Raw genomic sequence first — 140,140 nt, 5'->3', positions numbered from 1 at the left:
ACATCTTAATTAGCAGGGTAAATTTATATAAAACTTATATTACTTTAATCCCATTCGAAAGTGCTTTGGCTCACCGTCTACTGCTTTAATGCCCCATATAAATAACGAGTACTTAATTATTAAGGCTTATTTGCTTTATTTTTACATATATTTATTACTAAATCAGGATACTGCGTTTTCAGATTTCTGTCGTCTGTGTGTTTTTACTGCGTCTTAAATGTTGGTTGTATAGATCATAAATTAATATTTTATGTGTTTTCTAATTTTTCTTCATAATCGTGGCAAAAACGGCAAGTTAATCACGATAAAGAAAGACTGAATAGGTAAATAAAATAAGCAAAATTGAAAAAAAAGCGAACGCCATGGCGTCACACATCGTCACGCCGCAGGGCATTGTGGGAGGTCAGCCATCACTGTTGGCTGTAGTTTGTTGTGGTGCTGCTGGCTTCACTGTTTATCTCCGGTTCTCTGCGGCTCAATGGGGGGAAGAAACTGCTGCGTTAAGAACTGCCGCCGTCGGTCTCACGACCACCACGGCCGGAAGCTCCCCAACGGACTGACCTTCCACTGTTTCCCCGCCTGGAGGACCAACGAAGGCGGACAGATATCGGAGCTGACAAGGCGGCGGAGGGCGGCTTGGGTGGCCGCCGTGGGCCGGAGCGACATCACCTTCGATAGCATCCCGTCCTCCATGAGGGTTTGTTCTCGACACTTTTACTCCGGTGAGTTCAAACCATAGACAGTAGAAAGTCTTTACATACAGTCTGTGGTTCAAACCAAACAACCTGCGGCTTCCTGTCAATAAAAGCTCAAGTTTTTCTGTCATCCATCAGCTTTATTTCAAACTGAGACGATTTGTTAGAAGTTCTTGTGTTCAAAGTTTAGAAGATACTGTTGAAAACATGGTAAGGAGTTCATATTTGGAGCTTTTGATCAATTAGCTTTTATTTGTTTTATTTTATTTGTATTTTTTGTCAAAACGTGAAACCCAGAGCTCCTCGTTGACTTGTTTTTTCTTATTTGGAGCCTGAGTTTTATTTTCAGGCTTTTTAGGCTTATTAACTCTAAAACACTGAAAAATCTTAGATATTTAGAGGTTTGAAACTTTAGTTTTAAGTTTTTAAATGTCTACACAAATACTGATATAACTGCTCAGACATTTTTTAAATACGAGAACTTTCAAAAGCATCTACACTAAAACAAATTATTATCAAAATGAATATCTGAAATAAAAATAATTAGAAAAAAACAAAAAATATACACACAAGACGGATCCGCTTCCCAATTCTTATGTTCTGAAATGTATATTAAATATAAATCCACATTACTAGAAGACTCCTCTGACTGTCTTAGTGAAAAATATTCTGTCTACTCTATGGTTGAAAACATTTTTAACCGGTTTTGAATATTGTGCCTCTGTTTCCAAACCAAAGCAAAGATGGCAGCTGGATAGAAAGCAGAGTCGCAATTTTGAAACCAGATAAAAATGATTGGAAATATTATATATTATTTTCCACAATGAAGGAAACTCCAGACGGCCAAGTGTCTGTCACTGTTGGTGAAGACAATGACGAAAACAATTTCTAGAATAAAAAAATAAATAAATAAAATACACACAAGACAGATACACCAAGAAAATTTCCAAACTTCTCGATGACCGGTCAGCACCTAATGTTTAGTTGTTGTTTCAGAAGATAAGAAAGCCAACAAATGAACCCCCGTTCAACTGCTTTATTTTGACATAAGGAGCCTTTCTTTGTACATTTTTGTTGTACATTGAACAATTGTTGGATTAGTTGCAGCTCTGAACTTTCTATCATACAGGTTACAGTCTCCCCTGCTGTGTCTGAGACCAACAAACACTTTGTGCTTTTACAGGTAGACCAGCGTATGAGATGCTGGAGTCAGATCCCGACTGGTGTCCGTCTCTAAACCTCGGTCACAACGATGGAAACTTGAGACGGGCCGAGCGCGTCCTGCCGTCAGTGCAGGCAAAGAAGAAGCAGAAACTGAAAATAACATTAAAGAAGAGACCGGCAGTGGCTTTCACAGCTCCACAGACACAATCAGAGGCCACAGAAGGTCAGTATGTCAACAATAATAAGCACACAAAGACTGTAGAGTAGAAAAAATAATGTCAACAAGTTTTAAATGAAAACAAGGCATGTTAAACATCAGGACTGGAGCAGATCGAGGCACATTTAACTGATCAGTATTGACTTTAACGTAAACACGGTCTTTGTGGCAAGCACACTGGAGATACAAACTGCTAAAAGGTAAATAAATCAATAATTGGCAGCCTTATCAATCAGTAATAGAGCATTTGGTAACGCAAAATTAGCATAACAGGGATTTGTCCTGCCCTGATGTTGCTGTTTTGGTCCATTTACGCTTGATTTTTAAAAGGAGGCTCTGCTAAACCTTCATGGGATACAGAAATGAACAGAAGCACCAACTGAAGACCATTAAGACTTTATGTTGGTGCCCACTGCCAGCTAAACCAACACAACGTTCTCTGCTTACATGAACTGCTCGTAGTCTTAGTGGTGCTTCCTCTGGTCTCTACAATATTAACAGAAAGAGTTCCTACAGCTAATCTAAAGTAGATTTCTTGCATTCATGCAGAAAACATAGGTTTTCGCCGTCTTTTATATTTTGTAGAGCCACAGTAACCCTGCCCTCTAATACTACATTTCAGACATTGTTCTACCAACGTACCTGACCACTTACATAACATTAAAGAACAGCTTGAGTGTAAAGATGCATTTCTTTTCTTAATGCATTGTAAATTATATCAGGTTTTAAGTAAATACATTGAATTAATTTGAGTAACTTTAATGTATTTAAATGCTATTGGATTGTGACTCTGTATTGGCAGACGCTAACAATTACAGAACTCAGAGTGGACCAGGGATTAAACCTAATCATGACAACCCAAGTTAAAACCCTATAAACAGAAGGTCCAGCTTGTGCTGTCATCTATTGGCGTACGTTCAGTCACTAAGCTACCCGTTAATTTCTCTTAAATTGAATTCACCAGCAGCCAGAAGGTCGTTTAAATAATTGTCCTTTGTTTTGAAATATAAACTGCCATTCAAAAGGTTTGAGGTCACTTACAAATGTCCTCATTTATTATAGAAAAGCACTATTTTCAATGAAGATAACATTAAATGAATCAGAAATCCAGTCTGGACATTGTTAATGTGGTAAAGACTATTCTAGCTGGAAACGGCTGATTTTTAATGGAATATCTCCATAGGGGTACAGAGGAACATTTCCAGCAACCATCACTCCTGTGTTCTAATGCTACATTGTTAGATAATGGTGTTGAAAGGCTCATTGATGATTAGAAAACCCTTGTGCAATTATGTTAGCTCATGAATAAAAGTGTGAGTTTTCAAACTTTTGAATGATAGTGTATGTTTAATATAAGTTGAGATCATTGAAAAAAACTTTTCTGACAATCTGAGTGAAAAATATTCTGTGAATTGCATGATTTAAAACAAACAAACCAAAGATGCAGACTGTTGCTGCAGCTTCTTGGATGGAAAACGATGTCTCATATTAGAAACCAGTAAAAAAAAAGAAAAAACAGTCTGAATGTTATTTTACCCAGATGTACAAGGGGAGTGTTTGGGAACAAGTGTTTTGACTATTTAGGTATTTTTCAGATGAGTTCCCATCACTACGCCTAGATCAACATGACGAAAACTCTGGACCAGCTAGCTGTCTACTGCTGTCAATGAAGTCAAAGAAGAAGCCGAAAAAAAGGAAAAAGACAGAGACGAGACCAACGGAGATGTCCACAAGTCCTCAGACACAATCAGAAGCAGCAGAAGGTCAGAATACCAACAAGTTTATGTTAAACTCACACATTTTAACTGGAGGTCATTAGGTGTCATAGAAGTCTGTCATGGTGCCCGTTTCTAGCTAAACTCCTACGATGCTCTCTGCTTGCCAAGATGGACCTGCCTGTAATCCATTAACTTCTTTAAAAGCAAATTCATGAGCAGCCAGGGGATACTTTATGACACTTTCTAATGTATTTGAAATATAAAACTGTTCACTGTGGGGGTAAAAAAAAATAAAGCGGTTTTACAGGTTGCTCCTGTGTTTCTGAACCAAAACAAAGATGGCGGATTCACAGTTTAAATCCAGATAAAATGGTTGGAATATTATTTCATTCTGTTTTCAGGATTGTTTGGAGAACAAAAGAAACATCTTCATATTTTGATTGCTGAAGTATTTTGCAGATTGGGTTCCATTTTTACACCTGGATTACAATGAAGGAAACTCGCTGTCAGTGAAGTCAAAGAAGAAACAGATTAAAAGAAAAAAGACAGGTCATGGTGCCCGTTGCTCGCTAAACCAACACAATGCTCTCTGCTTGCCAAGATGGAAGTGCCCGAAGCTCATTAACTTCCCTAAAAGCAAATTTACTGGCAGCCAGAAGAGTGTATTAAACACTTTTTCTAAGGTTTTGAAATGTATATGAAATTCAAAAAAACATTTTTAAGGGGTTTTACAGATTGTTTCCCTGTGTCTGAACCAAAACAAAGATGGCGGCTGATGCTACCTGGACAGGGAACATAGTCACAGTTTAAAACCAGTTAAAATGATTGGAATATTCATTCTGACTTAGGGAGTGTTTGGGAATAGAAGAAACATCTTCAAAACCAGTATTTTGAACACTGAAGTATTTTGCAGCTTGGGTTCCATTTTTACACCTGGATTACATTGAAGGAAACTCACTGTCAATGAAGTCAAAGAAGAAACAGATTAAAAGAAAAAAGATGGAGACGAGGCCAGCGGAGACATCCACAACTCTTCAGACACAATCGGAGGCAGCAGAAGGTCAGAATACCAACAAGTTTATGAAGTTTGACCAGAGGTCATTAAGTGTCGCAGAAGTCTTTGTCATGGTGTCCATTGCTAGCTAAACTCCCACAATGCTCTCTGATTGCCAAGATGGAAGTGCCCATAGCTCATTAACTTCTCTAAAAGCAAATTCACCGACAGCCAGGAGATAATTTATGGCACTTTCTAATGATCTGAAATGTGAAACCTGTTAAAATGGTTTGAATATTGTTTCATTCTCTGAATTTGATGATGGCATATTTTGCAGATTGGGTTCCATCTTTACAACTGTATTACGATGAAGGAAACTTGCTGTCGGTGAAGTCAAAGAAGAAGCAGATAAAAAGAAAAAAGATGGAGACGAGACCGACTGAGATGTCCACAACTCCTCAGACACAATCAGAGGCAGCAGAAGGTCGGATTAGCACCAAATCTATGAATATTGACTAAAGGTCATGAGGTGTCACAGAAGTCTTTGTCATGGTGCCCATTGCTCGCTAAACCAACACAATGCTCGCTAAACCAACACAATGCTCGCTAAACCAACACAATGCTCTCTGCTTGCCAAGATGGAAGTGCCCGTAGCTCATTAACTTCTCTAAAGCAAATTTACTGGCAGCCAGAAGAGTGTATTAAACACTTTTTCTAAGGTTTTGAAATGTATATGAAATTCAAAAAAAACATTTTTAAGGGGTTTTACAGATTGTTTCCCTGTGTCTGAACCAAAACAAAGATGGCGGCTGATGCTACCTGGACAGGGAACATAGTCACAGTTTAAAACCAGTTAAAATGATTGGAATATTCATTCTGACTTAGGGAGTGTTTGGGAATAGAAGAAACATCTTCAAAACCAGTATTTTAATGATTGATGTATTTTGCAGATTGGGTTCCATCTTTGCACCTGGAATACAATGAAGGAAACTCACTGTCAATGAAGTCAAAGGAGAAGCAGATTAAAAGAGAAGAGATGGAGACGTTAACAACTCTTCAGACACAATCGGAGGCAGCAGAAGGTCAGAATACCACCTTCAGAAATTCTGCTTGTTCTACTTAAATGAGTATGAGTCAGATCAAACTGATGTGTTTCTTGTCAGCCGCTGTAGCTTCTCAAAGATCGACACCTGGATAACGATTGACATTTATCTCCAAGGTTACAAGGTTACATTAGCAACTCAATTAAGTCATTTGGTGTCTGTGTAGACTCCATCCAGAAGCCATTAACCATCACAGAAGTCTTTGTCATGGTGCCCCTTTACAAGCTAAACCCCCGCAATGCTCTCTGCTCTGGTGCCTGTAATCAAAGTGACCTCCTCTGTAGGTTGCTACAGTTAGACACAGCAAACAAACTGCAGTCTTTAATTTAACTGAAGAATAAGACGCACCCCCTGGTGGTTATTTTTGAGTCTCTGTAATTGTTTTATGTCACTCTGTAGCTGTTTTATGTTTTATTTTTGAGTCTGTGTCGTTTTGTGTAACATTGCTGTTGTTTTGTGTCTTGTTTCCCAGTCTTTATAGTTTTGTCTCACTTTCTGACTGTTTTTTGACTTGTTTCCAAGTCTTTACTCGTTTTGAGATATTTTCTGGCTGTTCTGCTTCTAGTTGTTGAGTATTTGTAGTGGTTTTGTGTCACATTCACATTCTTTTTGTCGCTTTTCTCTCACATTTTGGCTGTTTTATGTCTTGCTTTTGAGTGTCTGTAGTTGTTTTGTGTCACTTTCTGGCCATTTTTCAACGTGTTTTTAAGTCTTTGTCATCCTTTGTGTTACATTTTTGCAGTGTTGTCTTGTTTCCACGTATTTGTAGTTTTTTCCTCACAATCTGGCTGTTTTGTGTCTTAGTTATTTTTTACTGATTTTGTTTTCTGCCTTTTCTGTGAATGTATTTTGAAATTATTAATGGCAATTTATCGATTAATCATTACATTCCTAAGACGCAATGGAAATCGATTTTCGCGGCAAGTCAGAGCTCCGAAAGTGTAAACAAAGCTGTTACGTGCATCACGATATCTTTCAGTTCTTCATAGAAGTCATGAATACCAAAGATAATTTTCTTTGAAGCACTGCCATCAGAAGAGCCTGACTTAGGCTTGGGAGCCATAATGAAGGGCAAAAAGTTAGCGAATGTAGTGCAATTCAAGGTGCTGTACAACCTTCAAATGTAAACAAAGCCGTCTTCTAGCTCAGTTTCTCGACATATTCGTCCACTCTGCTCACCAACTGGTTCCACGTAACCAGTTCCAACAAAATGGCGTGCGTTGAAAACTGAGGACCTCTCCGTAAACACTTCCGACGTAACAACAAAACGCCCTAAGTTGAGGACGTCGTAAACTGAGGACCCCCTGTAAAGTCATGTCTAAAATTGGAAATATTTTAAATGAAGTCTGGTGGTAGAGATGTCCGTGTTGGAAGAACTTGTACTGTTGCTTCAACAATGCTTGAAATTTGTGTCCCTGGAATGAAGTTAACCTGATAATCCGACTAAACTGTAAACTGCAGGTTTCAAGAAGCCGTCGGTTCCTCCCTGGAGAGATGTCAAATCTGTGCTGCAGTCGCTCATCCAGATCAACACCAACATCAGTAAGAAGCCTGAAGACGAAACACTCGACCGTCCGGCTGCAGACAACACGGAGCTCAGCTTCAGGGTACGACTACAACAAATAGCTGCTCTCTGTTTATCTGTAGAATTTCACAGATTTAACAAACACGACGTGATGTTTTAGGACTTCTTCAGAAACACTCTGGAGGCGTCTCTGGAAGCTTCCATCAGGTCCAGAGCTCAGTCCAAGGCGTCGTCCTGCAACTCCGAGCTCACGGTGGAGCTGAACCTTCAAGTTCCACCTCTGAGGGGAAAGTCAGATGCCTCCTCTTCATCACTTCCTGTTTCCTCCTCCTCTTCTTCATCCTGTTTGAACTGTGACCGACTGCAGAGGAGGGTGGAGGAGCTGAAGGACAAGTTGTCTCAGTTTGCAGGAGAACAAGAAGACATGAAGGCTTCAGCTGCTGGGATCGAACCAGAGCAGAGCGCTGAGACGATCTACGAGATAGAAGAGGAAGTTCTTGAATGTAAGTTTAGTGAACATGAAGCTTCTGTTGGCTTTATTTGAGCATTTCACCTCAGGAAGTGTGTTTGCTTGTTGTTTATCTACAGGATTCAACTGTTTTGTTGGATCACAACATATTAAATGAGTTCTAATCTTAAATTCCTGGTTGGTTTCTGTTGTCAAAATGTTCTTCACCTATAAAAAGAAGCTACGATATCACTTCTTTTAGTCTTTGTAGTTTTTTGTGTCACTTTGTGGCCATTTTATGTCTTTTTTCTCAGTCTGTATAACTGTTTTGTGTCAATTTCTTGCCTTTTTGAGTCTGTGTAGTTGTTCTGTGCCACTATCTGATCTTTTTGCATGTTGTTTCCAAAACCTTGTAATCATTTTGTCTTACATCTTGTCGTCTTTGTAGTTTTCTCTCACTTCTTGGCCACTTTTTGTCTTGTTTTTGAGTCTTTGTAGCTGTTTTGTGCCTCTTTTTGGCATTTTTGCGTCTTGTTTACGAATCATTTAATTGTTTTGTCTTGGTCCTGAGTCTTTGTAGCTGTTTTGTGTCACTTTCTGGCCGTTTTACATCTTGTCTGTCAAGCTTTGTAGCCACTTTGTGTGACGTTTTTACTATTTTGTGACCTGTTTCCGAGTCTTTGTAGGCTATTTTGAGCTGTTTTGCATTATGTTTCTGTGAGCTTTTACTGTTTTGTGGCAGTTTCTGGTAGTACTTAGTATTTGTAGTCGTTTTTTGTAACGTTTAGGATTCTGTGCAGCTTGTTTCCGGTTCTTGTAGTTTTTCCTTGCATTTTGGCTGTTTTGTGTCTTGTTTTTGAGTCTCTGTAGTTGTTTTGTGTCATTTTCTGGTCATTTTCCAACTTGTTTTAAAGCCTTTGTCATCCTTGTGTCACATTTTTGCGGTTTTGTCTCTACTTGTACTAATTTTATGTCAGTTCATGGCTGTTTTGTGTCTTGTTTCCACATCTTTGTAGTTGTTTTGTGTCGCTTTCTTGCCTTTTTGCATCTTGTTTTTGAGTTTCTATGCTTGTTTTATGTCATATTTTAGCTATTTTCTGTCTTGTTTCCAAGTCTTTGTACTCGTTTTGAGTCATTTTCTGACTGTTCTAATTCTAGTTTTTGAGTATTTGTAGTCATTTTTGTCACATTCAGGCTTTTCTGCATCTTGTGTCTGAGTCTCTGTAGTTGTATTGTGTCAATTTCTGACTATTTTTCAGCTTGTTTTTAAGTTTTTGTAGGTCTTTGTGTCACATCTTTGCAGTTTTGTGTCTTGTTTCTGCATCTCTGTACTTTTCTCTCACATTGTGGTGGTTTTGTGTCTTATGTGTACTAATTTTGTGTCACTTCCTGGCTGTTTTGTTTCTTGTTTTTGAGTCTTTGAGTGATTGTTTTGTCACTTTTTAGCTGTTTGTGTTTGTTTCCGAGTATTTGTAGTCATTTTGCGTAACTTTCTAGTGATTTTGCAAATTGTTTTTACATCTTTGTTGTTGTTTTGTGTTACATTTTTGTTGTTTCATGTCTTGTTTCCAAGTCTTTGGAGTTTATTCTCACTTTTTGACAGTTTTGTTTCTCATTTCCGAGATTTTGTATTTTCTCTCTGTCAGGCTATTTTGCATTATTAACCATTGCAGCTTCAGAGCATATTTCAGTCAGTTTAGGTTCAGGTTTCTGCAGACGTTTCATGTGTCTGTCGGTCCTTGCAGGGTCGGAGCCGCTCTCACCTGATCAGGTGATTCACTGTGACCAAAGCAAGGCGAGTCCGTCGTGTCGACCGCGTCCTCGCTTCAGGAAGGAGTGGCTCAGCATGTTCTGGTTCCTCCGCTACTCGCCGAGGTTCGACCACATGTGGTGCCACGTCTGCCGCCTCCACGCCTCCTCCTTGTACCACAAAATGGCTCTGATCAAAGGCTCCAGAGTGTTCAAGATGGACACCATCAAGAAGCACAGCAGCACCAAATACCACAAGGAGAACCTGGAGCAATACGTGAGGAGCGGAAACAGAATGTCATACCAAATCCTCTTATAGTTTCATCAGGTTTCTGCTCGATGTCCCTTTAGGAAGCAGGTAGAAGCTTCTGTAACAGCACGATCTGGGGGATAAAACTAGGGATCGATCGATTGCTGGGGCTGATATTTGGCATTTTTACAATTATCAGTGTTTCTTTTTATGTGATGCTTCAGATCTGATGCCTGTTGCCACTCTGTGGTCTCAGAAATGTCTCTGAACAAGAAACATAATCCAGGGAATTAGCTTCTCTCACAGTGGCTAACGGCTATGCTAACGGCTAGCGGCTAAGTTAGGAGGCAGCCACAGATTGACCTGAAACAGAGTCTGGAAAGCAGTAGTTAATGCTTTAAGATCTGAACCTTAGTGGACAATTAAAGTGATAAAACAGTGAAATATTAAGAAAATGGAGAAGAACAGCAGATGTGGTCTGAGAAATATCTGAACAAGAAACACAAATCAGGAAATAACAGCTAGCAGCTAAGTTAGAAGGCAGCCACAGATTAACTAGAAGAATCACTTTTAATTCTATTTTACATATTCAGTTGTAGTCACCCTTATTAATGTAGACGTTTAGTTCTGGATGACAGGTTCTCTGCTATCACATGCTGTTAAAACATCACATTTAATGTTTATCGGCTCCAAATATCAGTTATCGTCTTTGTCAAACTCCAATATTCAGCCCGATAAACCCACAAATAGGTCGATCCCTATGGAACACACTAGATTCAAAGACTAAAACTGCCAAAAAAAGGGCTGCAGCTAATCATTATTTTTATTTTTGATTGTTACAACAGACAACCACACTTTTTTACCTCATAAACTTTGTGTTCAAACAGAGAAAATTCAGTTTATTCCAGCTGTTAAAGTGCTGTAGTTTCGCAGGAGGATGTAGCTTTTGCTCAAAATGAATCTGCATTAAACACAGAGTAATTACTAAAACATGTATATTGATTATTTTAGGAGAATTAAACTGTGACTTAAAAAAGCACTACTCTAAACTGATATGTATGAAAATGTGTTTATTTTCTATTTGTTTTTCTATTTTATGACAGTTTTCTCGACCTTTTCTCGCCTTTTAACTGTATTTTTAAAAGTGTTGTCATAATCTCCTGAATGTTACTTTTTAAAAAAAGACTTTATTTTAAATATGTTTTATAATTTTGTATTTTTTATGTCAATCATAAAAATGGTAACACCCAACAAACCTTTCAGGGTCTCACAGTCTGTTTTTTGACTTTTGAATTTTGTGTTACTGCTGAATTCATTTCAAGCTGAAGTGGAAGATGATAAACTCTGGCCATGAAGGGACACACTGCAACAAACAAGCAAAAAAATGATTAGATTTATGTACGTACATTTTTTGTTTGTTTTTTCTCCAAAACACAGAATAAAGAGGTTAGCATGGGACTACAGACAAGCATAGAATATTTTACATGTATTTTGGTGATGTAGAGGTGTGAGCAAACACACTACGACTGAATAAGTCAGATCTAAAATTAGCAGGATTTTGAAAAAAGTCTGGCACTATGAAGGGGTAGAACTTTGTGTTTTGCAATATATTCTGTGACAAGAAAGAGTATTTACCTTGAATAATATCTATGAATGAAGTCTGAGCAGCTACGCAAAGATTGATGAAAGTCAAATCTAAAATTGAGAATATTTTGTTCGTTTACAGTAGAAAAAATATTAAATTACCTGACAAATTGTTATTATTCTGAATAAAGTGTTCACCTACTGTCGAAATACTGCTGTACAGTGGTGGATAAAAGTTTTTGGACACCCCATTCATTTGTGAAATACTGCATTAAGAATCACTCTTTGGTCTTCAGTGTTAATCTCTTTTAGTACAATAACAGCCAAAATACTACGCAAATCCTATAATGCCATTAAAAACTTCAAATTGATTGGTTCCATAAGAGTACATAAGAAATTTTGAGTATTGGGTCATTTTGGTACCAATGATCCACTAAGAAAGGTCCTGCTTTTTGTTAAAAGACACAATTTTTGTTGCCATGCTTCGGGTTTATATAAAGGCAGCACATTTGGAAGTTCTTCAGAGACAAAAATGGCTAAAACAAAGAACCTAACACATCTGAAGATACAGATTCTCAGCCAGGAAGGACTCAGCTGCCATCAGATAGCCAGGAAGTGCAGATGTAGACCTTCAGCAGTTGGATTTACTCTGCAGAAATAGAGACGAACCAACAGCTTGAAGACAAACCAAAGATCTGGACATTCAAGAGTTTCTTCAGCAAGAAATGTCTGCATCCTGATCCACAGGGAAAACTGCCGAACGACATCACAGGAGCCAAACTGGTGTCCAGTTTTTCACCCAACTTTCAGATCATAGCTTAAGGTCCTACCAGGCTGTGAAGAAGCTCCTGATCAATGAGAGACAGAGGATAGCCCGGCATCAATGGACCCAAGAACACAAGAACTGGACACTCAGGAAATGGAAGAAGATTCTGTGATCAGACGAGTCTAAAGTTGGTCCGAAATAACTCAAAACTACTCCAAAGTGAGTGAAAAAGTTACAAAATGACTCAAAATTTGTCCCAATGGACTTTAAACTGTTTGAACATTATCTGGAATTAGCTTGAAATTACCTAAAATTACTCAGAATTTGTCCAAAACTAGTTAAAAAATATCCAAAAATTGTGTTTGTCCAAAACGACCTAAAACTCACGCACAACAACTCGAAAACAAAGAACCTAACGTAAGAAACACGGCTGAAGATACAGATTCTCAGCCAGAAAGTGCAGATGCAGTCCTTCAGCAGCTGGATTCACTCTGCAGAAAGAGAGACAAACCAACAGCTAGAAGGACAAGCCAAGATCTGGAGATCCAAGGGTTTCTTCAGCACGAAATGACTGATCCACATGTGCAGAAAAACCACTGAATGACATCACAGGAGCTTCACAGTGGTCAAACCAAACTGGTGTCCAGTGTTCCAGCAGACTTCTAGATCATGACTTAAGGTCCTACAAGGCTGTCAAGAAGCTCCTGATCAATGAGAGACGGAGGATAGCCTGGCATCGATGGACCCAAGAACACAAGAACTGGACAGTCAGGAAATGGAAGAAGATTCTGTGATCATTTGAGTCCAGTTTCCAGCTTTATCTTCCTCCTGCTAACATGAGGATATGCAAAAGACCAGACGAAGCATTATCTCCAGCATGTACAGAACCTACTGTCAAGCATGGTGGTATCATGTGCATTTGTGGTTATTTTGTGTCTCATTATAGTCCCTTTATTTCTTTGTTGCCATCTTGTGTCTTCTTGTTTTGTGTCTGTGATTGTTTTCTTCTTGAGTTGTTTTGCATTTTGTCTTTATTTTGTGTGTCTTTGTGTTTATTTTGCATATCTTTCTGGTGGTTTTGTGTGTCATTATAAATCTCTTTATTTCTTTGTTGTCATCTTTTGTCTTGTTGTTTTATTGTTTCTATGATTTCCAATAAAACCTGCAGTTTTATGGTTTATTGTCCTTCAGTAAATGTTAAACTATTAGTTGTGTGTGGAGTTAATCATGTATTTAACTGTTAAATATGGAGTTTTTCAGCTGCAGTGAGTCTGAACTTTAGATTTTGTGTTTATTGCACTGATTCTCTCCGGAGGAACATTGAGGAGGAGCCGCAGCTTCCCGGGCCGCCCTCCGGAGCTCCTTGCCCGGCCTCCGTCCTCTCTCACCGGCCTGCAGCCTCCAAATTCAGCCGGTTAACTTTAATTTTTGCGCAGCTGCTTTCTTCCGTGTTTCCATGTCATTTCCTGTGATAAAACATGGTGGTCACAGCTCGAGCAGGCGACTGAGTCGCTGCGAAAATTGACGCCAAACTTTGCCTCTCCGGAGCCCAGTGGCCGGGGCTCGGAGAGCGGCTACCCGGGCAGGCCGACGCAGAGCCGGGCTTCAGCCGGGGCAGAGGGTCGGTGTCCCCGCCGCGTCTCCGCACCAGGTGGGTCGGTTCGGTGGCCACTGTGGCCAGTAAAATGGCTTCCGAAAACAGCAGGCAGATTGCCAGGAGCCTGCAGACCGGAGCTGAGCTCAGAAATCGTGGCGCAGGTCGGAGCTCCGCCGCAAACCGCCGATAATCCGCTAATTTCTCCCGTTAACCGGCAGCTGGGCACCCGCAAAGTTAGCGTCAAGTTTAGTTGAACGTTTTACGGTTCAGAGAGAAGAGAGTTGAGCAGGATGCAGAGTTTCTGTCCGGGAACAGAAAATTATTTAATTAATGACAAATATGGAGAATAACGTAGCCTATTATTATTATATTTAATAAAGCTAAAATATGAAGATTATACAGAAAAATATGTTTCTTAAAGAAAAAATATGAAGAAAATGCAGAAAAATATATTTAATAAATCTAAAATGTTAACATTATACAGAAATATACATTTGATAGAACTCAAATATGAACATTGTGCAGAAAAAATGTATTTATTAAACAAAAAATAATGTTATATAAAACACAGAGTTGGATTTATATTTATAAAACACTAAACTTATCTTTCTATTTTATCTATGATCAGAACAGAAAATATATTTAATAAACCCAGATTATGGAGATGATCCTGGAAAATGTATGTAATAAAATCTAAATATGGAGATTAACAGAACATAGATTTATAATTTAGGTATATACGTATATAACATAGATTTATAATTAGAAAATACTAAAGTTGTCTCTGTTTGTTGTCAGAGTAGAAAATGTATTTAATATAACCACATTATAGAGATAATATATCAAAAATATATGTAATAAAACTAAAATAATTAAGATTATGCAGAGCACAGACAGTCAAATGAATAATTGACAACACTGTCATGTGAATAAATACAAAATATGAAGATTATACAGAAAAATAGATTTACTAAAACCAAAATATAAAGACTATATGGAACACAGCTGGGTTTTTATTTATAATTTTACCTTTCACTGCTATTTTCCAGACTCAGTAACAATCATTTTCTGTTTGTTCCTCAGACCTGCTGAATCTCCAACATGGTTCCATCATGAGCGATCAGCCGCTGGACCTCTGGTGTAAGCTCCTCTTCATTCTCTTTAGGTTCTCCTGAAAACAAGTTTAACTCATTAGAAATAATCTGTTTGTTGCTAGTGTTTTTTATGGCATTGCATACATTTTACATGCCTGTTTGCTCTGGCTAACAGCTGGTATGACGCTTATTCTAGTGAGAAACTGCAACTGTTAGCAGTGATGATGCTAAAGAACAGGCTAACAGGTAACAAAACAAAAAAATGCAAGTAATGCTAACATAATAGGATGAGCATTAGCATAAGTAAAGCTAATGTTCACACAATAAAACTAACATTAGCATAAATATAACTAAAGTTAGCATAGTAAAACCAACGTTAGCATATTGAAACTAACATTAGCATAAGTAATACTATTGTTGAAATATTGTACCTAAAATTAGCATTATAATTGCATTGAAAGCTAATGCTGTCATATTAAAGCTAATATTGGCATAAGTAAAACTATTGTTGAAATATTGTAACTAACATTAGCATTATGATGGCATTAAAAAGTAATGTTAGCATAAAATACCTAACATTAGCATAAGTAAAAGTAATGTTAGCATACACACAATTAATGCTAATGTTAGCATAGTAAAACCAACATTAACATAAATAAAACTAATTTTAGCATAAATACAGCTAATGTTGAAATATTAAAACTAAGATTAGCATAAGTAAAACTAATGTCAGCAGAAACACAACTAATGTTGAAATATTAAAATTAACATTAGCATTAAAACAACTAATAATAGCATAGAAGACTAATGTTAGCATAATAGAACTAACATTAGCATAAAAAAACTAATGTTAGAATAATAGAACTACCATTAGCATAAATAATACTAATGTTGGCAGAATAAAACCAGCATTAGCACAATAGAGCTAACGTTAGCATGAATACAACTAATGATAGCACAGAAGACTAATGTTCGCAAAATAAAACTAATGTTAGCATAAATATAGCTAATGTTAGCATAGTAAAACCAACGTTAGCATAAATTTAAAAAATGTTGGCATAAAAAACTAGCATCAATATAATGAAACAAACATAAAGTTTATGATACCATAAAAAAATGTTATTAATGTTATGAAACTGACATCAGCCTGAATAAAACTACCTTTAGCTAATGCTGGCATGAAAAAACTAATGACCACTTCAAAACTGGAAAGAATAGTACTTAGATAAGAATTTTTTTAGCAAAGAAAGTACATAAAGCACATTAAAGTTACTTCTAAAAACTACACTTGCATTATAGAATGTAGCACAGATAAAACTAATGATAGCATAAGAAATAATGTTCAGTTAATAAACTAATGTTAAAGAAAGTTAATGTGACACAACTTACATTAGAATAAATAATATTTACATTTCTTAGCATGGAATATCTAATGTTACAATTTAAAATCAACATAAAAAACATTTGAAACCCATTTAAAATGAGATTATTTCGTCCTCTAAATAAATATTAACTGATATTTGCTGTGTTTGTGCTCCAGTCTGTGAGGACTGTCAGGACTATTTCCAGAAGGAGTGTCCGACCCACGGACCTCCGCTGTTCGTCCCCGACACTCCTGCAGTTCCAGGGACGACCAACAGGGCAGCGCTCACCGTCCCGTCAGGCCTGGAGGTCTTCACTGAGGGGGACGAGGTGGACGTCCGCTGCCTGGATGCGACCATCCCAAAGGGGGCGCTGTTCGGTCCGTACGACGGGGAGCTGGTGTCCAAAGACAAATCCTCCGGCTTCTTCTCCTGGATTGTGAGTTCAACCAGCCTGAGAGGAGAATTTAGCCTGATTTTAAACATGTTTGACGTCTGTTTTCTGTTGTCGTCTTTCAGATTGTGGATGTAAACAACACATATCAGTCCATCGATGGCAGCGATGAGACCAAAGCCAACTGGATGAGGTGAAGTTTGACTCCATCAAAACTCAGCATCCACAAGGATCATAAAGTGCAAAAAATGGCAAATAATTTATGCTCAAATGTCTTTTTTTCCATTTTACGAGTGCGATAACTGAACACATTTATAAAGATCTAACTTCTATTTAGCAATCTGACTTCTTTTAACCATATAAATGCCACAACTGGTCATTTAAATTGTAGATTTAATGACTAAAATGACTCAGGTACACCTACAGGAGACACAAAACAAACAATGTGCTGTTGTTTCAACTTTTCCATTATTTTAATATCAAATGTTCACTGTAAGACAATCTGACAGGTCATAGCATGCACTGTAACACCGGCAGAACATTAAATAATTGCTTTTTTGAATTCAAAACCTGGAGACGGGTTTAAAAGACATGTTGTCTTTCAAGAAATCTCCGAAATTGATTATTTAAGAGATTAAAAACTTGCTAAAATAGCATAGAAATATGTATAAATAAGCTTCACAGCTGGAATATACTTTAAATAGAAATAAAATGATTAAAATTAGAATATAATAAAGTTTAGCAACATAAAAGCAATACAATAAATGAATATAATGAGGGAAGACAGTCTCAGTTGCAGCACATTAATCCACTGAACCATCTGAACAAGTTTCAAATAATTTTGGACAGTTTTCGGTTCATTTTAGACAATTTTTTTGAGTAATTTTGGAAAATTTTTTATGTCATTCTGGTCACATTTCAGGTTATTTTGTACAATTTTAGCCTGAGAGGAAAATCAAAGCTGCTGCATGAATAAAATAAATGCAGCATGGCTTTAGAAACAGTGAACAGAGGAGCAAGTTGTTGAAGATACATTCAGCATGGAGAAACATCTTTCTACAGATGATGAGCAGAGTAGTGAGAGGTTATAAAAATGTAAAAACTTCAAATATCTATAGCATGTGATGTCGCCGTATGTGTTCCAGTGTCGGTGTATCAGTGTTTATAGTTTGTCTGACCTGCAGGTTCGTCCGGACCTCGTCGGACGACAGCGACAGGAACCTGACGGCGTTCCAGCACGGCAAGAACATCTACTTCAGAGCCTGTCGGCAGCTGGAGGCCGGAGAGAAGCTGAGGGTTTGGTACAGCGACGATTACATCCAACGACTCCACTGCGTTTCTCAGGAGAGCATCGACCGAAACCTGGACGCAGGTGAGGCAGACATCAGATGTTTATATTTATTTTTTGACTTAAATTTCACTGCTTTTCAATTTGTTGTCATAGAAAAAACAAACAAGATCTAACTACTGAGGTTACAGCTACAAGGCCTTTATGAGGTCAGCCATATTTACGGTGCCCAGTCAACCGTTTCAGTGTCGTCTCTTTGTTGAGTCCATTTAGTCCATTTTTCTGCATGTTGTTAATAGACACCACCATTCAAGCGTTTGGGGTCACCCAGACATTCATTCACTTCTAGAGCTCCGTAATAGAAAGCGAGGAACAGTTTTTAAGACTTGATCGAGCCCCCTGACCCTCCTGCACAGCTCTGCCTGGTCCCAACATTCAGCATGGTGCATTAGCCAAGTTCAAATTAAGACCTAAACCGAGGAGCTGCAGCCGTGGATGGAACCAGAGAGCTGATTATTATAGAGGTAACAGGTGGATTTAACTCTGTTAGAGCCATGAAAACCATTGATTTCTACTGAATCTTGGCTGGAAATTAGATAAAAAGTTACATAACATTATAAGTTAACAATAAATTTGAACTATTCCTGTGCTTTTAATTTAAAACACCACATCCAAAATCATTTATTGGTGGAAACTGGTGCAAATTTTTTGAGAAAATGCCACTTTTAAACCGCTACTGATAATGCTGTTGTACGAAACATTGCACATCATTCACATCCATATAGACTACTGTTCTAAGGTTTGGGGTTATTATTATCTTTAATTTAAAAAACGCTTTTCTTTCAAAAATAAGGACATTTCTAAGTGACCCCAAACTTTTGTAGTGAGAATGAATTGAAGTTGCTCTATACAAGTTAAAATTGCTATAAATGAGTTAAAGGTGACCTACACTACTGTTCAAAAGTTTTTGGTCATCCAGACAATTTTATGTTTTCCATGAAAACTCACACTTTTATCCATGTGCTAACATAACTGCACAAGGGTTTTCTAATCATCAATTAGCCTTTCCACACCATTAGCTAACACAATGTAGCATTAGAACACAGGAGTGATGGTTGCTGGAAATGTTCCTCTGTACCCCTATGGAGGTATTCCATTGAAAATCAGCCGTTTCCAGCTAGAATAGTCATTTACCACATTAACAATGTCTAGACTGTATTTATTATTCATTTGATGTAATCTTCATTGAAAAAAAATGCTTTTATTTGTAAAATTAGGACATTTCTAAGTGACCCCAAACTTTTCAATGGTAGTGTATGTGTGAGTCTCTCCATGTCAAACGTCCTTAACAGTGTCTTTCCATTGACGATGGCGGTGTTTTTATAAGAACAGGAAGCTGTACGAGATGCGTTCGAGAGGTTCTGGGACTGTGTCACGGTCGTGCAACATATTCAAGTAGTAACTGTCACAAATCACCCCAAAATGAAATCGAAGTTAAAAAGTTGTCATTTTGATGCAGTTTTTCAGACGATTTTTAACATTTATTTAGAATAGAGCTTCTGGGTAACTTCACAAGTGTTGCAGGAGCACTGGGAGCGGTGTGTTGCTGTACAGAGGGACAGTTCAGCCAAATTTATATCAGTTTCTGAGTTTTATTGGCACAGTCTCCAAACTTTCTGACTGCACCTTGTCAAATCATAAACACAGTAGATCCAGGAAGATGTTGAGACACTTTCAGGTGTCACCAAACAAACCAAACAAAACGAACATCCGTCTTTATGGGAGGAACGAAGCAGGTGTCGGATTTAGTTTTAGTCACAAAACATTTCAGTCGCACATTTGTGTTCTCAGTGTTTCTCGGCTACAGCTGTCTCCGTCTTTGTGTACAGTCGCCATGGTTACAGGAGTTATTCTGGTCTGCAGCTCAGTGTCCATGTCCCTGTGATCTGCAGGGATACAGCAGAAAGACTCTCCTCAGTAAATCCACACATTCAGCTCTGCAGCTGCTGTTTGAAAGGCGGCAGGATTATTATGTTTATGTTCAGCAATAAAGAAAGTTTATTTCTACAGAGCCTCATCACATCATACAGATTTAATGTAAGGTAAAGTGTTTCACAGGCAAAAAGTGGACGAAACAAGAGAAAATACAGAAAAAAGCATGAAATTTTCACTGTTCATCTGTCTGAAAAGGTAGTGTCTACAGATACGGACCCGTACCCGTAGCCTGTGGCCGACGGATACGGCACTTTCCCTTATCATAAATATTAATGAGACGTACATGAATATTAATGAGTCGGCTGATGAACGCGCTTTGTGATTGGCTGGTAATCCGACGTACATAAATATTAATGGACCGGCTTCGTAATCCGAGTGATGAAGGCGCTTCCGTGATTCGAGGTGAATCTGCGTGCCGAGCCTGTCGTATCAGTCATCTGCTGTTCTCTTTTCTATCATGCATAATGTCTTATAAATATCATTATCTGACTTTTTCACTGACAGCGATTTGGGGGTTGAAATCAGCACTACTATTAAAAATAGCAAAACTTTTTATTCACGTGACCCTGTTCTAATAAAGCACAAATGGCGGAACTAACAGCCAGCAAACGAAAAGTATTTTTTTACCTTCAAAAGTAGCGACAGACTATTACATATTAACAACCTAAACAAAACCCTGACGTATTTTCTGCGTCTGTCAACACAGACACTGTCACAGTCACTTTAATGTTAGCGGACTCTGTTGAATGGCTAATTTACATACCACATACCACAAACAAATCTCACAATATCACAGTAAATCGAGTTTGTGGGTTTTTTAAATTCATGCCGAATTAAAGAGCTGCTCCTCACCATTCACGAGTGTTTGTTTCATATTCGACATCCTTAACTTTATCTTGTAAATTAGCGTCCGAAATTAAATGGGAACATTTGCAATGGAGTTCGTCAGCCGCTTCCACCACTGAACGCGGTAAACTAATTAATAGGAACTGGACTTCAAACAATTTATACACGGCGTCGAAAAGCGTAAAAACTGCAATGTCTAAAGTGTGAGAGGAGACGGTGTATTTTTGGTTAAATTATACAATGTTCGCCGTCAAAGTCTTTCATATAAACTGCCTGTAATGTGCAGCAAATAGTAGTTAACCGGCGCCAGCTCTTCGGTGACCTTAACGGGTCCGTACCTCTAGTACAGATGCTACGGGTACGGGTCCGTACCCGTAGCATCAACCGTCTGAAAATGAAAAATATGCCCCTAAAAACATGTTTTCTAAGTAATATTTTGAAAATCATGTGGAAACTTCAGAATTCTGTTTTCCTTGGATCAGACTATCTAGAAATATTTTGGTTTTTGTAGCACAACTTGTCATTTCTGCTTGATTAGTTACGAAAGCTAAACAAAATAACTTTGTTTTGGTTTTTGTGGCCAGGTATTTCACACTAGAAAGGTTTCTTCATGTTTTATTTTGTATTATTGTGACATGCAGTTACATGTGGTTCAGAAAATATCACTAGTTGACTTCTGCATTATCAGTTTATTTGTTAGTATGAGCTCCAAGATGAGACTTTTCACAATGGCTTAAATCTTTTTCATATTACTTCTCACCCATAATCAGCAACTATTTAGTCTACTTGTCCAACATTACAGACTCTGAATGAATGGCATGATGAGAAACAACAGTGAAAATTTCAATTTTTTTTTAAACTTTAATAGTTCCTGAGATATTGTTGTTCAAACATAAAATTTAAATGCTCGAGAACCTCTGCTAAAAATGAATCAATGGGCAATTTTATAAACAGTTTGTCTAGGAAAGTGTTTGATATATTAAGCTAAACTTCGTCAGATATCTTTGCAAATGTCTACGTTTTATGCTCTAAAATGTTCAGGCACATCCAGAACAGAAATTGTTCTAAAAATGTGATGGTTTCAGGTTGAATAACTCCATAAACGCTGTTCTCCAGCAGGTGGAGCTGTTTCACCATCTTTTAGTCTGCGTGTGCTTTAGTCTCAAATAGTTTTCATTTAGTCTGTCTTATTATCAGCCCTTCAGTCACCTGTAAAGCACTTTGACTTGCTCTAACATGAAAGGAAATCTATAAATAATATGTGATTGGTTGATTGATTATTTGAGAACCAACCTCCTTGACTCAGACCATTGGTCTTCTTCAAATTGCAGCTTTAAATAACTAATAAAACGGTTTTATTCCAGATCCTGGCCATCCAGCAGTGCTGCGCAAACTTCAGAAGGACTTCAAATCTCCGTGCCTGCAGTCAGCTCTGCAGGGAAAACTGTGCTCCACTAAACAGCCCAGCGAGGATTCGGACGGTCAGCCTCCGGCCAAGAGGAAAAAGATCGACCTGATCTTCAAAGACGTCCTGGAAGCTTCTCTGGAGGACTCCCGGTCTAGATCCTGCCTCCCTGGAGACTGTAAGCTGCCGATGCTCGGGTTCAACTCGTCTGAGAGCAGCTTCAACATTCCTGACCTGAAGGTGGAGGAGAAAGAGGAGGAGAACCAGAGCGGAGAGGAACCTTCCACCTCCTTCTGCCCCAACTGTGTCAAGCTGAGAAGGAGGATCATGGAGCTGGAGGAGGAGCTGAGCCGCCTCAGGGCAGGAAAGGGCGACGGAACCGGACCACCTGAGAAGGTCCTACTGGATCAAGGTCCACCGCATCCCGAACAGGGGCCCATCGAGGACTTCCAAGGTGAGGAAGCACTCAGGAAGACAGCAAGTCTTCATCTTTTTATTTACACAGCTGTTTGTTTTTTTGAAGATCTTACTATAAAGATCTGTAGATTTGGTGTTACACTCTGATTCCTCACCACTTTCTTAGTGTTTTTTTGCCTGTCACCTTTTTCCTCAGTGTTGGCTCGTTTTTCACAGCAGCATAAAGTCCTGAGAAAAACCTGGGACCAACATGTCCAACAGCTCCAAAGGCCCACTGGTGATACCAATGCTAGAAAAAAAATGTGATTCTACACATCAGAGATGCTTTGCTACTTACATTTCTTACATTTTTATGTCTTGCACAGCCTGCAGTTCAGCCGAAAAGTCCTCAAATTTTAGCTACGTGACTGTTGGTGCAGAATCTGGTTCGAGCAAAGAGTGTGTTTTTGGTCGATACATTAAATGAGACATGTAGAATAAAGAGATTTTGATGAAATGTCACGATTTTAAGTTCAGATTTGAGTAATTCTCCCAACAAAACCATACCTTACACATGATTAGTTCCAGGACTGTCGGAAAGTTGAAAATCCAACAACGCTGGTTGTGTTTACAGTTTCTTGCCGATAAATGGCATAATTTGGGCATGTAAAAAAAAGAAACTATGTTTAGCAAATCAAACAGCAAGTTCTAGGGTAAAAGATGATAAGCCAGGGTCTATGGGGGGTTTACTGATAAGTGACAAGTTTGACCTGTTCTTGATGCTACATGAACAGTTGGAGAACTGCCAAAGTCATTTAAATCTATCTTCTGAACACCATTAAACTCATTCCAGCCAACAATTGTTGAGATATTTCCTCAGAAGTCTGAAACTTCAAGCTGAAAAATAAGGAAATCACTAAAGTCAGTAGGATTCCTCTCTGTTGACCTTGAATGTTTGTCCAGTTTGTCCAAACTGTTGTTGAAATATTTCAGTTTGCCCCACAGAACCAAAGTTTAGTTGTTGTTGCACATCAATGAACATTACAGTAATTCACCATTTTTTCACTTATTTTTTCTTATTGACTTATTTCTTGCTGCCAGATTTTATTTTGTTGTTTTTTAAGGTGTGAATAGATTTGATTATGTTGTTGAAAAGAATCTGACAGAGTTTGTCTTTTCAGGGATGGAGCCCTTGACGCCCACTCAGGTGGTTCTGGATGAAGATGACCAGGACGTGGACTCGGCCGATGAGTCCATCACAGCAGATCTGGTGATTTCTCCGGAGGACTCGTCAAAGCTTTCGTCCGTGGGAAGCAGACGGATTCGCCGCTTCAAGCAGGAGTGGCTGAAAAAATTCTGGTTCCTCCGTTATTCGCCGACCCTGAACGAGATGTGGTGTCACGTCTGTCGCCAGTACACCGTCCAGTCGTCACGCACTTCGGCCTTCATTATCGGCTCCAAGCAGTTCAAGATCCACACCATCAAGCTGCACAGCCAGAGCAACCTCCACAAGAAGTGTCTGCAGCTGTACAAGCTGCGTATGCATCCGGAGAAGACTGAGGAAATGTGTAAGAACATGATGCTGCTGTTTAATGCGGCGTACCACCTGGCTCTGGAGGGGCGGCCCTTCTCCGACCTCCGTTCGCTGGCCGAGCTGCTGAAGAAGTGCGAGCTCAAAGTGGTGGACCAGTACATGAACGAAGGCGACTGTCAGATCCTCATCCACCACATCGGCAGGGCTTTGAAGGAGGATCTGGCTGAGAAGATGCGCCTCTCGCCCTTCCTGAGCGTCATCATGGACGCACAAAATGACGATCTCTTCTCCGACATGGTGGCTGTCTACGTCCAGTTCATGACCAATGAGGGTTCCCCCAACACGGAGTTCCTGTCCCTGCAGAGACTGAGCATGGCCAGTGTGGACGGGTACCTCCAGGTGATGGATCGTGCCTTCAGCGTCCTCGGCCTCCGGTTTCAGGACATGCTGGTGGTTGGTTTGGGCGTAGACGGGACCAACATTTCTTCAGGGATGAGGGCAAACCTGTACATCGCTGTCCAGAAGACTTTTCCCTGGATCCTCTGCCTTCCTATCATGATCCACCGGCCTCATCTGGAGGTTCTGGACGCCATCAGCGGGAAGGATCTGTCCTGCCTGGAGGACCTGGAAAACAACCTGAAGCAGCTGCTCAGCTTCTACCGCTACTCCCCTCGCATGATGGCAGAGCTGCGATCCACAGCTCCAACGCTGTCCGAGGAGACGGAGTTCCTGGGAGACATCAGAGCCATACGCTGGATCATCGGAGAGCCAAACGTCCTCAACGCACTCATCAAGGATTACCTGGAGGTGGTCGCACACCTGAAGGAGATCAGCAGCCAGACACAGAGGGCCGATGCTTCAGCTATCGCACTCACCCTCCTCCAGTTCCTCATGGACTACCAGTCAGTCAAACTTATTTACTTCCTGCTGGATATCATCGCTGTCCTTTCACGGTTGGCCTTCACCTTCCAGGGGGAGTATCTTCTTGTGTCGCAGGTGGAAGCCAAGCTAGAGGAGGCCATCCAGGAGATCGGCCAGCTGGTGGACTGCCCTGGAGAATACCTGCAGGAGTTTGAAGAGAACTTCAGAGAAAGTTTCAATGGTGTCGCGTTGAAGAACCTGCGAGTCGCTGAGTCCAAGTTTCAGTCCATCCGAGAGAAGATCTGCAACCGGAGCCAAGGCATCCTTTCTCAGAGGCTGGACCTGCAGAGCCGCTCGTTCGCCAAAGCCTGCCGAGTGCTGGACCTGTCCACGTGGCCGCACAGCCACGAGGACCTGCAGGCCTATGGGGACGAGGAGATCCAGACCATCTTCAACCACCTGGAGTCGATTCCCTTGGCGGGTCAGGAGGGTTTCCAGGCCCGGACGGAGACCAGAGACAGCCTGGTGGTCGAGTGGAAGGACCTTAAAGCCGACTACTACAGTATGAACAGCTTCAAAGAGGTCATCGGCCACATCTGCAGGTACAAGCAGCGGTTCCCCCTTCTGAACCGGATCATGCAGGTGGTCCGGGTGCTGCCCAGCTCCACGGCCTGCTGCGATAAAGGCCGAGGGTCTCTGCAGAAGATGTGTAAGAACAACCGCTCCCGATTGACCCTGGAGCAGATGAACGACCTGCTGACGGTGGCCGTTAACGGGCCACCCATCACCAACTTTGACGGGAAGCGAGCGTTGGACAGCTGGTTCGAAGAGAAGTCCGGCAGCAGCTACTCACTCTCGGCTGAGGTACTGAACCGGATGTCGGATCAGAAGTCGGTCCTGCACAACGTCGACGTCAACACAGAGTTCTACCCTGACATCTGACAGGAAACCCAGCAGCGTACTGGAACCACAAACTGGTGTCCAGCCAGCCAGACATACATGGAAAGATTCAGTTATTCCGAACAGTTTGTAGGATTGAAAAGAACTGAAAGCAAATGGTACAACGTCCAGAAATGCAAGCTTCACCAAAGCTACTCAAGAAGTCTGAACATAAAATAAATCCCTGCATGTCCCCTGTTGACTCCTGCTTTCTCTGCAGTGGAACAAGTCTATCAAAGGGGCATCATAACGGGGTATTTATGAGCAATAGGTCTGTAGGGCCACCATTGTTCTGCTGTGCACCTCAAGGCAAACCTCTAAGACAAGAGTCCAACTTGTCATGGCGCCTCTCTAGGCTTCACCTTCCAAACAACACTTTAATGAGACAAAAGAGACACAAAGAGACGCAAAATGACAAAGAAAAACAATAACTACTACGACCGAAAAAACCATAAATGAGAGACAAGACGACCACAAGGGAAAAAGAGTGCAAAGAGTCACAAAAAAAGTCTCAAGGAGATTAAAAAAACTACAACAAAGTGATGCAAATAGACAAAGAAAAGCAATTTAATTGCACAATGACGACAAAGATATGGGAAAAGGCATCAAAGAGACAAAATGACAAACAAAAATAAAGACAACAAAAAACAAAAAATGGACTTAAAGAGGAACTACAAAAAGAGAAAAAAATCACAACAAAAAGGTGTAAAATAACCACAAAGAAACAGAAAAGAAGGACAAGGCGATTCAAAACAACAAAGAGACGCAAAACAATAACAGAGAGATAGAAGACAAAAGCGAAGAGACACAAAATGACTACAAAAAACACAAAACAAGGACAGAAACACAAACCAACCACGAAGTGACATAAAATGACCACAAAGAGACAAAAAACTAAGACAAAGAGATGCAAAACTAGGGCTGGCCCAGTTGTGGTTTCTGGTCTCCGGATATTCGGGTCCTATTAAAGACGAATATCCGAATATTTGTTCCGCCTCGTAACGTCCGACGGGGGGTGGGGTGGGGGGTGTATCTATGTGGTGGAGACGGCCCGAATATTTGGATCCATTCGTCTGGTCTCCCAGTACTGCCTTCGTTTTGTCTTCAGTTAAACTGAAGAATTCCCAAACAGCGGAGGTCTTCCGCATCTTGTCTTGTGTTTATGCAACGAATTGAAGCGTGAGGTCAGAGTCGGCAGCCACGCGGCCATTCGGGTGGTGGTAAGAAACACGAATGGATGAGCCGAGATGAGCCGAACATGGCGGGATGAGCCAAAGTGGGCCGAAGGCGAAGGGAAGAGACGAGCTCCGAATATTCGTATTTTTGTCTGGGGGGAGGAGGGGGTGATCACATAGACATATGTGTATATGTTTATGTGATCACACAACGGGATGAGCCGATATGAGCCGATGTGGGCCGAAGGCGGAGGGAAGACAGTAACACCGACCGGGGGTGTGTCGGGGGGGGCGAATATTCGGATACCAAAATTAATATCCGGATACCACCGTAGCGAACGAATATTCGGGATATTCGGGTCCAGCCCTATGCATAACGGTCACCAAGAGATTTAAAACAATATCAAATTGATACAGAACAACTTCAAAGAGACACAATGAGACACAAAACTACAACAAAGAGACACAAAACTACAATAAAGAGACAAAACTACATCAAAGAAATGACTACACAGAGGTATAAATTAAGGACAGAGACACAATACAACCACAAAGAGACAACAATTGGACTCAATAATGCAAAGAACCACAGTGTGTGGTCGTGGTTGTGTTGTTTCTACATGTGTGTCCTCAGGGTCAACCCGTGTCGTAATGCTGAGCTGGACATGATGCTGGAACTCTCTCGGTGATTCTGCTGCTCTCCATAACGAAGCTCTTGTTTTTCAGCCAACAGACAGTCACACACAGCGAACAATCAGTCAGTGTCAAAATAAAAGTCTGTGCTGTGAGCCGCTCTCAGTGTGCCTGAAGAAACCCAGATGTACAGAGGCTTTATATTTCTATTAAAAATGCTGTCAGCCCCGCTCCACTCTGTACATACTGTAAATGCTTCGAGCCTGTTTTTAAAGAGGGTATTTTTCTCTTGAATTTCATGATTGTGCCAAAACGATTGAATGACGCACGGTGCGAAAGTAAAAAGGTGCTACGCTGCTCGTTTTAGATGTTTACTGCAGCAAATGTTTTTCCACTGACGCTTCATGTCTGGATGTAACTTCAGTCTTTGCCAAAGCTTCATATAAGTTTTAAAAACTGCATGATCGGCTGCTGCTTTTTAGCACATTCCTAACTGGTGTTTTATAATGATGATGTCTGCCGGTGTTTAATGCAGAAATAAACGTGGAAAAATGATGAGCTGTCAGAGGAAAGACGGGCAGATTGTTGTTGTTTGCAAAATGTTGATTAAATAAAATTTTTATGCTTAAATTAAAAGAATGGTTTGACATTTTGGGACTTCATTTTATGTTTTTTGAACATGTCATTATCATTATTTCACAATTTTTTTTAGAAAACAAAATTAAAAATCTGCTATTTTTCAAACATCTTTCTTAATTTTTAAAAAAATATATTTTTTCATATATTTTTAGGCAATTTATTAATATTCTTTGTTTTTGTTTTTATTATTTTTTTATTTTTCATTTAAAAAATAGATATTTTTGTATTTTCAAAAAATAGATTTTTGGGTTTTATTTCATATTTTTAAACTATTTGTAAACTATGTATTTAAAATTTTTTGGCCTTTATGTACATATTTTATTATTATTTAGGTAAGTATATTAATTTTTTTACTAATATTTGAATATATTTTTTAAATTGATATTTAGTTATTTTTCAAAGTTTTGCTATTTTTTCCATATATTTTTAGACTATATTTTTGCCATTTTTTAAACTTTTGATAATAATTATTTAAGCCAATTTTTGAAAGTTTTTGTCATTTTTATTTCACATTTTTAAACTGTTATATTTTAAACATATTGCAGAATATGTAGTTGTATTTTTCTGGCCTTTTTGGACATTTTTAATGATTATTCAGGTCAGTTTATTAAGTTGTCTTTACTAATGTTTGTTTACATTTTTTAGATTTTTATTCATGCTTTTCATATATATTTAAACATTTTGTTGATATTTCAAATGCTTTTGTCCATTTTATTATTGTTTAGGTCCTTTTGTGAGTAGCCTATTGATATTTCAGTAACATTTTTCTCACATTCATAAATAATTTATTGGTATTTTTTAAACATTTTTTGATATTTTTTAGTATTTGATATTAGTTATTTTGTTAATATTTTTCTGGTCTTTATATTAAATATTAAATATCATCTTTTTTATTATTACTATTTTATTTTAAGTGAAATATTTTTCGTAGCTTGTTTTTTAAAAAATATTTCCAGTTAATCAATATTCTTAAAATTACTATTTTCCTGAGACTTGATTATTGTTCAGTTGATTTCATATTTTTCAGAAATTTTTCAAAAAAGGACAAAAACAGGATGAAATTAAGAACATTATTAGTCAAATTCTGAGCTAAAGTGCAGTTTGTATGGAAATCAAAATATAAATAAATAAATAAATGTGGAAATATAAAGAGAAATAAATAAATAAATGTGAAATATAAAGAGAAATAAATAAATAAATGAATGAATTAAAAGGAAAATTTTGTCTTTGCTTTTACCTTTTCTGTTTTTTCCTTTTATTTATTTATGTATTTCCACATTTATTTAGTTACTCATTTCTTTCTCTTTATATTTATACATTTATTTATTCATATTTTGATTTGGCACTCCTGTGACTCCATAGTTTTGAGGTTCTTGAATATTTAAAAAAAAAATCTATTTCTTTATCTGATAAATCTTTTTAAAATATCCAGCTGAACTCTTGACTTTATTTCTTTAGAGCGCTAAACGTGGTACGTTTAAGAACTACACTTCCCATGATGCTTTGGTGTCTGTAAACTCCGTTAGCTGTGGGAGGCCTTCCTGACCAGCTGTTTTAGCTCAAGTTTGTTGACATTTTAGGAAAATCAACGACATTAAAACAGCGCCGAATTTTCCGTGAGCAGCTGCTGTTTGCGGGTTTCCCGCAGAAGTTCAGACAGAAGTTTTTATTTCACCGTGAAACCGAAGAGAAACTAAAAACCCGCGGATTCTGCAGGTAAATATTTCTAACTCGTCTAAAGGAATTTATTGCGGTTTGCTACCAGTTTAGTTTGTTTATGTGTTTAGTTTATGTATTTGGACACCTTAAATGTGTGTTTGATGACTGTGTGTTAAAGTTTAACTGAGTTTAAACCTCCAAAGAAGAGGAGGTTGGTTGTTGTGTGACGAAGCTAAAATTAACTTTTCATCCTTAAAGTGAAGCTAATTGACAACTTTAAGAAACATTCTCTGTTTTCTGATTCACTTATTGTTGTTTAAAAAATCCCCAGTTAAAGCCCTAAAGTTGTTTAAATGTCATCAGACCAGTGAATCATATAAACACCAGGCCAAAACATCTGGAACCAGGCTGCTCACATCTGGATTACACTGGAAAAAATATTTAAAAATAATAAATTCTACATTTTACAGAGACAAAATATGAAAACTAGAATACAACAAACAACAAAAAAGATTGCAAGACAAAACTTACAGATAGTATAATAAAAATGTAAAAAAAAAAAAAAGTAATTAAGAGAAGAAAAATGCAAAAGATGTAATAAAAACTTCTGTCTTTATTTTTGTTTGCATTTTTTTCTCTTCATGATTTAATTATAAAAGACAAACTTAAAATGATATATTGAATAAACTTGAAAAATTAATTGAGACAAAATATGAAAAATATAAATAAACTGATTAAAGCACTAAATTTACAAATAATATAATAATAACTTGAAAAATTAATTAGGACACAAAATGAAAAAAAGATTAAAAGACAAACCTTTAAATAATGTAATAAAAATTTAAAAAAATATTTAGGAGATAACATGTTAAAAAATATAATAAAACAAGAAAACTGTTAAATACAAATGAATCATGTAATAAAACAATGTAAAAATATAATAAACACCAAAAAATTGATTATAATACAAAACTCAAAATATTATATATATAATGATATATAATATGTAATATATATATATATATATATATATATAGATAGATAGATAGATAGATAGATAATAAAAACTTGAAAAACATTAAGAGATAAAATATAAAAAAGTAATAAAAACAAAAAACAATTAAATGACAAAGCTTACAAATAATGTATTAAAAATCTGAAAAAATCATTAAGATACAAAATGTTAAAAAAAACAACAACAAAAATACTGATTAATAGACAAAAATGAAAGTAATATAAGATTGAGACAAAAGAGACAAAATAATATATATAAAGCCAAAACTTAAAATAGTAAGATAAAATTTTTGAAAAAAAAATTGGGACACTAAATATGAAAAATGTAATAAAAACAACAACAAAATTATTAACTTACAAAATTTACAAATAATATCATTAAAGATTTAAAAATTATGACACAAAATGTTTTAAAAAGTTAAACAAAACTTTCAAAATGTATTTTTAAAGCTTAAAAAATGTAATAACTTGATAAAAATGGAGACAAACTATGAAAAAATGCAATAAAATGTAAAAACTCTAATATATACAAATACATTGTTAAAAGAAAATGGTTAAAATGATATAATAAAAACTCAAAAAATTAATGAAGAGGTAAAATGTTTTTAAAAAGTATAGTAAAAGCAAAAAAGATTAACATACAAAAGTTAAATATAATAAAAACGTCAAAAAAAATAATTGAGAGAAAAAAATCTAAAAAATATTATTTCAAAACTTATTGCAAGACAAAACTTACAAAATATAATAAAAACTTGAAAAATTAATTGATACAGAATGTAAAAATCATTAATTGTTACAATGTAATAAAAACCTAGAATTTTTTAATCAAAACAAAAAAGATTAGCAGACAAAATGTAAATATAATAGAAACCTGAAAATATTAATTTGGAGACAAAATATTTTTAAAAAATATATTATTTAAAAAATATTAAAAGACTGAATTTACAAATAATATAATAAAAACTTGAAAAATTAATTAAGGCTCAAAATGTTAAAAAAAAGATTAAAAGACAAAAGTTAGAAATTGTAAAATAAAAACAATTAAACTATGTAAATAATAAAAAACAAACCAACAAAAATAATGAAATAAATTCATGCATAAGATCATGTGAGAAACTAAGCAAGCAGAGTGAAAAATTAAACCATTTACAGGGCTCCAGACTGTGACTAAATGCATTTTGCGACCAAAATTTTAGCGAGTGTGAGTCATTTTTTTATCTACTCGCGCATGTGTGACCAGTAAATTTGCAGATTTTTTTGAATTGCTGTTGAATACTTTTTGTTGCGTACAAACTCCTGCTCCACACTTCAGCCCAGTAGACAGTAATGCACGAATGAGCTGGTTTAACCAACATTAACTCCAAAAGAAGAAGAAAAGAGACGAACACCAAAGAAGAAGAAGGCGGGCCAATGTATGTGAGAGCAGGGGGTTAAAAACTTCTGTCTATGAAGCTCTTGATGTTTCACAAAGCCTTCATTTACATTCAGCCTTATTTTGAACACAAATTCACCTTCCTGTCCTTCACTCCTCTCTTGTCTCCATTCCAGCTGCTTATAAGTTTAGACACATCCTTTGCTAGACAGCAGCAGCGTGGAACCGTTGTCTTTCAACTTTTTTCAGACTTTTTTCGGATTTTCGGACTTTTCTGCAGCGTCTTCGTCATGTCAAGAAACCTCTTCTTAGAGAATCACTTCCTGTGCTGCTGAAATGGTCACAAAATAAAAGCCCGTAGCATTAAAAATATGCCTTCAAAATAAAAGCCTGGAGAAAAAGGTTATTTTAACACGAGCAAAACAAAGGCTTGCAAAAAGTGATGAATTGATCAGCAGACCTTTATAAGAGTAATTTACATGTGATTCAGTATAAATACATAACATGCACATGCATAACACATGCCTGTACTCAGCACAAGGTCTTTTTTATTAAAGTTTTCATCCGTCGGAAATGATACATCAACTGAGCAGCCTTGGTGGAGTACTGCGCTCTCTGAGTGCTTTTCTTGTTATGTTGTGTCAGCTGCTGCACAATAAAATGTGAATTGAAAACATAGTTTCTGCTTTTATTGTGCAAATATATATCAGTAATACAGTGAAAATGAGAGGAAATGTGAATATTTCCTTTGCAAGTCGTTTTGGTGTGCGCCCCTAAATTTTCTAATTTCTAATTTTCCTAAAATTTGAAGTTAGGGGCCACTGTGCTCCTAGGAAAAAAGTTAGTCTGGAGCCCTGATTTATCAGTCATATACTGTAAAAACAGAAGAAAGTAGTTTTAGTTCTACTTTAAGTTGCTGTTTATATATTTAGAGTCCACAGAGGTCAGAGCTTCTGGACTCTGGCTGCCGTTGAACAAAGAACCAGCATCAGGTCCAGTTTGAGTCCAGAAGTTATTAGAAGGACGAGTCGGTCTCCAGGAGACGCAGACAGAACAGACTCCAGCCTCCTGCCGGGTCTTTGCAGCTCAGTTTGGACTCCAGGAGTTCGGACGGAAGGAAGTGAGTGGACGGGTCGATCAGCGGAACAAAAGCTGACGGGAGGAAAAGGAGCTGCTGCCGGGACTGAGGCGTCTTTGTCAGAACGAGAACGAAGCGAGCTTTGTGGCCGTCGCCGAGCAGCTGCCTGCCTGACATCACCTGCAGACACTCGGCTGCTTTCACACCACAGAAGAAGAAGAAGAAGAAGACGCTCAGAGGAGCTTTAATAAATGCTGTGTTTGTCCTGAAGCATCATTTTATTCTTCTTTTCTCTCCACAGAGTTCCCCCTGTTTGGATCCAGGATTCCTGCGCCTGAGATTCATTCATTAAGTGAGTTTAAAGCAGATTTAATTCTAATAATTCTAACATTTTAGTGTACGTTACACATATAGACCTTAATATCTGGTTGTTTTCAGCCATATTTTCAATTTGGACTTTTAAGAAAGTGCAGAGAAAAAGCTTGAAATGTTCCAAAAAGTTTCACTGAGATGGAAAAGTTGGTACGTTTCTGACACAATTCAATTTACAGATGAATTCTTAACAAGTAGAGGGCAAATATAAAGCTGGATTTTTAAAAAAGTCTTATGTCCTCCAGTAACACTCTATCTATAATATCAACGTATTTCAATGAGTGCCCTTTAAAGGGTTAAAAAAGGACAAAATATAAATTTAGAATAATAAAAATTTGAAAAAAAACATTTAAAGAAAATTTTTAAAAATGAAATAAAAAAACTTTAAAATTTTTTGTTAAATGATAAAATAATAAAAATTAAAAGTGGAAGATTTTGATAAAAAGATAAAAAACAGAACAACAACTAGAAAAAATAATTAAAAAACAAAGCAAAAATAAAAATAATAACTAGAAAATTCTGAATGAAAGGAAAAAACATTTAAAACATTTTAAAAAATGAAATCTTTAATTCAAAGAAAAGACATAAAAAATAAATTCATTAAAACAAAAAATCTTGGAATAAAAGAAAAACATACACCAAATTTTAAAAGTATAATAAAAACTAAAAAATATTAAAAGACAAGACATAAAAATAGAATAATAAAAACTGGAACATTTGTTTAAAAGACGAAAACATAAAAATACTATTAAAAATAGAGCTATAATATTCCTTTAAAAATTATAGAAATAAACTTATAAACATTAAAAAATAAAAGAATAAAACTGTCAGTAGCATAAAATCTATCAACAAAAATATTAATATCATGTAAGAAACTAAAGTAGGAAATTACACAATTTATCATCCAGAAACTGTAAAAACAGGATTTTTTTTTCTTTTAGTTGGTTTTAAACTTTCAGGCTTGAACAAATCATGTGTAATTTGTAAAAATAAAACAATAAAATCTAGAAATATTTGATTAAAAGACAAAGCATTAAAATACATTAAAATAATAAACATTACAATTAAAATTCTAGAAAAACTTTTAAAAATGTAGAGTCAAAGTTAAAGCTACAAGTCAATCTTCAAAAATAATAAAATAATAAAAGAGAATTGAATAAAATATAGCCAACATAAAAACAATAAAATCAATAAGATAATTTAAAACCGTCCAGTTTAAGTCCATTAACTCTTTAAACCCCCAAAACTCATCGGCTGGCTTGAAAGACATGTTTTCTTTTAAAAACATTTCCAAATTTATATCATTTATCAGCCAGAGACGATAAAACAGAAAGATCTTTTCGATTTTTGACTTTCCGACAAACACTTCATCTGTGATTCTGTTGAAAAAAAAATCTGAGCTGTAAATCATGGTATTTCGTGTTTAATTAAAAAAAATGTCCAAAAATAAACCATTTGCTCTAATTAGATTCTGTAAAAAATGAAAAAAATCTGTGTTGCTTCGTGCATCCGTGAAGCTTTCAGTGACTCAGCTGTGACCAACAGTCATGTGACAAAAATTCAGAGTTTTCAGGTGAACTGCAGGCTGTTTACACAAATATGAAGATAATGAAATAGCTATAGTATGTAGAGTCAACATTTTTACAGTGTTTATTTCGATTGTGGACACTTGGAAAAATATTGTACGTGTTGATTACATTTTTTAGTTTTTTTTTGTAAAATATATAATCAACTTTAATTTGTTTTTAGATTATTTTTTTTTAGCATTCTAGCTGATTGCATATTGGACTTCATTCTGTCTCCTCCTGCATGCTGTTCTGTTTCTATTTAGAGGTTCAGGACTTTAGATTTCATTGAATAATGAGTCCACAGTGAGTAAAAATATGACGTTAGCAAAAAGACGCTGCAGCATCAGAGGCTTAATCGTGACCTCAGCGCTTTCTGCGGCTCGTTGTCTTCGTCTTCGGTGTGAAAAGCTCCAGTGAAACGAGGCTGCAGCTCCTCGGAGGACAATGAACAGAACCAGCGTGGCCTCGGTTTGTGTCACATTCACTATCAGTTCCAGCTCGTGACAGACGTGACGGTCAGCTGCTGCTACAGAGGAGATTCTGTCCTGCATCCAGCTGCTGCCTCCAGCTTTTGTTCTGCCTCCTTCAGTCCGACTGCAGCCGATTAATCTGACAAACAGCAGCAGCAGAAACTGAGACGATGGTCCTCGATTTTAGGTCGCCTTTGACCCACTTCTGCATCAGGACGTCTTTAGGATGAATCATAGTCGTGAAACCAGCATCTTTTAAAACCAAACCGCTCATTTTTACTCATTTATCAGCTGCAAATGAGTGAAATTTGAGGGTTTTTTTTTTGCATCTTCAGGACCCTGCATGTGTAAATTCATTCATTAACTGAGTTTAAAGCAGCTCGAGTGGGCTCAAACAATCCAGACGAAAAAGCTTGAAAATTGGCTCACCGGAGTTTATTTGCATTGCACGTATGATGAGCTGATAATTCAACAAAACAAGCAGAAATGAAATAAAGCAGCATTTTTATCCAATTTTGCATCATTTTGATGAATTCAGGCGTCTGAAACTGGCCTCTTTTTAACCCAAACTGCACGTTTTTAGTCATTTATCAGCCACAAACAAGTGAAACTACAATATTTCACTGCTGTTTTTTTAACTAATTAAAGTTTCTTCACACTCTTGATCACATAGAGATGAACTCCTGCCTCTTTACGGGTCATTATGTGTGAGAATCTATTAATTAAATGGGTTTAAAGAAGCTCTAATGGACATTTTTATAATTTTTACTTTAAAAAATTCAGAAAAAAAAAGCTCAAAATGTTTCCCTGAGGTGGAAAAATTGCAGGTTTCTTAGCTTATGAGCTATATTTCTGCAGGCGTCTGAAACCGATGTGTTTTTAACCCAGACTGCATGTTTTTAGTCATTTTTCAGCCACAAATGAGTAAAATTTGACTTTGTTGCTGCTGTTTTGTTAAAGTATTTTCTTACACTTGATCACATAGAGATGACCTCCTGCCTCTTTACGGTCATTATGTGTGAGAATCTGTTAATTAAATGGGTTTTAAGCAGCTCTAATGGACATTTTTATAATTCGAACTTTAAAAAAATCCTGAAATAAAGCTCAAAATGTTCCAAAAAGTTTCACTGAGGTGGAAAAATTGCAGGTTTATTTGTAAAACCATATTCATACACAGACAGTTGATGAGCTGAAAACAAAACTGAACAAGTAGAAATAAAATAAAGCAACGTTTAATCCAATTTTACATAGTTTTAGATTCATTCCAGTTCTGCCGGCGTCTGAATTTGTCATCTTTGTAACCTAAGCTGCACATTTTCAGTCATTTATCAGCCACAAATGAATGAAATTAAAATTTTTTGGTTGCTGTTTTATAATTAATTATTAATTTCCATTTTTATCTTAAATTTCTCCTGAGATGTTTGTTGTTCAAATGGACTCACATTTTAATGTGTGGAAAAAACGTCCAAAAAGTGGGTCGTCGGGTGATTTTTAAAACCGGTTATCTTGGAAAGTGTTTGATATGTGAAGCTAAAATTTAGCAAATATGTTTATTAAGATCCACATTTTATGCTTATAAATTTCAGGCGAATCAGAGATGCTTCTGTGGAAATGTTTAAGCTTTTTATGCAGCTCTGTGTTGATTCTGGTGGGGAAAAAAGTCTACAAATGCTTATAAAATCTGCACAGAAACTCAGCTACATGACACATTTTTGCACAGCAGAGTAAAAATATCACATTGAATACCACAAAATGACCCAAATAAAAGCCTCAGGATGTAAAACACTTCTTGTAATTGGGTTTAAAGGTGAAATTATTTCAGGTTTTTATCTTTAACACCTCGTTGTTCAAATAGACTCAAATTATAATATGTGGAAAAATGTTCTGAAAGTGGTAGACAGGGGAATTTTAAAGCGCAGTATCTCGGAAAGCGTTTGATATATGAAGCTAACATTTCACAGATATCTTTATAAAGATCCGCATTTTATGATCTAAACATTTCAGGCAAATCTGAGATGGTTCAGTGGAAATTTTTAAGCTTTTTATGCAGCTCTGTGTTGATTCTGGTGGGGAAAAAAGTCTACAAATGCTTATAAAATCTGCACAGAAACTCAGCTGCATGACACATTTTTGCACAGCAGAGTAAAAATATCACATTGAATACCACAAAATGACCCAAATAAAAGCCTCAGGATGTAAAACACTTCTTGTAATTGGGTTTAAAGGTGAAATTATTTCAGGTTTTTATCTTTAACACCTCGTTGTTCAAATAGACTCAAATTATAATATGTGGAAAAATGTTCTGAAAGTGGTAGACAGGGGAATTTTAAAGCGCAGTATCTCGGAAAGCGTTTGATATATGAAGCTAACATTTCACAGATATCTTTATAAAGATCCGCATTTTATGATCTAAACATTTCAGGCAAATCTGAGATGGTTCAGTGGAAATTTTTAAGCTTTTTATGCAGCTCTGTGTTGATTCTGGTGGGGAAAAAAGTCTACAAATGCTTATAAAATCTGCACAGAAACTCAGCTGCATGACACATTTTTGCACAGCAGAGTAAAAATATCACATTGAATACCACAAAATGACCCAAATAAAAGCCTCAGGATGTAAAACACTTCTTGTAATTGGGTTTAAAGGTGAAATTATTTCAGGTTTTTATCTTTAACACCTCGTTGTTCAAATAGACTCAAATTATAATATGTGGAAAAATGTTCTGAAAGTGGTAGACAGGGGAATTTTAAAGCGCAGTATCTCGGAAAGCGTTTGATATATGAAGCTAACATTTCACAGATATCTTTATAAAGATCCGCATTTTATGATCTAAACATTTCAGGCAAATCTGAGATGGTTCAGTGGAAATTTTTAAGCTTTTTATGCAGCTCTGTGTTGATTCTGGTGGGGAAAAAAGTCTACAAATGCTTATAAAATCTGCACAGAAACTCAGCTGCATGACACATTTTTGCACAGCAGAGTAAAAATATCACATTGAATACCACAAAATGACCCAAATAAAGCCTCAGGATGTAAAACACTTCTTGTAATTGGGTTTAAAGGTGAAATTATTTCAGGTTTTTATCTTTAACACCTCGTTGTTCAAATAGACTCAAATTATAATATGTGGAAAAATGTTCTGAAAGTGGTAGACAGGGGAATTTTAAAGCGCAGTATCTCGGAAAGCGTTTGATATATGAAGCTAACATTTCACAGATATCTTTATAAAGATCCACATTTTATGATCTAAACATTTCAGGCAAATCTGAGATGGTTCAGTGGAAATTTTTAAGCTTTTTATGCAGCTCTGTGTTGATTCTGGTGGGGAAAAAAGTCTACAAATGCTTATAAAATCTGCACAGAAACTCAGCTGCATGACACATTTTTGCACAGCAGAGTAAAAATATCACATTGAATACCACAAAATGACCCAAATAAAAGCCTCAGGATGTAAAACACTTCTTGTAATTGGGTTTAAAGGTGAAATTATTTCAGGTTTTTATCTTTAACACCTCGTTGTTCAAATAGACTCAAATTATAATATGTGGAAAAATGTTCTGAAAGTGGTAGACAGGGGAATTTTAAAGCGCAGTATCTCGGAAAGCGTTTGATATATGAAGCTAACATTTCACAGATATCTTTATAAAGATCCGCATTTTATGATCTAAACATTTCAGGCAAATCTGAGATGGTTCAGTGGAAATTTTTAAGCTTTTTATGCAGCTCTGTGTTGATTCTGGTGGGGAAAAAAGTCTACAAATGCTTATAAAATCTGCACAGAAACTCAGCTGCATGACACATTTTTGCACAGCAGAGTAAAAATATCACATTGAATACCACAAAATGACCCAAATAAAAGCCTCAGGATGTAAAACACTTCTTGTAATTGGGTTTAAAGGTGAAATTATTTCAGGTTTTTATCTTTAACACCTCGTTGTTCAAATAGACTCAAATTATAATATGTGGAAAAATGTTCTGAAAGTGGTAGACAGGGGAATTTTAAAGCACAGTATCTCGGAAAGCGTTTGATATATGAAGCTAACATTTCACAGATATCTTTATAAAGATCCACATTTTATGATCTAAACATTTCAGGCAAATCTGAGATGGTTCAGTGGAAATTTTTACGCTTTTTTTTTATGCAGCTCTGTGGCGATTCTTAAAAACACAAGTGTCCAAATACTTCACAGAGTAAAAATATCACAATAAATTCCACAAAATGACCCAAATAACAGCCTCAGGGTGAAAACGCCTCTGGTATTTGGGTTGAAAGGTTAAATTTGTTTGGTTGCGTCAGTGTGTCTCGTCTGCTACAGATTCCAAACCAACGCAGAGCAGAACTCACTGGTCCTCGTTAAAACTGACATTTCAGAATAAAAGCTCCCTAAAGGTCTGTCGTGTTTCCATGTAAACCTGGAAATAAACAGAAATCACCAGTAAAACTGAGACGAAGCTTTGTTTACCGAGAGAGAAAAGAAGCTTCGTCTCAGTTTTACTAAATAAAGAACAGAAGAGTTCATCAGTGAACAAAGAGAAGAGACGAGACGAGGACTTACACAAAGATTCTTTCATTTTACACTCAAACTGTTCAACCGATATCATCGTTTACAGTCAAACAGTTTGGATTAAATTCAAATGCATGTGATGAAAAAGCAGCGTTTTCCTGGAGCTCTCAGACTGCATGCTGGGATGTTTTATAGAGCAAATGTTATTTTTAAAAAATTCTAAAATTTATGTTAGGTTATGTTTCAGATTTCATAATACTGATATAACAACAATTTATAAAAATAATAATAACAATAATAATGAGAGTGTAGTATAAATTATTATTATTATTATTATTGTTATTATACAAAATATGGCTTTTATTTCTATTTTATATCTAGATATTTAACATTTTATTCTAGATATATTTTAATAATATATGTTTTATTTCTATTATTTTATTTTTCTTATTTATTTCATTTTAATCAATAAAATTAAAATATAAATAAATAAATTATATTAAATATCTAGAAATAAAACATTTTTATATAAATAAAATGAAATATCAAAAATATCTTAAAGGCAATATTTTATTTATAGATATTTTAGATTTTGTATTTTATTTTATCTTATTTTATTTCATCTCAACAAATCAAATAAAAATATATTTTATTTAGATATTTTATTTCATTTATATTTTGGAATAAAATATTTTATTTGCTTTATAGATATTTAATTTTATTTAAATTATTTTGTTTAGTATATCAAATTAAAAAAAGAAACATAAGTCATCTTAAAAATCTATAAATAAAATCTTATATTTTTATATGAATAAAATATAATATCTTAAATATCTATAAATATAATATTTAATAAATAAAAAATTAAATTTTTGAATGAATAAAATAAAATATCCTATATGTGGATAATTAAAAATGACTTATGTATAGATGTTTTAAATATTGCAGTTAGCTTGTATTTTTTAATTTTATTAAAATGAAATAAAATAAAATATAATAAATACTATAAATAGACTAAAATATCTCTAAATGAAATTAAATGTTTTTTTAAATATAAATAAAGTACATTATCTATTATTAAAAATATATATATATATCTAGATAGCTGAAGGGCAACATCAAAATTCATAAAAACAGAATGGGAAAATAATAATTAAAGAACAATAAACAACATTAAATGGACTCAAATCTGTACATAAGTGAATAAATTGAGATATTAATAAATAAAAAATATGTTTTATTCTGAGTAATTGTTGTTCTTTGGTTGCTTTTTGCTCGGCTGCTGCTTAAATCTTATATTTAGCTTCAAAAACAAACACGAGAAACAACAAATGGACTCAGACGAGCAGCAGCAGCCAGAATCAAACCCTCAGTGATTGTTGGAGGAGGAGGTTCGACCAGACAGCGAGTCTTTGTGGTCGGAAGCACAAAGAGCAGCTTTCAGTGTGCGGCTGCTTCGAGTCAACAAACACCATCAGACGTTGTTCTGCTGCTGCTGCTGCAAACCGGCTTCACTTCAGCTTCTGTTCCAGGGAGTCGACATGAAGCGCTGCCTCGGACTGATGCTGCTGCTCTGTTCTGGGATGTTTCATGTAGGTGAGTGGACTCATCTCACTCTGCAGCGCTAAAATCAAACTTTAACTGTCATTTATTAACAGGAAAACCAACATTTAGGGGTAAAAAGCTGAAGGTTTCAGCCTTTAAAGCAAAAAAAAGTCCTTTTTTTTCACATCAATGGCTTGTAAAATATGCACAAAAGCCATAAAATTGTATTATTAATGATTATTGTGGTAATTTTAGTCCCATATTTTGCATTTAAAATGAAAAACTACATGAAACCTGGTTTATATCAGACTGTAAGCAGATTTTTTTACTGTAATATAGTTCACCTTACATGGATTAAATCCATTAAAACTAGTTATTTTGTAGTTTAAGAGGCTAAAAATGAGAGTAAATGAATGATTTAAATGTCAACCTGAGTTAATTAATGTGTAAAAATCCCTTAAATAGCAGTTAAACTCGACTGTAACTACCTCTATTCATATTTAAAATAACAAATAGTGCAATAACAGACCATAAAGCAGCTGTAAGCAGGTGTTTTACTGTGATTTAGTTCAGTTTACATCTGTTAACTTAATTAAAAACAAAATTTAAGACGTTCATGTTGTTTATTAATGAGCAGAAGCAGCAAATAATCATCACTAAAATGTCAAACTAACTTAAACTTTACTTTATCTCCCCATTTTTAGCATTTAAAATGAGAATCTAAACATGTAATAACTGTTTTTCTTCCATAATGATATATTTATTAACAAATTTAATTAATCGTTTATTATTTGCTAATATTAGTAAATAATAAAAATACAGATTAATAAGCTCATTATCTGCGTGTAGCTACATTATAATGTGTGATAAGTCTGCAGTAGTAAGATGTGTTAATAATAATAATAAAGGAGAATTTATTTATTTTACATGAATAATAAATGAAAAATATGAGTAGCTTTAATTATTTATTGACTTTCTTTTTTCTAAAGCGCCTCGTTGCTCCAGTTTTCATGGTTCTACAGAAATAAAGTGTTTTTATTAACAATATTTTCATTGATTGTGTGTAAAACAATAAAAATGTATAAAAATATCAGTTATTATTTAGAAAATACTTAAAAACATAAATTTCAATCAGCTAAATGAATTTAGATTTTTTTGTGTTTTACATTTAGAAGTGTTTATTATTCATGGATTTGGCACTAGTAATAATAATAATAAACACCCTAAAATAATCCAGTAGTACAATACAAGAGCCCATATATGAGATTATGACTACATGATAATGTGTTTTAAATGAATAATTAAATATTTAGCTTTCAGTTGTTACTCAGCTCCACTTTAATTCATCATTAATGGAGGAAACCGTCATATTAGATGAACATTAGTGTTTTTATTCGTGTGCAAGTGAGCAGAATAAAAAAAAATCACTTATCACTATTAAACCCTTTAAAAACACACTTATCTGTTCATTTAATTACGAATTACATTTGGAAAACGCCTCATAATTAGCATTTAAAGGTGTTTTTTAGTGAATTTGACATTGTAGATATTATAAAACACTCTTATTGTGCTTCTAACTGAATTATAATGTGATAAAAACATAAATTTTGTGTTTAACTTATGTTAAATTTACAGTGTTTCACGGCTAATGGTTGATCAGAAGTGTTAATTCTCATATAAAGCTCTAAGAAAAGGACATTTAAAACAGACAGCAGCTGTTTCATCCACTACGTGTCAGCTGTGAGTCTCACTTTAGACGCTGTTTTATTCTTTTGCCTGAATAGAAACAGAAAAATCCGTGAATGAAAACAGCTTTATTGTGAATTCAGCTGTGTTAAAATGCAGTTTATGTGAGCACAGAGGGCAGGAGAGAAGCTAACGGATGCTAACAGCAGCTGAGTACACGGAAGACAAGAATCCACCCACTGGTTTATTGACTAGATTAACGTTTCCACCATCTTTAAATATCTTTAAATTAGCTTTACAGTTTCCACAGCACTCTGACCTGTGGGTATACAGTTGAAGCTAACATTAGCCGCATTAGCTCCACAACATGCTAAAACTAGGGACTCTCCTCTCACCGTGGGGACATTGGCATCAAAAAGGAACTGACTGGATGTTTAGTTCCTCTGCTGGTGCATAAAGACTGCTGTGTTCACTCCTTCAGCCAACAGCAGAACGTTTGCATTTTAGAATTATACAAAGTTTGACGGTGGTACGCAGGATTTATGTCAACTTCTTCGATGATTTGTGAAGCTAAAAGGCTAACTAGTCATCCGGGGACTGGAGGAATGGCAGAGGTAAACATTTCTGTCTTATTTTACACCTCAGTAGGCTTTCACCATTTGGGACCTTTAATGTGGAGCATGAGCTTAACCCTCATGTTGTTCTGTGGGTCAAAATTGACCCGTTTTAAAGTTTGAAAATGTGGGGAAAAAAATAACAATTCACAGTGGAACTTCTGATGTCCACATTTTCAACATTTTTGGGAAGTCTTTGAACATTTTTTGGTGGAAAAAAAGAAATGTTGAAAATGTTTCTTAAGAACATTTACATAAAAACCAAACCAAACCCGAATCCATCGAAATTTGCTGGATTTTGGTTGATTTTTTTCTGAATATTCTTAACCCTCCTGTTGTCCTCATTTATGGGCACCAAAAATATTGTTTCCTTGTCTGAAAAAAATCAAAAAATTCAGCAAAAAAATCCCCAAATTTTGGAAATTTGCAAAACCTTCAGGAAGAAAATTCCAATAATTCTAGAAAAGTTTCATTTTTAAAAAAATCCCCCAAATTTGGCAAGGAAATTCATGTTAATGTTTTCAAAAAATGAGTAAAAATCTCAAAAAAAATCCTAAAAATATCTAAAATGATTACATATATATCAGTAAAACTTCTAATATTTTCTATAAGAACATTCAGAAAAACCAACCAAAATCCAGCAAATTTTGTTGGATTTTGGGTGATTTTTTATGTGATAATACAATAATATAGAAATCATGTATATCTAGTCACTTTTGATATTTTTACTCATTTTTTGAAAGATTTTTACTCATTTTTAAAAATTATTTGCTAGAATTTCCTTGCCAAATTTGTTTTTTTTTTAAATAAAACTTTTGAAGATTTTTTTGAATTTTCTTCTTCAAGATTTTGCAAATTTTCAGAATTTTTTTGCTGAATTTTTGGATTTTTTTGCAGACAAGGAAACAATATTTTTCGGTGCTGTAAATGAAGACAACAGGAGGGTTAACACAAGTGAATCATTGAGCTCATGTTTTGCCGAGAGCTCAGTGATTCACAGTTTATATTTAAATTATTGTGAAACTTGAAAATGTGGTTAAAATCTGAACACTGCAGGACTGAGACTCCGTTGTTTCATGATCACAACTCCAGCAGCTGATGTTTTGTTCAGAAAAGCCTGGATTTAAGAGAAACAGCTTCTGAATGTTGTATAACCCGTTTCTTGTTTTTCTTCTTCTTGTTTTTCTTCAGGGTCTGGGCTTCGCTGCTACAAGTGCGCTGATTACACCGGACGCTGCCAGAACGTCCAGGAGTGTACGTTCGAAGACTCCTGCATCTCTCTGAGCGAGAGAGGTCAGTTAAAGCCTCGACAGTTAGAAAAACACAGCAGAGATCCATCCAGTCAAAGCTGAAATCACACCTGAACGTTACACATTTAACGTTACCACGTAAACTTTAGAATGCCACAGATGTCACAGTCACTGTCAGTAAAGGAGAGTACGAATATTTTAAAAGTAGAATACAGTAAAATTCAAGTAGAAACCTTTAACTGCCATTATGTTGTGCAAAACACAAGAAAATAATGAACACTACTCCTGATTGACGCATTAAGACACACAAAAAGCAACCTTAAAAATATAAAAAGAAAAGAGTAAATCAAAAATGTAATGTACAACTGAGGTGAAAACACCACTGTGTAATATCACTTAAATGTTAAAGGATTAAAAAATGTATCACCTCCCAATAGCTGCGTTATTTCTAAGTTTACAGTGGAGTATTTCTTTCTATGAAGAATCAAAAATGAATACTTTACAAGGACTACGCTGAAAATTCAGACCCCTGAATGCAGCTAAAGTGAAAACACTAATAATCACAGGATCTAAAGTGACTACGCCTGTGAGTTCATGTCTGCCTGCATGAACGTGGTTCTACAATGAGCTGTGAACAGCAGAACTTTCTATCTGCATGTCTTCATCAGGGCTCCACATGGAGAAGAACTGAACTGAAAAATCTGATTGTGAGAATCCACAAAGATGGAAAAGAATCCAGGAAGATCGACTAAAAATCAGTGAAACACAGCTGCAGCAGGAATCAGGAGGTATAGATGGAGTCATCACCAGTCATGGATTCCTAAAATAACTCCACAGACAGAGAACTACTTCCTCAATGTGGCTTAAAACCAGACAGCAGCTGCTTCAGACTTGGAAAATGGGTTTTAAATGGAATCAGAGTTTCTGTGAAGCTCAGACGATGTGAAGGACATTTGAGGACATCAACCTCTATTAGTGGTATTCAAGGAAAAATACATTTCCTGCTGTCCAGTACAAAGCAGCATGGATGAAACTTTAGTAAAGAACATGAAAAGAAGACTAAATAATACTGAGAGTACATTCTTTGGTCAGATGAAGATAAATGAGTTTCAGCATGTTTGGTGCGAATCTGATCAGTGAAGAACGGAGGCGATAATGTGATGATACGGGGCTGCATGACTGTAAAAGACCTTTCTTCTTTAACCCTCCTGTTGTCCTCATTTATGGGCACCAAAAATATAGTTTCCTTGTCTGAAAAAAATCCAAAAATTCAGCAAAAAAATTCCCCGAATTTCTGAAAATTTGCAAAACCTTCAGGAAGAAAATTCCAATAATTCCTTAAAAGTTTCCCTTAAAAGTTTTATTTTTAAAAAAAAATCCCCCAAATTTGGCAAGAAAATTTTAGTAAATATTTTCAAAAATGAGTAAAAATCTTCCAAAAAAAAAATCCTAAAAATATCTAAAGTGATTACATATATATCAGTAAAACTTCTAATATTTTCTTTAACATTCACAGAACATAACACAGAACATTCACAATTTTTTTTTTTAAATCCAGCAAATTTCACTGGATTTTGGTTTTACAGAACAAGAGAAATGTCACATGGATGTGTTCTCCTGATAATTTTCTGCACATTTTAGTACAAATTACACGTTTTCATCAAAATCCTGCACATTTTGCCTGTAATTCTAAAGGAAATTGAGAAGTTTTTTTGCTGCTGCAGTTTTAAAGTTGAGCTTTTTTTGGAAAAAAAATTGATCTCTTTGATTTCCCTCTTTTTTCTCCCTTGTGTCCTGATATGAAATCAGGAAATGATTTGTATCTGGAGTTATGAGTGGAATACACAGTGTTTAACCCTCATGTCGTCCTGCGGGTCAAAATTGCCCCGTTTTAAAGTTTGAAAATGTGGAAATAAATATATTTTTACAAACTTCTGATGTCCACATTTTCAATATTTATAGTAAATTTTTGAAAAATGTTTTGGTGAAAAAAAAAATGTTAAAAATGTTTCATAAGAACATTCACAAAAAAAAACAACCAAAATCCAGCAAGATTTTGATTCATTTTTTGAAAATATTTACAAGAGTTTTCTTGTCAAATTTGTTTTTTTTTTAAAAATAACCTTTTAAGCAAAACTTTTAAAGAATTATTAGAATTTTCTTCCTGAAGCTTTTGCAAATTTTCAGAATTTTTGGATTTTTTTCAGACGAGACAATATTTTTGGTGCCTGTAAATGAGGACAACAGGAGGTTTAAAGCATTAAATATTTAAATCTAAACCCCTTAAAAGCAGGACTCGCGGCTGTAACCGAGTGTTTCTGTGCGTCCAGGTGGGAAGACGATCCGTCAGTGCATCCGGTACACGGACTGCGATAACTCCCGCCTCAGCCAGATGTTCCCGGCCATCTCCGGCTTCACGTACAGATGCTGCAGCAGCAACCTCTGCAACTCCGGCATCACCGTCACCACGGCGACGCCCGCCCTGGCGCTGGCGGCGTCGCTGCTGAGCGTCTTTTGGAGCTGGATGTGAAGAACCTGCAGCTTTGGGATCTTTCACTGACACCCTCTAACACGAGCTAAACTGTTCTCTGTCCGGTTTCTCAGGTTGAAGTTGAAATGACTTTCTTCATTTTGCTAATTTACTGTTCTAATTAACCAATAAACACGACGACAACTGAACACGTGTCCCGTGTTTTTGTCCGGTTTGTGGATGGCGGAAGATGCGGCTCGACACAAAATACACAAAAACATGTTTATTAAACCTCCTGATAGACTAGAAGACATTATTTCCAACCCAGGAACTGCAGCTGGATTATCTAATGTGCTACAGTCTCAGTATTGTCCTTTATTTATCTTCAGTATAATAATCAATGATAAAATAAGATTAAAGGTACCAGGAGGAAAAGAAACACGACAACATCAACAACAAGTCAACACTCACTACACATTTAAATTAGGCTGGTGTGAGTCTGTGTTCAAGCTGGAAAACAAAAAAATGAATAAATAGAATGGTGAGAATGCAGAGACAGAAATAAATGGTGTCTATTTGTGGGTTTCTGTGGTTGTTTTATCACCTTGAGTTATTTTGTGTCTCCGTGGGATTGTTTTTGTATTTATACCTCCTTGTGGCAGTTTTGTGGGGTTTTTTTGTGGTGAGTTTGTTTCTCTGTAGTTGTTTTGAGTCTCTTAGTGGCTGTTTTGTGTTTTTTTATGGCAGTTTTGTGTCTCTTTGTGGTTGTTTTGTGTCTCTGTGGTTGTTTTGAGTCTCTTTGTGGTTGTTTTGTGTCACTGGTTGTTTTGAGTCTCTGTGGTTGTTTTGAGTCTCTTTGTGGCTGTTTTGTGTCTCTTTCTGGTTGTTTTGTGTCTCTTTCTGGTTATTTTGTGTCTCTTTGTGGCTTTTTTGTGTCTCTTTGTGGTTGTTTTGAGTCTCTGCGGTTGTTTTAAGTCTGGTTGTGGTTGTTTTGTTTCTCTTTCTGGTTGTTTTGTGTCTCTTTCTGGTTGTTTTGTGTCTCTGTGGTTGTTTTGTGTCTCTTTGTGGTTGTTTTGTGTCTCTTTGTGGTTGTTTTGAGTCTCTTTGCGATTGTTTTAAGTCTGGTTGTGGTTATTTTGTGTCTCTTTGTGGCTGTTTTGTGTCTCTTTCTGGTTGTTTTGTGTCTCTTTCTGGTTATTTTGTGTCTCTTTGTGGATTGTGTCTCTTTGTGGTTGTTTTGTGTCTCTTTGCAATTGTTTTAAGTGTGGTTGTGGTTATTTTGTGTGTCTTTGTGGCTGTTTTGTGTCTCTTTCTGGTTATTTTGTGTCTCTTTGTGGATTGTGTCTCTTTGTGGTTGTTTTGTGTCTCTTTGTGGTTGTTTTGTGTCTCTTTGCAATTGTTTTAAGTGTGGTTGTGGTTATTTTGTGTGTCTTTGTGGCTGTTTTGTGTCTCTTTCTGGTTGTTTTGTGTCTCTTTCTGGTTGCTCTGTTTCTCTTTGTGGCTGTTTTGTGTCTCTTTGTGGTTGTTTTGAGTCTCTTTGCGATTGTTTTAAGTCTGGTTGTGGTTATTTTGTGTCTCTTTGTGGCTGTTTTGTGTCTCTTTCTGGTTGTTTTGTGTCTCTTTCTGGTTATTTTGTGTCTCTTTGTGGATTGTGTCTCTTTGTGGTTGTTTTGTGTCTCTTTGCAATTGTTTTAAGTGTGGTTGTGGTTATTTTGTGTGTCTTTGTGGCTGTTTTGTGTCTCTTTCTGGTTATTTTGTGTCTCTTTGTGGATTGTGTCTCTTTGTGGTTGTTTTGTGTCTCTTTGTGGTTGTTTTGTGTCTCTTTGCAATTGTTTTAAGTGTGGTTGTGGTTATTTTGTGTGTCTTTGTGGCTGTTTTGTGTCTCTTTCTGGTTGTTTTGTGTCTCTTTCTGGTTGCTCTGTTTCTCTTTGTGGCTGTTTTGTGTCTCTTTCTGGTTGTTTTGTGTGTCTTTGTGGTTGCTCTGTCTCTTTGTGGCTGTGTTGTGTCTCTTTCTGGTTGTTTTGAGTCTCTTTATGGTAGAGACTTCTTGTTTCTACTTCGTGGCAGTTTTGTGTTTCTTTGCTGTAGGTTTGCATCTATGTGGATTTTTTGTGTCTCTCTGTGTTGATCTTTGTGTCTCTTTGTGGTCGCTTTATGACTCACTGTAGTTTTGTGTTTCTCTGTGGCAGTTTTAAGTCTCTTTGTGTTTTTTTTTAAATCTGTCATTATTTGTATTGATTTGTAGATATTACGTGACTCTGAGAAGATTTTTTTTGTCTCCTTGCTGCAGTTTTGCATCCCTGTGTTGTTGTTTTGTTTCTTTGTGTTGGTTTTGTGCCTATTTATAGCAGTTTTGTGTTACTTTGTGATCGTTTTGTGCATCTTTGAAGGTGTCTAGCTACCTCCTGGAACCTTACATAAAGCTGACCAGTATGTCGTCTATAAATATGAGTATTAGTACCAACAGGAAATCATTCAGTGTTTTTCCAGTCTTGTAGTTTTTTGTTTACTGTGGTGTTCATGGCGACGTTTTCCACCTCTGACCTCCATGTCTTGAGCGTTGCATTGTGGGAGATCGTTGTGCAGCATCAGTGTCACACAGACCCTACAGTGAGTCTGTTCAGTCGCTGATGTCTCCGAGTCCGTCCTCCACCTGCCGTCCAATCACCTCCAGCTGCACCGTCTTCTTCTGGCCCTTCTGCTCCGCCTCCTTCTCCGGCTTCTCTGATTGGGCGTACCAGGGCTGGGGGCGGAGCTGTCGCAGGTCCGTCCTCCCCTCCGGAAGCCCCCCTGCCGGCCCGGACCAGCCCCCAGCCCTGCAGCGTGACGTCGGAGCTGCCCTCCTGGACACCCCTGGTCTGGTCCAGCTCCTTGGCGCTGAGCGATGACATCCGGACCGGGACGGTGTTCCCGAACTTGGAGTAGTCGACGCAGTAGCGGCCGTCCTCCTCGGTGATGATGGAGACGAAGCGCCGCCCCCACAGGATCTCCTCGGGGGTGTATGAGGTCCGGGCCTGCATGGTGATGCCTGTGGTCTCCACCACACCTGGAAGACAACATCTACAGGTAAGATACACCTGAAAACAGCACGGACCTGAGCAGGACTGAAGAAAAGCTGCACATAAAGAGGAAAAAAACCCCACATATGATGTTTGGCATCAGTTTTTAACCACGCCTGATGTACGTGAGAGGGGTTACTGCATTCGCTTCGGTATCTGGCTGGGTAAGTATGTATGTGGGTGTGTGCGTACGTCTGGTCAGATATCTCTGCAAGTGCTGAAGTCAGGATAATCAAACTTGGCACTGAAGATCAGTCTAAGGTCCCCTGCTCACTTGTGGAGTTACAGGTCAGCAGATCAAGTAGGAAGGGAGATACGTAGGATGATCAAAATTGATACAGAGTATCATGCATGGCAGGGTTTTCGCCAGTAGAGGGCGTGGTTCTGCCCTCTACTGAGGGCTCGTCTAGTTGTCTTTATCTTCATTTCTTTGTAACTTTGTGGTTGTTTTTGTGTTGTTTTCAATAGTTTTTTTCTTTTTTTTGGTCTTTTTTGAATCTATGTGCTCGTGTTTCATTTGTGTCATCATTTCTTTGTGTCTTTATGGTTGTTTTTTGTCTTTGGGATCATTTCTCATCTCTATGATTTCCCGTTTTTCATTCTTCATGGTAGTATTTCATGTTCACGTCATGTTTGGTGTCAATTTTTGGCTTTATGTGGTCATTTTTTTTGTCTTTGTGGTCGTTTTTTTCTTTTATTTGTGACGTTTTTAATCATTGCCTAATTTGTTTTCCTTTTATTGGTCATTTTTTGTCTTTGTGGTTATTCTTTGTCTTTTTGCTGCAGTTTTTTGTTGCCATTGTTTGTTTATGATTTCTTTTGTCTTTTGTGACATTTTTAAAATTTGTCTTCCTTTTTTTTCTCTCCATGTGGTTGTTTTTTTATGTGTTTGTGGTCATTTTTTGTATTTTTGTGGTAATCTCTATATTTTTAAGTTAATATTTCATCTTTCTGTCTTCATTTTTTTGTCTCTGTTGTTGTTTTATCTGTTTGTGATCATATTTTTGTGGTAATTTCTCTCTTTTTATGGCCGTTTTTCGTCATTCAGTCATCTATTTTTGTCTCTTTATCCTCATTTTTTGTTTCTTTGTAACTGTTTTGTGGTTTTATATTTTTAGGCCGCTTTAGACACACAACATGTTTAAAATCCCCACATATTTATGCATTTGAACCTCTTTGCACTTTACTATGACCAAAATAGGTAGTTTTATGTAAATTCTCAGAAGAAACTGACTAGACTTCAAGAGTGAATACTTGCGCTGCCACAAACATCTGATTTTATGAAGTAAAAAACATTTTTAAACACATTTTAAGCACTTATTAGAGTATGTCTATGATAAGTCCGTATTTTCTGCTGTGGATTCAGGTTTCCAGGCTTCTGTTTCTGACCTTCCAGGATGACGATGATCTCCAGGTCGTCGGAGGCCAGCGACTGGGCCGACAGCTCGTACAGAGGACTTCCTCTCTCCATGGTGTGGCTGATGATCAGAGGAGACACCAGGAAGATGCCGTTGCTCCTCAGAGGATTCTCCACCTGGATGTCCAGCTGACACACCGGGATCACCTCACCCTCTGCCGTCACCGTCCGCCGGATCACCTGCAGGGAAAAACATCAGAGTAACAAACCAGGCAAAGAGTCGGTCTGATTAAAAGGCTCAGGTTAATTAAGCCTGGTTTGTGTAATCAACCTGGCTGAATTTAATTAAGCCAGGTTCAGCTTCAGTTTGTGTCTGTTTGTGGTCATTTGGTAGTGTCTCTTTGTGATCGGTTTGCATCTTTCTGTGCCTGTGTACTTGTAGTTGTTTCATATCTGTGTTTTTTTTCCTCCTCATAGTCATTTTGTGTCGACTTGTGGCTGTTTTGGGCATTTTTGTAGTCGTTTTGGCCTGTTTTTGTAGCATTTTCTTGTCTCTTTGTGGTCATTTTGTGTGTATTCGTGTTTGTTTTGTGTCTCTTTGTGGTCATAAGAATTTTTTTTATGGTCACTTTGTGTCTATTTTTGGTAGCTATGAGTCTTTTTGTAATCATTTTGGCCTATTTTTGTCGTGTTGACAGGTCTCTGTGATCATTTTGGTCGTTTTGAGTCTGTGACTTTGTTTTGTCTTTTTCTGGTTGTTGTAACTCCATTTTTGCTAATTTTATGTGTCTGTGTTCGTTTTGTGGTCAGATTGTGTTTGTGATCATTTTGTCTCTATTTTTGATCATTTGTGTCCTTTTGACCTATTTTGTTGTGTTTCCGTGTCTCTTTGCAATTGGTTTGTGTCTCTTTGTGTTCATTAGATTGTTTCTGTGGTCATTTTGTGTCTCTTTTTGGCAGTTTTGTGTCTCTTTGTGGTCATTTTGTGTCTATTTGTGGTCATTGTTGGTTTCTGTGGTCACTTTGTGTCCATTTGTAGTCACTTTGTCTCTCTTTGTGATCATTTTGTGTCTATTTGTGGTCACTTTGTGTCTCTTTGTAGTCATTTTGTGTCTCTCTTTGTGGTTATTTTGTGTCTCTTTATGGTCATTTTGTGTCTCTTTGTGGTCAGATTGTTTCTGTGGTCATTTTGTGCCTATTTTTGGCAGTTTTGTGTCATTTTGTACTCATTTTGAGTTTCTTTTTGGTCGTTTGGTATATTTTTTTGGTTGCTTTTGTCTTTCATGTTAATTTAGTGTCTCTGTGGTTGTTTTAAGCTGCTTTATAGTAGTTTTGTGTCTTTTGTGGTTCTTTTGAGTCTTTTTTTGTGACTTTGTGGTCATTTTTATTCACTTTGTTGTACTTTTGTAGATATTTTATACCTAGTTGTGTCTTTTTGTAGTTGTCTTTTCTTCTTTTTCTAATTGCGTGGTGTCTTTTTGTTGCAGCTATTCAGTATCTTTCAGTAGTTGTATTGTGTCTCTTTCAGTATGTAGTTTAAATTCCAGTGCAGGTGAAGCTGCAGCAGACTTACACTGGCTGTAGCTGGAGGCTGTGTGTCTGTTTTGTGTGTCAGAGCGTCGTCACCTGCAGCTGGACGGTGGCAGAAATGATCATGCTCTTCCTCAGGTCTCCGACTCTGAACATGAAGGTCGGCCGGCCATTTCTGGGCGCGATGACGGCGTTTCTGGAGAAGATGAGCGTCTCGGCTCTCCGGTTGGCCTGAGCTGTTTTCATGAAGACGCAGCCGAGCATGACGGCATTGATGATCAGGCCCAGGATGTTCTGGATGATCAGCACCGTGATGGCCAGAGGACACTCCTCCGTCACCATCCGGCCGCCGAACCCGATGGTCACCTGCAGACGACGGGATGGTTAGAGGCACTCAGTTCACTAAATTTAAAAACAGTTCACGCCTGACCACCTCACATGTGTTAGATTTATTTGAAAGTGGTGAATATTGATTGAGCTGAAAATGTGTAAAATCTGGGCTCATAGGTAACATTAGTTTTTGAGTTAAAAAATCCTAAAGAAGGTGGGGACATGTCGAGTTTTACTGAGCATGGTGGTGGCAGTATCATGCTGTGGATCGATGTTTAAAGGGCCATAACTGGAGAAATAAAGTAGGTACAGCATGAATTTTTAGCCCAAAAAACCTGTGACCAACGGTTTTACACAAGTTTTACTTAATAACATGTTCAGATGTGAAAATTTCAATGGAATGAGGTGGAATTACCCTCCTAACATTGGCCATAAATGCAAAAATACATCATTTAAATAAATTTTTTCTCATAAAGTTTGCTTCAGACTGGAACCATACTCTGCATTTTTAAAGCTCCTATTGGTGCAAATCACAGGGAAATAAATCAGCCTCTTAGGGTAAAAAATGAAGGTTTTATGACTTGTGGAAAATCGGAGTCAACTTGGGCTGCAACTAACGACGCGTCGACGAGTCGTCTGAGCACGATACGTCATCAAAAGCGGAAGTGAGCGTGCAATGCAACAGAAATCACCTTCCGACCGGAGCGCGGAACACGGACGAACGTCTGCGCTGCATCGTGCATGTATTATGTTTGCACGCTGCAGCGCGGATGTCTGCGTTCTATCATAAACATGGATGTCAGCATTTACTATACAGCTGTATCTAAATGCGGACGTCAGTGCTGCAGCGTGCATACATAATACATGCACGATGCAGCACCGACGTCTGTCCGTGTTCCGCGCTCCGGTCGGAAGGGAATTTCTGTTGCATTGCGCGCTCACTTCCGGGTTTGATGACGTATCATGCTCAGACGACGCGTCGTTAGGTGCAGCCCTAGAGACAACTGAAATATTGATTTTTTTTTTACCACATTTGCACCATCATATAAACGGTTTGTATTAGTCTATCAAAGCTGAGTTGTACCATTGAAGACCAGATGTAGATATCAACGGTCCTGCAACATGTCAGGACTGTAGCTACATTATTACTCAGGTTACGACACTTCAAACACTGATCCACAGCATGACACTGCCACCACCGTGCTTGCTCAGCAGAAATGGACACGACCCCACCTTCTTTAAGAATATTTAAAATAACAGAACAAGTCAATCAAACTGTAGATGTTCAGGTGAATTGAAGCAGAACAACCCAGTCTGCTGGACTCACCTGGACCTCGATGGAGAAGAGGAAGGCCGAGGTGAAGGAGTGGATGGCGGTGACACAGGGGACGGGGGCCGGCCCTCCGTTGGGGTCTCGTGGCTCCAGATCTCCGTGAGCGAAGGCCACCAGCCACCAGATCATAGCGAAGAGCATCCAGGAGCAGAGGAAAGCCGAGGTGAAGATGAGGAAGGAGTGCTGCCACTTCAGGTCCACCATGGTGGTGAAGACGTCCTGCAGGAAGCGACCCTGAGACACACAGACGGATTCTCATTTTCTACAACTGGATAAGGTGTGTTTTTGTGAGTTTCTACACCTCAATGCAACAAGTTAAAACAACGTCAGGAGGATTTAATGATACTCGACAATATTTAAATGGATTCCATGTGGACGTTGTTGCACCGTATCAATGAATACGTTTAGATTAATGGTTATTTCTCAACCAAAACCTCCATGTGTGGTCGGACATGACATGAAAGCAAAAAAAATATTTCAACATTTTAAAAAAAAAAGAAGTGATCAATCAAGAAAATGATTGTGATAATAATTTGTCATGTTTGTGTCCGTCTTCTTAACTATATGATCCTTGCAAGACGTTTTCCGATTTATGGTAATTAAAAAAAACAAACTTCTGTGGTATTTTTGGTCTTTGCAGGTGTTTTTTTTTTTTGTCTCTGTGGTACTTTTTGGCTTTTTCTGATGTTTTTGTCTCTTACCGGATTTTCATCTCTTTGTTGACTTTTTGTGGTGATTTTTTGCCTTTTTGTATTTTTTTGCCTTTTTCTGGTAAATTTTTTTTGCCGTTTTCTGGTGATTTTTTTTTTTTTGCTGTTTTCTTGTGATTTTTTGTCTGTTACATTTCTGTGCCTTTTTGTGGTGATGTCTTGTGTTTATGTTGTTTTTTTGCCTTTTGTGATTTTTTTTGCCTTTTTCTGGTGATTTTTTTTTGCCATTTTCTGGTGATTCTTTTTTTTTTCCTTTTTCTGGTGATTTTTTTTGCTTTTTTCTGGTGATTTTTTGTCTTTTTGTTACATTTCTTTGCCTTTTTGTGGTGATGTTTTGTGTTTATGTTGGGTTTTTTTGCCTTTTTGTGATTTTTTTGCCTTTTGTGGTGATTTTCTATCTCTTTAAAATATGTTTGCCATTTTGTTGTGATTTTTTTGCCTTGTTTATTTTTTTGCCTAGGGAACATGAGACGTCATTTTCTCACATGGATTGACCTCCACAGAGTCCAGACCTCAGCCCCACTGAGAATCTTTGGGATGTTCTGGAGAAGACTTTGTCCGACTCTCCCATCATCAATATAAGATCTTGATGAAAAATTAATCCAACTCTGGACAGAAAACCAACACTGTAACATTGCAGAAGCTTATCAAAACGATGCCACAGTGAATGAATGTTGTTCTCAGAGCTAAAGGTGGTCCGACAAAATATTAGCGTGTGTAGAGTTTTTTTTTTTTTGGATGGGTAAAACTTTAATTTGAATGTTGTGGAAAATTCTGAGCATCAAACTGTTCATTTTCTGCTTTTTGGTAAATCTTTATGCACCAATTTGTTGTGTTTTTTGCATCAATTTATGGTAAAATTGTGTATTTCTGTGAAGAAAAAGACTAAATCCAGGCAAAAGTTGACAGATTCTAGCATTAGATGATCGAACTGAACCAAACATCTGGTGAGAACTCGAACATCTGGACCGTCTGCAGGTTCTGCAGGCCCTGCTTCTTTTGCTCCACCTGCTCCCTGATGTTCTTGTGGGCCACGTTGCAGGATCCCGTCTTGGTGATGAAGCGAGCTCTCTGCGTGCGGCCCCGGCTCCGGTTGGGCTGGTTCTGGTCCTCGGCCAGGCGGGTCAGCAGGAAGCCGTCTGGCAGGAGGCCCTTCCTGGCCAACATGATGCTGCAAACACACAAAACACACATTTATACCAGCATGAAGCATGCATTGTGTCTCTGTGTTGTCGTTTCTTTGGTATTTTGTGATTTTTAAAAAAAAATATGTCATCATTTATTTAATTTTTGTGCAGTTGTTCCCCCCTCTACTCCTCTACAGTTCAGATAAGACTTGACAATGAGTTGATTTTGAACAAACATCTCAGACTTTCTGAGCTTCAGCACCTCTAGCAAGATATTTGAACAACAAGCAACTCAAGAGATCCAGAAGTTGCAGAGAGTTAGCTTTAGCTGAACCTAAGAACATGTTGGGCGCTAACCTAGCAAACATTTCAGACTTTTCTACAATTCTACAATTTCATTTAGCAGACGCTTTTCTCCAAAGCGACGTACAACACAAGCAAGAATTCAGACATAAGGAAAAAACTTTTCTCTTAATTTCCTATTTAATGACAGAGCTACACATCTGAACTCAGTCTCATTAAAACAGACTCTAATTCAGTGTCATCCATCCATATTAAAGTGCAGGTACCCAAAATGTTTGTTGATGAGCTCCAACAAAACCTGTCCAGGTAGAAGGCCACTTTGACAAACAGGAAGTGGAAGAGTCCAAGCAGATTTATAGAAGGGGAAACCGGACTGTACTAAGTGTGGTCCAGTATAGAGAGGTGTTTGTGGGTTTTTAAGGCTGATAATGATTATTAGTGAGACATTTGGAGGAAATATTCATTTGCAGTGAATGAAAGTATTTAAAATCTTGGAGTTAAACTTAGAAGAACACAAACTCTAACAGAAAACTTTGTTGATACGTTTTTGTTTTGTTTACAGATGTTAAGTTAAAGGACGTATAACCATCGTGACGTATAACCAATCAAATTACTCCAGAAGACAGAGCGACCACAGGTACATAAAGGTTCAAAGCCAAAGTAGCAACATTTCTAAATTGATTACAGTAAACCATCCATCCATCCATTCTCTATGAACCGCTTTATCCTCACTAGGGTCGCGGGGGGTGCTATCTCAGCTGACTCAGGTGAAGGCAGGGGACACCCTGGACAGGTCACCATTCTGTCACAGGGCTACATATACAGACAAACAATCGCACTCACATTCACACCTACGGGCAATTTAGAGTTATCAATTAACCTCAGCATATTTTTGGACTGTGGGAGGAAGCCGGAGTACCCGGAGAAAACCCACGCATGCTCAGGGAGAACATGCAAACTCCATGCAGAAAGATCACAGGCCCAGGCCGGGATTTGAACCGGGGATCTTCTTGCTGCAAGGCGAAAGTGCTAACCCCTACGTCCACTGTACAGCATCCACATAACAGCAAGGTGGATTTTATTTTATTTATTTTTTGCCCGTGAGACACACTGCGATGCGTGTGTCTCACGGGCAAACCGTGAGAGTTGGCAGCAAAATACCGGGAATGACAACAAATTCTAAATTAAAGGTGTAAATATGTCAGTTTTCTCAGTGATCGGACACATTATATAGACACACAGTTACATCTGAACGTCCATCAGCTGATCAGCGGATCAACAACAACAAACAAACGTCAGTCTGTGACCTTGATGAACGTTTAAATAATAATAAATATTAATAAATAATCACGTGATGTTACCTGTGCAGGTACCAGCAGCTGCTCTGATAACCTCAGCACGATGTTTTGTTACTGAGATGATTGTTTGTGTCGAAGCATCGTTCATCCATCAGGACAGGAACACAACCGGCGGCTGCGTCAAGTTAAACCGGATGCAGGGCGGAACTTCCGGTCATGACCGTCAGAATAAAACACATTTCTGCTGAGCTGTCAACGAGAATTATGTGAATTATTTAGACTTTAATGTGAATTATTTATTGTTATCGCTGTGATGTTTGTTTTTCAGGTTTACTAGATTGTTAAAGTGTGAACTATGTTAAAAACATCTTATTTAATCACATTTAAAGCTTAAAAATAATTGTTTATAGCACAATTTTTATTTTTTAATAATACAAGCAAACATAACAATATAGTAACAACGATTTGACACAGTTATCATTTTTAAATAATTAGATAATAATTAGATCATATTTTGTTTATGTGGTCATTTGTTCTTGTGATTATTTTTTTAATTATTTTTTGTATTTTTGTAGTAGTTTTGTTTTTCTTTGTCTTTTTCTGTACATTGCCATTTAAATAATAATCATTTTTTTCTTTTTGTGATAATTTTATGTCTTTGTGCTCCTTCTTTTGTTTTTGTTTTTCTTTTGCCATTATTTGTCTCTGCAATATTTTTTTGTCAATTCATAGTCATTATTGTTTGTCTGTCTTTTTGCTTGATTTTTTCTTAATGTAGGTTTTTGTATTTTTTTTTACATTTTCACCCTTAATTTATGTATGTCTCTCTGTCATTGTTTTCTGTATTTTTTGTGATTTCATTTCATAATGTTTGTGTTTTTGTTTTGTTTATTGTTTTTGTTTTTTGCTCAAACAATGACTCAGAATGTTTGACCATAAATTCCTGGTTGACTAAACAGTCTGTGATTCAAAGCAGATACAAAAAGAAGATTAGATCTAAAGAAAGAAATAATTCATGAAAGTGTCTACGTGACAGCTGGCAGCGTGATTTCTGAGAAGACTTTAACTTTGAAAGTCTGCTGCTGTGTTGTGTGATTGTGCTGAACTTGACTTGATGCTGCAGGATGCTGAGCAGGTTCATCCTGCAGAGGCTTCCTGCTGCCTGCAGGGGGCAGAACGGGAGAGTTCACCTCCAAACACACTGAGAAACATCAGAAACAAGAAGTTAATTATTCTCTAAAAATAAGAGTTTGTATCATTTTGATCAACAGTATTTTAATAAAGTGAGGTTTGAAACTTTCTATGTGGTGATCACAGTGTCATTAATAAAATAAATGCATCCAACCTGTTAAAGGCCTCATGGTTTGACAGTAATGTGGTGATGTAGCTCTAAATTGATCAGTCTGGGTTCATGGATTTACTGGCAGGTTTCTGTGTCCTCCCATTTTCACTCTATCAGCAGTCAGTCACATTATTTATTGATTATTTATGACTGTTTGTCCATTATTATGGTGCAGCAGAGAAACAGAAACTATGGTGCAGAAAGTAAACAAACAAGACAACACAAACAAAAATAAGTGAAATATAAGTCATAATCAAATTTATTAGAAAACAAGCAATTAATAAGTAATACACTTATGTGTTTGTGATGTTTGTACTATCATCTGTTTCTATGGTAACACACAGTCTTATCTGTTCACAGGGTGACACAGTGGTTCATCTGTTTCCATGGTGATACATAAATAAATCTATTTCCATGGCAACACAAAGAATCACCTGTTTCTATGGTGACACAAAGGATCACTGGTTTCTATGGTAACACCCAGTCTCATCTGTTTCCAGGGTGACACACCGGTTCAGCTGTTTCTGTGGGAATATGCAGATTGATCTGTTTCTATGGTGATAAATAAGTGAATCTATTTCCATAGCAACACAAAAGATCACTTGTTTCTATGATGACATGTTTACCCGTTTCTTTGTTAACACCCAAGTCCATCTGCTTTGATGTTGACACACAGGTTTACCTCTTTCTCTAGCAACATACAGCCTCATCTGTTTCCATGGTGACATACAGGTTAATCAGTTTCTATCGTGACACACGGGTTTATCTGCTCCCATGGCAACACACCGGTTTACCTGTTCCAGTAACATACAGGTTCATATGTTTCCATGGTGACACCTAAGTCCATCTGTTGCTATGGTAACATATTTGGGACTTTATTGTATGACTTGTTTTTCTTGATTTGTTCTGACCAGCTGTTATTATTATATTATTGAGTCTTTCTTTCACCAAAAAAATTACACTAATATTGTAAATTTATTGTATGAAATTGATAATCAATATCATAAATGGTATTTATAGATTAATAAATTTTAGAAGTAATTCTGTTGGGTTTGATTTACTTTCTAAAGTTTTTATTGTTGTTTATGTTAAATTAAATGTGAAAATAAAAATGTTAACATCAAAACACTGGTCTGTATGTTTACGTCCAACCCCGCCCACCTCAGTTGAGCGTCACGTGGCGGCCGACTGTCCAGGGTGGAGTTATCGAGCGCTCCCTCCTCTCGGAGCAGAGCGGACGGAATGCGGCTAGCTCCGTTAACGGTAACGGCTCAATTTACACGTTTAAGCTCCTCACCGGCGATGACATGAAGCACCGTCAGGCGGCCGGTATCGGAGTCAGCCCGAGCTAACGGCCACCGGTGCTGCTGTGCGGCGGGAAGCCCGGCCCGGTGTCGGTTTGTTGTTCGGGGTTAGCTTCCTGAGCGAGCTAGCTGCCTGCTTCTTTTAACGCCTTACCGGGAGTTAGCCTCGGAGGAGAGCGATACCCGGTCACAGCCACGGTCAGTCTGCGCCCGGACCGCCCCGCAGCATGCACGGAGGAGGGCTCCGGTAGGACGGACACAGCCGGTAACACCGCAGCGGATGTAGCTAACACCGGGCCCGAATACCAGCACTCCGCCTCCCTCCCGGTCTCCTGGTCTCCGTCCTCCCTCTTCATGATCGACATGGAGCCTCCCGCCCTCAACCCACTGCCTCAGTTCCCGGAGAACTCCTACAAGAGTGAGTACCTGAGCAGAGCAGGGCTGCATGTGATGGAGCTCACCTGTATAAAAAACACCTGTATGAACACGCAAGCACGAACACACCTGTATAAACCCACCTGCAGGATTTCACCTAAATGAACACGTATGTACGAACACACGTGTACAAATGCACCTGTATGATTTCACCCACAAACACCTGTATGAACTTACCTGTATGATATCAGGTGTATGAGCGCACCTGTAGGAATTCACCTGTATAAAAACACTTGTATGAATTTGTGTGAACACATCTGTATAATAAACATACCTTTACTTAGCAATTTGTATGAACACACCTGTAGGAATATACCTGCATGAATACACCTGTACAAACCTACATGTACAAACACGTCTGTATAAAAAGACATGCATGAAAACGCATATGAATTTGTATGAACACACCTGTACAAACTCACCTGTATGAACACGTGCATAAACACACCTGTATATAAACATCTATAGGAACGCACCTGTATAACTCACCTGTCTTCTGCCCCTGCAGTGACGGAGGAGGATGTGAAGAGGCTGATTGAGTTCAGGGCCTCCAATGAAGCTCTGTTCACGGGGAAGAGGAACTCTGCCAAGATCGCCTGGAGGTAAGAAGCTGCTGATGAGTTTGATTCATCTGAACAGGTGATGAAGTTACCTGGAGTCTGGGATGACCCACACCCCCACAGGTGGAGCTCACTGACAGCATTCTGATGGTAAAGAGAAAAATAGAAGAACTCAGGACTGCAGTGTTGGAATACTATTGAATAATCTGCTCATTTTCCACCCTCACTTCAACAACACAACACCAGAATCTGCACTTTTTCTCTGTAGCAGCTGAAAACGTTCCAGTCCTTCAGACTCTCTAGACATGTGGGTGGAAGACGACAACATTATTTTGTTCTTCTAAATGTCCTTCAACTCAACAGAGTGACAAAATGTTCCATGACAACATTACATCTGCATCACCACCATGCTTCAAGTCATGATGCTGCCACCTCCATGCTTCAAGTCATGATGCTCCCACCTCCATGCTTCACATTATGATGCTGTTTATTATTTTAGTTTATGAAAGCTAAATTTTCTCCAAATGGCTTAAATAACTCTGTTTGAAAATATTAATAATTTCAGAAATCTTTCTTCCTCAGCACCATCCTGAAAGGTCTTGGCCTCGAAGGGAAGCTCACCGCTGACCAGATTGCCAAAAAATGGGACAACTTGAGAACAAAATATAAGGTAACATGATGCAGTGAAGCTTTGACTCAGTTTTTTTGACTTTTTCTGTTGTTGTTTCACTAAAATCTCTCTATAAATGCTGTGTAAGTTTTCTTTGCACTAGTCTGGAAAATAAGCGTGTTATAGATGAAAAATTGTTAATGTTTTTGCCTGTAGTGTTGGATTAAAAACCGCCATGTTTACGCGTCGCATGTTTTGCTCCTCCAGGACCTGAAGCAGCCCTACCAGGGTCAGGACCACATCGGGGGCGTGGTGGAGTCGTGGCCCTGGTTCCACATCATGGACGAGGCCATGCAGGGCCGCCTCTACAACAGCAACCTGGTGCTGAGTCCGGAGAACGCCGGCAACGCTGCTCACCGCGCCAACAGCCAGCCGAGCCAGACCCAGGAGAACACCGACATCCTGGAGTTCCTCATCAAGACGGAGATGGAGGACACTGTGGCGGCAGAGACGGCCGAGGACGACGGGACGGTCCACGCCGAGGTGGCACCCATCGAGGGCGTCCCGATGGGCTGGAGGAGGATGTCCGAGTGCTCGTACAAAAGTAGGAAACTCACCTGCTTTTCAATTTTTAGGTGTCTAAATGGGGCTTAATACCGTAGACATTCTTCCTGTTTATGTTAAGAGAGCTTTTCCTAATCAAATGTCAGCGTGAGTCGAGTTAAACCCTCTAAGCTTAAAGCAGTTTTGGGGTGTTTTTTTGCTCCTGACGTGTTTTTCACTCACTGTGTTTTCATTTTATGCCGCAATTTAAAGTCCTGCAGCTCTATGGAAACAGAACAACCAGGGCTAGAAGTAGAGAAAACGTACGAATGTCTTCTGTGCAGAATAATCTAATAATAATAAGTTTATTTATATGTCACCCTTAAGAACAGCCTTCACTAAGTGCTTTGACAGTTAAAACAGGCAACACATAATCAAGCAACAAGACAAAAGTAGACGAGGCAGAACAGTCTAATAAATAAACAGTAAAAATGATAATAAATGGAATGAATAATTAGCGAGATTAGCACTCATATCAAACAAGAGAACTACACTGTTTAAAAAAGAATTAAAGGATAAAATGGAGGATTAAAAGTTAGAAACTAAAAATCAATAAAAAAAATTGAGAATTGTAGAATTAAAGAGACGACGTCACACCTAAGAACCAGGCAGCTAAAATTAAAATAAAACAAGAGATAGCATCTAAAATAAACAGGACGTAATACACAATAAAACCCTAAATGAAGCTAAAGGTAAACTTCACATAAAAGTGGGTTTTAAGAAATGATTTTAAAAGACGTTACTGAATCTGAAAGCCTGATCTCCTCAGGCAGAATGACAGAAATAATAAAAAAATTACACAATAAATGTGAAATATTCAGAAAACCTGGAATCACGTTTGCTCTCTGCGTGTAGACTCACATTTACTCCCTAATTTTTAGACACAGGTTCCAGAAAATGCCCAAAAAAATATGTCACCTCTTAAATACCAACTAAAATGTGTCAGAGATGAAGAAAAATGCAGATTTGTGATGCTTGTAAAACATCTAATATGATATTGCTCCTGAGATGATTTTTCCTCACTGTGTTTTCATTTTTCACTACAATATAAAATCTTGCACCTCTATGGAAACAGAACAATCAGGACTAGCAGTAGAGAGAACTCTGAAATGTTTTCTGTGCAAAATAGCGCAGTTAAAATGCCATAAATCATGAAAAAATAGAGAAAAAAGTAGAAGTTCTTGAATAGAATAGCCACTTTATTACACTAGTTGGTGCAGATTTGAATGAAGCTTCAGTGCATTTGTTCTCCATTGATTTGGTAAAAAGTAATTTCAAAAATATACATGCAAAATATCACAATATATACAATATATGCAATGTAAAGAAATTAAAGTAATGTAGCAGCGGATTAAAAAGTGCAGCTTCTTTGATTTTATGTAACAAAAATAAAATTAAAAACAATAAAATCAACATGTCCAACATTTTACCCATTTTTTTTCCAGTGTTGTTCTCAGTACTGGAAAAAACATGGTGTCACTACTTAATATATATTTAACTATTTACATTGGTAGTGTCTACGGATACGGGTCCGTATCCGTAGCCCACAGGCTACAGATACGGCACTTTCCATTTGCCAGACAGATACGGACCCGTACGCGAGTCTCGCGAGTCAAGAAGCTGCTAACCACTGCAAACTGTTGAAAGGTAAGCAAAGGTTAAGGTTAGTGTTAGGGTCAGGTTTAGGGTCCGTACCTGTAGTACCGATGCTACGGGTCCGTACAGCTAGCGTCTACAGGGAGTCACGTGACCAGAGCTCGCGTATCTGATTGGCAAATGGCAAGTGCCGTATCCGTAGTCCACAGGCTACGGGTACGGGTCCGTACCTCTAGCAACAACCATTTACACACGTGGACAAAATTGTTGGTACCCCTCAGTTAAAGAAGGAAAAACCCACAATTCTCACTGAAATCACTTGAAACTCACAAAAGTAACAATAAATAAAAATTTATTGAAAATTAAATAATCAAAATCAGCCATCACTTTTGAATTGTTGATTAACATAATTATTTTAAAAAAACAAACTAATGAAATAGGGCTGGACAAAAATGATGGTACCCATAACTTAATATTTTGTTGCACAACCTTTTGAGGCAATCACTGCAATTAAACGATTTCTGTATTTGTCAATGAGCGTTCTGCAGCTGTCAACAGGTATTTTGGCCCACTCCTCATGAGCAGACAGCTCCAGTTGTCTCAGGTTTGATGGGTGTCTTCTCCAAATGGCATGTTTCAGCTCCTTCCACATATGTTCAATGGGATTCAGATCTGGGCTCATAGAAGGCCACTTTAGAATAGTCCAACGCTTTTCTCTCAGCCATTCTTGGGTGTTTTTGGCTGTGTGTTTTGGATCGTTGTCCTGTTGGAAGACCCATGACCTGCGACTGAGACCAAGCTTTCTGACACTAGGCAGCACATTTCTCTCCAGAATGCCTTGATAGTCTTCAGATTTCATCGTACCTTGCACACTTTCAAGACACCCTGTGCCAGATGCAGCAAAGCAGCCCCAAAACATTACTGAGCCTCCTCCATGTTTCACCGTAGGGACAGTGTTCTTTTCTTCGTATGCTTGGTTTTTGAGTCTATGAACATAGAGTTGATGTGCCTTACCAAAAAGCTCCAGTTTGGTCTCATCTGTCCAAAGGACATTCTCCCAGAAGCTTTGTGGCTTGTCAACATGCATTTTTGCAAATTCCAGTCTGGCTTTTTTATGACTTTTTTTCAGCAGTGGTGTCCTCCTTGGTCGTCTCCCATGAAGTCCACTTTGGCTCAAACAACGACGAATGGTGCGATCTGACACTGATGTACCTTGGCCTTGGAGTTCACCTTTAATTTCTTTGGAGGTTGCTCTGGGCTCTTTGGATACAATTCCAACGATCCGTCTCTTCAATTTGTCATCAATTTTCCTCTTGCGGCCACGTCCAGGGAGGTTGGCTACTGTCCCGTGGGTCTTGAACTTCTGAATAATATGAGCCACTGTTGTCACAGGAACTTCAAGCTGTTTAGAGATGGTCTTATAGCCTTTACCTTTAAGATGTTTGTCTATAATTTTTTTTCGGATGTCCTGGGACAATTCTCTCCTTCGCTTTCTGTTGTCCATGTTCAGTGTGGTACACACCTTTTCACCAAACAGCAGGGTGACTACTTGTCTCCCTTTAAATAGGCAGACTGACTGATTATGAGTTTGGAAACACCTGTGATGTCAATTAAATGACACACCTGAGTTAATCATGTCACTCTGGTCAAATAGTTTTCAATCTTTTATAGAGGTACCATCATTTTTGTCCAGGCCTGTTTCATTAGTTTGTTTTTTTAAATAATTATGTTAATCAACAATTCAAAAGTAATGGCTGTTTTTGATGATTTAATTTTCAATAAATTTTTATTTATTGTTACTTTTGTGAGTTTCAAGTGATTTCAGTGAGAATTGTGGGTTTTTCCTTCTTTAACTGAGGGGTACCAACAATTTTGTCCACGTGTGTACATTTGTTTCCACATTTGTCTCCTCCCTGATCTGTGGAAACACGTCCTGCAGTTCAGCCTAAAACTCCCTGAATTTTTGCCACATGACTTTTGACCTCAGCTGAGTCACTAAAGGCTTCACGGTTTCCCACAAGAGAGCAGAATTTTTTTAGTTTTTTACAGAATTTAGTTCGAGCAAAAAGTTTATTTTTGGAGAATTTTTAAATGAGACACGTAGGATAAAGTGATTTTGATGAAGTAGCGTGATTAAAAGTTTAGATTTGGTTCATTTAGCCGATCAGTCAACTCGGCTGTTTACCTTTAATGTAAATATATTTAACTCTTCATCTTTTAAACTGTTTATTCTGTTAACAGTGACCGAACCAGAAACGGAGAGGATGATCAAACTTCGAGCTGCAAACGAAGCTCTCTTCACTGGGAGGAAACATTCAGCCAAACCGGCCTGGAGGTGAGTTTTAACACATCAACCGTGAACGTCTGTGTTTCTGGACAGTGTTTTCATGTTTTTAGACATTTTTTTTGACAGATTTTATTGGATTTGTTAAACATTTTCGTACATTTTTTTCCTGACGATATTTATCAGACATTGTAGGACATTTTATTTACACTTTAATTAACATTTTTCCCATTTTGATGCTTTTTTTTGTCTTGATTTTGTTGAGACAAAAACGTTATTAAACGTTTCACCATTAAAGTGATTTTTTTCCTCTATTTTTTTAAGTGAATTTTTTTTAGGCTTTTTTCATTTTTACATTTTAATTTTGGGCTTCGGCTCTTTTATTTATCACTTCTGAGGTTTTATTAATATTTTTAAGCTTTTTTTTTTATTTTTCGAAAATCGTCTATTCTTAGATATTTGAGAACATTTTTAAAACAGTTCTTTTCTTGCAATTTATAAATGTTTTTGAGGCAACCATTAATAAATATTTTATTATTAATGTTAAGTATTATTTTCAGTTTCTGTTTCTTATTTTTACATTTTGTTTTTCAGAACAGTTTCTTACCACCTTCCTGAGATATTAATTATTTCTGTTTACTGTTTGACTTTGTTTGGGCAGTATGGGTATTTTTAAATTGATTTTAAGATGTATAAATTGTTTAAATATAATTTTTAAGCCTGTGAGGACATTTTTAATATTTGATAAATCATACTTTAGTCTTAATTGTGGGTTTCAGTCTTTTTTTATTATTTTTTAAAACATTTTTACAGTTCCAGGAATCTTTTTAGACTTTTGAGGACCTCGAAAAATATTTTTCACTAATTTTTCCTATATTTTATTAATATTTTTAGACCGTTGAGGACTTACAACATTTTTTTAAAATTACACTCAACAAAAATATAAACGCAACACTTTTGTTTTTGCTCCCATTTTTTATGAGATGAACTCAAAGATGTAAAACTTTTTCCACATTTCTCTCAAATATTGTTCACAGATCTGTCTAAATCTGTGCTAGTGAGCACTTCTCTGCTGAGATAATCATCCCATCTCACAGGTGTGTCATATCAAGATGCTGATTAGACACCATGATTAGTGCACAGGTGTGCCTTAGACTGCCCACAATGAAAGGACACTCTGAAAGGTGCAGTTTTGTTTTATGGGGGGGTTCCACTCCTCTTCAATGGCTGTGTGAAGTTGCTGGATATTGGTGGGAACTGGTTCATGCTGTCGTATAAGCTGATCCAGAGCATCCCAAACATGCTCAATGGGTGACATGTCCGGTGAGTATGCTGGCCATGCAAGAACTGGGATGTTTTCAGCTTCCAAGAATTGTGTACAGATCCTTGTAACATGGGGCCGTGCATTATCCTGCTGCAACATGAGGTTGAGTGTTGAGTGTATAAAAACTAGTGTTTCTAGCTTCTGTCCAACAAAGAACTGGTTATTTCTAACTGTAGTCATTTATAGATTATTATAGATGAAGTTAATGAGATTTAATGGGAATTTGAAAAGATTCAAATTTGATTTTGGACTCAGATTCACATTAAATAAAACTTAAATGATACTTTTTAACATTTTTATTGCAGAGCCATTCTGTATGAGTTGGGTCTTCAGGGGAAACTGACCACAGACCAGCTGGCTAAGAAGTGGGACAACCTGAAGAGGAGATATAAGGTACTAACAGTTTGTTCAAGTCTTGATGCCGTGGTGTCCCAGTGAATTGTGGGTAACCTCCTCCTCCTCCATCCTCCTTCTCCAGGAGCTGAAGTTTCCTGCTCGCGGCGTGGAGACCAACCCCAGCTCGTGGCCGTGGTTCTACCGCATGAACGACGCCATGGAGGGACGCTTCGCCGGCGCCGCCCCCATCCTCACGCCCATCGTGGAGGACGAGGACGAGGACTGCGAGCCGCTGTCGTCAACGCCCAAGAAACGAGCCCGCCGGAGCCGAGGAGGGATGGCCGAGTTCCTGACGGAGTCCGAGATGGACCTGCTGGTGGACAACGAGGAGAAGAACGGGTCGACGGCGCTGGGAGAGCTCCACCGCATGGCCGAGTTCACCTACAAACGTAAGAAACGCCACAAAACCGACTGTTTGGTGGCTTTATTTTCAGACAAAATCATCGGTTTGTCATTCACTGGCCAGTTTTGGGCTGTTTTGTTGTCATATCTCGTCTTCTATCAGGAAAGAACATCAAAAATACTCATTTAGATGTGTTTGTTTTATCTCCTTTTGGTCTATTTACATCAGTAGATTTGAATTATAATTGTATAATAACACAAAAATGATCTAAAATCCTGCTCTCGTCCAGAAATAACTTCAGCAGCTCTCATTCCTGACTGTATTCTGAAGGTTTTAACAGAAGACTTTGCTCGTATATTCCTCATAGCTTGATTTATTGAACTTTTTATTCCCAAAAACATGAAGAAAATTTACATTGTGACTTCATTTTCTGATTTGTAGACTGATAAAAAAGTGGTATCCAAAATCCTCTCAGTTGATTTTAACATGTCAGCAAACCAAGAATTTTGAACTTTGTTTTTACTGAAGTTCATATTTTTATATGAGAAATTAATGCAAAATAACGCATATTTAGAGATGTATAATGCCTCATTTTCACATTAAAACTTAAAATGTCAGAGAATGTGTGATACAGAACAGAATTGTCTTATTTTAAGTGCTCACCAGAGGAAGTTTCATTGGTTATATTAAACATAATTTAGCCCGTTTTACCTCCAAACTTCAGAAAAATGTGTATTATCTTTTTTACTTGATGCATTATTTATCTTGTCATAAGTCAGATGGGATGTCAAAGATCCTACATTATGATATTTTGCTGCTTTTGACGGTTAAACTTAGGATTCAAACATGATAATGAAACACAACTAATGACTGAATTTAGCTTTTATTTTGCTATTTCTATGCAAAAGCTGCTTAAAATATAAGTTTTATGTGTGATGATGAATCTAAAGTACTGTTTTAAGCTCAATTTATGAGGTGTGATTGATTATTAGCATGAAAATGTGCTTAAAATGTAAAAACTGAAAGCAGAAATAAGCTGATTTTTTTTTTTCCCGTCTGCCTCCTCTGATAGCTGAACTCTTATGTTTGTTCTTATTTCAGTGACAGAAGACGACACGAGGCGACTGATCGAGCTCCGAGCTGCTAACGAATCTCTATTTACGGGGAGGAGGAACACCGCCAAGCCGGCCTGGAGGTGAAGCAGCGTTCAGATGTTTTCTGAACAATGTACAAAAAGATTTCATTCAAAAAGATTGACACCGTTTGAAGCAATTTTACTTTTCTATGTTAGAAAAACCCGAAGCATCTCTGATAATCAGCAGAAAACGACAGACACAGAGAATGTTTAAGACGTTTGTGATGAAGTTGTGCGTCGCTGAGACTCTCCTGTTTGTGTGTTTCCTTGCCTTTGTGTCTAAAAGGGGAATCGTGAAGGAGATGGGACTGACAGGGAAGATCACCCCTGACCAGGTGGCCAAGAAGTGGGACAACCTGAAGACCAAATTCAAGGTGACAAACCTTCAGCAGCCTGAATGCTCTGACTTACAGGATGCTCGATGCAGAATCTAACCTGGCATGTTTGCCCACATAAAATAATGAAACAACACAGTTGGCTGCACATACGTTGGGTTTTTAGCTTTAAATTGTATTTGCTCTTAATTTAAAAGGCAGAAATTAAAGGTTTCTGTGGAAAAAATGCTGTTAAATAGTCAAATGAAATAAAATCTAGGTAATCTTTATAGCATTGTTTTAACCATCTGAACCGTACAACCCACTGACAGGTTTGAAAGACGGGTTATCTTTTGAAAAAATTACCAAAATTACACCATTTATCATCCAGAAACTGTAAAAACACCTAGAATTGTTCGGATTTTCAACTTTCAACGTTGAATATTGTGATATTTTATCAAAATCATTTTAATTCTTCATATCTCAATTTAAAAGTCACCAAAAATAAACCACTTGCTCGAAGCAGATTCCGTCAGAAACAAAAAATTCTTCGCTCTTTGGTGATGAGCCAAGTTTGTAGATGCTTTACAAATGTTAATAGTAAATTATCTGTAATACGTGCAGTCACTTTTTCCAGTATTAGAGACAAAACTGTCCCAAAAAAGTCACAAAACGACACAAATGAGTAAAAAATGAAACAAAACAAGACCTTAAACCTACTGGTTCAATAAAATAAATGCAGCATGAGTTAAAAAACGGTGAACAAAGTTTTGTAAAGGTTGGAAACATGGGAATAGTTAAAGGGGAACGTCGTTTTTTTTCAACCTGGAGTCTGTTTTCATGTCATTTCATACATGTGAGTGATGGAGAAATGGATTTTCCACATAGCTCCAGTATTTAGCCAGGCAGGCAGCTTAGCAGCTCAGCTAGCAGCTCAGCTAGCAGCTCAGCTAGCAGCTCAGCTAGCAGCTCAGCTAGCGACCCCCCGCGTCAAAGTCCACTCTAGCGTGCTTTTTTTCCCCACACTGCCCCATACTTTTCGCTAGCTGAGCTGCTAAGCTGACTGCCTGGCTAAATACTGGAGCTATGTCGAAAATTCATTTCTCCATCACTCACATGTATGAAATGACATGAAAACAGACCCCAGGTTGAAAAAAACCGAAGTTTCCCTTTAAATGTTGATAGAATGTGGAGACAAAACCACCACAAAGAGACACAGAATGGCATAAATAAGACACAAAACAACAAAAATAAGATGCAAAATGACAAAAACAAGAAATAATGCAACAAAAATTAGAAATAAAACAACACCAGCACAACAAAATGACAAAAAAGACACAAAACTGAGACGACAATTGAGACTGAAAGGGGGGAAAAAACCTACTGCATGAATAAAATAAATGCAACATGGCTCAGAAACGGTGAATAGAAGAGCAGGTTGTTGGAGATGCATTCAGCATGGAGAAACATCTTCCTACAGAGGATGAACAGAGTAGAGAGAAAAGGTTTGTAGGGGCTGGAAACATGGAAATGGTTAAATATCGATAGTATGTACAGCCACTTTTTCCATTATTAGAGGAAAAAAACTGTTAAAAAAAGCCACAAAACTAACTAACTGAGTCATACGACACAAAAGACATTTCTTAGTTCTCTCGACTTCGAGCCATATTTTTTCTGTTTCTATTGAGGTGCAGGAGTTTATATTGAAGTGAAGAATGAGCAGTGAGAAAAAATGTCATCGGAGCAAAAAGAAATTGGTTGGAAATCCGACTGAAGTTCTGTACATGTTAAAAAAAAAAAAAAAACAGGCAACAACAAAGATATGTGCAACAAATCAGGAGAGAAAACAGGATAATAGCTTCTTAAATACAAAAATGTGAGAACTGTGTTTGTGTAGTTTCTCTGTTCTGCCTCTGGAGGGCAGCACTGACCTCTTCTAATCGTCCTCCAGGACCTGAAGTTTCCTCCCCGGGGGATGGAGGGTCAGACCAACCCGGCCTCCTGGCCCTGGTTCCAGCTGATGAGCGACGCTCTGGAGGGCCGTCTGGTGGGGAAAGCTCCCAGGGTGACGCCGGTCTGGACCAACGAGGAGGACGGCGTGTTCGGCTCGTCTCCGCCCACCGACCGGGACTGTCTGATGGCCGAGAGGGGCAGCGTGTCGGAGCTGGAGAGCATGGTGGGCGGAGACAACGCCGAGGCCGACGGGAACGTCACCTACATCGACGCCAGCGGGGAGGAGTGTTCGACGCTCTCCGACCTCACCTATAAGAGTAAGACAACAGCTGCAACATCTGTCCACTGTTTTCTAGAAAAATGTCCAAGCAGAGTTTATTGTAATCCTGGGAGCTAAAAAAAAAAAAAAAAAAAAGCCTCTTGGACGAAGGTGAAAAGTCTTCAAGAACTAGTTTCTTTTGACTGAAGCTCTGAGGAATCAAAACAACCTGGATCTCTTTGCAGATCTACTATAACCTCCTGAGAACCGAGGGAAGAAAACTGTCTTTCAATGTAACTTTTTTGTGATTTGCTGCCTTTTTGGAGATAAAACAACAACTCCCAATTTAGAATTGTATAAAAATATTCTCATTTTAGAGACAACACAACAATTTTACAATAAAAATACAAAACAGCAACACTTCGAAATAGGCCGACAATCAAGCAAGAATCCATTTTCTAATTAAATTTTATGTAATTAATTTAAATAACAAAAGTGTCAAAAAATTAAGAGGTTGAATGAAACATGGTAATAAACAGCTCTTTATTTATTACATTGATTACTTTACATTCAACCTGTTTAAATGTGTTTTTTAGCGGAAATTTGAATGTAAGCAAAGACTAGAAGGCTAGTTAGCTATAAGCTAAATTTCATAACAGCTGACATTCATAAAGGAGAGATTATTTTTCCTGACAAAAAGTTCAACTGAACACTGACCCCAATTTATAATTCCCAACATATTCTTAAACAAGAACATATATGATTACCGTCAGTAAAACAACGATGTCTGAACAATTTTTGACTTTCTTTTCCTGGCAGGTGCATTTTGTGGCCGTCTCCATTTTGTCTTGGTGTGAAAACAAAGTTCCCCTCGTCCCGCCCAGTCAAATGAGTCAAATTATGTAGATCAGAAACAAATGTCCAGTACAGAGGACATGAATGAATGAATGGGATGGGTCTCAGGAGGATAATCTAAGTTTTATTTTTTTACTCTATTCGTTTCTTTTGCAGATTTTCTTCTTTTCCTTTCGGATCATCTGATTCCATCCAACCCAATCCTCTGCATCCTCTTCTCTCACACCAACTGATTTCATGTCTTCTTTCACTACGTCCATAAACCTTTATTTTGTTATTGACACAATACGACAAACTATTACTGAATATGCAAACCATTTTTGACCATATGATGAGTTTTCAAAGATTGTTTTGCCTTCCAAATGTAAAAAACAAAACACAAAAAAAACCAGCCATTTGTCATGCAAACAGGCTAAACTTTCAACTTTATCTTCATCAGGGTCAAAATTTCCAAAGACACGCGGCAAACGGATAAATTCAACCCAAACTAGGTGTGGAAATGTGGAGAATTGGTTTAACAGGTATTTCAAATCTCTTGGAGAAGTTCCAAGACAACGAGATGAAAAACCGCCACCAGAGCACAAAAAAAGGCAACAAAATGACAACAAAGACAAAAAACACGACCACCAAAACAAAAAACAGGAAAAAGACGCCAAATATTACTGAATATACAAACTAATTCTGATCACATGAGGATTTTTCAAAGATTATTTTGCCTTCCAAATGTAAAAAAGAAAAAAAAATTGCATTTTATTGCGCAAACAGACTGAAGTTTCAACTTTATCTTCATCAGGGTCAAAATTTTGCAAAGACACAAGGCAAATGGTGGAAAATTCAACCTAAACCAGAAAATGTGATTGGATAATTGGTTTAACAAGTATTTCAAATATAGTCGAGGATAAATCCAAAAATGGGAGTCTGTATCTGAACTATTGTTTGGTTTCTGTCTGTTGTGCAGCACAGTTTGATTGGAATGTGTGTTTAGAAACAGCTCATCTACCCTGAAAACAGTCATTTAAAACAGAAGTTTGCAGTGTTTTCATCAAACAGCAGGCTGCCTACATGTAAAAAAAAAAGTTTGCTCTGTTTAAAAACCCGCGTTTGCATCACAGTGACGGATCAGGACACCAGGAGGATGATCAAACTTCGAGCTGCTAACGAGGCGTTGTTCACCGGGAGGAGAAACGCCGCCAAAGCTGCCTGGAAGTAAGAATGGAACCCCCTTTAAAGCCTTCTAGTCGTAGAGATGGAGCTGCCGTGGTGATGCTGTCTGTCCTGACTTTATTTCAGAGCCATCCTGAAGGAACTCGGGCTGCAGGGGAAGGTTTCCACCTACCAGATGGCAAAGAAGTGGGACAATCTGAAGAGGAGATACAAGGTAGACGTCCGATTTACTGCTTCATGCAGATTTGGAACTTGTACTTCACTTCCTTTAGCAGTTATCATTGTTTACTTTTGGGTCATTCCATATCATTTCAACCATAGAACATAGAAGGGTTTATAGAAGCAAGTTGTGCTTGGTGTCAAAATTTAGGGAAATTAGTGTAATTTCACATGATGTCTTTTATTTTTTGATACCACCTCTCCCACACGCTGATATTGACCTTTGAATCCGAAGGTCGGACAGATATTTTTGATTTTTAGCTGTTCATATTTCATGCATTACATACCATAGCACTTTAATTTTATACAGATCCAATCCTTAGATAGCCAAATTAGACCACATAAAATCTCTAATGGATATGATTAGTTTTTGTGTAATGGGTGGCCAAATGTAGCAAATTAGAAGTTCGTAATGGATAAAATCGCAACTTTGTCATTCTCTGTAACATGCAATTATAAATATAAAGTAAAGATTTTCACATTTCTGGGGATTATAGGTCACTGTGAAATGATTCAGATCTCTGTCTTTTGTTTTTTTTTCAACATTATGTTTATTGTGTTTTTGGGCAATAACATAAACAATAAACAATAACAAATCACGGGAACTCACCAAAGCCCTCCCTCCCTCCCTCCCACCCTCAATAATACAAGGTCACCAGCACAAAATAAATAAATTAAAAAAAATAAAATATATATATATATATATATATATATATATATATATATATATATATATATATATATATATATATACATACATACACATAAAATAACATTACACATATGAAATAAAATAAATAAATAAATTCCAATCTCCGTAAGATAATTAAGTAATAAGAGTAAATGATCATAGATAAAGAGGAGGAATGGCGGGAAAATAAATAAATAAATTAACTTGCATTTAGAGCTAAAGTAGCAAATCAAGGGCCTTCTTGGTACCATAATGGTGGTGGCACCAGTCTAGTCGTGGGCAATTATACATTCAGGTCATCCATAAAGCGTAGAAAAGGAGTCCACATTTCATAAAATTCCTCAGTTTTACCTCTGACTATATAGGTCAGTTTCTCTAATGCCAGATTGCAAGACATCTCCTTAACCCACTGACTGCAATTAGGTCCCTCAGTGTCTTTCCACTTTAAAGCGATCACACGTTTGGCTTGCAACAGACAAAAATTAATAAGCTCACAATTCTTTAAGTTTACAGAGAAGCCTTCAGTTCTATCTTTTGTTGTTCAGAAGTTATAGAAGTCTGAAAATGGTCGAAAATTTCAAGTCTTAATTTTGACCGCAATTTTAGGGTACCCGCTACCTACTTCAAATGGCCATAACTTTGAAACTAATGACAATAAAGCATTCAAATTTTGGATTTTCCCATCATATATAATGTACTAAATATGTAAAAACTTAGCAAAATCTGAGAGGGTCAGGTGGGAAGTTTTCTTAAAATTGGTTGATTTCATACGGAATGACCCTTTTATTTAACCAGGAAGTCCCACTGAGATTAGAGATCTCTTTTACAAGGGAGACCTGGCCGAGGTAGCAGCCATACAAAATTTAAAAGTTATGGAAAGCAGATACTTGATACACAAATAAGCAATAAAACAGATTGACAGCTGTTCAAGGACAGTGACCTCTCAGGAAAACACTGACATTCCTCCTTCACTGTATCTTTATAATATTCCATCAATGTTGAGCCCAAAAACAGAGTGACCTGTTCTGTAAAGACTCTTCTTAAGTCCCTCATTTTGTTGGATATTTAAATTTACATGATGTCACTGTTGTCAGATTATTAATATTTTTACACTCTTTTGTGAAAACTGTTTTGTAGACTGATCTGAATGTCTGAAACTTCAGAGTTTCATAGTTTGAGGCGTTATTAGTCATGGTGGGATGCAATTTTAAAAATTAATCAAACTGATGAGAAGCTTTGTTATTAATTAATCGCGATTAGTCACATTTTTGTCAAATAGCAAATATTTGACACAATAAGTGAAATTTTTCAATTCAAATAAATGTTGGTTGATGACTGAATGGATGAATAGACATATATGTGAACTTCAACAACAAAAATGTTTGTTTCATTTTTATTTATCTGCATTTTTCATCAGTCTACTACATTCACAAATTACTACAAAGTCAAAGTGAAATTATAGCGATTATATTCAACATTTTAGGACTTCTTATAAACTCAAGCACTTTCAGTGTCTTCAAAATTGGTCTATTGTGGGATGGCTGCACATTAGCCAGTAACAGGACTGTTGTAGCTGGGATATGGTGCACCGCACCTCATTTGCATAAAGTAGTTTCATTTATACAAATGAGACACGGGGAGTGGAGGTCTGATGCATTGCAAAGCTTTCGTTAAACGTCTAAACTAGCTGTTGTTGAATTAAGACAAGGACAGATTCAGCAGCTTATTTCTCACCTAAAATGCTTTCAGAAATACTTTTTGCTGAACAGTTTTCATAATAAAAGAGAAAATTTGTGACTAAGCTGCCATATTGGTCCAACGCTTCTGATTCACTGAGGCTGTTTCTCAATAATGCTGCACAGTGGGGTAGTGGTTAGCACTTTCGCCTTGCAGCAAGAAGATCCCCGTTTCAAATCTTGGCCTGGGCCTGGGATCGTTTTGCATGTTCTCCCTGTGCATGCGTGGGTTTTCTCCGGGTACTCCGGCTTCCTCCCACAGTCCAAAAATATGCTGAGGTGAATTGGTTACTTTAAATTGCCCGTAGGTGTGAATGTGAGTGTGATTGTTTGTCTGTATATGTAGCCCTGTGACAGACTGGTGACCTGTCCAGGGTGTCCCCTGCCTTCTCCTGAGTCAGCTGGGATAGGCTCCAGCACCCCCCGCGATCCTAGTGAGGATAAAGCGGTGTATAGGGAATGGATGTTTCTCAGTACCAAGTATGCAAGTGTGTACTTGCAAGTATGGACTCGGCAGTCCGTACTGCGAGAACGCAAGTATGGACAAGATTACATATCGAGAAACATCCTCAGTGCTACCACTGCATCTTCTTCACAGCTCGAAAACAGATTTTTAGGTTCATTACTGCCCCCTACTGGGCTGGAGTGTTCATCAGTGTTAACGGTGTGCCAAAAATTAGGGAACTGAGAAAGGTGCAATTAAATGCGTTATTTTTCCTGTAATTAATCAATCATAATTAATGCATTAAAGTCCCTAGTTATATTTCCATCACCTCCCACTCCTCATTATATTATCTGTAGTTTTTGTCTCTAATAGCTGCTGAACTCTCCTCCTTTAGGACCTGAAGTATCCTCCTGTGGGGATGGAGAGTGTAGCGGACGGCGCCTCCTCCTGGCCGTGGTTCCACCTCATGAATGAAGCCATGGAGGGCCGGTTGGCGAGCAGCGCGCCCCTCCTCACCCCCGTCACCCAGGACGACGACCAGCACCCCGACCCCGCACCACGACACAGGCCACGCCCCTGCCGCCCCCTCCTCCTCCTCCTCCCCCCTCCTCCACCACGGACTACGGACAGGACTCGTTCGCCGACGCCACGGACCAGAACCAGAACCAGCGCGGCCCGGAGGCCTGCGACGGGCCGCTGGGCGGGCTGGAGCGGGAGTGGGAGATGGTGGAAAGGGAGAGGGCGGCGCTGGAGCGGGAGAGGGAGATGGTGGAGAGGGACCGGGCGGCGGTGGAGAGGGACCGGGCGGCGGTGCAGGCCGAGCGACTGTGGCTGGACCGGGAGAGGGCGGCGGTGGAGCGGGACCGGGCCATGGTGGAGCAGGAGAGGGCGGTGCTGAGCCGGGAGAGGGAGGTTCTGGACCAGAGGGCCCTGATGCTGAACTCTGTGGGACACTCCGGACACCTCAACGCCCTCATGTAGGCTCTGGGGGGCGTGGAGCGTCCCTGTACAGAACTCCTGTTGGTCCTGGACGGACCTGCTGCACCTCTGGATCCAGATGCTGCAGCAGCTGGTCTTCCACACGGAGCTGGTGAAGGACTGAGCTCACTGGGGGCTGGTCCTGGACATGTGCGCCTCCTGGGGGGTCGATGTCTGAACAGAAGAGCTGCACAACTCAACAGTCGTGAGGTTTAATGTTACGTTTAAGGACAGGAAAAGCTTTTTGTTTACACGATGACCTGAGTCGCATCTTTACGCTTTTCCTTCGGTTTTCTGCTCATGATTCGACTCTGAGAGGAAGAACGTACCTCCAGTTTAAGATTGTCCTCAAGAAAAAGAAAAATATTGATAAATCACATTCATTTTAAGTCGCTCTAATGGTTGCTTACAGATCTGAAGTCTGTACTAAGAAGCAAGATTTGCTAGTTGCTACATTTCAGATACATTGACTCTGAAGTTGTCAGTTTCATGATGGCTGTTTAACCTGCTAGATCACCATGGTAACTGATGCTGCATCCCCCAGTTCGGGCTCTGTTCAGAGTTTAAGTTTTAAATCAGCTGTAAGAAGCATCTCCCTTTACCCAGTTTGTTCCCTGGTGACGCTCTAAGCTCTTTGGTTTTATCTACAAACCTGTTGAGCTGAAAGTTATTATCGTGCTGCTGCAGGAACCTACATGGATTCAGTTAGAGATGCAGAAAATGCATGAATATATTTTTATACGTGATCCTGATTTGCTCACAAGTCCGTTTACATGCTGGTACTGCAACTTTATTTAGCAAGTTTAGGATTTTTTTTCAATTAAACATTTGATTTAAATGGAACAGGAACAGAATAGTGCAAAGAAAAGAATCCTAAAAGTGAAGAGCAGCATCATCCCTGTCTTCTGCTTCGTGTTACCTTTGGTTCGCACCACATGGACCATTTTTGTTGAAGTTTTAAGGGTTCAAACGTTGGTTTAACATGACTAAAATAGGGGTTGGTTGGATTTCAGAATTTTTAGACTCTGTCCTGGTGTCGGTCCTGATGCTGGATTTGAGGACTGTAAGAGTCAGATTTGCCCCTTTTTTTTTATGCAGGTAGAGGTATCTGAGGCCAGAAAGTCTGGATTTGTCAAACTTGCTAAACCTCTCAGATCCTGGATCAGCTGTTAGCAGACAAACAATCCAGTTTTTAGAGGGTCTGAGCAGCCTTACAGGAGGAATCCAGGGCGAAAACAAATCTATTTTATTTTTGTTTGCTGTTATTTAAGCTAGAAGTCTCGTACGCACAGTTTATGCACCTGAAACCTGCAGCTCAGGAGCATTTTAAGAGTATGTATTACTATATTCTGCCACATGTGCAGGTTTTTAAACTTAAAACTTTTACGCTCCTTCTGCCTGTGATGGAAAATTACGCAACAAATAACCAAGAAAACACTAAAAACTGCTGACAGACACCCACAAACTCAAGGTTCCCGTTGAGTTTGTGGATAGAAACTGTTGCTTTTGTGCAGCTCGGCCCGTTCAGACGCCTGGTTGCAGACGAGCAGTTTCCTACTGGGCCCTGGAGGTTCACACCAGTGTTCCCAGTTAACCACCCTGCATGCAGACTAACTAACGGGATGAACCACTCTGGACCGACGACCTCCTCGCAGAAGGTTCAGACTCATCAATAAACGCTCTGAAATCCACACAAACAGACGCCCAAACAGACAGCTTCCTTCTTTGTATTTATTTACGTTGCGTTTTTAATTTAAAGTTGTCTTTAGCTCGTCATCTTTGTGTGTAAATGTTGCGTTGGAGTCACAGAAAAACGTCTGAAACTGAGCTTAATTTCAGCAGTCATGACACTAAAAAAGAAAAATCCGTTATGTTTTGGTAATAGATCAACCCGTTTGAGTAAATTTTCATTAAAAAAAGTTTCAATTCTTTAATTCCAGCTTCTTAAATGTGAATATTTTCATTTTTTTTCTCCTCCTCCTTGACGGTAAACTCAATATCTTTGATTTTGGAGTGATTTTCACTGTTTTCTCACATTTTAGAGACAAAACACTAATCGAATATTCCAGAAAATAATCTGCAGCGTAAATAAATCCACCAGTTTGATATCAGGCTGAACTTTTTCCATCTCATTTAGTGTTAATTTAAAATCAGAATTAGTAGTAAATGTAAGAAGAAGGAGGAAAAGTTAGTAAAAACTGTTTAAACATGTTAATTGGAGTGTTTAAAATTCAAAAACAACAGCTAGAAGTCAAAAGAGATGAATTTAAAAAACTGAATTTCCCAAAAAAAGATAAAAAATAACGCATCAGGATGACAAATAATGACTTTCAAAAGACTTAAATAAAATACAGAAGCCATAATAATGAAAATTGGGACTTTCCTTACGTAGAACTTTTCTAAAAGATTGTAAATGAAACTGCAATTCTACTCAAATAAGAAAAAAATATACGTACAAACATGTTTTTGTTCAGTTTGTATGTTCACGGGACAACAATATCACAAAATAAAATTTAAAAAAAAGTTAATTAGAGCATTTAAAATACACAATAAATAAATATATTAAAACAAGAACAATTAGAAGTCAGTTAAGATTAATTTTAAATAAAAAATGTCAACTTAAAACAGAATTTCAAGCAAAATACAGAAGCCTTAATAATGGTAATTGGAACTTTGCTAATATAAAATGTCTCTAAAATTGTCTTAGAGTAAATATAGCTAAAGTACAAATTAAATAAACTAGAAGATAAAAAATGCACAATTTTGTTATTCAGCTGCAATATGTTGTTATTTTTAAAGGGAAGTGTGGACGTTTGTGCTTATTAAAGGCTTTTATTTTCAGTAAAATCAGATGTTTTGCTGTGACTCTGATGTAAATGTTTGAGGTGAGCAGACGGTGAGGCTTTGCAGCGTTTTTTATTTTTCTCTCGGTCACTTTAAAAGAACCTCCTGAATGTTTTCTACGCTCATGTGAAGTTGCCTTTTGTTTCTGTCTCTGTGCTGTTTGTCTGACAGGGAAAAAAAAAAAACACAAAAAGATGCAGTCGAGGATTAAAGTTCAGTCCTGAGAACGGTTTGATAACACGAGCAGAAAAAGTCCACTTCCTGTTTTTATTTTAACATTTCCTGAGCTTTCAGTTGCAGCAGAAACATGGAACACATGAGCAGATTTTAGAAGGTAAGGAGCATTTTATTCTCTTTCATGGATGTTTTGTGCTTTTGATGATGCTGGAGTCGGTCCTGATGCTGGATTTGAGGAGTCTACGAATCAAATTTGTCTGTTTTTATGCAAGTAGAGGAATCTTAGGCTGTTTTTTCCATCAAATTATCTTTTTATTTTGCAAATTTGTGTGTTCTTCCTGTTAAACATTTGACTTGAATGGAACAGGGACACAGAAAAGTGCAAAGAAAGAACCCTAAAAGTGAGAAGCATCATCCCTCTGGCTTCTCCTTGGTGTTGCCTTTGGTTTGCACCACGTGGATCGATTTTTGTGAAGTTTTAAGGGTTCAAACTTTGGTTTACCATGATTAAAATGGAGTTGGCTTTGAACTCAAGGCAAGGCAAATTTATTTATATAGCACATTTCAACGACGAGGCGATTCAAAGTACTTTACAAAGACATTAAGACAGAAGATGGCAACAATTATTAAAAGAAAAACAAAAGAAAACATTTATAAAATCTTTTTTTTTAAAAAAAAAAGGTCAGAACGGTAAAAAGATCAAAAACAAAAGTCAGAAAACAAGGGCTGTTTAAAATAACTCATAAAATAAAAGTTAAAATAACTGTTAAAAGTAACTTAAAATAATTTAATCAAAGGCGGCTGAGAAAGCTAGAATCAATCCTGATGGTGGATCTGAGGAAGGTGAAGAGTCAGATTTCTATATCTTTATGTAGGTAGCGGTATCTTACACTGTTTTGTCCATCAAGGATCTTTTTAATTTTGCAAATTTATGTGTTGTTCCACTTAGACATTTGATTGAAATGGAGCAGAATAGTGCAAAGAAAAGAAGCCTAAAAGCGAGAAGCTTCGTCCCTCTGGCTTCTCCTTGCACCAAACTGACCATTTTTGGTGAAGTTTTAAGAGTTCAAACTTTGGTTTAACATCAGTATTTTTAGACTCAGTCCTGATGCCAGACTCAACCTTAGGAGAGCTTAAGAGTCAAATTTCTTTATTTTTATGCACAGAGAGGCGTTTTTTTTCATCAAATATCCTTTCATTTTACTAAACTGAGCCAGGTCACAGTGCCATGTCTTTGTTCTTCCTGGTAAACATGATTTAAATGGAACAGAGAAACCAAAGTAGAAAAAGAAGTCTGAAAGTAAAGAGTGTCATCCCTCTATCTTGTCCTTGGCGTTACCTTTGATTTACACCAAACCGACCATTTTTGGTGAAGTTTTAAGGGTTCAAACTTTGGCTTAACATGATTAAATGGGGTAAAGTAAAAATATGTCTGTATAGTCAGGAAAATATACAGTAATCAATGTAGAAGAATGCCTTCTGTGACTGTTAGAGTACACTAAAGGACAAAATACAATCATTTTTCCTGATTATCTTGACATGTTTTGATTTTAAGTGGCATTTTAAATGAAGAACTTGAACTTGTTATGAAGGTGGAGAAAATAATTCAGTCCTTTCAGTAAGTTAAAGTACTCTAAGTTAAAATCCTGGGTTTAAAATGTTAAGTATCTCAGTATTATCAGGAAAATCTTCTGTATTCTGTACTATGTTGTACTCTAACACTCACAGGAGGCCTTTTTCTGCCATGAATACACTATATTTTCCTGATTATCCTGACGTACTTTTACTTTTAGTGACATTTTGATTGTTAGACTTTAACTTGTAATAAAGTACTTTCACTTTAGTAAAGCGTGTAAATATTTCATCCACAATTATCTAAGTAAAAGTACTCGATTACTAGTAGAAGTCCTGCATTTAATCTGTAAAATATTATGTATTCAAAGCAGAAAAATGCCTCCAATGACTGTAATATGATTAATTATCTCATTAGATTATTCTAATTATTGCATTAATGTAAACATAGAATTGTGTTTCTTTTAAATCTGGGGTTTTTCTGCTGATCATTTCCTCCATCAATGGATTTTTTTCATCCAGAAAAATTCTAAAAGTAGTGAGAAATGACATCCAAACTGCTTAAAATTGATCTAAAAATCTATTTTAAGTCAATTCACACAGTAGTAAGCTGAGTAATCATTTCAGCTGCTCTTACAGAAACTGTTAGTATATAACTGTGTCATATTTTATTCATTTTTCATGTTTTTTGTGCAAAAATGTGAATTTTCTGGATAAACGCCATGCAGCAAAAGACAGAAAGTAGCTTAAATTTTTCAGTACTTGAGTTAATGTTCTTAGTTCCATTCCTCCGCTGAGAATAAGCAGCTAGTTCCGTTCAGTTTAGTTCTCTTTAGAAAAACATGACAGCAAAGCAGAACCTCCCAGACCTGGAATGCAGCCGACGCGTTCAGATGTTTGTCTGAAAGGTGAGGTGAAGTTATGTAAAACTTAAAACTCCCAAAAATCTTAAAAGTTCACGACTGACGAGGCGATGGAGCAGAAAGAAATGTGGATTTTGAATATTCTTCAGCAGTGTTTAACCTTTTTTTTTTTACATCTCTAAAGAGGACAACAGGTCTAATAAAACCCGTTTTTCAGGTTTCTGTCCGTTTGAGGATGGCAGCTGCTGACAGATTTTTCACCGATGATGATTCCTCTGACTCACTAAAGCTCGTTCACACACAATGAAGGCGCTGTCCTCGCCTTTAAATGTGTCTGTCTTGTCTCGTCCCCTTTGTTGTTTCAAGGACGAACTTGAAAAGTGAACCAGAAGATCCACCGAGGGAAGAAACTCGGCCTTTATCTGAGGCCGTGTTTGGGCCGTGGACCACTGTTTGGCCAACCACAGCCCTCTCCCCTCTTCTTCTCTGGTTTCTTGCAGACGTTGAAGCAGCTGCAGGTATCCGACAGTGGAGCTGAATTAACAATCAGACGCCTGCTAAGGCGCCCAAATGTAAACCTTGAACCTCAGAGCCGCCACACCTTTAACCCTCCTGTCGTCCTGCAGGTCAAACTGACCGTTTTACAGTTTGAAAATGCAGCAAAAAAGAAATGTTAAAAATGTTTCTTAAGAACATTCAGAAAAAAAATCAACCAAAATCCAGCGAATTTCTGAATTTTCAAACCCTCCTGTTGTCCTCATTTACGCCACCAAAAAATGTTTCCTTGTCTGAAAAAATCCAAACTTTCAGCAAAAATATTCCCCAGATTTCTGAAAATTTGCAAAACCTTTAGGAAGAAAATTAAGTTTCCCTTAAAAGTTTTATTTAGAAAAAAAATCCCCCAAATTTGGCACGAAAATTCTCGTAAATATTTTCAAAAAATGAGTAAAAATCTTCGAAAAAACATCCTAAAAATATCTGAAGTGATTACATATATATCAGCAAAACTTCTGATATTTTCTTTAAGAACATTCACTTCAACATCAACCAAAATCCAACAAGATTTGCTGGATTTTGGTAGATTTTTTTTGTGAATGTTCTGAAGAAACATTTTTTTTAAACATTTATTTTTTTCCACCAAAAAATGTTAAAAGATTTCCCAATAACGTAGAAAATGTGGACATCAGAAGTTTCACCGTGAAAATATATTTTTTTCCACATTTTCAAACTTTAAACGCGTCAATTATGACCCGCAGGACGACACGAAGTTTTACTGACGTATGTAATCACTTCAGATATTTTTAGGATTTTTTTTGGAAGATTTTAATTCATTTTTTGAAAATATTTACTTTTTTATTGCCATATTTGGGGATTTCTTTTTTTTTAAATAAAGGAAACTTTTAAGGATTTTTTAGAATTTTCTTCCTGAAGATTTTGCAAATTTTTATAAATTTGGGGAATTTTTTTTCAGCATGTTCTTAAAGAAAATAGAAGTTTTACTGATATACATGTAATCACTTTAGATATTTTTAGCATTTTTTTTGGAAGATTTTTTTTTTTTTTAATATTTGCAAGACTTTTCTTGCCAAAGTGGGGGATTTTTGTAAGGGAAACTTTCAAGAAATTATTGGAATTTTCTTCCTGAAGGTTTTGCAAGTTTTCAGAAATTTTGGGAAATTTTTTTTTGCTGAATTTCTGGATTTTTTTCAGGCAAGGAAGCAATATTTTTTGGTGCCCGTAAATGAGGACAACAGGAGGGTTAATACAATTTGTGTATCAGATGCTAACAGATGCTAATGCTGTTTATATAAAGATAGACTTCCTGGTATAAGCTGCTAAATGCTAATCAATTCTAACTGTTCACATAAATTGCAAATTTTATGACATGGATGCAGGCAAATACATGAAAATGATTTTTTTTTTTTAAATATTGTGTTTTGTGCTGCAGCTGCTGTTTCTGAGGACGTGAACCTGACCTGCAGCTGCTCGGTGTCTTCCTGAAACAAAAAGAGGCACCATCAGGCTGCAGGTCGAACAGGAAAATCAGGATCATTCAAAAGGATGAGGACAAGATGCAAAACAGGACAGGATCATCCTCACCACGCCTTCCTCCCTGGAGCTGCTGCAGGTTTCATCAGGGCGGATTTAGAGCCTTGAAGTCTGAAACAGCTGATCTCTGAAGAGCTGCAGGAAGTTCAGATGAAGCTGCAAGTTCAAACACAACCAGGTGATGGATCTGTTTTTATACTTCACGCTGCATTTAGAAATTAAAGTGAATAAATCTCTAAAGAAAGCAGTGAAAATCTGGCAGCAAAAACTGAAAAAGACATTAAAATAGCAGTAAATGTCTGTAAATTGATTAGATTTTGAACTCATTTAAATATAGGGAAACTGTAGTTTTGTAGCTACACATTGTGAAAGAACAAATTACTAAAATGGAAAAGTACAGATTTTTAATTTGGACTTTATGCCATTAATTTAATACTTTCTTTTTAGTAAGTCAATAAATAGATTTTTGCTAGACATTATCTGTAATTTAACAAAGCAGGGGAAATCTGAAAATAACAGTTCATTATTATTAAGTTTCTTTCAAATAACTAATTTTAATTTTTTTTTTTTGCTGATATAAATACAGAAAAAAAATCTGGATTACAGTCAGGTGATCTCGAATAAATAATATTAGGTAGTTACAATGTTTTTTCTCTTTTTATTTAAACTCAACATGTAAATTAAAGTATTTTTGTTTGATTTTGTTTTGATTTTATCTGTGATTTAACAAAGGAAAAATATTTATCACTTTCACATAATTCAAAAAACAGTAAATATAATTAAGACAATATTTTTGTTGATGTAGATGCACTGGAATTTTATGGTAACACTGAAAAAGAAAAAAATATTTTGTGGGATACTGATTTTTGTCCTGCTTTTATTTTTTAATTTTTTTATTGTCAACTTGTAAATTATTTTGTATGGTTTTGCTGTATATTATTTGTAATTTATATTTAAAAAAATAACTACATTAAAAAACATTTAAATGTAATTTTTTTTTTCACTTCTAACAGAATACTTTTACTTTGCTGTGTTTTCACTCTAAACATTAATTTAAGTAACCTTTTTCCACCACTTCAGTAAATGCAGGCTGCAAGATTAAAAAAAATCAGATTTACTGATTTTAGACAAACTATTTAAGGTGAAAACATTATTTTGAAAGGTTTAGTTGACGTAAAAATGTTGCATCACCTTTAAATTATGTGTAATTTAAACTCAAATTTACGATTTAGTTGATTTGACACTAAACTCAGGTTGAGGCTACTCGGTTAAAACTTATTTTCAAGTCCTCTATCCAACCTACAAAACTGACTTAAAGCTAACTTGAAAACTTGTCTTCATAATTACTGTAATTTAGTTCATAGCACTTTAAAAATTCCTTCAGAATAATGTGGAAATACTGGTTGGACCAACTAGTTTCAAATACTGTCATGCATAATTATTAAATCATTAAAAAAAAACACTGAATTGTGAGGAAAAGTTAATTCTCTCAACTCTGTGTGGTTTTTAAATTTGAGGTTAATTCATTTAAAGTTGTTTTTTGTCTAAATTTCTTAGTTGTGGAGGCTAATTATTATATTTTACAGTGTAATGCTTCTTCCACTACTGCAATTGATGTGTTTTAGCAAATAAATCCAGAGTATTCAGAGTATACTTTCACTGAGAGTAAATACTTATGTCTGATTTTATTAGACGGACTCTGACCCGCTGCCGGCTGCTGATTGGCTGGAGCCCGATTCTCTGGCTGCTGATTGGCTCTCCGGCTGCAGGAGGCGGAACTGGATCGTCCTGTTGCGCCAGAACGACTCGTCGGGGTCAGAGAAGACGTGGGAGGATCAGGAAACGTTCAGCGTCGGTCAGTGAGTGTCTGCAGCCTTTTTTTTCCCCTTCACAGGTGTGTTTCCAGGTGTCCACAGGATTCTTTACTCCGCTCAGGTAAAACTACAAATGAAAAATTAAAAAATAAACTGCAGCAGGATTTATTTTAGTCAGTTTACAGGAAAAAAATCCAACATTTTCTGCTTTTTATTTGACAGGAGACTGAATATTTTCACTTTTAGCTCCAGAAATCTGCAGATTTTATTTTATCAGAGGCTTTATCCTGGGTTTTTCTGCTGTCAAGTTTCTGCAAGAGCTGAAATAATAGTCAGATATTTATAATTTATTAATATTTTCTGAGCTGGTTTCAGGTTTTCACACGTATTTGCTGCTTGTCCGTGTCTTACATAACTATAAGCTGAATAGTTTTGTGTTTTAGTCTGTTAATGGGGCAAAAATATATATTTAAATTTGCAATTTTAGTATTTTAAGGAATTTTAAAGAAGCCTGTGAATGCATCTTCTCTCTGATTTTACTGCTTTATAGTCATTTCTGATTATTTTTCAGATTTTCTGTCATTTATGACAGTAAACTGAATATTTGTTGTGTTTTGAGACATTTAAACATTTAGCTTTCATTTTCTAATATTTTTTAAGCGACTATAAAGCAGCATTTCTTCACTTTTTTTTTTTAAACAAGACACTCAGTATTTTCACTTTTAGCTACAGAAAGCTGTAAATTTTATGTCATATTTAATTAAATGTTTTTCTGGTGTTCAGTTGCTGCAGAAGCTGAAATAATTAATCAAATGATGGTATTTTATTAATTTTTATTATTTTTCTGAACTGTTTTCAGCTTCTCATGTGTTTTTTTGTTTGTTTTCCGGCTTTTATCACATGACAGTAAATTTAACATTTTCCTGTTTTTGACTGTTGATGAAAAACTAAATTACTAAACTAACTAAACTTAAATATGTGATTTTTAAATTTTCCAGTGCTTTATAGGAGACTCTGAATACACCGTTTTCCTACTTTTATGGAAGCTGAAAAAAGTAGTTATTTAAAGTGTTATTATTGATTTTTAGAGTTGGTTTCAGCTTCTCACGCATTTTATTCCATGACAGTAAACTCATTTCTTTGTGTTTTATGTCATTAATCCGACAAAAAAGGCTGTTTAAATAGTAATTTAGTTTATTTTCCAGCGTTTTATCAGAGCCTCTGAACGCAGCCTGTTTCTGGTTTTACAGGAGCTTAAACTATTCAGATTAATTAATAGATGTATAATTGTTTTACATGGTATGAAGCTCATGTTGTTCCATAAACGGATGTAAAGAGTCAGTTACATATTTATTTAATAACCAGGAGTCGTTCTCCAACTGGTTCCAGCTTCATGTGTTTGCTGCTTTTCTAAACGTTCTCACATTTCTTAAATAACACTAAACTGAATATTTTTATGTATTAGATTGTTAATAAGACAAATGTAGACATTTTAACTCAAGCTTTTTCCTTTCCAATTTTTCATGCAAGGCTCTGAATGCAACGTTTCTCTGCTTCTATGGGAAATATTGAGTAAAATAATTTTATTTTATTAATCATTTAAGCGTTTTTCTGAACCGATTATAGCTTCTCGTCTGTGAGGATTTGCTGTTTTTATGCCTTTTATTTCATAAGCTGAAGATTTTTAGAGCTATTTTTCAATATTTCTGTATGTTTCAGTCACTATTTAAGTCAAAATCAAATAATTGATTAATTTTTTTAATTATTTTTTTGCTTCTATGACCATAAACTGCTGTTTTTGGATTTTGCTGCTCTGAAAAGCCAAACTAAAGATTTAAATATGTGATTGTAGGCTCTGCAAAACTGTGATTATTTAATCATTTGTGAGAGCTTATGGTTAGAGTGAGTCATTAGGAAGCTAATTGGCAGATTTTTGTTCAATTTCTATTGTTTATTGCTTTTACTTGCTTATGGCAGTTGAAATAAACAAACCAAAACTGAAAATGTAAAGAAAATCTTCTCTTTATTTTAGATCTAAAAAGAAAATATAAACAATTAATCAAGCAATTACTTAAGAGAAATGCCAACATATACGATTTTAAGCTTCTATGTTTTCTGTTTTTCTCTGTTTTAAGTGTTTTTTTAATTTAAGATTTGTGGATGTATTTGGACACATTGTCCCATATTCTCCAGACAGAATACTTAATGTGGATAGAAGTGACATTCTTCCTGTTTTTCTTTCTTCTAATTTGCTATTATTCATATGTTTTTTGAACAGGGAAAACCCAGAATGATAATCCGACGGGGCATCAACAGAGGTAAGTCTTTACCACTGCGACCACCTCCTACTCACTACAAAGAGATTAAAAAATGAACACAAAGAGACACAAACTATCAACAATTCGGCACAAAACAACCACAAAAAGACTCAAAACAACCACAAAGAGACTAAAAACAACCACAAAGTGACACAAACTATAAACAAAGAGGCACAAAACAACCACAATTAGACACAAAAGAATCACAGAGACACAAAACAACCACAAAGAGAGTAAAAACAACCACAAGGTGACACAAAACAACCACAAAGAGACTACAAACAACCACAGAGACACAAAACAAGAACAAAGAGACACAAAACAAGAACAAAGAGACACAAAACAAGAACAAAGAGACAAAACAACCACAGAGACTAAAAACAACCACAAAGAGACACTAAAAACAACCACAAAGAGACACAAAACAACCACAAAGAGACACAAAAGAACCACAAAGAGACTAAAACAACCACAAGGAGACTAAAAACAACCACAAGGAGACACAAAACAACCACAAAGAGACTACAACCACAAAGAGACACAAAACAACCACAATTAGACACAAAAGAACCACAATGAGACTATAACGAACCACAAAGAGACACAAAACAACCACAAAGAGACACAAAACAACTATAAATAAACCCAAACATCCACAAACAGACCCAAAATGACCACAGAGACACAAAACAACTATAAATAAACCCAAACATCCACAAACAGACCCAAAATGACCACAAAGAGACACAAAATGACCACAAAGAGACTGAAAAACCATAGACAAAACAACCACAAAATGACCACAAAGAGACACAAAGCAACTACAAGGAGACTAAAAACAACCATAAATAGACACAAAACAACCACAATTAGACACAAAAGAACCACAATGAGACTATAAAGAACCACAAAGAGACTAAAAACAACCACTAAGAGACACAAAACAACCACTAAGAGACACAAAACAACCACTAAGAGACACAAAACAACCACAAAGAGACACAAAACAACTATAAATAGACCCAAACATCTACAAACAGACACAAAATGACCACAAAGAGACACAAAATGACCACAAAGAGACTAAAAAACAACCAGACAAAACAACCACAAAATGACCACAAAGAGACACAAAGCAACTACAAGGAGACTAAAAACAACCATAAATAGACACAAAACAACCACAAAAAGACACAAAATGACCCCAAGGAGACACAAAACTCTGTTTTTTTTCTTTGTGGTCATTTTGTCTCTTTGTGATTGTTTTGCATCTCTTTGTACTTGTTTCCTGTCATTTTTGTGGTAGTTTTGTGTGTATATATGTGATTGTTTTGCTTCTGTTTGTGATTGTTCTTTACCTTTATCTTTGTTTGCATATATTTGTATTGGTTTTGTCACTGTCTGTGGTCATTTTGTCTGTTTGTGGTTCTGGTTTCAGTAGTAGCATTTGTTACTATAATAAATATCAACATTCCTCATCACTTTCTGTTATAACAACATGTTCCTGTTGTGTTATCAGACTAATCTATGCAGAAAAATAATCACACACGCGTGAAGCATGTTCTTTTATTCATAGACTAAGGAAGAAAATCAGATTATCAAAGGACGTTATGATTTCCCTTATCTCTGATGTACATTTTGTTGAGACGTTTTCCACAAACAGAACTTCTATAAGTTGAACCTGTTTGGTGGCTGAGTTTCCCCGATCGGCTTGTTTCAGGACGAGTCACGTCAGGATTTCTGCCCATCGATTTCTAAATTCGTCTGCATCATGTAGCAGTGGGAGGAAGACACTTCAAACCGGTCTGACTGGTGTCACTGGTGATGGTTACACATTTCTGACATAGTTGTGTGTCTTTGTGTCTCCTTCAGGGGTTGTGAAGAGTTTGATGGTGTTGGTGTCGGCAGTTATTTTGTTAATACTCCTCCTGCAGTTCTTCAACAACCCGTTCAAAAGTAAGTCCAAGAATCAAGCAATGTTGTTGTCTCTGAAGTAAATCTCCAAAATTGCACCATTTAGTTGCCAGGAACTGAATAACCAGAACATGCCCACAGATTTTCAACCAGTTCTTCAACTAATCTGTTACGGTTTACTGGTGAACCCGAGCAGAGAGCACACAGCGGAGGCAGGAACTGAACTCAAACAGGCTTTTAATGGTGCAGGAGGGGGTCGGTGGGGAGTGAGGAGGGGCGAGGGGGTGTCGGGGAGAACCAGGAAGGGGAGTGGGTCGGTACGGGGAAGGAGCGGCGGAGCCAGGGATCAGCGGCCGGTTGGTGCCCCGGGAGGACCGGAGCGCGTCAGCGGAGGGCAGACGGGAGGCTTGGGTTCCAGGAGGGAGGGGACGAGGCACAGGGGATTCCGGGACGTCAGGGCGGCTAGGTGGACTGGTCGTTCAGGTGGGGGGGCCGAGGAGGGTGTCCGGAGCAGGGCACGAGGGATCAGGCGGAGCAGGAGGGGGTCCGGTCAGCTGGGTCGACTGGAACAGGAGAAGACAGGCAGGGTTAGAGTCAGCAATAATACTGTTCGGAATTTTCAGAGGCGACATGGCGAACTGACTGCAAGAGCAGCGTTTACGATCTGGCAGGTGAGACCGGTCTTTATTGCAGAGGTTGTAATCAGCAGATGACTCACAGCTGCCCGGACTCTGTGGGGAAGCTGATTGCTGAGCGGAGAAATGTGCCAAAAATAAACTGTTTGTTTTCACCAGATTCTGTAAAAAACTAAAAATTCTGCACTTCTGTGGCCAACACATAACAGAAATTCAGGAATGTTTTGGCTGGAGACAATATGAAAACAAATTAAAATGGAAACATCTGTCGTTAAAAGAACCTCCATCGTTTTCCCCCAGTGTTGACAACAATTACAGTTTTTTTTTTTCCAGTTTTGCAAAAATAAAATTTACTTTTTCAGTGATTTCCGGCTTTATAACTGTGTCAGAAGGCATTCCTTTTGTTGTTGTGCTGTTTCCACTCAGGTGCAAGAAATTGACAAAAAAATGTGACAGAAGTTTTTTAAAAAAGCCTAAAACTGTTCAGGAGGTTAAATCCAGGATCCAGATGCAAATTTCAGTTACACGTTTTCTTTTTTTCTTTTAAAGCGCATAAAAGTCATGATAAAATCAAAATATCAGCACCAGGAAACTGTTGGACAAATAAAGTAATTCAGGTTGACGTAACTTCAGCTGTCGTCCATTGTTTACGGTGTTTTAAACACTAATGTGAGACCAGACATTCAGAACAACCATGGCATCTTAATTACAGTTGTGGCAACCAATATCCTAATAACGGCCAATAATGTCATGAAGTTATATGGGTTGGTTATTATGTTAATGGCCTAGCATTAAAAAAATCTTTAGAAAATGTAATAACTGCAGCTGATCATGTAGTAATACAGCAATAGGACTGTATTTCTTCTCCCATATATATATGTGTGTGTGTATATGTATATATGTATATATATATATATATATATATATATATATATAAAGAGAAGAAATACAGAGAGCCTGGAACTACACAGAAGATTACTGTTTAGTATTGTGAAGCTCTACAAGGCTGCTGGACCAACACTGGTTTAAGCTTACACATAAAACAGTAATTTGGTGAGGAAAGCTGTTGGATGAAAGCCTGGATTCTTCTCAGTACTGTAGCTTTTGGTGGTAAATGGCCAAAGCTACAAATAGTGGTTTAAAGACAACGAGATGAATGTTCAAGCTGAATTTGAAAAGGCTGTTTACTCGTGATCCCACTGTGAAGCACGGCGGTGGCAGCATCATGACATAAAGCATGGTGGTGACAGCATCATGATATGAAGCATGGTGGTGGCAGCATCATGACATAAAGCATGGTGGTGGCAGCATCATGACATAAAGCATGGTGGTGGCAGCATCATGATGTGAAGCACGGCGGTGGCAGCATCATGACATAAAGCATGGTGGTGACAGCATCATGATATGAAGCATGGTGGTGGCAGCATCATGACATAAAGCATGGTGGTGGCAGCATCATGACATAAAGCATGGTGGTGGCAGTATCATGATATGAAGCATGGTGGTGGCAGCATCATTGTGTCAAGCATGGAGGTGGCAGCATCATGGTGTGAAGCATGGTGGTGGCAGCATCATGATATGAAGCATGGTGGTGACAGCATCATGATGTGAAGCACGGCGGTGGCAGCATCATGACATAAAGCATGGTGGTGGCAGCATCATGATATGAAGCATGGTGGTGGCAGTATCATTGTGTCAAGCATGGAGGTGGCAGCATCATGGTGTGAAGCATGGTGGTGGCAGCATCATGATATGAAGCATGGTGGTGACAGCATCATGATGTGAAGCACGGCGGTGGCAGCATCATGATATGAAGCATGGTGGTGACAGCATCATGATGTGAAGCACGGCGGTGACAGCATCATGATGTGAAGCACGGCGGTGGCAGCATCATGACATAAAGCATGGTGGTGGCAGCATCATGATATGAAGCATGGTGGTGGCAGTATCATTGTGTCAAGCATGGAGGTGGCAGCATCATGGTGTGAAGCATGGTGGTGGCAGCATCATGATATGAAGCATGGAGGTGGCAGCATCATGGTGTGAAGCATGGTGGTGGCAGCATCATGATATGAAGCATGGTGGTGACAGCATCATGATGTGAAGCACGGCGGTGGCAGCATCATGACATAAAGCATGGTGGTGGCAGCATCATGATATGAAGCATGGTGGTGGCAGTATCATTGTGTCAAGCATGGAGGTGGCAGTATTATGGTGTGAAGCATGGTGGTGGTATCATTATACAATTTTATGTGAGAACTGAGTTGTTTTCCTTGTAAATGTGTGAAAAAAGTTTAAATGAAGCATTTTCTGAGAAAAGAATGCAGTAAATTCATTTTACAATGCACCATCCAACTGAGACACTGACATGAAATTATGAATTTACATATCTAAGGAAATAAATAGTCTACATAAAGATTTTGTACAACAAATAATTCTTAAATTGGCTCTTATAACATTATCCTTGATGAATGAATATGACGACTATGCCATCCACTATACCTGTTTTTTTTTCAATGAACAAACTGGAAAAAAATGTTTTATTTCCAAGAAATGCAGTCCTGTTTATGCATTATTACATTATCTGCTTTTGTTATTACATTTTGAAAGGAATTTTTAAAATAAATTGCTATTGCTAGGTCATAATAACCAACCTATAATGTAATAACTTATCACATATTGGCAAGCTATTACATTATTGACTTTATTACATTGAAAATGGCCACATATATTCCATTATTGGCATGCATACATTACTGGTTGCTACAACAGTGAAATGATGAGATAAGAAATTCCATTTTTCCAGTGACGACGCTGGACTTTGTTCAGTAAACAAGGTTATATTAGTGCCTGGGTGTGGAGCAGGATGTCAGGCTAAGGAATGTAGAATGAGGTGGGGTGATGTCAGGTGAAATATTTAAACCTGAACCTAACCACCAGGCAGAGAAACTTACAAAACAGGTGACGCTACAAAGCTGCTGTAGCTAGAAGCAACGTTAATGATGTAACCCCCCGAAACAAACGAAACACCAAACTAAAGACAGTTAAGTTAATGAAACAACATGAAAGTTTGAATGTTGGAGACACAGCTGAGGGTTCATCTGTAGAGAGAGAAACAGGACAAACTACTGTTTTATTATGATGTAGCTGTGATTTCTTTTAATTCCATGTACAGAAAACTGTTGTCAAATTGTTTAGAGCAAATAAAGAAGAAGAACATTGTGTACATTCATGATCTCCACAGAATTATTACAGAAATTAATACATATTAATCCTGCATACGAATTTAGTTTGACTTTTTCAGACAAGAATTTACTAATAAAAGAAGGTAGAAGGTAAAAAGAATGCATCAAAGTGTCCTATCCATCTGAGAATTTGTGGCTGGATTTGAAAAGACTGTTTTATCTTGATTCCACTTTGAAGCACGGTGGTGGCAGCATCATGATGTGAAGCATGGTGGTGGCAGCATCATGATGTGAAGCACAGTGGTGGCAGCATCATGACTGGCATTACTTTGTAGAAATCTGCTTTCACTTTCACCGTTTTTTTTTTATGCCAACAGGAAGTGGTTGCTGTGGATGTTTTATGTGAAACCTGATCTTCTGTAACCAACATGAACTAGGAAACTACAAACTTTAGTTTCACAGATTTCCATTTCTTGTTCTTCTGTCTTCGTTCTTCCAGCTGATTGGAATCTTGCTTTACTGGAAAGCTTCAGTCAGACCTCTGAGGTGGCCATCGACGTTCCACGTAAGTCATCAGTACACCTGTTTGGGATGACTGAGTGGGTCTAATCGGGTATTGATCAGGTATTGATGAGTGTTTCTTCCTTCCAGAGGGACCCTGTACTATAAAAAGAGACTGTCCTGATGACCACTACAGCTTCTTCATCCAAAGCGGAGCCGCCAATGTGGTTGGTCCAAAGATCTGCATCCAGAACAAACTGTAAGAGAGACAGACCTGTGTGTGTCTGTGTTGTCGTTTCGTGTCTCTTTGTAGTTGTTTTGTGTCTCTTTGTGGTTGTTTTGTGTCTCGTTGTTGAATTGTGTTTGTGGTTGTTTTGTGTCTTATTGTAGTTTTTGTCTCTTTGTGGTTGTTTTGTGTCTCTTTGTAGTTGTTTTGTGTCTCTTTGTGGTTGTTTTGTGTCTCTGTGGTCGTTTTGTGTGTCGTTGTAGTTGTATTGTGTCTTTTTAGTCTTTTTTGCATTCCATTTTATTAATTTTGGGTGTCAGCTGGTTTTGTGTCTCTCTCTGGTCATTTTGTGTGTCTGTGGTCACTTACAGAATATTCATTTTGTCTCAGGGTTCTAGGATCAGTATTGAACAACGTTGCACCTGGAATAAACCTTGTTACAATGAATGGTGAGTCTTGAAATCACCAACGTATTTCACACAATGATAGATAATAAAATGCAGTCCTTGTCCATTTTTCAAAAATTTAATTGTAGTCACTTTGTGCCTGTTTGTTTTGGTTTTATTTATTTTAATGATAAATTTGAGTCACTTTGTTATTGTCTTTTTCTGGTCCATTTCTGTCTCTTGGTGTTTGTTTTGTCTTTATGTACTTTTTTGTTTCTCTCGGTGTCCATTTTATTTTTCTTTGCGATGGTTTTGTGTCTTATTGTTGTCATTTTCCATCACATTTTTGTTCTTTTCTCTCTGTGCGATCATTTTCAGTATTGTTGTGGTAATTTTGTGGGTTTTTTGTGTGTTTCTTTAATCTTTTTGTGGTTTTGAGTCTCTGTGGTCATATTGTGTTTATTTTGGTAGTTTTGAGTCTTTTTCAGAGTTGCTCATGGTGAGAGGCGCTGGGTGGGTGTGGGGATATTCACGAGCCCCCAGCTGAGCGCCACTTTGTTGGAGTTCTCCCCGGAGAAGGAGAGGGTCGCCTCTCTGTGACTTCGTGTTGCAGAGGGGAAAACTCTGACTGCTGTTTGTGCTTATGCGCTGAACAGCAGCTCAGAGTATTCGGTCTTCTTGGAGTCTCTGGGTTGGGTACCGCCTGGAGACTCCATAGTCCAACGCTCACGTGGGCAACGATGAACAAACTTGGAGGGGTGAGATTGAGAGGAATGGTCTGCCTGATCTGAACCTAAGTGGTGCTTTGTTATTGCACTTCTGTGCTTGTCATAGGCTGGCCATAACAAACACCATGTTTGAGCATAAGGTTGCTCATTAATATACTTTGTACCACAGCACTTTAGGCCAAAGGTCGATGATCGACTTCACAGACGTATCATCAGACCTGCGGCCGTATGTTTTGGACAGTCGGGTGAAGAGAGGTGCAGAACTGTCAACTGATCACCACCTGGTGGTGAGTTGGATCTGATGGCGGGGAAGACTGCCGGACAGACCTGGTAAACCTAAGCTTGTAGTGAGGGTGAACTGGGAACGTGTGGTGGAGGCCCCTGTCCGTGGGGTTTTCAAATCCCACCTCCAGAAGAGTTTCTCCTGCATCAGGTTGAGGACAAAGTCTGAGTGATCCATGTTCAAAGCCTCCATTGCAGAGGCGGCTGTTAGGAGCTGTGGTCTGAAGGTCTCTGGTGCCTGTCGTGACGCAACCCAAAAACCTGCAGGTGGACACCAGAGTAGGCAGGGCTTTGCTCAGGCTGTGTACAGCTAGGGGGGAGAACCGTTGACTCCTACTGAGGATATTGTCGGTCGGTGGACAGAGCACTTTGAGGAAATCCTGAACCTGGTAAACGCGTCCATAGAGAGAGGGTGATAAGTTCAGACATCCAGCAAGAGCTCGGTGTAGAGCCACTGGTCATTTGTGTCGAAAGGAGCCAGTTGAGGTGGTTTGGACATCTGATTCGGATGCCGCCAGGGAGACTTCTTTTGGAGGTTTTCTGAACATGTCCACCTGTGAGGAGACCAAGGGACAGACCCAGAACTCGCCTGGAGGGATTATTTATCTTGTCTAGTCTGCCAGACACCTCAGGATCCCCCAGGAAGAGCTGGAAAGTGTTGCTAGGGGGAGGGATGTCTGGAATAACCTGCTGCTTCTGCTGCTTCCATGACTCAACCCAGGACAAGTGGAAGAAGATGGATGGATGAATGGATGAAGTTTTAAGTTTCTCTGTAGTCATTTTCTGTGTCTGTTGTGGTTTTGTCTTTTTGTGGTTGGTTTGTGTCTCTGTGTTTCTTTATGGTGGTTTTGTGTCTTTATGGTAATTGAGTGTGTTTTTTGTGGTAGTTTTGAGTCTCTTTGTGGTCATTTTGTGATTCTTTGTGGTGTTTTTGTGTTTTTGTTGTCATTTTCTGTCTCTTTTATATTGTTGTCTGTCTCTCTGTTGTGGTTTTGTCTTTTTGTGGTTGATGTGTGTCTCTTTGTGCTCATTTTGTGCTTCTGTGTCTTCTTGTGGTAATGTTGCATGTCTTTGTTGTTGTTTTCTGTCTGTGTGGTGGCTTTGTGCATCGTCATGGTTGTTTTGGGTTTCTTTGTGGTATTTTAGTCATTTTTGGTCATTCGAAGTCTCTTTGTGGTTCTTGTGTCACAGTAACATGCTGTCACACCTGTTTGTTTGTTTGTTGTTGTTTTTTTCTGCTGCAGGTAGAAGTGGAGCCGTCATAAAGACCGGGACCTTCAACATGTATTCTGGAGGTGAGTAACACACATCTGATCAGGTGATCTCAGTTTGACATTCAGGTATCAGAAGGTTTGTGTTTGTGTTGCAGAGGTGGAGCCGCTCATCGACTTCCTGAAGGAGATCGACAAAGATTCTGTGGTTCTGGTCGCATCCTACGACGACCCGTCTACAAAGTAAATGTCTCTCACAGTTATTATCGAGTTTATCCACTAACATCATGCTTGCTTTGGTTTGAGAACACTTTAGCTGATCAGTTCAGCTAATTAAAAAATGTGAACAGAAGCATTTTTTGCTGAACTATAAAGAACCAAGTGTGGTGTTATGATTCTACTGGAGAATCAGAGACATGCTTTCACTGCAGAGTTATTTTGGACAGTTTTTCAAGACTTGTCTAAAATAATTTGCAATGACCGAAAACGGTCAAAGTGACAAAAGTACGACCAAATTTCCAAAAGAAGACTGGAAAGACGACTTGAAACCTCTATAAAACTGTCCAACTTGACGAATGAAATCCAAAAGGACTCAAAAACTGAACAAACTGACCTGAAAGTTTCTTAAGGTCAGAAAAATGAGTCCAAAATACTCAAGAACTGGTCCAGAGTTTGTTTATACTTTTGACAAACTGGATCACGATAGCCAAATTTTGGTCACTTTGGACATTTTTTGACTCGTTGAGTTCATACTCTGGTTATTTTTGATGAGCGGAGGTGTGTTGAAGGACTTTTTTACCCGTTTCAGGTTAAATGATGAAGCCAGGAAACTGTTTGTTGAACTGGGAAGTTCTTCGATCGAGACGCTGAAATTCAGAGATAACTGGGTGTTTGTTGGTGTGAAAGGAGAGTCTATGAAGAGCAAACACGAGAAGGTAAAACAGTTTCACTTAAATCCTCTGAACTCCAGTTTTACTCGCTGTGATTTCAGTCTGCAGGAATTTTTCTGACCTAAACTTCAAATACGATTATATTTAACCAGCAAACTGCATGCTTTTCCTCATCAGTTACGTTTTCTTTTGCATTATTTAATGGTTTTCAAATTGATTACACTTGAAAATTACATTTTTCCAATTAGTATTTCCCTATTTGAATTTTTTGTTTTGTTTTGAATGAGTGTTTGCTACTTTTTCACGTGTTTTTGTCATTTTTCAAACATTTTTACTCATTTTTGACTTTCTGTCTTTTGCTGGATAAACTTAAAGTCAAGTTTTTGTGACTTTGGACAGTTTCAAACTGGTTGGGACAGTTTTTGAGCCTTTTTGGGAAATTTTTGATCAATGTTATGGAGTCTTTTTTTATCATTTTGGATATTTTCGGACCGATTGTAGGTAATTTTGGACACATTTTTGTGTGATGTTGGACAATTTCTGAGTAATTTCTGAAAAGTTTTAAGTCACCTTAAGTGAAGTCTTTGTTCATTTTTGACAGCTTTCGAGTCTTTTTGGAGTAATTCTGGACTGTTCTTGAGTCACTGTGGTCATTTTTGTAATGCTGGACTAATATGAGCCCATTTAGGCAATTTGTTTTGTAATTTTGGACATTTTTTTTTAGTAGTATTAGAAATTTTCATTAAATCTTTACTCAAATTTGACAGATTTTTGGTGTTTTTGGACAATTTTTGAATAATTTTGGTCACATTGGACAAAGTCGGAGCCAGTTTTGTCTGTTTTTTTGTCATTATTGACAAATCTGATTCAAAATTTAAGGTTTTTTGACACTTTTTGATATTTTGAACATTTTTGTCATGTACGACAGTTTTTGGAGTAAATTTGGATGAGTTTAGAGTCATTTTTAAAACTATAAAGACCGTCCAAGCAGCTGTCATGTCTTTGTGGACATTTTTGTGTCATTTTGGGCAACTTTTTGTCCGTTTAAACAATCTTTTTAGTTTTTTGAAAAGATGTTTTTATTACTTTGGCCAAGTTTTATGTCATTGTGGACATATTTTTGAATGTTTGTGTACAATTTTCTTTTAAATTTGGGCAATTTTTGAGTAATTTTTTGTAAATTTTGGACAGTTTTCATTAATATACTGTTTTATAACCTGCCGACCGAGCAAAATATTCTGTGCTTCATTAAATTCCTTATTAATCTCCTTGTGTGTGTCGGTTTCAGGTCAGAAAGAACGACCGCGAGATCAATAAGTACGACGGCTGGCCCGAGCTGATCGACATGGACGGATGCATCCCCAAACACCTGGACTGAGCTGGAAGAAGAAGAAGAAGAAACTTGGACTGAGCTCATATCTGTACCTTCAGGAATCAGAACGGACCTTTTGTTCTGCAGCCTGCTGAGTAAACGGGTCTCTGTTTGCTGGGCTGCAGCTTCGTTATTTAAACCCCGCGGATGTTTTCGCTGCTTCTCCGTCGTGTGGTGGAAGCTGGGCTCTGTTACAGTCGGCTGCTGTGGCCAAAAGGGGGAAAACGCCTTTAATTCAACCTCCACAGTTCATCTCCACCTCATCATTTACAACCAGCAGCTTCTCCGTCGTCTTTAAGGACTCAAACTAAAAAACAAAAAGCCTCCAAACTTTTAGTGTGTTTCATTAAAAAAAAAAACAAGTCAAATGTTTACGGGTTCCGTCCATCTTCGGTGCCTTCGTAGGTTTTGTGGAGGATACAGAAACTCATTTTTATTCCTGTTTTTTTCTCTCCCTTTTTTTTCTTTTGTTGTTTTGTTAAATAACATTTGGTGTAAAATGTTTAAACTGGAGAATAAAACTACCCTGAGATGAACCCATCTGTCCACATCTGTAGATTCACCAGCGATGTCTTTATTTCAGTTTGCAGCACCTGAAAGAAAATATGAAAAAGAAAGTGGACAAACCATCGTTAAAGGAGAATTCATAATAATTCAACCTGCAGTGTTAAGTTTTAGGTCATTTTGGGCCTTTTTTGATTCTTTTTGCTGAACTTTGAAGTCGGTTTGGACAGTTATTGGTTTATTTTTCCCACATTGGACACATCTGGAGTCTTCTTGGACAAGAGTTTTGGTAATTTTTTTTAAACATTTAATTTCCTTTTGCACAATTTTTGTGTCATTTTCGACAATTTCCAGTTCATTTGGAGTCACTGTGGACAAGTGTTCAATAATTTTGGTCAAGCTTTTGTTATTTTTGACACATTTTGTCAATACAGGCATTTTTGGAGAATTATATGGACAATGTCTGAGTCCTTTCTGGACAATTTTTCTCATTTTGAATAATATAGCTTCCTAAGATCCGAGCTTTGGTTGGACTTACATTTTAGATTTATTCTAGTTATTTGGGATAAGGAGTAACCTATAAATATAATAATCTGATAATATCTAATATCTTATCCTTATTTTCAAAAATGCGCTTTTTTGATTAAGAACAACTGACCTTAGGGGGGTTATTGGACATACTTTTGAGGGGGTTTTTTTCTTGGATTTTTTTTGTTTATCATTTGGACATTTTTTTATTCATAAGTTTTTGTTTTTGTCAGTTTGGACAAGTTCTGATCCTTTTTTTTTTTTTTTTTTTTAAAAACAACTTTCAAGTCAATTTGATCATTTTTTTGTGGAAATTCTTTGGACATTTTCCTGTCATTCTGTTTGGACAGGTTGTTGTTACTTCTGACAAATTTTAAAATATTTTGAGCATTTTTTTTTTAGATTTTTGTGCCTGTGGATATGTTTATTTGTTGTTTTGTTCAGTTTTTGAGTTAATTTGGACAATGTTTGAGTTTTTTTCAACCATTTCTGAGCGTTTCAAACAAGTCTTCTGTAATTTTAAACCAGTTTTTGCTACTTGTCGGTCTGTAATGACCTGCGGCTGTCCTCAGGTCGATCCATCGTCACACTCAGCTGCTGATTTCACAGAAAATTAAACGCATGAAGAAATCATTGATCAAGTCAGGCAGCAGGTATCCTGGATGTAGATCCTTATTGCCGTTGTTTCCTTTCAGACTGTAGGCTGAACAAACAGGATTTCATGCCTCGTAAGGTTTTAAACACATCCTACAGAGAACGGTTCTTTGTTCATTCTCTGGCGCAGTAAATATGACTCAGAGGGTTCTAAGGGAGCAGCAGAAACACTTCACCCTTTATTTATTACACGGTCTGCGGTTTACAGCACAATGAAAACACAAACTAAACAGATTATTCTTTAAAAGTCAAACATTATTTAAGAACAAGATAAAAAATTTAACCAACAGACATCACAACAAAACTCCTCCAGCTGATTACTGACATTAAGACAATTTTCTATTGTATTACAAGTTTTCTGAAATGTAATGTTTAAATATGCAAATAAGGAAGGTATTATCTCATTGAATATGCACAAATTTGCAGCAATATCCAGAACAGAAATCTGAACCAGCTTCAAACTTCTTCAGGAGACATCAATGCAAATTAGTTCATATTTATTGAGATAGTAGCTCATATGTCTGGTTAAATCAAAACAATCTGTAACATAAAATGATTATATTAATGTAAGTAATCACCTTCTAAAGCTTTAATAAGCCTTATGTTAGATAAAATAGTGGCTTTTTAATAAAAATAGAGGGGAAACTATCTAAAAGACCAAGTTTGTTTCTGTGCTGTTGATTCATTTTTACATACACAGTTTCTTATCTGCGTATTTAAACTTAAAGCCTTTAGAAAACTTGCAATAGAAAAACTAATTATCTTAATGTGACTGAAGTAATCAACTTGAGAAATATGTGCATGTTGGTGTAACAATACACTGGACCGCTGTGTTTGTTATTGAAAATTTTGTATGTGGTTAAAAAAAAACCCTGTTGGACACATTTTACGTCTTGTTTGGAAGTAATAATAAACTTTTTTTTAAAAATCTTACAATTTTTTAAAAATAAAATTCGTGCATGAATGCGTTAATGAAGCTCTTATTCATTTTTACACCTTAATATTCATTTTTTCTCTTTTTCTATACAGCAAATCAACTCTTTTTACGTAGACGCAGAACAGAAATGACACAGAGTTTCCCATAGATGTAGACATAGATGGCTCGTGAGCGCTGTCAGTCTATGGGGGGCGACGTCACCACATGGCGGCCATCTTGGGACAGGGCTGCTCGATCACTCATAACATTAAAGTCAATGGAGCATGGATTTTAAAATCACTGTAGATTGCTCAATTTTCAACCGATTTTAGAACAGAGATGTACTTCTTTTACTGCTTACTTAAGAATAATCAAAACCACTGAATTAATATAAAAATTATATTAAGTAGATGGGTAATAAAGAAATAGCTATACACACAGATATACTGTCAATCTTTAATATTTACAATATTCAAATAGACAAAATAAATAAATGATGATGAATAAATAAGAAAAAGTAATGCGAAAATGAAAAAACAAATAATGACAATTGAACAAAAAATAAATAATGAATAAAGAAAAATAAAACAGGGTTCCCACTCTTTTCAATAAATCATTTTCCAGGATTTTTGCAGTGTCCCATAACCAACTGAAGTTACAACAATGGAGTGGGCAATTTTTAAGTTAATCTAGCCTTCTTAAAAAAAAAAAACAAGATTAAAGGTTGATGACCAATATCTCTAACTAGCTGCACAGTATCATGTTAAGCTTTTGAATTTATTGATTTCTAAATCTCGGGCACGAAAATTGTCTGCTAGCTGTCTTTTTAATCAAAGGTTATTTAGTGTCTTACTATTCTTAATTATGGTTTATACTTGTATTGTAATCTTTATTCTGCATTTTTATCTTTCAGCTCCTCCAGAAGAGCAGTCATGTTCTTCTTGGCCCTCCTTTCCCATTGATCTTCTCACGCTGCAGCATTGAGCTTGGTCTTTAGAGCCTTGGGGCAAGAAGGCACTGCATACCGGTGATCAGTGGCCTTCCTCTTCCGGCTCTTTCGCCTGTCTCCAGTGGCTGCGTGCTGCGATGGAAAAATATGTGAACATAATAATAATGAAATTAATAACAGTAACATTTTTAATTTTAACCATTCATGTTCATCTGTCAATGCTGAGTCCAAAAACTATTTTACATTCTCAAAATCTACAAAAGAGAACACAAATGGGTGTGCTTTAATATACTGATGTTTAATAGGCTGGTCTATAAGTCATACATATGTTTTGTGTCTCTCTTGATTGTAAAGGTTCCCTAGCCCTTGGTGTAGTTTGTACATGCTTATTCATCAAAGTGTATGAGTGGAATAGAGCAAGTGACATAACCAGTGCTTCTCAATCCTTTTACACAGAACACCACCTCAAAAAGTACTGGGCTCTTCTAGCAACACCATCATAACCCTTCCTGGGTACCACTGAGATACAGTTTACTGACAAGCCATATGATGCTTTTATTTGTTCGTTACTGGCACAAGGCAAAAAAGAAGAAATGTTGAGGTTCAGCTGTCTTTGCAGAATTTATTAAAATATCGCCAATGCTTCCAGTAAAACATTTGTATTGCTTTGTCCTGTATCATACTTACTGTATGTTGAAACATGGATAAGATGCTGCAGAGCATCCTCTAATGGCCCAGGATTATTGTTGACTGTGTGGTCAGACAATGCTGAGAGATCTCCAACAGCTTCTGAGAAACGTCCCTGTGCATGAGCTCTCTGTTCCTCAGATGCAAAAGGATCTCTGCCGAATGAGGACTGTCTGGTCAATGATGAGCCTGTCTCCGCATCATAAAGATCAGCTGCATCTAAAGCACAGGGTAGGAGATCCCCACCTACCCTGACTGGACAGCCACCTGATGCCAAAGCATTAGGAATCCCTCTGCCTACAATATGATAGAAATTTGAACACATAACAACATTACTGGCACAAGGCAAAAACTGAAGATCCAAAGCTTAAAAAAAAAAAATAGGAGGCAGGTAAATTTCAAAATGGGATAGCCTTCCTCAGACTAAGTTATAGACCAAAACAAGTGTTTTCTTTGTACAGTGTGAGCAACAACAACGAATTATACTTCGTGCACGGACCGGAAACTCCAGCTGCTCTCCCACCTGTGGGACAGATTGTAAGCTCATTTTGGGATACATGTAGTCTGGTTTCTGTTGTGAAATCTGTGCTTATATGCAAGATATAGGTGTAAAACTTTGCGCATATGCATGTCACACATTCCAGAGGAAGCGTTTTAACAGTTGTGAGGATACTCGGACTGTTTGAAGCAGTTTGGCCTCTGCAAAATGTGTGTAAATATTGTGTAAGGACAAAGAGCTGCACAGTGCACGGAAATCTAGGTCTTCAGTCGACTATATAATGCCTCCTGCAGGCTAATGGTGCACACAATGGCCTTTAATAGCCTATTTAGAAAGTCAGCTTGTCAAAGGTTAGGCTGTTGAATAGGCAGCTGTGGATAATGGAAGTGAAAGTACACAGAGGAAAGAAAAATTAGCCTTTGATGTTAAGCATATTAATATGAAATATGCTGTAAATCACTTTAAGTTTGTTCAACTTGACACACAAATTTTCCCGCTGACTTAAAAGTGTGAGTTAAGTGAGCCTATGTTGTTTATGTTGGTTAAAACAGTAAAAGTAGCAGAGTTAGCTGAACTTAAAAACACAAATTTAATAAACTTAAGATATTCAGTTGAGTTGACATGTAAATGACATGGACAGTAGTTGCAAACTTGCTTTAAATGTGACATTTTTTTTTTTTTAGTTTAAAGAGTTCTTTTATAGAGTAAGAAGACAACAGAAGGCCTTCTCTAACGTGGCAACTATTGAGTAAATGTGTGGTTTTAAGGACTGAATTCAATACAAACCTTTGTCATGGTTAGAATTTAAATGCCATTATCATGGAAAGTAACAAGCATGAGTTGATTTAACGTGTTAGAAACACAGAAAATTTCCATAATGCTGCTTTTCTTCAAACTCCTATCAAGAACAGTCTCTGGTTAGTTTTAACTCTCAATAACTGTGCTCATATTAGCTTATCATAAATTTAATGAGTTTTGTGAAATTTCTGGAGGGAGTTCATTCAACTTCATGTTTCATTGTGTTTTTAATTGTCTGAATATAAAAACTTGACATAATAAACTGAATTAAGCACTCAAAAACTTAAAAATGAATTAAATAAAGTGAGGCAACAGTCTTAGAATTATACATCTGTAAATTAGCATGATGCAAAGGTACAAATGTTAATTTCTATTGAGAGGTGACATGTATATATATGTGTACATATATAGAGAGAGATTTTTATTGCTTTTATGCTGCTTTATAACAGTGTGCAATTTAACTGGGAAAATCTGTTAAACAACAACAACAACAAAAAATACTAAACCAACAACCTGTTCAACAAATACACTTAAAAGAATAAATTGTATTTTGTATTTAAATTTTTAGATTTAGTTTATATTTTTTATGTTAACAGTTTTTTGAAAATTGCTATATTTCACTGTTTTTACATATTTTTTCTCACACCACTCATTGCCATTTAACAGTGTTTAATAGTCTTTCTTTCTTTCTTTCTTTCTTTCTTTAACAGTGTAAAATTGAGCACTCGATGTAAAATCTGTAATATAACAGTTAATTTCTTTTCATAGATATGGAATGTTAGTGTTTTAAGATTTTTTCTAGTAATTTTCATGTACAATATTTAATTTAAAAACTACAAAAAATAGGAAAATCTGCAAAACAAAGCCCAAAACAACAACAAAAAAGCAAATTCTTTGTGAAAAGTTTTGTATAATTTAACAAAACAGGAACAATCCGCAAAATAACAGTGAAGTTTTTTTGCCCCAAAACACTATTCTATTGTATTTTTCCTGACCTTCTTGGCATATATATATATATATATATATATATATATATATATATATATATATATATATATATATATATATATACATATATATAAGGATTTTTATTGTTTTTCATGTTGTTGTTTGCAGTGCAGACTCTAGTTTAAACACATCAGGTCCGGCGTGTCGCTCGTCTCTTCTGCGGGGGGATTTCAAGTTACACATTCACCAGCCGGGATTTTTCAGTGCGGCAATGACACTTTGACATGACCAGCATACTATTTGCTTCCCCAGCTAAATATCTGCTGCTGATCACCTGCCCTCCTATTGGGTATTAATGATGATGTCCCACCTTGTGGTTAAGCATAAAAATAACACGCTGGCCCCACATTTCACATTAGCTGCAAAAAAAAAATTAGCACTGTGGCTGGTAATTAGCCACCACAGCTAGCTAGTTTTATTGATCCTGCCGGGTGTCTTCCGATGTCAATAGCGTGGGACACTGCTGGCATATTAGTTACGACTTATGTTAATTATGTAGGATATTGTTGTGCTTTTCCATTTCTTCTCCTTAAACTACGCCGTCTCATACGCATCATTCGAAACGCCATGCTTTTACTTTGAAGGCTCTGGACTTCCTTTTTTCAATTTTCATTGTGCAACTTGGATAAGGGGAAAGCGGTCGCTGTGTTGTGCAGAATTGCTTTTCACTCCATACGTCAATGAAATAGGAAATAACCCCGAAAACGAGTGTTTTCTTTGTACAGTGTGAGCAACAACAACGAATTATACTACATGCACGGACCTCAAAGCCATGCTGTTCCTGTGTAACAGAACTTGTATTGTACATAACAAGTAACCTAGTTTGAGTCATAATATTGTCAGATCTTACTTGTGAAAGGTGATCCCATGGGCTCTTATTTGGAGGCTACGCTCATTAGAGCAGCCGTATGCCGCACAAAAATCTGGCATTTTCACGCTAGGTTCTAAGAATAAAAATGTTAAGATGTTTTTAACAAACTAAACACAAATGATGTGCAACTTAAGTTATGTTGAAACGACAGAGTACTTAAAATTTCTAAATCAACTTTGTTATAAGACTAAGGTCTCAATCAAAGTCTCTTAACAAGCAAATAAATACAAGCACAACCACAAAGAATGTAATTTCGCCTAAAGATTAGGTTCTCAAAAAACGTTTGTCTCAGGAAAACCTAATAATTGAAAATCAGATTGTGTTCTCAGCCTTGAGTAGCCAGGCAGAAAAGACACACAACTATGCCGCCTTTTTCAAAACGAAAAGCTGCGATTTCAACATTTGGCCTGAATCATAGCCACGTTAATAAGGTTTGTAATAAACTAACCCGTTTGTAAATCAATCAAGAATTGCGCGAGTTATGAGTGTTAAAGTGAGGAAATCATCCACTTTACCATTGACTACAGTACAGCGCACCAGTCAGTCCCCTGATGGCCGTTTCCATCCGGACTCTTTTCTGAACGGACCCAAACCTCGTATCTGATTGGTTACGCAGCCCTCCAATGACGGTAGGAGGAACAGGAATCTGATTGGCTGGTGGAGTTACTGAAGCGGTGATGGCGGAAGTTTGTGTGCTGTTATGTTTTCAGGGTTACTAAATGTGAATTAAACTTGAATTAATTACTTTAATGTGATAATTTGCCGGTCTAAAATGGCGACGCTTGTTCTGGACAACGGAGCGTACACGGCGAAGATCGGATACAGTCTGGAGAAAGTCAGGTAGGAGCGGCTGTTAGCATTGAAGCTAACGGTGCTGCTATTTTTTTTCCTGTTGCTAATTTAATGATGATAATAAACAGGCCAACAAGCTAAAAACAGAATGTTCGAGAAAAAGTCAGCTGAAATGCGGTTAAATATGTGCACAACATTTGGCGCTACCCTCTAACACAGCACTGTTTATTTCTTTTGTACTAAAAAGACCCTCTACGCCAGGCTCCGTTCAAAAAACGGTCTGTTTTAAGGTTTTCAGTGCTCTTTTTTTTTTTTACAGAAACTCAGGATTCAGAGCAACTTTAAAGACCAAATACAAACCCTTAGAGGTCCAACTGAGTAATATCTACTTGAAGTATATCTGTCTAACACAACACTGTTATTTTCTCTTGCACAAAAAAAGAATAACCCACAACACCAGACTCCATTCAAAAACTGTCAAATTTGAGATTTTCAGTGCTCATTTTTAACTTAACTTAACTTAATATACTCAGGATTCAGAAGACCTTTCAGGACCAAATATACGCCCTTAGTGGTCCAACTAAAATGTGGTGTAGTAAATACATAACCTTTGGTATCTCTAACACAACACTGTTCTTTTCTCTTGTACGAAAGAATACAACCTCAATGCAAGATTCCATTCAAAAATCTGCCGATTGTATTTTTTTTCTGTTTATGATGAAACTCACGAATTATAACATTTTTAAATACCAAATATAAAAACCTGAACTGAACTATAATTCAGTGTCCAGAAATAGGTTCTTTATATCAGCGACGCATCAAATCAACGTGTTTATATAGCTCATGTAAAACAACAAACACTGACTCAAAGTGCATTACAGTGAGTAAACAACCTTATATTTTTGTGTATATTTTATATATTGCAGTCATACTGACTAAATATTAAGGTTAAGCTCCTAGGATTTGACACAAGCAATGGCCAGAAATTGCAGGACAGCTCACAAAAGTTTGTCTGTATGGTCACAGACTCATTTTCTTTACTGTTCTTGGCATGGAAGTTTTGTAAGCATTGGTAATGTCATTCAGATAGGATCTATTTGATTCATGTTACTGTGAGAATACTGTGTATGACAGAGATACGTTTTCACATTTTTTGTAAAACTCATTTTCTTTGCAATTTTTGAACAAATCCAGAATCTGAGAATTCTTAAGGAGGGAGTACACCTTATATTATGCCTTCAAAAAATCTAAAAAAAATGTTAAGTGCTTAAACTATTCATTAGGCATCAAAGAAACGTTTAGTTAGTGACATACAACAGCTTGGCAAGTACTTGTGCATGGTTCACAATCTTTATCTGCCATTTTCTCAAAATCTGTATGTTTTGGGACAGGCGTTACATAAAACCTAATAACTTTTAAACTATTTGAGCAATCATGCTGATTTTTTTCACAGATTGTTCTTAAGACAATACTTCTTAAAATAATGGATGCTTTTTTAAATACGTTATAATTTGACCACTTAAGACCATTTTCATTCTGGGGTGAAGAGTTATTTATATTGAAATGGTTGCTGTGGCAATAACAAAAAGAATTATCCCCAAAGCACCCATTATTTGTTTTACAGTAGGTTACTCTATCAAAAGGTATAATAGTCATAAACCCAAAATTTATGGACTCTGAGTAGATAGCATCAAAAGATTGGCATGTTTATGACAAGATTTTGTCCCCAGGGATCACTGCATGTAACTTCTAACTGTTAAAATGATAATTTGCAACTCATAAGCTTTAAAATGATGTGTAGCATGTTAAACTGGGTCGTATGAAACATTGTAAGAGCCTATACAATACAATGGCTTTGCGAACCTGTGAAATAAGGTGTACTCCCCCTTACACACAAACCTGAGGCTTGTTTGTCAGAATTTGCTGCATTCATCAGAAACTTCTGAACATCTCCTAAAAATTGATGACTTCAGGACGTATGCTTCAAGAGATATGGACATCTGAAAGTGGAATCTCTTCAATTTCCAACTTGAGATTCGTTGAAAATTTCCACTGGATAAAAAATTCTGACAATGTTGGAATTTTCACTTTTAAAATGTGGAGATGTCAGTTTCAGAAGTCAAAGATCATTCCAACAAGCAACTGGCCTCCCCTAATGACCCAAAAGTGGAAGCTCTTCTGTTCCTGCAGCGCCGCATCAGTGATTTCTTTTCTTCTGTTTCTTCCTCAGCATCATTCCAAACTGCCAGTTTCGCTCCAAGACGTCCAGATTAAAAACCTTCACGGCCAACCAGCTGGATGAGATCAAAGATCCTTCAGGTCTCTTCTACATTCTGCCCTTCCAGAAGGTGAGATAGCGCCACCTGGTGGAGCAGTTCAAGCTTTACATCAGCCCACAGGTTGTTTCTCATCAGTGTCTGTGTGTGTTCAGGGTTACCTGGTCAACTGGGACGTCCAGAGGAAAGTGTGGGATCACCTGTTCGGAAAAGAGATGTTCAAGGTGTGTTTTTATTTTCACCGGCGTGGGGAGTGTTTGATGAGCTGTGCAGACGGCCGACCGTGTTTTTCCTCGCTGCAGGTGGAGTTTGCAGACACCAGCATCGTCATCACGGAGCCCTACTTCAACTTCAGCTTGATTCAAGAGTCGATGAACGAGATCCTGTTTGAGGAATATCAGTTCCAGTCGGCGCTCCGCATCAACGGTGGGTCAAATTGTTCACCGTCCAGTGGATTCTGGACTGAGAGTTCACTGCAGAAACACACATCAGGTTTCATCTGTAAAGTCAGGGCAGGTTTCCAAAGTGCAAACTGAAATATATCAGGTGAAACTCAACATTTTCATTTACCGCCGACATTCAGCAGATCTGTCTGTGTGTTTCTGAGCAGCAAGGAGGAAAAAAATATTGCACATTTCTTTGAGTCACAAGAAAGTTTCACAAAGGAGTTATTTTACTATTCAATGAATCAGACTTCAAATACAAAATTAAATGTAAAATAAGGTGCTTTACAGACTAAAGCAATAAAAATGCCATAAAACAATACAAGCAGCGCCTCAAATATTATGTCATAGATGAAAGACTGAAAACACAAAGTTTAGGAACTGAATATGTATGCAATGAGGAAACACCAGATGGAATAAAATAAATCTAATAATCGTAAGTAAATTATAGAGAGACAGATAGGTAAAGGACTATATATGTCAAAGTTCATAAAAAACAGAACAAGAACTATTTTAAAGAATGAAGCAACAAATTAATAGACTAAAATATGCAAGTATGTGAGAAAATTAGTTCAAAATCCATATCAAAACCCGCCCTAAATAACAAAAAAAAATGTTCAAAATGATTTAAAATAAATAAATAAATAAAACCCCCAAAATTGAAAATCACCCATGGCAAAAATGACCAAAATTGCTTGAAATCTGTCCAAAAATGGCACAGAAAGACATCAGATGACCACAAATAGACACAAAATGGCCACAAATAGACACAAAATGATCACAGAGACACAAAATGACCACAAATGGACACAAAATGACCACAAATAGACACAAAATAAACTCTTTAATATTTGTACTTTCTTTCCATATGATGTTCAGCGCATTATATTTTTTCTCATTATTTTTATTTACTGCATATTTTTGCTTATTTATCTGTTTTTATGGTGGGAACTGTAGTATTTTCTCCTCTAGGTTAGTGAAGCATTTCCATTCTGTTCTGTTGTATAGATAAATAAATAGGTTCTATCAGCTCCATTAAAGCCTGACTGTAAAGGTAGATCTTGAGTTTGCCTTGATAAATGCATCAGCACAAGTCTTGTGAAGCAAAATAATGTTGATATTTTTCTGTTTTTCCGTTAGTTTTTGTGCATTTAAGGAATAATTAATTCCTAATGAAATGAATCTAGGTGTTGATTTAGTTTGATCTCTTCCAGCTCTGCAGTTGTTTCCCTCTAACTTCAGCGCTGAGGTTTTAATTGAGTTCTCTGAGGCGTTCAGGAGCAGCTCTGAGTGTTGTAACGTTGGCTTTGTGTCCGTCCAGCCGGTTCTCTCAGCGCTCATCACTACTTCCACACCAAACCCACGGAGCTCTGCTGCCTGGTGGTCGACTCCGGCTTCTCCTTCACCCACATCGCCCCCTACTGCCGGAGCAAGAAGATGAAGGACGGAATCCGCAGGTGAGAGGACGCTGACCGGCAGCAGCTAACAACAACAACAACAACAACACAACGTTAATGACGGTTTACTGTACCTTCAGGATCAATGTAGGAGGGAAGCTGCTGACCAACCACCTGAAGGAGATCATCTCTTATCGGTAAATACACCGCTTTGTGATGGTTTTGTGTCTTTGCGGTTGTTTTGTGTCTCTTTGCGCTTGTTTTATGTCGTGTTTTTCTTGGTTTCTATCTATTTGTATTTCTTTTTGGTCTCAGTGTGGTTATTTTGTGTCTGTTTTGTGCCACTTTGGAGTGTTTCTTTTGTCTATTTCTTTTGGTTTATGTGTCTTTGTAGTGTTTTTGTGTGTCTTTTTGGTTGTTTTGTGTCTCTCTGTGGTTGTTTTATCGCTTATTTTTCTTGTTTTCTATCAATTTGTATTTATTTTTCGTCTCTTTGTGTTTATTTTGTATCTCTTTGTGGTTATTTTGTGTCTGTTTTGTGCCACTTCGGGGTGTTGCTTTTGTCTATTTCTTTTGGTTTATGTGTCTTTGTAGGGTTTTTGTGTGTCTTTCTTGTTGGTTTGTGTCTATTTGTGGTTGTTTTGTGTTTCTTTGTATCTATTTTGTGTCCCTGTGATTGTTTTGTGTCTTTTTGTGGTAATTTTGTGTCCCTTTATTGCGATTTTGTGTCTATTTGTGTTTTATTTGTGTTTATTCTGTGTGTCTGTGATGTTTTTGTGTCTGTGTGATTATTTTGTGTGTCTTTCTTTTTGGTTTGTGTCTATTTGTAGTTGTTTTGTGTTTCTTTGTAACTATTTTGTGTCACAGTCATTGCTTTGTGTCTCTTTGTGGTAGTTTTGTGTCCCTTTGTTGTGGTTTTGTGTCTATTTGTGGTTGTTTTGTATCTCTTTGTGTAGCTTTGTGGTGGTTTTCTGTATCTTTGTGGTGTTTTTGTGTCTCTTTTTGGTTGTTTTGTGTCTCTGTGGTTGTTTTATCGCTTGTTTTTGTTGTTTTCTATCTATTTTTGGTTATTTTAGTCTATTTCTGGTTGTTTTTTGTCTCTCTGTGGTTGTTTTATCGCTTGTTTTTGTTGTTTTCTGTCTATTTTTGGTTATTTTTGTCTATTTCTGGTTGTTTTGTGTCTCTCTGTGGTTGTTTTATCACTTGTTTTTGTTGTTTTCTATCTGTTTTTGGTTATTTTAGTCTATTTCTGGTTGTTTTGTGTCTCTGTGGTTGTTTTATCGCTTGTTTTTGTTGTTTTCTATCTATTTTTGGTTATTTTAGTCTATTTGTGGTTGTTTTGTGTCTCTGTGGTTGTTTTATCGCTTGTTTTTGTTGTTTTCTATCTGTTTTTGGTTATTTTAGTCTATTTCTGGTTGTTTTGTGTCTCTGTGGTTGTTTTATCGCTTGTTTTTGTTGTTTTCTATCTGTTTTTGGTTATTTTAGTCTATTTCTGGTTGTTTTGTGTCTCTGTGGTTGTTTTATCGCTTGTTTTTGTTGTTTTCTATCTGTTTTTGGTTATTTTAGTCTATTTCTGGTTGTTTTGTGTCTCTGTGGTTGTTTTATCGCTTGTTTTTGTTGTTTTCTATCTATTTTTGGTTATTTTAGTCTATTTGTGGTTGTTTTGTGTCTCTGTGGTTGTTTTATCGCTTGTTTTTGTTGTTTTCTATCTATTTTTGGTTATTTTAGTCTATTTGTGGTTGTTTTGTGTCTCTGTGGTTGTTTTATCGCTTGTTTTTGTTGTTTTCTATCTATTTTTGGTTATTTTAGTCTATTTGTGGTTGTTTTGTGTCTCTGTGGTTGTTTTATCGCTTGTTTTTGTTGTTTTCTATCTATTTTTGGTTATTTTAGTCTATTTCTGGTTGTTTTGTGTCTCTCTGTGGTTGTTTTATCACTTGTTTTTGTTGTTTTCTATCTGTTTTTGGTTATTTTTGTCTATTTCTGGTTGTTTTGTGTCTCTGTGGTTGTTTTATCGCTTGTTTTTGTTGTTTTCTATCTATTTTTGGTTATTTTAGTCTATTTGTGGTTGTTTTGTGTCTCTGTGGTTGTTTTATCGCTTGTTTTTGTTGTTTTCTATCTATTTTTGGTTATTTTAGTCTATTTGTGGTTGTTTTTTTGTCTCTTTGTTTTGGTTTGTGGTGGCTTTCTGTATCATTGTGGTGGTTTTGTCTGTCTTTGTGGTTGTTTTGAGTCTTTGTTGTCTTAAATCTCTTTGCGTTGATGATTTTGTGTCTCTTTGTTGTCATTTTTTACTTATTGTGTGTAATGTTTTTTAAATCTGTGGCTATAATGTGTCTTTATGGCTGTTTTATGCGTTTTGTAGGGTGTTGCTCATTTGGTTGGTTTGTGTGTTTTAAGTTGTTATGTCTTTCTTGTTGTCTTAAATCTCTTTGTAGTCACTTTTTGTGTTTTGTTTTTGCGTGTGTTGTTGTTTTCAGCCGTTTTCTGATAATTTTGTGTCTTTTTGTCTTTATTTTGTGTCCCTTTGTGGTCATTTTGTGTTTCTTCATGGCAGTTTTTGTGATGGTTTTGCATCTTTTTGTGATAGTTTGCATCTTTTTGTTGTTTGATGCCTGCTTTTTATTTTTATTGAAGCATCTCATCCCACTAAAAATGTTTTAATCAATTATAACAAAGTGTTTCTGTTTTTGCAGGCAGCTGCACGTTATGGATGAAACTCACGTGATCAACCAGGTGAAAGAAGACGTCTGTTACGTGTCGCAGCAGTTTTACAAAGACATGGAGATCGCACAGTAAGACGGATGCACCAGCAACCTCTGAAATCAGTTTATTTAACACAGATAAATGAGATTAAACCGTCTACATGAATAAACTGGCATCATATTTCCTGCTGTGACTAAGTGTGTTGTGTTTTCAGGATGAAGGCTGAAGAGAACACTTTGATGAGGGATTATGTTCTGCCGGATTTCAGCTCCATCAAAAAAGGTTTCTGCAAGGTGAGACGGCATCTGGCAGCGTGTTTTAAGTGTTTCACAGTCAGTTTTATTGCAAAGTTTTGACCAGGAAACAGATTTAGACTTGGTGCTGGTGCATGACAGTGAAGAGGTAGTTAAAGAAAATCTAAGGCAATCAAAAAAGTTATGAAAGTGATAGAAATGAGCGGATTAATTGTTTTTTTGTTAGCACAAAATGACCACAAGAGACTCAAAATGGCTGCAGATATACACAAAATAACCACAATGACACTCAAAATGACCGCAAAGTAATGGAAAAACAGTCACAAAGACAAAAGAAAAATACACAAAAGACTCAAAACAACCACAGAGACACAAAATGGCCAAGAAGATACTCAACATTCCCACAAAATTAAAATGAAAAGTGACCACAAAGAGACATGAAATGGCTGCAAAGACACTGAAAACTACCGCAAAGACACTGAAAACTACCACAAAGAGGCAAGAAGAACCCAAAGCAGACACAAAATCACCACCAAAGACTCAAAATAACCACAAGGAAACTCAAAATGACCACAAAGAGACACAAAATGACCACAAATAGACACAAAATGACCAGAAATACACAAAAAACAACTGCAAATAGACAAAAAATGATCACAAAGAGACACAAAATGACCACAGAGACACAAAATGACCACAAAGACACACAAAACAACTGCAAATAGACACAAAATGACCAGAAATAGACACAAAATGACCACAAAGAGACACAAAATGACCAGAAATACACACAAAACAACTGCAAATAGACACAAAATGACCAGAAATAGACACAAAATGACCACAAAGACACACAAAACAACTGCAAATAGACACAAAATGACCACAAAGACACACAAAATGACAGAAATACACACAAAAAAAACTGCAAATAGACACAAAATGACCACAAAGAAATGGAAAAACAACCACAAATAGACTTAAAATTACTATAAAGAGACTCAAAATGACCACAAATAGATATAAAACGACCACAAAGACGCTCAAAATGACTACAAAGACAGAAAAGACTACGGATAGCATCAAAATGATTGCACAGAGGCTCAGAATGGTTACAGATAAACAAAATGACCACAAATAGACACAACATGACCACAGAGAGACAACAAACAGAAAATCAACACCCACACACACTATCAGTGGGATAAAAGCTGCTAAATAAAGCAAAGAAAATCCTGAAATGAAGAAAAAATAAAGAAATGATTTGAGGGCTACAACAAATGAATATTTTGATTATTGATGAATCCATTCTAATATTAATAATAAACTATATTTCTACAGCACCTTTCAAAACGGGTTAAAAACTGCTTCAGAAAGCATTAAACTACACAAAACACTGGATAAAACAGTAAAAGAAACTAGTAAAACATTGCAACTTTTAAAAGATGACTGACAACCAAGCATAAAAGAAACTAAAGGAACCCGTTCACTGGTGCTTCTGTCCTCCAGCCCAGAGAGGAGATGGTGTTTAATGGAAAGTATAAGACTGGAGAGCAGATTCTTCGTCTGGCCAACGAACGCTTCGCTGTCCCCGAGATGCTCTTCCACCCGTCGGACATCGGCATCCAGGAGATGGGGATCCCTGAAGCCATCGTTGACTCCATCCAGTCCCTGCCTGAAGGTCAGCTGCAACCATCCATCCATCCATCCATCCTCTATACACCGCTTTATCCTCAGCTGCAACCAAAACTACCTTAATTCAGCGCTCCCCAACCTTTTTTTTGTGCCACGGACCGGGCTTTAAGGTGTAGCGGATAAATACAACAGAAAAAATAATACGACCGGCATAAAAGCTGTGGTATTTTCTAAATGTAATAACAAACATGAATCCATGTTCTACATTTATATACATTTATCCCTATTTGTTTTATTTATGTTCCTCATCTCTAATTTCTTGTTTTTTCACTCCATTTCTTACCTCGTTGTTGCACTGCCTGCTCTACGTGCCCTTTTAACTCTCGTGTCGTCCCGCGGCTCAAATTGTCCCGTTTTAAAGTTTGAAAATGTGGGAAAAAAATATCTATTTTCACAGTGAAACTTCAGCATTTTTGAGAAATTTTTTGAGCATTTTTTGGTGGAAAAAAAAAGAAATGTTGACAATGTTTCTTAAGAACATTCACAAAAAAATCAACCAAAATCCAGCGAAATTCGCTGGATTTTGGTTGATTTTTTGGGCATATTCTTAAAGAAAATAGTAGAAGTTTTACTGATACATATGTGTAATCACTTTAGATATTTTTAGGATTATTTTTGGAAGATTTTTACTCATTTTTTGAAAATATTTGCAAGAATTTCCTTGCCAAATTTGGGGAATTTTTTTAAGTGAAACTTTTAAGGAATTATTAGAATTTTCTTCTGAAGGTTTTGCTAATTTTCAGAAATTTGGGGAATTTTTTAAGTGAAACTTTTAAGGAATTATTAGAATTTTCTTTCTGAAGGTTTTGCTAATTTTCAGAAATTTGGGGAATTTTTTTGCTGAGTTTTTGGATTTTTTTTTAGACGAGGAAACAATGTTTTTTGGTGCCCATTAATGAAGGCAACAGGAGGGTTAATTACCCCCGGGGATGAATAAAGTTTTGTGAGTCTGACATATTCCCCTTTGCAAAGAAACTTTCCACAGACATTTGTTTTTTACTCATTTTGCGAGTTTGTAGGTTTAATTTTATCGGTGACGTATCACATGACCGTCAAGAGTGAGTCATAGAAGGATGTAACGGAGAGAATCCGGTCATTTTTCAAAATAAAACGTCATTCAGACTCGGATAATAACTAAAACAGAAATAATGTAAGTTATTTATTTCCTCTGTGTGGCTCCGTACCAAATGACCCAGTGGTTGGGGATCGCTGCTTCAGTTCACATGCACCAGAATTCCACATAAAAGGTGCTATTTATTTTTCATTTTATATCCCAGAATGTCTTCAATAATAGCTTGAGATGGATTCTTAATAAACATGCAGACCAATAATAAGCATCTCTGGCTGCTTGACGGTTTTTATGAAGCTGAACATCTGTGTGGACACAAATTAAATCACCGATAATATAAAACTGCAGCCGCAAAGAGGAGCTCAAACTCAAAACTAGCTGGATTATCGCCACATTAAGAGGAACAACAGCGGATAAACAGTCAGACTACTTTACGTGTTTACATGTTTACCAGTTATTTGCCTCTGAGCAGCTGCTATCGTGTTTCTCTGCCGTCAGAAATGCAGCCTCACTTCTACCAGAACATCGTCCTGACCGGAGGAAACACGCTGTTTCCAGGCTTCAGAGAGCGACTGGAGGCGGAGCTTAGATCTCTGGCCCCCGCCCACCTTCCTGTGTCGGTGATCCAACCTGAGAAGTGAGTGAAGCACAGCCAGGGCTCACGGAATTCATCTGAAACTGTCATGCATGATGTGGTGTGGATAAAAAAAAAAGTAGAATAACATGTTTTTGTGGTTGTTTCATGCCTCTTTGGGACACTTTTATTTGTCTTTCTAACTGTTTTATGGAACTCAAAGACTTTAAATCTGGAAATATTAGCACTTAGTTCATAAGCAGACCGAGGGATCGTTCCAGAAAATACTGTCCTAAAGATACACAAAATCATTGCAAAGAGATGCAAAATGACCACAGATACACACAAAATAACCAGATACCCAAAAGAGATTTAAACATTACTACAGAGACACGAAACAACCAGAAAGAGACACACAGTGACCACAAATGGACACAAAATGACCACAAAGAGACACACAGTGACCACAAATGGACACAAAATGACCACAAAGGGACACACAGTGACCACAAAGGGACACACAGTGACCACAAATGGACACAAAATGACCACAAAGGGACACGAAACAACCACAAAGAGACACACAGTGACCACAAATGGAAACGAAACAACCACGAGACACACAGTGACCATAAATGGACACAAAATGACCACAAAGGGACACAAAATGACTACAAATGGACACAAAATGACTACAAATGGACACAAAATGACCACAAATGGGCACAAAATGACCACAAAGACACACAAAATAACCACAAAAAGTCTCAAAATGACTACAAAGACACAAAATGACCACAAAGAAATGGAAAAACAACCACAAAGAGACAGAAAAAGCTAAATTTCCTGTTTGTTTTCTGTCTTTTCTTCCAGTCCGGTGTGTTATTCATGGGAAGGAGGGAAGCTTCTGGCTCACACCCCCGACTACGACGAGATGGTGGTGACTCGAGAGGACTACGAGGAGAACGGACACTGTATCTGTGAAGACAAGTTTGATATCTGAACTGTTCATCTGGACAAATCTGTGCTGCTTTTTTTACCTTTTGTATATATTTCATTTTCAGTCACACTCATTCATTTTTCATGCCTTTGAAGACTGCAGGGGAAACTTCCTTACATAATTTGGTTTAAAGCAACAAAACCTTTCTTTAAATTTAAATTATTGTGACTCTCTTGGGTGCTCTATGACCACAGGACACCACGATTAAAAAAAACATCTTTTTAATGTAATAATAAAGACGTAATGGTATGTTATTTTTTTTAACGTACAAGTTTTTTTATTGAATTTTCCAAATGTGCGACTGGTACATGGTTCATCACCTCAGTGTTACAAATGTAGACTTCACCACAGGACAAGATGTGGAAAACATAATAAAACTGTTGTTTTTTTGTCTAATTTCTGTTACACTGGTGGTTATTTCTTGTCTCTTTGGTTGTTTTTCATCTCTTTGAGTTCATTTTGTGGATTTTTCTTGTCTTTTTAAGCTATTGTTTTCATCATTTTCTGGTCATTTGGGTCTTTTATGGGATTTTCTAGTCTCTTTGTGGTTGTTGAAAATGTAAAGGATTACAAATGATTAAGACTGATAGTTATGGGAGACTTGTAAGTTGCAGAGTGCAGGAAAAATAACTTCATCACTCATTGTAATGAGATGTGCTTGTCCCTTGTAACCCTTGTAGCACCACTTTGTTTACAGGCATGTTTTGTTTTTAAAAAATCTTCAAAATGCACACTCTTTTTAGAGCCAGAAACTGTAAAAATGGAAAGAGTGGTTCAACTTTCCGACTGTTTGTAATAAATACCATCAGTTTTGTGTGGTTACATAGAGAAAGCATCTTGAAAATAAGCTTAAAATTGTCAGATTTCACTGTAGTTACTTTATTTAAAATATCAAATTTAAAAATTCACCAAAAATAACGATAGAAATTGTAAAAAAAAAAAGAAACCCAAAGACTCTCTGCTCTGCACAACTGAGAAGCCACGACTGACTCAGGGCAGTTGTGAGCATCAACCATGTGACCAAAATCCAGACACTTTTTAGGTGAAACTTTCAATTCATTTTCAATACATTTTATTCACCAGCTCAAATGGGTCATCACAAGACACTTCAATGAGAACAGTAAAGACAAAATAATACAGAGAAATCCAACAAATCCAAAGTTTCCTTTGGATTCCCTGTCTGAGCAAGCACTTGGCGACAGTGGGGAGGTAAAACTCCCTTTTTCAGGAAGAACCCTCCGGCAGAACCAGGCTCAGACAAGGCGGCCATCTGCCTCGACCGGTTGGGGTGAAGGTAAACCCAGCGAACGATGCTGAGGTCAGGAACTGATACAGACTTTTATTGATTTTAAAACAAACAAAAAAAAAGGAACTGTGAGTCTGAAATGTGGATCCAGTCCATTAGTGCTGCTCAGTTCATCACATCAGACACATCACATCCTTAAACTTGGACACAGCAGCAGCAGCAGAACGTCTTCTTTCTCCAGGAGAAGATGCGCTGGAAGCAGTTCTTCTTCTTTGTCTTTCTCTGGTCCTTGTTATTGACTTGAGTGTCTTCATCATTGTGTCTGTCCTTGCTGTTCTCATTGTCTTTAGCAGTGTCTCTGTCCTCATGTTCACTGCTCTTCAGGTCACTTTCTTCATCAGGTAAGCCTGTCAGGTTGATTCTGTTCTCTGGATCTGCAGGCTTAACCGTGATGGACAGGCTGGTGGAGGGTCTCGGTTCATCGCTAAAAAAGAAAACATACACGGTTGGGTTTACATCCGACAAGCAGAGAATGTAAACATGGAAATCAACAAAAGTCCATAGCAGTCTTTTGTCACCTGCTGGGCTGCTAATGTCTCACAACCTGTGTACAAAGTAAACAGAAACACACTTACCAACTGCTGGTGGGGGAGCTGCTGCTGAGGTAGCTTCTCGTGATAAAGGGATGCTTCAGGATACCACTGGGGGTGATTCTGTCCTTCTTGTCCCATTGAAGCATCGCCTTCAGTAGCTCGATACACTGCTTTCTCTCATCAGCCTCTGCTAGGTTGTCCGTCTCAGAGCACACCTGGTGAAGAAAACATTTGGAAAGTCCAACAGTGGTCAAATCACCTTCCACCGTGAAATGTGAACGCCATAAATGAAGGTGAATTTTCAGCAACTAGCTGCTGCTTCCTAACGTACCGTTTCGATTTCATCCAGAGAGCTGAACTGGTAAACTGCGTCGTCGAAATGGGTCCCAAAACACTCTGTAGGTCTCTGAAAGAAGAAAACAATCATGCTTACTAAAGTCTTTATCTTATTGAGTGAGTAAAGGTCAGAGGTAAAATCACAGTAGGAGTATTGTACCTTCAGCTGCCACAAACCATCAGGCATTTTCTGAAAAAATAATCCTGATCTCCGTCCAGCATCGATGACATGTTGCGGTGGCGGACCCAACAGACCGATCATGCGTAGGAGCTGCAAACAAAACATAACACCATGTTAGACCTGAAGCTATTCCTGTGACGGCTTCTAATGTGTTTCAGCTGCAGTAATTTACTCACTGTCCAGTATTCGGAGTCTGTTCCGAAGAGACAATCTGAAGTCATCATCCTCACCATCACGCAGCCTAAGGACCAAATGTCGATGGCCTCAGAATAGGGCAGGCCCAGGATGATTTCTGGAGCTCTGAAAGTGGAAAAAACATCAAATGAAGATGTTACACAGTAGACAATAAGGACACAGCGCTGAATTAAAGAAGTTTAAAAAGTAACAGTATTTCATACCTATATGCAACTACTTGGAGGAGCTTTCCTGCTTTGGCTTTGGAGCTGTACTCGGCCTCACCAAAGTCAATGAGTTTGACTCTGAACGGCTGCTTCACACGATCCACCATCATGATGTTGTCTTCCTTCAGATCAGCGTGGATTATGCCAGCGCTCTTTGTCGTATTCAGAGCTACAGCCAGCTGCAAGTAACAACATTTATCAGGAGTTTGTTAAAGAAATCTGTCACACGACAATAAAAGCAGAAGTTGTAAAGGTTCCTGAAACACCCATGTTGATTCTAGCACCACTGAAGGAGAGAAATATAAGGAGACAATAGAAGGTCATACCTGCTCAATAATTGTGCGGACGTGTTCCAGAGGCATTGGCTGTTGTGAATTCCGCAAATAGTCCCACAGGCTGATGTCCAATTTTTCAAACACCAGTTGCCGCTGATTTTTGATGAAGACGTCTCCTTTGTAGTCGATGATGTTGGACTGCTTGGAGTTGTGGCTCACGAGCTTTTTCATGATTTCCGCCTGTGGAGAGAGAATATGTTTGCTGAGTCACATAGTCCAATCAGTTCTTCTCAACAACTAAAAAGTACATAACATCACCAGTACCACTACTCAGAATCTTGTAGTGGTACTACCTCTTTTTGAAAAATGTCTTTTTTGTGTCACTGTTCAGCTGGAATCAGTGTCTTACCTCATGGTCTAGATTGCTCCATTCGGGCACCTTTACAGCCACGTGCTCTTCGGTGTCGTTCTTCACACATTCCACCACTAATGCAAAGCCTCCATGTCCTATTTCTTTCACGAATGTGTAGCCTGTTGAGACTTCGGAACGCTGGCTTGTGGTACTCTCCTCGGAGGAAGATGAGGATGAACTTTGAATGTTCTTTTTGAGCTTGTCACAGAAGCCTGAAAGTGAAACAGACACAAAAGAGAAACATAATCTGTGGATGTCTTGTTAAACCATTGGTAATCTACCACACTGATGTGATCTCAGTTTTCAATCATATTTGCTAAATATTGAACCAATTATCATAAAACAACAGCACTGAGTGTTACAACCTGCTCTGAATTGTGTTATAAGGCATATTGGACAGTATTGCAGCAAAACTACACGGATGTTTCCTCAGAAACTCCAAAGTGTTTACTTCATTAAACAGAAGTCTGCTCTTTACAGGAGTACTGGTTGGTTTTAGTTATCCAGTAATGACCAAACCTGAACACTTCTTCTTTATCCAGGAGAAGGCGCATTGGAAGTAGTTCTTCTTCTTTGTCTTTGTCTTTCTCTGCGCCTTCTTATCGACTTCAGTGTCTTCATCATTGTTTCTGTCCTTGTTGTTCTCATTGTCTTCAGCAGTGTCTCTGTCCTCATGTTCACTGCTCTTCAGGTCACTTTCATCATCAGGTAAGCCTGCCAGGTGAATTCTGTTCTCTGGATCTGCAGGCTTAACCATGATGGACACGGTGGTGGAGGGTCTAGATTCATCGCTAAAAAAGAAAACATACACGGTTGGGTTTACATCCGACAAGCAGAGAATGTAAACATGGAAATCAACAAAAGTCCATATCAGTCTTTTGTCACCTGCTGGGCTGCTAATGTCTCACAACCTGTGTACAAAGTAAACAGAAACACACTTACCAACTGCTGGTGGGGGAGTTGCTGCTGAGGTCGCTTCTCGTGATGGAGGGATGGTCGAGGATATCACTGGGGGGGGTTCTGTCCTTCTCCTTTGAGTTGTGGCTCATGGGTTTTTTCATCATTTTCACCTGTGGAGAGAGAATATGTTTGCTGAGCCACAGAGTCCAATCAGTTCTTCTCAACAACTAAAAAGTACATAACATCACCAGTACCACTACTCAGAATATTGTCGTGGTACTACCTCTTTTTAAAACAATGTGTTTTTGTGTCACTGTTCAGCTGGAATCAGTGTCCTACCTCATGGTCTTGGTAGTTCCGTTCGGACACCTTTATGGCCTCGTGCTCTTCGGTGTTGTTCTTCATACGTTCCGGCACAAATCCACAGCTTCCATGTTCCAGGTTTTGCATCGCTGTGTAGCCTTCTGGGACTTTGAAAGGATGCCTTGTCGTACTCTCCTCAGAGGAAGATGAGGATGAGGATGAACTTTGATTGTTCATTTTGATCTTGTCAAAAAAGCCTGAAAGTGAAACAGACACAAAAGAGAACCATAATCTATGGATGTCTTGTTAAACCATTGGTAATCTACCACACTGTTGTGATCTCAGTTTTAACTCATATTTGCTAAATATTGAACCAATTATCACAAAACAACAGCACTGAGTGTTACACCCTGTTCTGAATTGTGTTATAAGGCATATTGGACAGTATTGCAGCAAAACTACATGGATGTTTCCTCAGAAACTCCAAAGTGTTTACTTCATTAAACAGAAGAGTGGAGTTACTTACTTCACAAAAGTTTGTTTATCTAGATTTTGCTGAAATGTGGATCTCTCTGAGTTTGGTCTTAAGCTGGTTTCACTAAACTACTCAATAAACGAATAAATAACTCAATAAAATAAATTGAAATGGTGTCTCCACTCAGAGATTTTGTGTTTGCCATGAATTCTACAATGCCTTTAAAAACAATTTAAAATTTCTCAGCATTGTTTAATTTTGAAAATGGCATTTTAAATTACTGAAACTGGCCCTATTTTCCTCATCTATCTGCACTTAATAACTTATAGTGACACATTCTGAGTAATGTTGTTATAAATTGTTGAAATCTCTCATTTATTAGAACATTTTCTGCTCAACCATGTCTCATTTGACAGATTTTTTCTCACATAAAATACATTTCAAATATATTAAAAAGGCTAACTTTTAGAAATGTGTTCAGTATGTTTATTTACAAATCAAAATCAAATTTAAAAACTAATTGAAATTGTCACTGAAAGTCTCATCTTTGAGCACACATTACCCCAAAAAAACAATAATGCAGAAATCAACCAGTGATATTTTCTGACACTTTTGTACTTTCATGCCAGGATAATACAAAATAAAACATACAGAATATTTTTTTAACATTAAATGCTTGGTCACAAAAATGAAAAAGAAAACGTGATGAACTTTAGTAACTGACTGAGCAGATATGACAAGTTGTAGCACCAAAAACAGAAATATTGCTGGATAGCTTAATCCTATTTCATTTTTGGATTCCATGTTGCAAGTTAAGGAAACAGAATGAGCTATTACCTTACTTATTACACTTGCTGAATTAATTTACTGATCAGAAAAAAAGTGATCTTAACTCTTGCTCACATCAACACATCAGACTATCATTATATACTCCTAAATGAATATTTCCCAGTAGAAAAATCCTGCTGTCCCAACATATCTATGCATTTGGTCATGGTTATAGTCAAATTATTCCAAGTTTGGAGCTTTAAAACCAAATTTTGTCTTAACAAAAATGTTTGTTCTCCTCTTTACAGGAGTTGGTTTTAGTTATCCAGTTATGACCAAACCTGAACACATCACTTCCCTTCCACACTGCTGAGATCTTACTTTTTAATAACAAGATGTTAAAAATTACAAGACAAGTACAAAACTGAGTGTTACATCCTGTTCTGACTCACAGATTTCATTACAAATTGGACAGAGTTGTAGAAAAATAGATTTTAAAACTTCCTTCTGAATGTTTCCTCTGGTGTTTGCTTCATCAAACAGAGCAGTGAAGTCACTTACCTCAAAAATGTTGTGTTCTTTGGGTTTTCTTGAAAGGTTAACGTTGAGATTAATCTCGATGTCCTGCTCGTTTCAAGTAGTCCTGTTGTCTCGTTGAAATCTGGAAGACACTGTGCAGAACTGTCTGCACCCTGATTTAAATGCAGCACTACCTCGTTCAAATGTAAACAAAGCAGCATATATGTAATGTTGTTATTTTTTAAACTTTTAGCTGTCATATTTACTGTAAAGAAAGCACACAGTGGATTGGTCTGGGTTCATGTAAAATGCTGAAACACTGGTGTAGTCATTGTATATGAGGAATATGGCTTTCCAAAGGGAACAAACCTGGAGTTAGTTGAGCCTTTGGAGAAAACATGTTGGGGGTAAATTGTGCCATCAATTATGTTGAAGTAAAATTTAAAATGTTCCACCTCATATAATGTAAGATCTGTCTCCATTTGTTCATGGATGACCTGATGGGCTGAAAGTCATTCTGTCCATCTTCATCTGCCACCTGACGTATGAACTTCCCCTTCTTTACTTCTCCTACACTGCAAAAAGTCCTCCTTCAAAAACAAGAAAAAAAACCCACAAAAACAAGTGACATATTACTTAAGCTAAGCAAAATTATCTGCCAACAGAACAAGAAAATTTGGCTTGTCAAGATTTTCCAAAACAAGTAAAAACATCTAACCTCAATGAAACCCAAAATACCTTAAAATTAGTATATTCTCACTAATAACAAGTGCATTTTTCTTGGAAGAAATAAAAAATATGAGACCTCTTTTCTCAATATGTTGAAAAATATTCTTAAATTAAGCAAATGCTCGTGCCATTGTCTTGACATAATGATATGTAGTAAGCATGACATTACTTGAAACCACCAAAGTTATACTAAAATCGAATTTACTTTTCTTGATGGAACGGCAACAGTTAAGAATATTTTTCTCATTATGTAGGATAATTTTCTTAAAATTCTTAAAATGAGCCAAATGCTGTGGAATTCAAAAATATTCATGCTTATAATCAGTGATCCTGACTACAAGAACAGTAAACGTCACTTGCTTAAATGAAGATACAAATCCAATTTCTTTTCACCTCTTTATTATATTTAAGGTGCAATCTGTATCAAAAACATTTTACAGAAGAAAGTGCTCTGAGGAGCCCTGAACAAATGCTCAGACCTGAACAAACTGACTCATCTAACATTTTCTGGAACTACAGAACAACGTACAAGCCTACTCACTGAACTTCCTCCACTCAGCCATAGCTTTTTTATATGAAGAAGTCATGTCTTGGTCATGGATGGCATCCATGAGGACCTCTGTCTGCAGCACAGAGAGGAGTGTGGTTATGCACTTGGGGTATGTGAGGTGAAAGGTGTAGCAGCATGCCATGATGTACATCACACTGTCTGAGATGTGCTCCTTTGGGAAAATCAGCACAGGCATGGTTCCGATGGCCAGAATGCAGTTGCTCTCACAGACCATCACTACAGGGCTGGAGAGTGGTCTTGCGTTCAGGAAAGCGTTGGGGTCTTCCACAGACTGAAACACAAATAGAAATATGAGGCTAATTAAGTGTGAATTGAAGCTTATTTGTGTGTGTGTTTATGAGAGTAAACTAAATGGATATGTGGCAGGGTAGCAATGCTCGTCTTTGTCTATAATTGAAATAAAAATGAAGATGTGGAAGTGACACAAGACAAGAAAGTTAAGTGTAAAAGAAACAAAGTAGTTATGAGCCAGTGTTTATGACTTTTTATGGATGTGTGTCAAGGAGCCTAATATACAGCCTGCAACTACAGCTGTCATTCTGTTTTGCCTGACTGATGTGAGTCGTCCAGATATGTTCTTTGTAATGTTAGACATTTTTCTTTGGTCATTGCCAGGCTCTAGTAATGCAACAATATTCTTCATAAACAGCTGCACTGGGTTAAGGCAGTAAAAGCAGTCTGATGTCAAAATATTGGAAGCATTTATAATTTCTGTTTTGTGGGATCAAATACACAGGCGAGTTCAGTTATTGTTTAATTTCTGAAATGTCTTTACTCAATCCTGTCGTTTGCTTCTTTTTAGTACTTAAGAAGTGCCGTGATGTAGCTTGATAGGAGATGTCAGAATTGACCACATTATATGCCACATGACATATGATGTGCTGTCGAATACATCTCTTTCAAATATGTTTACTTCTGTGGCTGTATCACAGCTTATGTTGCAAAGAAAATGAAACTGAGCGCTTCACCCAGTTTCTTAAAGTAGGCCTATTCGTTTCTCAGTGTGGCAATATGAATGTTTTCAAAATGCAGTGGTGTGATGTATCAAAAGTAAATATTTACAATAAAAAAATCAGGAGAATGTCTAAAAATGTGGTCCCTTAACAATAGAGTTTAATAGCACTGTTGTAAAGTATGTGAAAAACTATCAAACATCATTTTTTTTACCTCAAGGATGTGAAGAATGGCCTCACTTGCATGCCCCAACTTCTTGGGTGGAGCAATGGGTGATGGGAAGATGTCTGGCAAAGCTTTCATCATCGCAACCCCTCGCTTTACTATGAAAAAACAAAACCACCTAATTTTATTTACTGCAGTCAGTTATTCAAAAAACAACATAAAACAGTAACAAGACAAGAAACATAAGTGAGTGTGGTTGGGAGAGACTGCAAGAAGCAGTAAACTGCAGGTGGGAAAATGAAAAAAGCACATGGTAGAAGTGGTTAGGATGGTTGACAAGTTATGTAAATGGAAAATACTTGGTGGATGTGTGAAACTGAGCAGCACCAGCAGCACTGACTACTGTGTCAGCTCATGGATTCTTAAGTCATCAAATGATAAGTAATAAAGCAATTCTATGTAAGTAGAAATTGCAGAGTAACCTGCTTTGTGAATTATGAAACAATTTGTGCAAAAAAGAACCTGGCCAACATCTGTCCTTAATTTAAAAAATGGAAAATGGCTAACAATCTATCATTTGTAAACTAACATACATGCAATCATGCATCCATCCATCCATCCTCTATACACCGCTTTATCCTCATTAGGGTCGGGGCTGACTCAGGCGAAGGCGGGGGACACCCTGGACAGGTCGCCAGTCTGTCTCAGGGCTACATATACAGACAAACAATCACACTCACATTCACACCTACGGGCAATTTAGAGGAACCAATTAACCTCAGCGTATTTTTGGACTGTGGGAGGAAGCCGGAGTACCCGGAGAAAACCCACGCATGCACAGGGAGAACATGCAAACTCCATGCAGAAAGATCCCAGTTCGGGATTTGAACCGGGACCTTATTGCTGCAGGTGAAAGTGCTAACCACTACGACACCGTGCAGCCCCACATACAATCATATTAAACATAAATCAACTTAAAATGATTTGATTTGCTTACATGATCCACTTCTCTGAAGCAGGGATATGCTTGAAGAATCTCGGTAGGTCTGTCGTGCTCCTTCAGAACATCAGAGTCGATGTAAGCCCGTCTTGCTTGGTATTCCAGGTCCAACAGCTGGGCAACATCCTTCTTGTTGGGCCTGGGCTTGGATTTGTATAGCTCCTGCAGAACTTTGTAGTGTCTGGCCTGGTTCCTTGGGCTGTCAGTAGTTTCAGGCCCTATTGTTGAAATGAAATTATGATTACTGTTTCACTTTCTGCCATTACAGTTTGAAGAAACATACAAATATTCAAAGTTACTGACTTTTAGTTTAATCATTTCAATGTTTGTATCTAAAACTAAACCATGTATAAATGACTTCTAAAAAGAAATGTGACAGTACATCCGCAACAACTCACCACACTTTCTCACAACTCAACTCTATACGGAGTAGATGTTTATTGATAATAAAATACAATATTTCTTTAGCGTATTCCAGTGAAGTAATAGTTACGAGTCTGAAGTCTTAAGTCAGCAGGAGTATTCTCTCTCTTTCTCTCTCTGCTCTTTCCAGCTGATCCACCAGAACCAGACTGAGCTAAAGCTGCTATCATGAAAAGATCATCTTGATGATTAATGATTAATACCTTAAAGGCACTCCCCCTTTTCAATACTTGTAGCAATTTTAATACAAAAACACAATCTCAGTATGTGTTCTTACCATCTAGCATTGGACCCACTGTCATCAGTGGGTGACCCATGGCTGCTGCTCTCAAAGCTGATGGCCAGTCGCCTCTTTCTTGAAGGAGTTGCTCCCTGCTTCTTTTTGGGGGTTGTCACATTTTGGACCCTTCTCAAATCTGCTTCTTCACAGATTCCTGACAAAAACATGGAACGTAAAAATCACATTGATCATAATGAAATTACGGCATAAAAGCTCCGATCCTGAATACAGCATATCCTCCTACCCACTCAGCTCCACTGGCTGCAGACCTGTCCCGCAGCATTGGGTAGTATACAATGAGACGCTGAGCCATCGCAGTTAGCTCACGGCTACTTGGATATCGGAAGTCATCCCCTGCAGCTCTCTTTATGGCGATCGTGCTTGTTACTGTGTTCCTTATTATGCGACAGCGAAGCTCTTTGGAGAGTGTGAAGTCTTCTTCTTGTCCAGCACGCTGTTTTTCAAAAAAGGTGGTTCTTGACTGCTCCAGTTCTGTGTCTGTATATACAACATATTGTGGACTTTGAAGCTGTACAGTTCTGCTGCCACTGTCTCCTGGCTTTGAAGAGGGGGCAGGCGCAGGGAAGGAAGAAGGAGTGGACAAAGCGTTTGGGGTAGTTGGAATTGTGGCACCATCATAAGTTCCAGAGGAGGTGCCTAGGTGAGGCTGCTCCAGTTCTTCACACTGAAAAACACAAAAATGTATCTCACATTAATTGTAAGTAGTGCACTACAAGCAACACCACCAAAAAGGAAATGTTTCCGTCAGGTTTTGCAGGATTGGGCCAAAATGCAGTTACAACCAAACAGGTAGCAAAGAACAAATAGGAAGACTAGAGAAAGTTAGGAAGAATAGACACTACAAAATAAAACAGAAAAACGAACAGGGAACGAAAGACAGACCATGACAGTTTCACTGAGATTGTAAATCACAGCATAGTTTAATGTCCACACAACGTTAAAATCGGATATCACCTCATTTTCACCATGAGTGGTCCTCCAAATGGCTTTCCTTCGGAAAAAGTGCTCAGGCCCCGGAAAGAGGTCACGCAAGTCCTCCTCAGACAGACTGGGAAGCAATTCTGTGCTAATATTAGCAGCTGAAAAACACATACAATCACACTGTAAATATACAGTATGAGGTCATAACCTGGTTAAGTCAGTGGTGGCAGCACAGAAGCACAGCTTAAGCAGGAACATATATCTACATTTAGCTACGACGCTGAAGTTAGCTTCCGATTCGGCAGCTTCCGATTCGGCACTTAAGGGAAAAGTTAAGGGGAAATGAAATGAACGTGCGGTGCGACAGTTTATCCACTGATTATCTGTTTATTTCGACACTTCTTGATGTGTAAACATTTTAGACATTTGGGTAAGACATTAACTATGCCTGACAAGAGCTATTGTATTGGTAAAATCAGTATTTTATTTGTGAAAACGTTTAAGGGGATATTTCACCGTTTTTGCTTTATAACCAGTCCTTATTAGACCAGGTCCAGATTGAAAACCACTGTACCTACATTCTTCAAATCTGGACTGAATTATTCTACAGAGCCTGTAGATTCATAAAAACATAGTGTCTGATTTGTGAAAACTTTATTCTATTTGTGAAAATGCAATAAAGGCACATTTTACTGTTTTTTTCAGCATATAGACCACATTAGACCAGGTCCAGGTTGAGAACCGCGACACTTAGACTCTTCAAATCTGGACTGAATTATTCTACAGAGCCTGTAGATTCATAAAAACACAGTGTCTGATTTGTGAAAATGCAATAAAGCACATTTTACTGTTTTTTCAGCATATAGACCACATTAGACCAGGTCCAGGTCGAGAACCGCTACACTTAGACTCTTCAAATCTGGACTGAATTATTCTACAGAGCCTGTAGATTCATAAAAACACAGTGTCTGATTTGTGAAAACTTTATTCTATTTGTGAAAATGCGATAAATGCACATTTTTACTGTTTTTTCAGCATATAGACCACATTAGACCAGGTCCAGGTCGAGAACCGCTACACCTAGACCAGGGGTCGGCAACCCGCGGCTCTGGAGCCACATGCGGCTCTTTCAGCCCTCTGTTGCTGCTCCCTGTAACTTTGGAAAATAAAGTGTTCTGCCTTTCAGGCGCGTTTCAATGTATTTTAATATAGAGAGTTTTATTGTGAAATTACCGCTCTTACTTTGACGTGTCACTCCACCGGATGTGCTGTGCCTGTGACGTGAGAGCGCAAAGCTGATGCAGAGAGACAACACGGACCTTCCGATTCCCACACGTTTCATGCCTTTTTTCTGTTTTACTCCTGGAGAAGCAACGCCTGTAGTTTCACATCGTTTTGTACTCAAGAATGGCAAGCCTGTATATTAAAGCTACACTCCAAGAAAGACACGTCTTGTCTTTGAGTCAAAAGTACTCATGATAGGGTAATACACGTTACTCGCAAGAACACGGCAGCAGGTCAGAGAGTCAGAGGAGTGTCGTCTTGGAAAATAGGGCAGCGACTTACCGGAGAAAAGTTATTAGCTTAAGATAAATAGATAAATAGATTTTACAAGTTAAATAGATATTCGCAAAATAGTGATTTTCAGCTAACATTACGTAACGTATGAGGTCCAGGAGCAAAAATGACATTAACCAAGTAAGATAAATATTAGTAGAAGGACACAATTTTAAAAAATGAATCTATCTAATTAGATACTTTGTAATTAATTAATCACGACTGATTAACAAGGGCATAAAGGTAAAAAAGCGATATATGCAGTGTTGTCTTCATTTTAAATGCCAAAAGGATTTTGCGGCTCCCGGTGTTTTCTTTTCTGTGGGAAACGGGTCGAAATGGCTCTTTGAGTGTTAAAGGTTGCCGACCCCTGACCTAGACTCTTCAAATCTGGACTGAATTATTCTACAGAGCCTGTAGATTCATAAAAACACAGTGTCTGATTTGTGAAAACTTTATTCTATTTGTGAAAATGCAATAAAGGCACATTTTACTGTTTTTTTCTCATCCAGACCACATTAGACCAGGTCCAGGTCGAGAACCGCTACACTTAGACTCGCGCGCATCCCTCCCCTACCAACCCTCCGCAACCATTCTAACGTGCAACACAAAACATATTAAAGCCAAAGTTAACAGCTGCCTAAAAGTTCTTCCTTCTGTTTCTGACAATAAAATAATACAAACTATTTTTACGGCAAGACTTTCCGTGTAGCTGTTCACTGTTTCTAGCTCATATTTGGCTAGAAGGTCCGTTTGTTCAAACTAGCATGTGAGGACTTAGCTAACTTCACAATTAGCTGACCATGCAAAGACATGTAAAAGCAAATTAACATTACCTTTCAATACTGCAACTGTTGTAGGATCCATGCCTGAAAAAGCATTTCGAGTTTCATCCGCGTAGTCAGTTTATAGGATTTCCAACAGTCTTGCAAACGGCAGAATTGTGCACAGGTAGCCTGCTGCAACTGACCCGCTGCAGACTAGAGTCGTCGGACTCTTTCTGGCGCGTTCCATTTGGAATGTACCATGTCATAAAATGGGGGGGGGGGGACATACTTGTTGTACGAGGGGAGAATGTTTGAACTAATGTAGTCATAATTTGAAATTCATACAGTATATTGAAAAAATATTACTGCAAGCAGTTAATTCCATAAATTACATTATAAATACGAATAAAAAACATTTAAAGAAATCTTAATTCATATAACTCCCCTATGCTGCTCGATAATGTGGTCAACAGGCCGTTGTTTTACGTAATTTTCCCATCTCTTTCAGAGACTGCAGAAGAAATTTTATCTTCCTGTTGGACTTAAAAATAATTTTTGAAAACTTGTTGATGGCTCCCATTTAAAATTGTGTCCCTGATTTTCAGAGATACCAAATGCATTGCAGGCTGTTCTGTACAAAGATGAAATAGAGGTCTGTAATACACTAAGATCATTTGCATGAGACCCTAGCAAACGTAAATCCAAAATACAGGTCTAATAATTGTAATAAATGGCAATACTTGCATAATTCAGAAATCAATGATCCTTGCATACATAGTGATTGGTAATATGCCAGAATGTGGATTAGTCATAAATGTATGTCTTGTTGATTCTCTGCTTTATTGTTTGTAATACCAACTATTTCAAACTATACTATATAGGAAATAGGAAGCCCCTGTTGATTGCACAGGTGTCCAGAAGTTTCCCAGAAAAATCATGTGAAAGTTCAGGTCTGGAAGAAGAGATTTGGTCAACTGGAACCTGGAAAAATCTCAAGTAATGGCTGAAAGTAAGAGAATCTATCTGACTTACTACTGAATGCAAAAACAGGGCTGAGTCTTTGGTCACTGTGAGATGTTCATGTGATGCGATGACACTGAAAAGAGAAGGAAATTTGTAGACCTTGTTAATGATGTCAGTGACTAACAGTCTATTTTTTGTGCGTCTCAATGGTATTATTTTATTGTCACAGCAATACCACTGCGAGAGAACAAACAGAGAACTCTATCTCAGTCTGATGGGTGTGGTCTGAATTACTTTGACGGTAGGCTCCATTGTCTCATTTGTCTCATTTCTCAAGAAATCTCAGTAATTACACATATATGTAGATGATACTTTCTAATATGGAGACAAGCTAAACTGTGTTCATTGTTATTGTAAAATATATGGTATATTATTGCTTTTGAAGTAGTGATAATTTTTAGGTTGCAGAATTGTAAAGCATCTCTTTCTCTGTTAACTCTTCTGTAGTAATTCTTACTTTATAGTGTAAAAAACAGAATAACACATAAGAATCTGTGGTTCTAAATGTTAATGCCAGGTTTGTAAACTTGGATTTTGGCTTCAGTTGCCCTGAAACCTTCTCCCAGATGGATGAGTGCTCTTCCTAAGTTCTGTTTCTCACCCAAAAAATTTAAGAGTGTTTGTAATAACTGAATGGCACCTATTCATTTGAATGAAAAACAGTCTTGGGTTCATGCCAAAAAAGTTGCAGGATGATGTCACAACAGTAAAAATACATTTTCTCGGCTTTGGGAAGGTTTTACAAATATTAAAACTCAATGATTTGAAAACACAAATGAATAATAATTTACCTTGTCTTCCCTCTAAAAAGTTTTTGACATTCTTCCTCAGTGATGTTATTCTTTATCTTGATTGGAAGAAGGCTGAGTCGCTGCAATGACCTCAGATTTCTTAAGATATTTTCCAGCTTATCTGTGTGCGACAGGGGCGTTGGTGACGGTGCTGTTAAATTCATTGCTAAAAAGATCAAGGAACACATTGTTAGTGAAGTTATACACCAACTAAAGAGATTTTTCAGGAGACCATGATCCACAAACGGTAATTAAAACATTCACTGCAAGCTAACATGTGTCTCCTACAGCTCTGGACTTGTCTGGACGTTTGAGGATAGTTCTGGTGGGCAAGACTGGCTCAGGAAAGAGTGCGACAGGAAACACGATCCTTGGTAAACCTCTCTTCGAAGAAGGCTCGAGCCCCGTATCTGTTACCAACCAGTGTGAGAAACAGCGAGGGGAGGTGGATGGGACTGAGGTCCAGGTGATTGACACTCCAGGTCTGTTTGATACAGAGATCTCAGAGATGGTAAATGGTAAATGGTCTGTATTTATATAGCGCTTTACTATACCTGCAAGGTACCCAAAGCGCTTTACATGATACATCACATTCACACACACATTCACACACTGATGGCGGAAGCTGCCATGCAAGGCGCTAACCACGACCCCATCAGGAGCAATTCGGGGTTAGGTGTCTTGCTCAGGGACACCTCGAACACGACGGGGCGAGGATCGAACCGGCAACCCTTCGGTTGCAAGACGGCCACTCTACCCACTGAGCCATGCCGCCCCACAAAGAAAGAATTAAAAACCAGAATAGAGAAGTGCCTGGCCCTCACGCCTTCCTACTGGTGATCAGACTCGGCGTGAGGTTCACAGAGGAGGAAAGAAACACTGTGAAGTGGATCCAGGATAACTTTGGAGACAACGCCTCCATGTACACTATCGTGCTGTTTACGTGTAAGGATCAAGCCGACGCTGACGATGCTTTGAAGGAGTGCAAGGAGTTGCGGAAACTCATTGACACATGCGGACGTAGATACCATGCCTTCAACAACAAAAACACTGCTGACCGCATGCAAGTCAAGGAGCTGATCACCATGATCAAAAACATGGTGCAGGATAACGGGGGCAAACACTACACGAACGAGATGTACGAGAAGGCCCAGAGGAGGCTGAGGGAGGAGGAGGAGCGGAAGAAGCAGGAGGAGAAAGAGAAGGAAGAGCAGAAGAGGAAATTATGGGAAGCAGACAGGGAAAAGCAAGAGAAAGAGAGAGAAATGGTGAAAAAGGTCAGAATAAAGAAAATAGGTGTAGCCTTGGTTGCTGTTGTTAGCTGGGGCCATTATAGCAGTCGGAGCTGAAACCACAGTGGCTTTGGCTCTAGGAGCTCCGACACTCATCCTGGGAGCGTTATGTGGCTTAGCTGCTTTTTTGATATGGAAAGGCATAAAATGCAAACACAAAGCTAATGTTTCTGTATAACTATAACTGAATGTGCAGTAGAAATATTCCAAATACAGCATTAACACAACACAGTACCATACCTTTAGAACAAATCGGTGAATGATGTGTGTTGGCCTCTGTTTTTTTGCATTCTGCTTCTGAAATTTTGACTCAACATTGCCATAACAGAAGTATGTGGAAATTAATAGTAAACAAATGCTATGAAATTCATTGTTCGTTTTCTCTTTTCATTCGCTTTTTGTGTGAAACCTATATATGGATTTGGGTTATACTTGAACAGATATTTTGCGTTGAGTCCTAATAAATAATATTTCCAGCATCAAATTTGTAAATAAATGTTTTCCCCAACAGTTTATTCTTTATGAACTTATGTGATAATTTCTCAAATAAAACTACGCTGATGGATTACTGCTCCTTATTCAAACCATAATGTGCCATTTCCTTTTGTTAATTATGAGTAACATTAGAGGCTCACTTCCCTAATGGAAACGAGAAACAATGGGAAATATTCAATGACTGATCACATCACAACAGAGCAACCCCTAACTATCCTGCCACTGTGACATTGTCAGCACATACCATCTCCAACAAAATGATCAAGTAAGAGCTGAAAATGATAACATGTACAAGTCCAACCTTTGGATCTGCCATCCTAGAGTTTTAAAGTCCCTGTACAATCAAATCTCCAATGAACTAGGATAAGGTTGACTATATGCATCTCCCTTTTTGACTCTGAGAAAGACGTCATCCATTTGCAAAACAGTGAATTAAGCTGTGAGCTCCAGCCTCCTTTTTTGAAAATTTGTTGTCAGGAGCTGAGAAGCACCTGTTTCGCCTGCTTCTAATGGGCAACCCTTACAGTTAGGTCCATAAATATTTGGACAGAGACAAAGTTTTTTCTAATTTTGCTACTGTATACTACCACAATG

General features: G+C 37.5%; 8 protein-coding genes and 3 long non-coding RNA genes across 16 annotated transcripts; 8 read left to right on the top strand and 3 right to left on the bottom strand.

The window, feature by feature from the left end:
• Window positions 1-387: 387 nt before the first annotated feature.
• LOC110962219 (uncharacterized) lies at window positions 388-11,118 on the top strand. Of its 3 annotated transcripts, XM_022210138.2 has the most exons (9): window positions 388-722; window positions 1,879-2,082; window positions 3,672-3,839; window positions 4,708-4,854; window positions 5,126-5,272; window positions 5,739-5,870; window positions 7,353-7,498; window positions 7,577-7,919; window positions 9,610-11,118. In XM_022210138.2, exons 1-9 carry the CDS (start codon window positions 479-481, stop codon window positions 9,930-9,932), a joined length of 1,854 nt encoding a protein of 617 aa, XP_022065830.1. In that variant the 5' UTR covers window positions 388-478; the 3' UTR covers window positions 9,933-11,118. The 3 variants fall into 3 exon arrangements, with proteins under 3 accessions (XP_022065830.1, XP_051807562.1, XP_022065831.1); XM_051951602.1 differs by lacking the exon at window positions 4,708-4,854; XM_022210139.2 differs by lacking the exons at window positions 5,126-5,272; window positions 5,739-5,870.
• A 2,602-nt stretch (window positions 11,119-13,720) lies between these two features.
• On the top strand, window positions 13,721-28,380 carry prdm11 (PR domain containing 11). The gene is made up of 7 exons (XM_022210136.2): window positions 13,721-13,864; window positions 14,894-14,950; window positions 16,445-16,704; window positions 16,785-16,852; window positions 17,844-18,031; window positions 22,153-22,647; window positions 23,771-28,380. The coding sequence occupies exons 2-7, from the start codon at window positions 14,923-14,925 to the stop codon at window positions 25,924-25,926; spliced, it is 3,195 nt and encodes a 1,064-aa protein (XP_022065828.2). The 5' UTR covers window positions 13,721-13,864; window positions 14,894-14,922; the 3' UTR covers window positions 25,927-28,380.
• LOC127535000 (uncharacterized) lies at window positions 14,249-22,204 on the bottom strand. 2 transcript variants are annotated; one of them, XR_007943644.1, is made up of 5 exons: window positions 22,082-22,204; window positions 19,785-19,893; window positions 17,838-18,021; window positions 16,496-16,719; window positions 14,249-14,981 (listed from the first exon to the last, which is right to left on the bottom strand). It is a non-coding gene; the product is annotated as an uncharacterized LOC127535000 (long non-coding RNA). The 2 variants fall into 2 exon arrangements; XR_007943643.1 differs by having other exon boundaries at window positions 16,557-16,719.
• Window positions 28,381-29,906: 1,526 nt separating the features above from the next.
• LOC110962217 (CD59 molecule (CD59 blood group)) lies at window positions 29,907-48,180 on the top strand. 2 transcript variants are annotated; one of them, XM_022210134.2, is made up of 5 exons: window positions 29,907-30,086; window positions 33,795-33,845; window positions 41,939-42,002; window positions 45,443-45,544; window positions 47,832-48,180. In XM_022210134.2, the coding sequence occupies exons 3-5, from the start codon at window positions 41,948-41,950 to the stop codon at window positions 48,029-48,031; spliced, it is 357 nt and encodes a 118-aa protein (XP_022065826.1). In that variant the 5' UTR covers window positions 29,907-30,086; window positions 33,795-33,845; window positions 41,939-41,947; the 3' UTR covers window positions 48,032-48,180. The 2 variants fall into 2 exon arrangements, with proteins under 2 accessions (XP_022065826.1, XP_051807621.1); XM_051951661.1 differs by lacking the exon at window positions 29,907-30,086 and having other exon boundaries at window positions 33,789-33,845.
• A 59-nt stretch (window positions 48,181-48,239) lies between these two features.
• On the bottom strand, window positions 48,240-59,417 carry kcnj11l (potassium inwardly rectifying channel subfamily J member 11, like). The gene is given in 8 exon segments (XM_051951660.1): window positions 48,240-50,722; window positions 50,725-50,763; window positions 50,766-51,017; window positions 52,420-52,627; window positions 54,014-54,283; window positions 55,575-55,814; window positions 57,299-57,461; window positions 59,082-59,417. Coding segments are annotated over 7 exon segments (1,299 nt in total). The 5' UTR covers window positions 57,458-57,461; window positions 59,082-59,417; the 3' UTR covers window positions 48,240-50,591.
• Window positions 55,730-57,233, top strand: LOC127535004 (uncharacterized). The gene is made up of 2 exons (XR_007943652.1): window positions 55,730-55,857; window positions 56,751-57,233. It is a non-coding gene; the product is annotated as an uncharacterized LOC127535004 (long non-coding RNA).
• A 2,115-nt stretch (window positions 59,418-61,532) lies between the features above and the next one.
• zgc:171459 (uncharacterized protein LOC562056 homolog) lies at window positions 61,533-82,651 on the top strand. The gene is given in 14 exon segments (XM_051951594.1): window positions 61,533-62,082; window positions 62,608-62,701; window positions 63,242-63,329; window positions 63,537-63,873; window positions 67,710-67,803; window positions 69,382-69,469; window positions 69,555-69,861; window positions 70,917-71,010; window positions 71,237-71,324; window positions 73,216-73,534; window positions 75,444-75,537; window positions 75,622-75,709; window positions 78,981-79,184; window positions 79,187-82,651. Coding segments are annotated over 14 exon segments (2,331 nt in total). The 5' UTR covers window positions 61,533-62,027; the 3' UTR covers window positions 79,568-82,651.
• Window positions 82,652-82,786: 135 nt separating this feature from the next.
• On the top strand, window positions 82,787-103,067 carry zgc:101783 (uncharacterized protein LOC447883 homolog). 2 transcript variants are annotated; one of them, XM_022210130.2, is made up of 12 exons: window positions 82,787-85,538; window positions 86,969-87,247; window positions 88,762-88,924; window positions 91,162-91,201; window positions 93,074-93,157; window positions 97,435-97,500; window positions 97,587-97,695; window positions 98,053-98,111; window positions 100,303-100,353; window positions 100,428-100,512; window positions 101,078-101,204; window positions 102,448-103,067. In XM_022210130.2, exons 4-12 carry the CDS (start codon window positions 91,174-91,176, stop codon window positions 102,535-102,537), a joined length of 699 nt encoding a protein of 232 aa, XP_022065822.1. In that variant the 5' UTR covers window positions 82,787-85,538; window positions 86,969-87,247; window positions 88,762-88,924; window positions 91,162-91,173; the 3' UTR covers window positions 102,538-103,067. The 2 variants fall into 2 exon arrangements, with proteins under 2 accessions (XP_022065822.1, XP_022065823.1); XM_022210131.2 differs by having other exon boundaries at window positions 88,762-88,928.
• A 2,510-nt stretch (window positions 103,068-105,577) lies between these two features.
• On the bottom strand, window positions 105,578-110,525 carry LOC110962224 (uncharacterized). The gene is made up of 3 exons (XR_002596417.2): window positions 110,461-110,525; window positions 106,770-107,066; window positions 105,578-106,214 (listed from the first exon to the last, which is right to left on the bottom strand). It is a non-coding gene; the product is annotated as an uncharacterized LOC110962224 (long non-coding RNA).
• Window positions 110,526-110,585: 60 nt separating this feature from the next.
• Window positions 110,586-122,544, top strand: actr6 (actin related protein 6). The gene is made up of 11 exons (XM_022210143.2): window positions 110,586-110,785; window positions 112,968-113,085; window positions 113,169-113,237; window positions 113,316-113,439; window positions 114,778-114,913; window positions 114,994-115,050; window positions 117,547-117,645; window positions 117,771-117,849; window positions 119,320-119,491; window positions 121,073-121,211; window positions 122,022-122,544. The coding sequence occupies exons 1-11, from the start codon at window positions 110,718-110,720 to the stop codon at window positions 122,149-122,151; spliced, it is 1,191 nt and encodes a 396-aa protein (XP_022065835.1). The 5' UTR covers window positions 110,586-110,717; the 3' UTR covers window positions 122,152-122,544.
• Window positions 122,545-136,944: 14,400 nt separating this feature from the next.
• Window positions 136,945-139,360, top strand: LOC110966665 (GTPase IMAP family member 7-like). The gene is given in 5 exon segments (XM_051952174.1): window positions 136,945-136,954; window positions 137,138-137,209; window positions 138,050-138,277; window positions 138,543-139,065; window positions 139,067-139,360. Coding segments are annotated over 5 exon segments (996 nt in total). The 3' UTR covers window positions 139,230-139,360.
• Window positions 139,361-140,140: the final 780 nt, after the last annotated feature.

This window comes from Acanthochromis polyacanthus, chromosome 8 (genome assembly GCF_021347895.1).
Source record: "Acanthochromis polyacanthus isolate Apoly-LR-REF ecotype Palm Island chromosome 8, KAUST_Apoly_ChrSc, whole genome shotgun sequence".
Lineage (NCBI taxonomy): Eukaryota > Metazoa > Chordata > Actinopteri > Pomacentridae > Acanthochromis > Acanthochromis polyacanthus.
The sequence above is the reverse complement of the archived record's forward strand: the minus strand, read 5'-3'. Positions and strand labels throughout refer to the sequence as shown.

What these genes read in the sequence shown, in the direction of transcription:
- zgc:101783 (XM_022210130.2), top strand. Translation starts at nt 91,174, where the DNA reads ATGATAATCCGACGGGGCATCAACAGAG. An exon ending in CTTCAACATGTATTCTGGAG is followed by an intron (nt 100,354 to 100,427) that starts GTGAGTAACACA and finishes TTTGTGTTGCAG; the next exon opens with AGGTGGAGCCGCTCATCGAC. An exon ending in TGAAGAGCAAACACGAGAAG is followed by an intron (nt 101,205 to 102,447) that starts GTAAAACAGTTT and finishes TGTCGGTTTCAG; the next exon opens with GTCAGAAAGAACGACCGCGA.
- LOC110962217 (XM_022210134.2), top strand. Translation starts at nt 41,948, where the DNA reads ATGAAGCGCTGCCTCGGACTGATGCTGCTGCTCTGTTCTGGGATGTTT. An exon ending in TTCTGGGATGTTTCATGTAG is followed by an intron (nt 42,003 to 45,442) that starts GTGAGTGGACTC and finishes GTTTTTCTTCAG; the next exon opens with GGTCTGGGCTTCGCTGCTAC. An exon ending in CATCTCTCTGAGCGAGAGAG is followed by an intron (nt 45,545 to 47,831) that starts GTCAGTTAAAGC and finishes CTGTGCGTCCAG; the next exon opens with GTGGGAAGACGATCCGTCAG.
- LOC110962219 (XM_022210138.2), top strand. Translation starts at nt 479, where the DNA reads ATGGGGGGAAGAAACTGCTGCGTTAAGAACTGCCGCCGTCGGTCTCAC. An exon ending in TTCTCGACACTTTTACTCCG is followed by an intron (nt 723 to 1,878) that starts GTGAGTTCAAAC and finishes GTGCTTTTACAG; the next exon opens with GTAGACCAGCGTATGAGATG. An exon ending in AGAAGAGGAAGTTCTTGAAT is followed by an intron (nt 7,920 to 9,609) that starts GTAAGTTTAGTG and finishes CGGTCCTTGCAG; the next exon opens with GGTCGGAGCCGCTCTCACCT.
- actr6 (XM_022210143.2), top strand. Translation starts at nt 110,718, where the DNA reads ATGGCGACGCTTGTTCTGGACAACGGAGCGTACACGGCGAAGATCGGA. An exon ending in ATGAAGGACGGAATCCGCAG is followed by an intron (nt 114,914 to 114,993) that starts GTGAGAGGACGC and finishes CTGTACCTTCAG; the next exon opens with GATCAATGTAGGAGGGAAGC. An exon ending in AAAGACATGGAGATCGCACA is followed by an intron (nt 117,646 to 117,770) that starts GTAAGACGGATG and finishes TTGTGTTTTCAG; the next exon opens with GATGAAGGCTGAAGAGAACA.
- prdm11 (XM_022210136.2), top strand. Translation starts at nt 14,923, where the DNA reads ATGAGCGATCAGCCGCTGGACCTCTGGT. An exon ending in CCGGCTTCTTCTCCTGGATT is followed by an intron (nt 16,705 to 16,784) that starts GTGAGTTCAACC and finishes GTCGTCTTTCAG; the next exon opens with ATTGTGGATGTAAACAACAC. An exon ending in CGACCGAAACCTGGACGCAG is followed by an intron (nt 18,032 to 22,152) that starts GTGAGGCAGACA and finishes GTTTTATTCCAG; the next exon opens with ATCCTGGCCATCCAGCAGTG.